This window comes from Colias philodice, chromosome 11, assembly GCF_061535455.1.
Source record: "Colias philodice isolate Cphi_HAF_F1 chromosome 11, ilColPhil1 Martin Lab GWU primary, whole genome shotgun sequence".
Classification (NCBI taxonomy): domain Eukaryota; kingdom Metazoa; phylum Arthropoda; class Insecta; order Lepidoptera; family Pieridae; genus Colias; species Colias philodice.
The window spans coordinates 3,353,805-3,473,810 of record NC_143096.1 but is presented as its reverse complement, the minus strand read 5'-3'; the positions used below and the strand labels follow the sequence as shown (position 1 = coordinate 3,473,810).

The 120,006-nt window shown below is 32.0% G+C and overlaps 2 protein-coding genes across 3 annotated transcripts; both read right to left on the bottom strand.

Moving 5' to 3' along the window:
• Positions 1-616: 616 nt before the first annotated feature.
• LOC149484439 (cytochrome P450 4C1-like) lies at positions 617-5,223 on the bottom strand. The gene is made up of 10 exons (XM_089700351.1): positions 5,026-5,223; positions 4,041-4,130; positions 3,836-3,946; positions 3,494-3,685; positions 2,922-3,118; positions 2,563-2,632; positions 2,142-2,340; positions 1,675-1,826; positions 1,193-1,366; positions 617-871 (listed from the first exon to the last, which is right to left on the bottom strand). Exons 1-10 carry the CDS (start codon positions 5,180-5,182, stop codon positions 705-707), a joined length of 1,509 nt encoding a protein of 502 aa, XP_089556477.1. The 5' UTR covers positions 5,183-5,223; the 3' UTR covers positions 617-704.
• A 3,162-nt stretch (positions 5,224-8,385) lies between these two features.
• Positions 8,386-103,612, bottom strand: LOC149484438 (protein qui-1). Of its 2 annotated transcripts, XM_089700552.1 has the most exons (32): positions 103,017-103,611; positions 63,725-63,884; positions 62,838-62,917; positions 60,474-60,596; positions 58,937-59,106; positions 57,705-57,859; positions 56,795-56,963; positions 56,517-56,676; positions 55,610-56,354; positions 55,393-55,536; positions 53,479-53,679; positions 51,958-52,136; positions 51,275-51,421; positions 47,228-47,346; positions 46,034-46,193; positions 45,628-45,643; positions 41,957-42,080; positions 40,233-40,344; positions 37,720-37,998; positions 34,392-34,563; positions 33,471-33,589; positions 31,498-31,758; positions 28,655-28,825; positions 25,871-26,065; positions 23,817-24,015; positions 20,863-21,000; positions 20,265-20,351; positions 18,088-18,232; positions 15,945-16,017; positions 15,156-15,260; positions 12,995-13,070; positions 8,386-11,867 (listed from the first exon to the last, which is right to left on the bottom strand). In XM_089700552.1, the coding sequence occupies exons 2-32, from the start codon at positions 63,834-63,836 to the stop codon at positions 11,851-11,853; spliced, it is 4,953 nt and encodes a 1,650-aa protein (XP_089556678.1). In that variant the 5' UTR covers positions 63,837-63,884; positions 103,017-103,611; the 3' UTR covers positions 8,386-11,850. The 2 variants fall into 2 exon arrangements, with proteins under 2 accessions (XP_089556678.1, XP_089556677.1); XM_089700551.1 differs by lacking the exon at positions 8,386-11,867 and having other exon boundaries at positions 12,857-13,070; positions 103,017-103,612.
• Positions 103,613-120,006: the final 16,394 nt, after the last annotated feature.

Sequence of the window (120,006 nt, the reverse complement as noted above, 5' to 3'; positions counted from 1 at the left end):
TTACATATTTATCCCTTTTAGGGCAGATTTTTCAATCCTTAGTTAAAACTTATTCATCGAATATCGTATTAAACAACCATTTTAAAAATGTGTTACTTGCCCACTTTTTGACAGTTTTTAGGTGACATCTGTATATTATTGTGTAATACTTTATTGGACGGATAAGATTTAACCAAGGATTGAAAAATCAGCCCTAAATGTAGGATAAGTGTTATTTCAATAATGTAATAATATTGAGGTGGCTTTTAATATTTTGTAATTAATAGAGTGGTGTTACCTATTTCGGTGGTGGCTTTGTTATCTCGGTTAAGATGCGGATTCTTTTCTATAGAAATATTGTATTGTCAAAACGTAGACCAACTTATACACAAACTAGGTACTTTAGAAGAATGAGAATATTTTGACGATAGGTAGGTCAATTATAGATTATTTTTAGCAGATACGTACACGAGCAGCAGTACCTAACTATTTTGTTCTCTGTTACGTTTTTAACCGACTTCCAAAAAAACGAGGAGGTTATCAATTCGGCCGGTATAATTTTTTTTTTAAGCCTACGTGTTATGTAATAGAGTACCTACATAACTATAGAAAGAAGGGAAAATGAAAAGTCAGTACATAAAGTTTGTAATTATTTTAAATTTATATTAAATCACATACATTCTGACAAGCAATATACTAAAAATAATCTAAATGTTGTTGCACCATCATCGGACTTCCATAGTCAGGGGGTAGCCATCTTTATCCTTCATAACTAAATTAAATTGGTTGTTAATATTCGGTACTGGTCCCAATTCTTGTTCACCGATCACTTTGTATCGTCGTAGAACTGCTATGAGCGCCAACTTTACTGACATCATGGCGTATTGGTAACCTGGAGAAATAAAAATTGCAATTACTTCAAAAATCTTAAACCTATGTTCAAACATGTGTTGTTTCAGTTATATTTGTTTTAGAAGCGATTGCGAATGCATTGTTGTATTAAAAATATTCAATAATTAATCTAACCAGTCATTTGTAGAGGTGTCGTTCAATCTAACCCGAGATAAATAAAATATAGCTTTATGTTACTCCGTTAAGATGTAGTAGTTTTCTAATAGTGTGTAGCAGTTATCTAGTTGTTTATAGGTCGGTTTAATAGTTTTAAGTATTCAAAGAAGAATCTCTTTCTAAAATTAGTATAGAATCTCCTCACCAACGCAATTCCGTGGGCCTGAGCTAAACGCCAGGAAAGGTCCAGTCTTGTTCTCAGGGAGGAATCGATCAGGGTTGAAGCAGTCAGCGTCAGGTCCCCAAGCTTCCTTGTCGCGGCCGACTCCCCAAATCGGCATTATGACACCGGTATCAGCTGGGAGGGTTACTCCTGAAGCTGTTAAAAGAAATTCATTATTATTAGAAATACACAAAATTGTTTCATATCTTTTGCTCAAAGAAAATGACTCATCACAGTTACTCATTTAAACTTTAAGTTTTATAACGCTATTTTTTTGCTATAACATAATAGTTCTTCATTTTTTTATGTATAACCACAGACTAATAATAATATACTACGTATACAAGTATAACTGAATTCAAATTTATTTCAGAAGTGAGCATTATTTTCAAATTTTCCATAAATCTCTTGTGTGACTGTTAATATTGTAAACATTGCAGTTCAAGGTTTACTTCACTACTTACGTAATTTCGTTTCCTCAGTAGTTTGTCTCACTAATAACGGCGCTGGTGGATATAGCCTCATTGATTCTCTGACTACTCTTTCCAAATATTTAACCTCTTTTAGGTCATCCTTTCTTACACTACGACCAGTATCTCCTAACACTTCCTTTAACCTGATGATGATACATATTGGTTAAAACTATTTCATTTATTTTGTTGTATTGTTGATGATATTCGCGTGAAGCATTTGGTTTTATGTTCTTCGGTTGAATGAGTCAAAAATAAGAGCAAGTAAATAACCATAATGTGAAAAATGAATATTAAATATACCGTCACAGACATTCCATTAAACCTGCCTTCACCTATTTCAAACAAGTAAGTGTCTCGTATATTTTTATGGACATATCTTTGGATAGCTTTGAAATGGGTACTGAAGTTTTTAATAGCTAAAGTTTTACAGTTGTATCATTAAATCTTTATTCACTTACTCTTCATAAACTTTCTCTTGTACTTTGGGATATTTTGCGAGTAACGTTAATGTATTGCAAATGACAATTGATGAAGTGTCTGATCCAGCGAACAATAGCGTAAGTACTTCTTCTCTTAGTTCTACATTGTTAAGCCCAGTATTGTTTTTCGATAAAATTATCAAATGTTCTAGGAAGCATCTCACTTTTTGACCTTGACCTAAAATAAATATCATCAATCAAATTATGAGGAAAATTTTATTAAAACGTGATGCTATTTTTATATTCCAGAAGACGGAGATTTTTCATCATTCTCAGATGAACGTTTAGGACCTTTCTTAACGAGACATCTTAATTATGACTAAAAAGTAATTGACCCATAGTTTTCATTAGTTTCAATTAGTTTAGTTTTTTTCGATACACGTAACTTGAAAGAACTTACCAAAAACAGTTTCATAATTATCCAAGTTTATTTCTACATTATCGAGTTCTTTTCTCTTCTTTCTAATAATCTGTAAAAATACATTATTTCAGAAACAAACGACTAGTAAGCTACGCTAGTTCTATAGTAACACGCGCTAAATATTGTTATGATGTTTAAATAGTGTTACACGCTCGAAAAAATAAATAAATTGCAATTTTCCCACAAGCTCTACATACTTCAGATGAAGTACTCAAATTCATTCAAATGTGGCCTTAAAATATTTTTTTCCTAATTTACAGTTATAATATTTTTATTTATAAATCTTTTTATGTACCTTATACTCTATAGTTACTTAATCTATCTATATGTATACTCACATCATCAGTTAAGTCATATACAATTTTCAAAGCATCTGCGAACTGAGTGGAGCGAGGTGAAAACCTATACAGCCAGTCTGGCCACAACCAAGCCCGAAACAGCCTGTCTGTAGTCATCGTCATTAGATCCGCTGTAGCCTTCATGAAAGCGTTATTGGGATTCCGCAGATAGTTTATTCGGATGCCGAGAGCTGTCTCTGTGGAAATAGCGAAAGGTAAAGTACTATAAGATAAATGAAAAAGACGCGATGAGGATGATCCGGAAATCAAAGCGGTACCTTGTGAACTCCTGGAATAGGGTCTAAATGAATGATACTATGAATTAAAAAAAGAATATTATATATTTTAGTCGTCAACTCAATATATACGTAAACTAAACTAAGTACTGCAAAATCATAAACAGAAACGAAAAAAATGAAAAAAAAATTGACTATAGTCACGTTAGTGAATAGGTTAAAATATTTAAGCACGCTTTATAACAATAGGCAGTTTAGATAAAAATTGTAAAACTAACATGCAGGTTGAGGTGTACAATTTAAAAAGTTTGAGCTCAATTAACAAATCATATTTACCGCAAACAGAATCCAGAGTGTAGGAGCAAACAAATGGCCAAGCTAGAAACGGTCCGTTCCCAACCGCTTTTTGTTCATACAATTGATTCGCTAGCTCCTCACTCTGTTTTATGAGGATATCCATAAAACTGTTAATTATCTTTGGCGTAAATACTGTAATCAATACTTTTCTACGTCGCGTCCATATTGACACTGAAAGAAAGCGTAAAAATTAACTATAATATTTATGTTTCAAATACATATCTATATATATTAAGTCAGTAGTTTATATATTTATTTATTTTTATTATTTAAATTTAAAATATATTCTATTCACTTTAAAAAATACACTAAAATAATTACCTGGTGCAAAAATTCCGGCATTACCGATCACGTATCTTAAAAATTTCGATATGTTCGCTTTTTCTAAGCAATTTTTTAGTATATACTCCACATCGTTCACATTTGTTGCAACTGAAAATTTTAATTTTACTCTGTCATAATATTTAACATTTATAATTTTTCGCGTATTTATTTATTTATTCATATTTTTTATTTTTTAACTTACCTACATAAAGCAGTGGACCTACCCAGATTTTGGATAAGCCTCCAATCTTTTGGGTAGAATATGACACGTTCTTGATTTGATCCGTGATAGCTAAAAACAAAAATATAATTTTATGTGGTACTTAATTAAAAAAAATTATGGCGTAGCTTATAAGTGGTAAAAGTGCGTGTCGGTATCATCTAAGCAAATTATTGGTTATTTTGGTCTTCAATATTTTTAAAGAGATCAATCAATATACCTGTATAAATGAATAAGATTATCATAATTTATTGAAATTAATCAAAATTAATAAAAAACCCACGGAAAGGGCAGAATATTTATATAAATTTGAATAATATTTTCATACATTTACAATTATTAATAACCAGTTTAGACAAAAATATCTTTGATCTTGATGTGTTGTTTTTGTTATGAATATATCGTCGACCTTTAAACTTGATTGACGAAACGGACACCATAAGTTCTTTTATATTTTTGACTTACTTAATAGTTATGATTAAAATCGCCCATGGTTAATTTTTTATTTATTTCTATCGTCCAAAAACAAACGAACACAAATACCCATATTAAATGTATTATGCCTATGGGGCAAATGCATTATGTATCCTTTTCAACGATAATTTTTTTTCACAGACAAGTAGATGATCAGGGTCCTGTGTCCTGCTAGATTAGGCCTTTTTTTGGTTTGTCTCCATCGGGAAACGAACCTTGGGTTCCACGCTTTCGCTTTAACCACTGTGCCATAATAACTATCCGTGAAATACCATTATAACTATCACTCTTTAAAAATCCTTTGAAATAAAAAATGGCTATATTTAACTGATAATTAAATTAAAATTAAATATTACTTTTATCTCTTTGGTCCAGAATATAGAATAAAACGAAATCAACTAAGGCATTTCTCGTTTTATATTTCGTAAAATTAGAACAACAAAAAAATACATAAATAGAGCAACCACGAAAGGCTCTAGAAATGAGTACTCACTATCTTTAAGGTTGTACACAAAATTAAATGACTGGAAATCTGCAACATCCGCAGGCACCGCTGGTATGCGATCAGCTAGCTTGTACAGCCGGCGTCTCTTGTACCTATACAACATGTACCACAACACTACTACCGTCCCTATAAGTAATAAATTCATCTTGACTACACTACACTAAGGCTTCCTGACAAATGACATGAAAAGACGGACCACTTCGTATTTATAGGTACGAATAATTTTTCTTTAAGAACATTTTTTTGTAGCCTCAAAGTTGGTTCAACGTTTTACGTTCACATAGGGTATAAACGAACCGAGGAAATTGTTGATATTTTGTATTATTTTGGAATAAATCCATTTATAACCATCACTGTTTTGATATCTTTAAAACTCATTAAAATACTTGATGCTATATAATATGTATTATAATAATAGTCAAAATAGTTAAACAGTTTATGGTTCTTAAATGTTTTTCAATCACGACTTTATAATTTACGGGGAAAATTTAATTATACTTGTAAATATTTATGTTTTTAAAAATTACAGTAAACATATTAATTATTAAATGGTAAGTTTGGTCACGAAACAAAAAAGTCATTTTACTTAATTATATAAATAGTGATATAGAAAGGTAGTTTAATTGTTTTGAAACTATTTATAGGGGCTGTATTATGATACCGTTTTTTCCAGACAGTTTAAGCCGTCAACTCTATGAAATGTAGGTACTTACATAAAATTATGCATTAATTAATTGATTCCATCATTGCCAAAAAGGATGAGTTGAAGGTTCTCCTATAAATAACTAACTTACCATGCGATGTGAAACTCGATAAAAATGTAGAGAGCAATAATGGCGAGATTAAACCCTATACAGATAATCTCAAAACCACCACGGCTGTAAAAAAGAAATTTGTTCGCGATGATACTTTCTGTAAAGTACCTACCCAAATTATCTACAAATCATTTGGTTATCAATTTAATAACAAGAAATCAAAGAAGAAGTTTCAATCGTATTTCCCCCTTAACAAAGTTTAAATGGCATAAATAACTAATAATAAGCAAGAATCGATTTTCAATGCAGCGCTAATTATTCTTAATCGAAATCCTTTCTCCCCTATGTATCTGTTTACTGAACAACCCGGGGGTCTCGTTAATCAAGTTGATCTAACTAATGTCGTACCAATTGAATTAGTGTGCAAGGTCGTAGGAACGTAATCACCTGTTAAACAACCAGCCAACTGAAGGTCCGTTTCGAACTAATTTTGCGCCCAATTTATTTCACGTTAGGGGATCGATGTATTTAGTTCAGCCAGGTTGTAATGATAGGTACATTAAGATATACGTTAGTTTCACTTTAAATCAAAGTAGGTTAGGTTCATAAATAAAAAATGCATCACAATATTTTTGATAACTTTATTAAGTAGGTACTTAATTACATTATAGGTATTTTATGTGTCGCACCGCGCACGTGTACAGAAGGTTGACCGTACGTCAAACTGGAATTTTGATTAATTGCATATAGAAACCATTTTTAATGTAATTTATGTTAACAACATAATGATTATATTGATTGTGCAAAGTACATAAAAATATATAAAAGTCGTTTTACAGTATTGAAGACTAAATGATAAATATAGAGTTTTAAAAAGAAGTACCAAGTTAATAAAAGGCATTTAACACCTACTTGAAACTATTGCAGATGCTACAAAGGGCTTTTTAATTGACTTTCTTTTTAATTTCCATAATTTTACCGTACTTTTGTTTCCGAATAGCCAAAAAAATATCGAAAAGGCACAGTGATATATTGTTACAATTGAAGCAATGAAATATAAGGTTGTGTAAAAGTGGTTTCTTCGTATAATGTACATAATATTATGAATATCTGCAATTACTTGTTGAAAACAGAAACTGAATAAAAGTATCACCATGACTGTGATAATGCGTAGGTTTTTATCGGTATTCTTGACTTTCCTTTTTAAAATTGCCCTCAGCACCATCACGAGAAGTAAAGCGTTAGCTATTAGTAATGGCCATCTCATGATCACAAAGTATATTATTAAAAATATCACTAACTTCTTTAAATATAAAACGCATACACAGTGAAGTGAAATAACGACAATAAAGGGAAGAATCCAAACAACAAGAGCGACTTTTATTATGCTCGTACATCGTAAATTGAAGACTTTTACAAAACTGTCATACATCTGTTTAGTGAAGATAAACATCCAGATGGTCATTGTGGCTTCTGTATAAATTAAAATCATTAATTCACTATATTTCGGAAAATAAAAAGAAAACTCGCATATTTTCAGAACATCGTAACAATACCTGAGGAGCGTGTATATAAATCTCGATATCATAAACTGAATGAGCACTTGGTTCTTGTAATTCTTTCTCCATTGTGTGAACAAGTACGACGTGATTAATAGCAGCACTAGCGCGACTGTCGATAGACACATTCCCAGAGTTATAGCTACCACGCGATAAATGCTTTCGGGAGTCCAGGTATCAAACGGGACAATACCATATTCATAACATTCACAACTGCTGCACTGGTTTATCGATATATTAGGGCGCATTTTTAACAGTTTTCTTTCATATTACGCTGTATGCCAACCTTTTTTCAATTATGGTCATTTAAATTGAAAGAACCCTGCAAGGTTTACTGTTTTAATGAAACATTTCCTGCTGACGCGCAATAAAATTTGCATTTTCACTTAAGGGTTAATGCCGAAACTTCGATGAGCTTCTCTAAGCACTTTCTGGGTAGCTATGAGTAATAATTTCGAAGTTAATTCATCTGATATGTTTATCTTTAAGAGATAAGATAGCTCTTCAAAATATTATTAACAGCTTTCCGATAAGGCTGCTCATTATTATATCATTAACCTTGTTTATTATTCTTAACAATTAACACGTGAGTGCACTCAAATTGTAGTTATTGATATATGAATCATGAAAAGTAGTAAATATCTATATTTTCCCTAAGTACGTAATAAAATTGCTATAATAAATTAGTAATAAAATTGCTATAATAAAATAGACCAAACCAAGGACCAGACTATACAAAACAGTTGAAGAAGTATAAGCTACCAAAAAGTTTAGGCGTAAGTATCTACTTGATACTCCATAGTTAAATTACTGTCAATTAATCATAGATACGATATTAGATGTTTTATTAATATTGGTAGTCTGATCAAATGAGGTCCTTCCTTAGAGGAAGTTTTTGAACAGCTTCTCTTTATGTAGAAATATGTATAAGGTACAAATGTGCAGCGTCATAGCCACGATACAATACTTAAAAAAATATTGCAAAACATTTGTAATCACTGATCAATTTACTAATGTTCAATGTTCATACTATATCGTAACTTTTTACACATACCTACATAAATCTCTATGTTATCATTTATCAGCTTACATAGGTGAAAAAATAAAACAGCATATAGGAAACAGAGAATTTATTTTCAGGTATAACATCACGACAGGTCGAAAATAAAATTCGTTCGAATGATAGGAAAATTCAATTATTTATAAAATTTCATACAAATAGTCAACAAGGATACACAGTTTCCCTATAAAGAGCACACAAAGAGTAACAACAATATTTTCGTTGGAATAATAATAGCGTTATCTAAGAAAAAAGTAAATAACATGTCTCTTACTTCTAAATAATGATAAACTTAGGTTACATTTGGTTTATTAAATAAATATATTACACATGTATTAAATTAACAGAAAACACAGAATCTTTACGCTAATTGCTTGAAAAAAAAACTAAAATTTCCATAATCCACTCGGATTTATCTCTCTAAAATATTTCGATGTAGCAGTTGTTCTTGGGATCTTTGCTTGAATGTCAAAGATGTTTTCTACACGATGTGAAGTTCTTAAAATATTGTTCTTACAAATGAATTCTCTTTTAGGTGTCAGTTTAGAAAGTTGAAGCAAAAAACAATAAGTCATAGATATGTAATTTAATAAAATCATTATTTTCCGAAGAGAATGCAGCTCTAATGCTATAGACTACGAGATGTGCAACTACTTATAAAATATTATTGCGTATTCTAACAATAGGTAACCACTAATACAAATTGAAACTACTAAAAGAATTTTCGCAAAGTTTTGTTTGATATCGATGTATTAACAAATACAAAAAAATATTTCACAACTTTGTTGAGATCCATTTAAAGTATAAAATGATAATATGTTAATAACAATGTATCCTAAAGTTGAAATCAATATACCTACAGGGTGTCCCACCGTCGCGTCGGTATTCTAAGCTCAATGGAGGTTATAGTTTTGCATACGCTGAGTACGTAAAATATACTTATAAAATTCCAGATGCATTTTTTTTCCAAATAGATGAATTCTTAAAATTTGTGTACACCCCTGTGTGTACACTGTACATGTTCACGTTCGCGGAGCACACAGTGTTTGCAAACCACGGCGAACCTAAGTGGATACCCGGCTTAATAAGCAACCCGCCCAACTTTGCCACCCGCACGTGAGCTATGTTTTCATAGACAGAATGCTCACATTAGAGAAGTGATATATGCCGGCTGCGTGAAACTAGAGAACAAAACATGAATTTTAAGGAAAAATTTAGAAAAAATTTTTGGCGTTATTTTGTTGTTTAAGTATTTTTTACGTGATCAGTGTGTATGCAAGACGTCAACAAGTCTCTTCGCGCTTAGTATACCGATAGTGGGACACCCTGTATATGTAACAAACAAACACATTAAATTTTCAAAAAGTCGATGTAACTAGACTAGAGTCAACCCATATCAAACAAATATTTAATAAAAACTTTTATACAGAAATAGAAGATATTATTAATTATTAATAAAATATAAATTCAATATAATGTATGGAATATTACACAAAAGTTAAAACTTCCTCGTCAACAGTTACTCGCTTTCCAAACAAGTTTGAATACATTAAAAATTAAATCAATATGGAATTCATGTGATTTCATCATTAACACAATAATAATTATAATAAAAAATATACCTAATTAAAACTTTACAACGTTATTTATAGTAACGTAAAAAGAAGATTTGTTCTATGTAAGATAAAGTACTTACAACGAAAAAAATTACTCAAGATTGTTTCTAAGGCCGCGTTTCCATCTGCAAGAAAACTTCCGCAAGAAATGTCCGACAGTCTGACAGCAGCTTGCAAGTCTACTTGCAGGTGGTAACGCGGTCTTGGACTTGCAAGCTGCTGTCAAACAGGCTGTCGGACATTTCTTGCGGAAGTTTTCTTGCAGATGGAAACGCGGCCTTAGAACATGTTATGATAGTTCTCTTCAATTTTTTAAATATTTAAAAACTTGAAATAAAGAGGGAATTAAATGATATGAATCTTAGGACTTTAATAAACTGAAAAACTTTATGGGGATTTATGTTTATAATTAATAGCTACGTGTTTTGTAAAAAGTAATAACTTTGAGTAACGTATACGGTATAACTGAATTTAAAAAAAATTGGTTTTTATTTATAAAATGGAAATAAATTTATTCTTTTCGGGTGATAATTCGTCTTAACTAAAAAAAATGCGTCATAGAAAACAAACTAAGAAATAATTATTGTAATTATTTATCATAAGCTTGCTGTTAACACTCCAATCAACAAATGTTGTTGATCTAGCACTTCCAACAACATTTGTTCCTCTAAATCATTTCGACTTTCACAACAAATGGTTATATTTAGTCAAATCCAATCTAGGTTATGAATTAATGTCCCCAGGTTTTCAAGCAACCCTTGAGGGAAACGAGAAAAACAATTGCCAGTCTAACAAGTTTAATTTTTATTAATGATTTGTTTATGCCCATAATTATTATGTTTATAAATCCAAATTTATTGTTTATCTGTAAAAACATCCAAATATGTTAACACAAACTTTGTTTTTCTAGTTTTATGTAATGTTTTATGTGAAGACGTTTAATTCCTACAACACGTGTAAAAGGTAAGTACATAGAATAAGTACACTAGACCATCACTAGAGTATAAGTTATTTTACTTATGTTAGGGTAACTTGCTTTGATACTTACTTAGAAGTCTTAACAAGGGATCACAGTTTGGAAAACTAGTTCGATATAAGAAGGGTTAACTAACGTAGCGCTAATTATTTAATTTTTATTTTAAATTAAAAGTTAAAGCGAAATGCTTGAAATGCAATATCTACGGGATAGTCACACATACAGTAAAGTAATCATCTATTGAAACATCCCTTACATTATTGGTATATATCGGTGTTTTTAAGAATAAATTAAATAAAAATAACAATAAATACACTTTGAATATAGCACATTACGATTATTCTAAGTTTTATAGTAGATAACATCAACATTCATACTCTAAATAGTTAAAACAAGTTTCTGTAACTTCGTTTTAATGCTTTCATTTGCATTCAATAATAGAAGAAATAATTAAAACAGCACAGAATTAAAATAATGTATTTGATCATTTAGAAACACGTAAAAATGAAGTTAAAGAAACTTGTTCAATAGAAGCTAGAACTATAAGATCACATTGCAGAGGCTTAGGAGGTTAAGAATTACTTAAGGTACCTACGCTATGTTTATTCAACAAACTACAATAAGATACATTTAGCCCGTAAGCTCTGAGATAAGTGCGATTAAAAACAATTGAAAATATACCTCAGTAATTATCAACGTATTTTCAAATAATACTAAAGTTGTACTATAAAAGTAAATAACGATTAAAATTCGTTTATCTAATCAAAATATATTAAATACGTTGAGACCAGCTCAAAAAATAAGCTAATGAGGTTCCAAATAAATTAATTTCTTTTCGTATGTTGTTTTACTCCACCATATGTTCTGTAATAGAAGAGTTGGAATTATAATTTGTACATAAATCAAAGCAATAGTTAGATGGATTGAGCTTGTTAATTAACCTTTATAGAGGGAGATACTTGGAATTCCCTTTTCACAGAAGCCTTGGAAATAGTACAAGTGCGAAGCGACGCAATAATATATTTTCATGTAATATTTTATAAGTACCTACACCAGGACAGAAGCTGCTTTGTACCTACTATTTATTTTTGAGAATTTATAAAATCTTCTAGTACAGAAGTTATTTTTAGAAGTCATTGTGTAGTGAAGTAGCACTAGAAGTGTCAATACGAAATTAATACTGAAAGACCTTTACTAATTATTTCGTAAGATTTGTAAACAACTTAGTAACTAGGTATGAATTAAATTTATCCCTCATTAAGTTAATTTCCAATGTTAAGCCTAGTATTAATAATTTTAATATTTTTTCTTAAATTTTTGTCAAATAATAATATTGGGGATAAAAATTATTGATTTCTCGATCTCAGCTCTATTATAGATTTTTCACATTGTCTGAATGAATATTAGAAAGAAAAATATACCACAAGCTACATATTTTTTTGTATGATTGAAATGAGAAAATTCACCACATTTATAAGTACATAAATCGATTTTAATTGCCGTAAACGATAAAGACCTTCTCGTTTTGTGTGGGAGTGGCGTGGGACTCATATCTAAGTACCTACGTCTCATTACGGAACATTTTATTGACATCTTTTTGTGCTAAATTTAACATAATTATAGCATCGGTTTATATTCGATGGTAAAGAATTTGCCTTTCAGTGTAGCGTAACCACGTTAAGAGCTGACAAACTAAAATTCTATATTATGTTAAGAATTTAAATTTAACGGATTTCAAATGCGATTTATTCATTATATCAAATACCCATATTGCAAATTCTTCATAGCGAGCTTAGATATTTTTATTTTGCTCTTAATTTTAATTATTTTGCTTTAACTTCAACGTGACTTCATTCAGACAAAACCTCAATACTTTCACCAACAAAATAAAAATACCTTTAGGTACCCACACTTACAAAAATTCACATTAACACCAACAAAAAATACACCAACATTTACCCAAAAAAATACATTTACACGTATAACCTTACCTTGCTCTTCAACAGGAGTGTGCTCTTCATCAGACGAGTCGAGTCGCTCGATCAGAGAGCTCTGTTTGGATAGCGACTAGAAAAGGAACGATATTATAATATTATGTTATTACACGAGTCTATAAAAATAATAATTAATAAATAAAAAACACGCTTAAATTCATGAAATTATTGTATTGCACAAAGTTTGAGTTACATCTTTTTTAATTGACATAATATTTGATTCAAACTTGTACAACTCTGTACAACTTATCGGAAGCAATAATTTGACAATATATTCAAGGGGCTTTTTAGTTTTTTTTAACTATATTTATTAATATGTATAGATACGGTAAGCTAATTCAATAGTGTTCGAATAAATCATGTTACATATCATTTGAGTAGGTACTTTTTAATAGCTCAAATATTTAGGTAATATGCAAAAAGACAGCTGCTATGAACAATTTTAAATAAGCAGATGTTAGAAAGCTTATATATCAACACTAAAAAAATACCGGCTAAATTGAAAACCTCCTCCTTTTTTTGAAGTTTATGTATATATTCAAAAACACACACTAACATAACAGTTTCCCAATATGATAGTGGTTTTACATTAAATTGGTTACATTGAAATTATAAATATTTAACATACAAACTAAAGACATTATTACTTTTTAAAGCATATTACAAATAAAGTTACTCGCGTTAATTCATCCCAAGTGCAACAAAATATATCCATTTTGACGGGTTAATAATATAACTTATTAGAATAAGTATAGATATTAGTTTGCTTGCGTCACAAGAATCTTATTATTTAAAAATATTCATTAGTGAGCTCACTATAGACATACTATTTTATCCTGTTATCTATTATTTGACGATTATTTGAGAATATAAAAAAAAATATTTAGAAATCAGCGACTATATTATTCAAATTGCGTCAGTCGTTTATAGATAATAATATTTATTGTAAATAAATTTTCTGAATATTAACAAAAATTTGATCACCGTAAATCCAATATTAATTTTATTATTATATTGTATTTTAGTTTAATAAATACAATTGAAACAATAGTAGTTTATTGGCTATTTTATGAGATCTAGGGTACACGCGTTTCTTTTCATGAAATAAAACTTTAAGTGCACATAAAATGAATAATTTTAAAAATCACCATGTCTGACAAAGAGCCGTAGTTTTATAAATATCTATAGAAATTAATTAATCGCAATTTTAATGGCTCAATATTTAACGGCAATGTCTGTGAATTTGAAATTAACTTTTTGACACATTTTTAATTAACGTAATTTCAGTAGGTTTCGAAGCGGTAAGTCTACAAGGATCTAATAGGAAATTAAACTACAAAAAAAAAACAATACCTAGAAATCAATAATATCCCAATTATTATAAATATATACCCAAGTTTATTTCTAAGAAGCCGATGTCTTAAGTATGTTCATAGTTATGGAATAATGGAATAATAAAAGCGAAAATAAGCAAATATTACGTGTTGGAAAAAATAGTTTAGGATGTGTGAAAATAATATCGATAAGCAAATTTTATTTTGCATATAATTAGCGTTTGTTTGAATCATGTGTATGTTCAATGACGGAAAATTTCTGAAAGAGCTTTTTTTTTCTTGAATTTAAGCAATTTATTTACCTAATTATTTTTATGTTTGCTAAATCTATATGTAATAATAAGTGCAGTTTACAAATATTTGAACATTTTGAAGGATAAAAAAATTTAACGAAAGGAAAGGAAAAATACAGGTTCAATGGGAAAAAAATAAAATTTATCGTTCGTCGAAAATCCACATCCCATATAGGCATAATATGGAAATTTGTATAATATGAAATTTCAATGCGAAAAAACTTCAATATTTTCAATTATAGCTCATAGAAAACAGTCCATTTTGCCGTTTTCACCCACTAAGGGCCCTAGAATATTGTATTATATGTATTTTCGTAGTTAAGAATTTAATTCTGTGTAAACTGTGTAAATAGATGTAAGCTGGAAGAGACTATTCTCCACAACACAGGGTATCCTAGTGTGGAGATTAGTGCATTGTACTACCTACAAAATGTTTAAGTAACAATAAAGATTTTTGTATTTTGTTTTTGTAGCTAGGTACTAAATAGAGGCAATAGAACTCATCTAAATTAGATTAAAGTATATAATTACCTTGTTGGATCGTCGTCGAGGCGGCGAGATCTTGTTCCAAAGCGCTTCGAGCTGGTCGAAGTGCTGCGACTGAGCGAGTGCCGCTTGTTCAGGGCCTAAGCTCACCTGTTTTGTTTATAATAAATACTTATTTATATTTTTGGAGATAAATACATATATAATATTACTAGCGAACCCGGCGAACTCCGATTCGCCACTTTATGTTTAAATACCAAACGAAATGTTACATAAGGCGCGCTGTATGTGAAAAATGATTTTCCCGGTTTTCCCGCTTTTCTGTTGAAATGTTTCCTGAATATTCTTTGCTACAAACCTGAGATGCCAGAGACATTTCCAAGGAATGTAAATCCGTGGAAATCGGTTCGTGCGTTCTGGAGTTATAGCGTCAGGAAGGAAAACCCGACAAACAAACATAATATTATATTTTTATTATATACTTAATATTATGTTTGTTGTAATCTTGTGTAAACATTTGTTATTGTAACATTTGCATATAAATAATTTTCTTGTATTAAACGTCTTTTATATAGTACTAAATATGGATTTGTAGTTTTTGCGTCAACATTTCTTTTGTATCTCGGTGAATCAATGTTGTTACACAAATAAGCATCTTTGAATTTGAATTCTATTATATGAAAACTACATCCAGCAGCATATTTAAGCATGCTTTAAATTTCAATAATTACTTTCAATATGTTTGAACATAACAACCCGTGAAAATTGAAAAATCTTTAAGACATGTATAATCATCATTAATTCAATTTACAGCAGCATTCACAATAAACATACCTGCGATCCAAGATCCTTCGCCTTCGCTTCCTGTATTTTAGATATTTCCTCCATCGAAGCTGATACGGAGAATCTATAAACAAAATTTCTTCTAGAATCCTACTCAAACTCAAACATTTATTTATTCAATAAGACTTCTTCTAGAAGCACTTTTGAATCGTCTTTACATTTTTTAAATTTACCACCGATTTGGAACGCAGTATCTATGGAGAAGAACCGGGAAGAAACTCCATAGTTGCTCTTTTAAAATCACGTCTATATACAATATAATTTTACATTACATGTTTCTTACATCTAACTACATAATATATATCTTAATATGCCAAAGAGCTGTCCTGTGGTTTACTACTAATTACTACTAGGTACTAATATTATAAATGCGAAAGTTTGTGAGGATGGATGTGTATGTGTATGTTTGTTACTCTTTCACGCAAATACTACTGAACCGATTGCAATGAAATTTAGCACACATATAGAGAGTAACTTGGATTAACACATAAGGTTTTATCCTGGAAATCCCACGAGAACGGGAACTACGCGGGTTTTTCTTTGAAAACGCGGGCGAAGCCGCGGACGGAAAGCTAGTGTTCTATAACTATCACAGAACCTACAAACTAAATAGCTTATAGAATGTTCAATAGTTTTCCAAACAACATCAAACTATTCCTGAAATAGCCTGCGTAATTGATCCACGAAAGTTGTAGTGCCAATGACCGACTACTTAATGAAAGGTCAACGAAAATAGCTTGGTTTAACTTAAGCATTTGATGTTAATTAACGGGACGTGTAATGGGTAATTTAATTTTTATAAAACGAATTTATATTGAAAATATTGAAAAATTCAATATTTAAGATATTTTTTGTATTATCATTCAAGAAAACATTCAATTTAAAGCCGTGCTTACAAGTCCACGTAGCGTTTCATTTCAAAATACATAACTAGGTATTTGCTTAATATTACCTATCTTATATTCGATTCATATTATGTTTCAAATGTGTACGCAATATGCTAATAAATAATATTTTATATCTATACATAGGTTTAAAATGTCTGGGCAAAAATTAATGCAAAAAATTAACAATCTGTTCCCAAAAGAGAACTTTTTAGCCGACCACTCTCATCTCACGTGAGTGATTTTAAATAAATTAAACGAATTTCTCTCGGATACCTCGTATATTAGAAGCCTTCCATCTACTAATTTTGTTATCAAATGGAAAATATGATATATGAGACATTTCATTAGCTTGTTTGAATTTTAAAAATCCTAATTACAGAATGGAAAGTGTGGAATAGCGGCTCATCCCCATTTAGGCATAGAATTCATTTATTTATAATACATATCTGTCAATTAAACCAATATTTTAACATATACCTTTAGAGAGATCAGGATGATCTCTCTAAAGATTAACCGTTTATCAGGGCTAGTCTGCAATTAACCCGGGATGAAAACGAAAAATAAAATGAAGCCGATCAATTCCTACCAAGAATTAAGTTTTCCGCTAGTGCAACTTTTTAGTCGATCCTAATCACTTTAATTTTAGAGACTCTTCTATCTATTACAAAAATTAATAAAACAAATTTATCTCAATTCGATATATTTAATCACTTTAATTTTAGAGATATTCTATCAAATACAAAAAAAAAAAATATTATATTCTCTTTAAAAATATATTCGTATAAATTTGTTTCTATATCCACGATCAGTAAGACTGTATTTCCCTGTCCCGTATTCCCTATATCTCCGTATCCTGCAATCTCATCCTACACAATTTCCTTTACGCTGTAGGTATTATACATGTTGCGGATGCTAATGCGAAGTGTTTATCGTTTATTACCGGACTTTTTACAATTTATTTCTAAGTAATTTTAGTATAATAAATTCGTGTTATTTGTTCGTGATTCGGGACTAAATTGTGCTCATAATTTTTTGAATAAGCCTATAGTAACAGTTTGTTGGACGACATTTTTTAATTCAATTAAAGATGAGATTATTGCTGGACAAATAAGAGAAGATGGCAGACTTGGGATGCCTAAATACATTGGCATCTTCTAAAATCTAAATATTTCAGTCACTTTATCCATTAGTTGATTATTTTGTATATGTTATATGATATAATGAAACTATAATAATAAGTATCTCACCTCCGTTTGAGTCGTTCATCAACTTGCGCCATCATAGCAGCCGATGTCAAGTGCGCGTATTTCTTCTGCCAAGTGTAAGTGTCCAGAGATACTTCTTTCTTTAGCAATCTTCGCATTGGCCGCTTCGGAGCTAGCGGACGAAGTTCTGTTGAAAGGATATATTGAAATTATTATATTCTAATCTATTATATTTAACATTTTAATAGATAATATTTTCAACAAAATATAGAAAAAGATTATAAAAATATGGAGAAATGTATAACTGATATAAATAACAAAAGAAAATGTTTATAAACTCTCTTTAAAATTTGTTTTCATAAATATAATGAGGGTATTTGAAATACTAAGCATTTTCATGGCATTGTTTACATTTCCCTGGATGGTTTATTTACAATAGCTCTCAAACGCTCGACATATCAAAACAAACAAGTATTTCATATAGAAACAAATAACAAAACATTAAATAAATCCCCTTCATTAATACTGAAAAGCCTTAAACAATGGCTTGTTTTCCAAAAACGTACTGCATCGAAACCGCTCAAACATTTTGTGGTATAGAACAATTTACGCGGTCTCGCATACAAGACCACATTAACCCGCCTGCTATAACTATGGGACTCATTTGGCTTGACGACAATAAGCCGGTAATTGGAACAATACATTTTCACGTCATTAATCGATTTACTGTTGACATTTGCTTTTTCGCTTACCGTAAAATAAATATTTCTTTTAACTTCTTCTTTTATCAGAACTTTGTAACAAAAGTTTATTATATTCGTTTTTACTCCATTGGGATTTGTGTACCTAATGCATTATGGTCCAGTATCATGATAAGTAAAGATACAAAGAAGAATATTCCTGAGGGAATCATATTTTCCGATTCAGATCTATTGTTTTAGGAGACAATGCATCGATCGTGTTTCTATCAATTGAAAGTGATCAGACATGCGGATATAAAAGTATGGATTCCTTTTATAAATGTTATAAAAAGGATATTTCTGAGAAACAAACGTAATTTTATGAATATAAATTGGAAAAAGGTGAACGTAGACGTTAGGTTCATATTGCTTTATTTACTAAATATAGATCACATGTGCTTTCTCGAAGAGTTTATTAAAAATTGTGTCATGATTTTCAATCTAACAGCATTTTGTCGGGTTTCGTTAAAATATTACTAGGTATATTTCTCGCTAAAAGCATTCTGAGAAAATCAATAAGCGTTTAAAATGAACTTAAAATATATAATCAAATTCTATTGAATAGATGGAATCTGAAGACGGAGCAAATTGCACTCACGGAACTTTCTAATGAAGCGCAGTGGAATATTGATGTTGAATTTGCTGCCACTTTATAAAGTAACTTCCATATGGGTCTCGCTCGAATTATGTTATAAGATCGGAAAATTGGACTTGATAAATGTAGGTACTGTGATATGTATAAAGAAATCCTTGCAAAAATGTTAACCAAATTCTTCAGAAACGACTAGGAGGGGGACTTGATCGATCGACGACTGTTTTATGATTTTTATGTAGACCCTATATGGTACAACCCTGTGACTTACCTATAGGTCGTAAACTATTTTTTATATCCCTAACGCAATTAATTATTTGGCGCAACAAAATTTGTCAGCTAATATCCTTTATTTTAAATTTATTCGATTATACATAACCGAATAAATACAAAAATAAAAATGTTATTTTCTGTTTTATAGTTAGAGCGGAATATAGCGTGTGCGAAAATTCCGGTTAACCTTTCCAATCATCGTGTATGACATGCGATGGAATCGAGTTAATACGATTTTCATTCGAACCCCGACGATATTGGATCTATAGCGTATAAAAACTGCATTTTATTTGGTATTCCATTTAAATTAAAGGCTTGTAAATTGGCACTATTGTTGTGTCTAAGATAATAAAGTTATGTACCTAAATCATTTATTATTAGAAATATGGAAATTACTAGTCGCATTTTCCGACCCCTGTTGTAACAGGCTCAAAACAAAAAATAAATAATATAGCCATTTTCCTGCAGGAATAATGTAGCATCCCTTTTCTAGTGTTTGCGAAACATACAAACAATAATATAATAGTTTACAATAATATAATACCTATAATATCATTTTTGGTATAAAATAAAGAATTTTTCATTCATTCAAACAAACATCAATAAGTACATACCATCAACGTCCTTAGTGGGCGCAGCGTAAGTCGGTATCTTGACGTATGTGGCCGGCGTGTTGTGCAAACAGATTATCGGCAGACAACCTGTTGGTTATTATTGTTCAATAGCTTTGGAAATTTGTAGATTTATTAGTATATGGATAAATGAGAAATTTTATATATCTTCGAAAAATAAAGGTCTGATGAAAATATTAAGATTTTTGAGCTCATTAAGTAACTGATTGTAAGGCAAAAGTGATTGTGTAAACAAATTGATTTTAGTATTTTTTCTGAAATTTCTTAATGCCGCTTGTACCGGATTAACTTCCATGTTAAAGTTTGAGTTTGAGTTAATCCGAGACACCTATGCCTCGGTTAAGATAATTATTATGTATAAGCTAAATTTTAAGTGCATATTGTTCTGTTCTTTAATGATAAACTAAAAATTTAAAACAGTTCACTTCTTGAGTTAATTCGAATGAGAGCACTTTTTGAGTTTATTCGCAACAAACTTAAAAAAAAATTCCTCTCTTCAACATTACTTCCGACAAAATATATTAACATCCATCAAATCAATACATCTAATTAAACAACCCCATGAATTACCCAATCTCACCTCGATCCAACAAATGCACCACAATTCTCGAACAGTCGCTGGTGATCTGCAGGTCGAGGAGCGGCACGTGCAGCGCGAGTGACGTCAGCGCGAGCCCGCGCTTCGTCTCCCATATTATAAGCGTTTTGTCTTCCGCGCCTGTTAATACAATTAATGCATACTAATATTATAAATGCGAAAGTAACTCTGTCTGTCTGTCTGTTACTCAATCACGCCTTAACTACTGAACCAATTTGCATGAAATTTGGTATAGAGATATTCTGATACCCGAGAAAGGACATAGGCTACTTTTTACCCCGGAAGTAGGATAGGTTTTATCCCGGAAATCCCACGGGAACGGGAACTATGCGGGTTTTTCTTTGACTGCGCGGGTGAAGCTGCGGGTGGAAAGCTAGTTAAAAATATGTAATAACCTAAATAATTCAGAACGTTTATACTTGGAATATTGGTTTGACAAAAGAAATATTTATCACGATGATGAAAGGTAGGTAAGTAGACAGAAGTAGCATCGTATGACGTCAAAATTGATTTATTATTAAGTTACATCGAAATATATTATATTAAAATAAAATAATAAATTCATCAAAATACTTAAACAACCTATTCAATGTATACAGTTTGTGCAATGCGGTTTACCCCAAAACACAATTTTCATCCCTAAAACGTATCCAATGCTTCACCAAGAGCGAAACAGACAGACAGACTTTCGCATTATAATAGTATTATACAATATAGCTATGCTTTAATACTAATAATTACTTGAAGTAACATTATGATCCACTTGCTTCCTACAATATGGCTATTAGTCTTTATATCAACCACTAACTTACATCGAAATGTAATTATTACACTAGACAATGTAGTAATTACGCTTAGCTCAGTCGGGATATGCTTTATAGCCCTTTATAGTCTATCCCATAACCACAAGATGGGTAGAGATGCTTGAATAATTGACCCGTTTACTGCTTTGCTATGCAATGTTACCCAGAGCGTAATATGTGAATTAGTTCTCACTTCTGAGTATTTCCATTTCACACTAATGTTTACAGTTGTAAGTCGTAAGCAACGTACTGTATATTAATCGAAATGAGAGTGCTAGAATATTCTAGAAAATTTAAGATTACTTTATTTATGGATTCGGTATAATTGATCGAATTGAACCCAGATTGATTTCCAACATTAACTTTTTCTAAAATTTATTTCTCAATAATGAGTGTTCTTATGATAAGAAATACTATAGAAATGTTTGACGCACAAAAAATATTATAGTTATGTAAATATGTGATCATGAATTTATGGAAATATATACATAGAGCACAAAACCAAATGTGCACAAACAAAAAATATTGCGCTTGCTACTGAACTTCAATTAGTAGATCATGAATTTCATTTGACTTGTAAATACGATCCTCATAATAATTAATAAGCATTTAAATTAGAATTTTAACAACTATAGGCACGATTATTGACTTGGTAAATAAATATTTTGTTCATCGCGACAGTGGAATATTATTATTATTCATAATGGTCTAAGATCCGAATATAGGTCGACCTGTACCGGCGCGGCGTGATAATAGAATGAGACCAATTTTACAGAGACCAGTTTTACCAATTTTGAGCACAACAGATTTCTATCAGTTGGTGTATGAAATATAAATAATTGGATATACGTTTCATGAAAATAAAATCTTATACAAATATCTCTGTACTCTGTAGTCATGATAATAGGTATCTATAAAAGGAAAAGGAGATGAAGGAATTGTAAGTTATGGTCTATAGAGGCTTATTATATTTTACTACAAATAACTGCTATTGCACATTCTTATAATAATCCTACAACATTATCAAGGATTCTCAAGGGAATTAAATTAACCCTTGATGTAAGGGTCTTAAGTGCTTCTCCGACGTTGAATAGACTGCGAGAAAATTAAATAAATGAGTCCGAGATTCACTGCGAATAAATATTTCCGTCTAGATTTTATCAAAAGAAACTTCCACCTTCTAAACTTAAATATGAATCGTTTAGATATACTTATTAGATATACGATAAAATTTTGTCCGGAATTTGGTAAAAATATATGGGAATTTTTAATATGAACAGGAAAGAAAACATTATTTATCGACGTAGATTTATTGCATATGAGTGGCGTGACAGGGGTATAATAATTTATAACCCCTACTGCTTTATTGCGTATTTACAAGAAATGATTCGTTAAGGAGGGGCCATAAAACTAACGTGAGACTACTTATGAACTATGACCGAAGTATAACCTATACGTATACATTTCATAAAAATGTAGCATTAATATGACTCAAAACCAAAATAGTTAAAAAAGATGTGTAAACTTCATATTTAAAATATAATCTTCATGTTCCAATTCATAACTAAAACGTTCTTACTTTTGTTTCTATATTTTTTTACTTAAAAGAGGCGAAGAAAACGTTTTAACTATTACAGTTCGCAAGAGTTTTAAGAAATAAAAGTTATGAAAGATTTATCGTCTCGTTAACTCAAATTCAGTTCTGTCGCGATATTTTTATTCATTTTTTCTAAAGTTTGAATCGGATTTTTTTGCTTGTTTCGATTTTGAGAGTGGTTGCTAACTAAATTTAATTCAAAATGCTTATACTACACAAATTGGTAGATTAAGCTTGAACATTTTTTAGAATATATCTTAAGAGCTAATTCAGGTAAGTAATAGGATACTTGACGGATGGTGATAATCCCAATAATGTACCTCCAAAAATATATTTATAAAGCTATAACTTAGAATAATTGAATTAGATCTATGCACTTTTAAACCAAAACGATCTTTCGAAATGGGACAAAAGATTTTTTTTAATTATCCTACATTCTACCTACACACAAAATAAAAATTCCTGCATTCAGCCCTAAAAAAATATCTATACGTAACACAACCGCACTTACAACATAAAAGCAAAAATAAACTCACCAGAAACTGCAATAGTTCCATCTCCAGTGACCTTAACACAGGTCACTTTGCCCAAATGTCCTGATAGGAGATGCACATCAGAGCCAGTGTTGATGTCCCAAACAATGAGGTTGCAGTCCCACGAACCAGAGACTACTTGGGTCTTGTTTGTTATTGAGACGGCTACGCAAGTCACTATGTCTGAGTGGCCGACTAACACCTAAAATGATATTAATACTTAAGTTTTCAGAAGTGGGATAATAATATGTAAGGCTGGCCTTACACTACCCAAAGGCATGTCTGAACAGAAACTCTTATTTCAAGGTATAATTGCCGGTAGTGCCTCACACATAATTATCAAATCCGGTGTGTGTGTTCCGTGTTATCACATAAGGAAATGTATAGAAAGATAATCCGAATTCATAATCTAAGTCCGACTTCACACAGCCGGAATGTTTCTCAATTCAGAATCTCAAGGTTGTTAGATTTGTTGAAAGAATTAATGTATTTCAAACTTTTCATAAAAGGACTAAAAAACTTAGCCCACAAAAACAGATTTCATGCAAAACAATAAGAATAAATTTTAAACGCTATTTTTGAAGAATATGAGAATTCTGAATAGAATTTGTTACGTTTAATTTCAGTTATGACTTGAAATCATTTGAATAGTAAAATAAGAAGACAAGAGTAAAGAGGGTAAGTCGTAGATTGCAGGAAAAATGTGAGTGCTTTTCTAGCAAGACAGTCTTAACTAAAATGAATAATTGAACGGAACATATAAATATTTAGTACGTGTCCAACTTGGGAAATATACTCTGATTTCTAGTAATCTGGATTCATTCGACCAGTTGAAAAGGATTGAGATATCTCCATTTTTCTTGAACAATTCTCGAGGGAGTGCAGTTTATGATCGAAGCAGTGAATTGTCTTTTATAGCACATTAAGGAGTTAAAGTCACTGATGTGTTTTCAAGATTTTTGATGGATTTCCTCCCGTACTGTAGATCTTGGTCAAGAATACAGTATTATAATAAAGTAATAAAAGCAATGACGATACCTGAAAAAAAAAACACTCATTTTGTTTGATCGATTTGGTTGAATAAATATTCTTCTGGAAATTGATATTAACAAAGGTGACACCGTACTAACTGAACTTTTGTATGAACTTTCTTTTTTCCCATTTTAATCACACCTTTATGAAGTGGTGTGATTTGGCAAAAATTTGTTGGGGCTCATATTTTTCCAGTTGCCATAATAAATACTTGAAAATTATTTATTATTCAATTTCAGTTCGTCTTCACAAAATTTACTATACTAACCAACACTACTTTTAATAAATCCTTGGCTTCTCTATCTATTAATACTTTATCAAAGAAGCTTCTATAAATTTCACCTTTGTAATCCTATTAATTAATTTTCACGCTGTTCATTGTCGTTGTTCGAACCATTTATGCGGAGGTCTTTACTTAATTAAATTAAATGTATAATGTATTTAATAAATATACAGATTACCCATTTTAACTTATATTCACAACAACATTATTACTTTGTTAAGAATTTAAGACATGATATTCGACATGTATCGTTATTACATTCTACTTTTCTGTAAAAGCTCCATTCTAATCAAACTGTCAGTCTGCTTAAGCTATAATAATTTGACTTTTAAACACATACTCCTCTTTGAGAATATTTATAAATATCATTTATACAAGCAAAGCTGTCTATCAATATCTTATCAAACGACTCAAAGTTAAGAAAACAAACGAAAAGAAAACCGGCTGTCTCCCTCCGCGAGCGCCCAGACTTTCTCAACACATCAAACTCAAACTCAAACATTCATTTATTCAATTAGACTCCTATTTAGTAGCACTTTCGAATCGTCATTACATAAGTATTTTTAACATTTACCACCGATTCGGAAAGCAGTATCTATGGAGAAGAATCGGCAAGAAACTCCATAGTTGCTCTTTTAAAATCATGTCAATATTACATAATATGTAACTTATATCTAACTAAGTACATAATACATATATCATAATTACCTTTAGAACCCACACTCACTAGCCACAAACTCACCTGTGACAACTTGCACCCGTCCAGTTTCCACACCTTCAGCGACATGTCCATAGAGCCCGTGACCACGTGCTGCGAGTCAGCAGTGAGCGCGACACACGTGACGCGCTCCGCGTGCGACACCCCGCGCCGCTCCTCCCCGCTGTCGCCCTCCGCGAGCGCCCAGATACGGACTGAGTTCTCGCCTTCGGATAGCACCTGGATACAAATTATACTGTCTATATGTTACAGTTATGTTTTTGACGTGACAACGTCTTATAATTCGATAGAGCCGGCTGCACGCACGAAAAAACATGACTCATGCGGCGTTACCTCGCTCTGAGGCGTTCCCTATGTGGCTTGAAGTGCAAGCGAGAGCGCGGAACGAGCGACAAAGAAGCACAATCGGACGTTGTCACGTTCAACTATCGTCAGTAAACTGACTTTACAGACAACCAATTTTTTAGTTATAAAGATTGCTGTTGATTGAACCACTCGAAAAATTATTTCACAAGCAGGAAGGTAAGCAGGAACTTATCTATACATTTTTGGTTTAAGTTGAGTATGTCCAGGATGATAGAGAGCCAGTAAACTGTTTAGTCTAAATATTATTCGTAACAAAGTCCCGCACTACAACTATATAAAGTGCAAGAGCGTAATTTCTACATCTAAATTGAATAACATCAAGAATACGATATCATTAGATTTAATAGTACTCTAGGATGCTATTGAACATAACGTAAGTACCCTCTAAGAGCATCTTTGCTAGAGAAAACTTTATTGGTATCCAATGTATTGATGGAACTTGCAAAAGAAATCTACTTATTGTTCTCAGAAGTCGATAAAGATATTTGAGAAGCAAATTGTTCCCTGTCTGGGAAAGGGCTTATTATTACTTTACATCTTCGGGCATCTAGCTATCACGAGAACGAAGATTGAACCTTAAATAACGAATATAGGGGAGCGTAAATTGTTTTGCTAGTGACAACATTTTTTCACGCGATGGGATTTAAAACAAATCCTAACGAAATCTGCGACGCGCGGAACGAGCGACAAAGAAGCACAATCGGACGTTGTCACGTTCAACTATCGTCAGTAAACTGACTTTACAGACAACCAATTTTTTAGTTATAAAGATTGCTGGTTCTAAATATATATATTATGTAGGAGATATAAGTACAAGTTCGATATATATTCCTTTGCAATATACATATGGTAACACTTGTCATTAATGTCGACAAGCATCTACACCGATACCACACCACTACGCGGCTAACAGTGTCGGATCCTCGTGCTTTCCAATATTTATCGCATCGCATTAATGTTTTTTATCATAATCTATACATGTATATCAATATCCAAAATACATATAATCTGTGAATTGATTGAACCACTCGAAAAATTATTTCACAAGCAGGAAGTTAAGCAGGAACTTATCTTTACATTTTTGGTTTAAGTTGAGTATGTCCAGGATGATAGAGAGCCAGTAAACCGTATAGTCTGAATATTATTAATCACTACACATAAGAAAGTCCCGCACTACAACTATATAAACTGCAAGAGCGTAATTTCTACATATAAATTGAATAACATCAAGATTACGATATCATTAGATTTAATAGTACTCTAGGATGCTATTGAAAATAACGTAAGTACCCTCTAAGAGCATCTTTGCTAGAGAAAACTTTATTGGTATCCAATGTATTGATGGAACTTACAAAAGAAATCTACTTATTGTTCTCAGAAGTCGATAAAGATATTTCAGAGGCAAATTGTTCCCTGTCTGGGAAAGGGCTTATTATTTCTTTACATCTTCGGGCATCTAGCTATCACGAGAACGAAGATTGAACCCTATAAATAACGAATTTAGGGGAGCGTAAATTGTTTTGCTAGTGACAACATTTTTTCACGCGATGGGATTTAAAACAAATCCTAACGAAATCTCAAAAGAGGCACGTTTCAATCGATTCAAGACCCAATGAAGTAAAGAATGAGATTTTTTTTATTTTGCTATTTATTCAGCACCCTTTCGTTATCTCTGCAGATATGCGTGTAAATATTTAGATTGTTTTTCGCTGTGGTTTTTCGTTCTTTATTACATTGATCGGATTCTAACAAAAGAATGATCTTTTTATCGACAATTTTTCAAAACAATCCTGACACACGATATACCTATAGTGTAATTTTATCGCGTAAATTGATTTAAACTTTAACACACGCGGGAATTAAACTGTAATTGTGCTATATAACAGTATTTCTTAGCTGGTAATGTTTTTCTTATGGTGTTACCGTGTTACATACTTACATGTTTAGCGAAGTGGCATGTGAAATATATTGTGATGTGTGGCTATGGCGTATGGCGTATGGAGTGTGGCGTTTGGCATGTGGTGTGGGGCGTTCGGATTTAGCCTTGTGGCATTTAGCATATGGCATGCGGAGTGTGGTGTATAACATGTGGCCTGAGGAATACAGTATGTAATATCTGCTATTTGGCGAATATAAATGATCCGTCTGTCATGGCATGCAGTGCTTTTTATATATGCGATATGTGATGTCCTACGCAACATGTGTAGTGTGTACATAGTATCTAGTGTTATAGTACTTAATGCTAACGAATGTTATGTGTACAATGTGATGTGTCTCATAGTGTATGTGCGATATATTACTGTATGTGTGTGTACATAGTGTCTAGTGTGGTACTTAATGCTAACGAATGCTATATGTGTACAATGTGATGTGTCTCATAGTGTACCTAGTGTGATATATTACCTACTGTATGTATGTGTGTGTGTGTGTGACGTCACTCACCGCATACTTCATGTTGAGCGTGACGTGCACGTGTGCGGCGGGCGCGGCGGCGGACAGCAGGACGATGCCCGAGTCCACGAGCCACACGTGCACGCGCCGCGCGCGGTCGCCCGACATCGCGCGCCGGTTGTCCGACATCATTACGAGCGATTGGAGCGCTGCTGTGTGCCCCTGTTATGATTACGTTTATATACAATACAACATGTATGGGAAATAAAATTTATGAGTGCTAAATGTTACATTTTTGGATATTATGTACCTACTCGTTTTATTTTTAAAAACTTATTATAGCCATTTTACTCATCAGGATAAGTAGTTTCGATATCAATTAAAAAAATCTTAATGTCTTCAATAGTTACGGAATAATCACCTGTGCACACTTAACGATTACACCCGGTATGCTGTTGATTGTATATATGTGATATTAATAGTTGCATGGAGTTACTAGAAAAAGTCCCTAAGTATAACATCGCTGGGCGGGTCGCATGGAAACATGAATCGTTGACTTCAGCCCACACATTTAGTATAACGTATCTTTAATTTCCACAGTACTTTATTTAAAAATTATAACATAGCATCATACAAGAAATTAGTTGAAGTATGCAATAAAAATAAACACACGATTAAACATTACAAACTAGTCGGTATTCACATAGGCGGCTGCGTAACAAATTGATGCGTTTGATGAAACAACCAAACGACATAAACGGTAGTTACATAGCACATGTTCCTACCAGTGTTCAGACTCGTGGAGATTATTCGACCGTGATGTACACGAGAACAGCAATTATAGAGAATGAGCAAGCAACACGTGTATATAAGTTATATAATATATCCTTATAAACTATAAATAATATCTATGTCCATTCGGAATCGATTCTGCTCTATTATATAAAATGCCAATTGTCCTTCCTCATTTTGCTCTGGACATGTAATAATTTTCGAGATCATACATTTTCTTATTTAAGTACCTACATACTTATCTCAAACCATATATTTTAATTTACAAATACATAGATAACATACTGGTAATTCAGAAATTCCAAACTTTAATAATGCTCAAATTGGCAGTTAGTACAGGCACGAGTTCCCGCAACTGCAGTAATAGTAATTAACGAGTGACCTACGGCTACGGTCGAATTAAAAGCCTTTGTAATATACAACCCTGTGGTAACATTAACCCGAAAATCTCATCTTGTATCACATTAAAAGCTTTTGCACGCCTCATAAGCGAAGCGTTGAGGTGGGTACTACTGTCACTTCGCGCAAAACATCTGATTTTTCAAACTTAAAATGTCTTTATGTATCATACATTGCACTTGTAAGATAATACATACACACACATATTAAGAAAAAACACTATTTTTAACGTTCATGATATTTTTGATGTCATTTTTGTTATTTAAACTAGTTAAAAAACAGTTTAAAAAAGTTCTGTCTTGGACGTCCGTGTGTCTGTATGTGCGGATCCTTTTTCTTGTTAACACGATAGCGACCGAAATACTTTACTAATCGAGTCTTTTTTTTTCTCTTACGCTTGAGTATGCTCAGGAATAGAACCCTTTCATTTTTCAGGGTCTGATTCGATAGAAAACATTAATGATTCAACTCTACCAACTAAAACATATTAAATGATGTATTATAGAAGAAAGATAAAAGGACATTTTAAAACGATTTTTCTGCCACTAGAAGCTACAACAAAGGAACACTTAACGACCCGAAAAAGCCCTTCCTTTATTGTGGCTTTCGAAAGCGCCAAGAATCATTCTTTACATAAAGCATTTTTTGAAATGCTCCACATTCTGTGATAAAGAGGTGAGGTTCTATTTTGTTGAATAATAGAAGAAAGCGTTTTTTATATATAAGAGTAACTTTGTGACCTCATTAAATGAATATAATGTTATTTTGATACATTTTTATGATTCAAAGTAACTTTCACAATAGAACATTACAAAGGCGCAAAAGTTAAAAAGACAGCATATTTTCCAGTTTTACTAACTTTTATTTCCCTTTGAAATTTTAATTGTTTTCAAGAAGTTAAACAAACTTTTCTGAATGTCAGAACTCCTACCTGCGGTGACGCGCGAACTACTTGTGTAAAGTTCCACGAGCGAACTGTCTGAAGATAGTTTTTCCGACAGGACTTAAAACTTCTTACTACAATAAATTTAAGCTATTTAAAAAGCAGCCAAGCTGTTAGCAAAGTGGTACTTTAGCGAAAGTACTTACTACGGAATTCTTTTAAATATTCAGTGGCTTTAAAGCTCGGAGTTAAGACTGAAAAGCTTAGACAACGTCGCACGTTAATAAGGATTTATTACCGGATTTTAGAGTTGAATAAGAAAAAGAAATTAATCAATTTGATTTCAAAGCGACAATTTTAAATTAAAATAAAATTTTATTCCTGTAGTAGTTTATAATAACATATTTAAGGTAATCTTTAAAAAACGCTCTTTTGGCTAAAAGTCATTTAAAGATAATGAGTAGAAACTGTCCCACCAAAAATAAGGTAATTTCATAGTATGAAGAAAACAAGTAAGTTATCTTCGAACAAAGGTACATCGCACCATTTGTATGTACGCAGCTTAATTGTACTCTTTATACATACTATGGTAATTTTCTGTGTTCCTACAAACTTCTTACCTTATAAGTCAGCGAGGGCCAGTTATCCGCCAATTGCCAGACCACCACCGTCCGATCTTCTGATCCATATAGTACAAGCAAGTTATTAGGCGAAAACGTGACACAGGTAACGTGTCCCATATGAGCGCAAAGTGTAGCTTGCACGCGAACCCTGCAGACTCTCACCAAGATAAGTTTCCGTGTTCCTGCAAACTTCTTACCTTATAAGTCAGCGAGGGCGAATTATCCGCTAATTGCCAGACCACCACCGTTCTATCTTCCGATCCACTTAACACCAACAGGTTATTAGGCGAAAACGTGACACAAGTAACGTGTCCCATATGAGCGCTAAGTGTAGCTTGTAAGCGGTGTGTAGAGAGTTGCCAGACTCGCACGAGACCACGCGCACAACCGCTTGCTGCGAGTTGTCCGTCGCGGGATACTTCGAGACAACTGATTGGGATCAGCTCACTTTGTTCCGCCTGTAAATATGCTCCTCTTAAATATACTAATAAAAAAAAGACGGGTTGCACTCTGGGAGTGCCGGCAGAAGTGAAAACTTGATTATTAACGTTGAGCATGTTTGATATCCATCCGTCTTACGCTTTTTCGATCAGGTCACGTGTCCTGACGCGAGTTTAAGATTTTATACCCAACGCCGCTAAAGAAGTTTTCACTTCAATTACAAAGCTAGTAAGCTTTGTATCGGACAAGTTAAAGAAAATTCTCATATGATTAGGCGGGTTTACAAAGAGCAAGCAGCCTCGCATTGACTAAATAGACGAAGCTGCTTTGCACAGCAATTGTTTCGTGCAGAAGCTGCTTGCTTGGACCCGGGTAATGACATTTTAACGCGGTAAAAACGCTACACTTTTCATTACACCATCTAGCCTTCGCTCCAGACACAAAAACTATATCATAAAATCACTGTGTTGCTATTTAAGATTTGCGAAACAAACTTTCGCATTAACATATATTGCAATTTTAGAAGAAATGAAGATTATCAATTTAATTATAAAATTAGGTCTTGTTTAAAGTCTTTTGTCTAAATAAGACGGTAGGTACATAAGCATCCTTTGATAAAAATACTCAAACTTCAAAAAATAATACAAAATATAGTAACGTCGAGTGTCGAATCATAGGTAGGATTTAAATATGATATCTACGGCCTCAAATCCGCCTCAAGAACAAAGGATGAATATTTTTTCTCTTTTCATATTATAATAAATGATTTAGGATAACATGTCAGGTATACTTAAGCTCCCGGAGACAAGAAAGCCCAAAAATATATCATAATAATATGAGAAAATACCCGTTTTCTTTCAACATTATTTATTATTCATTATTAATCAGATAATAAACCCAATAGGTAAATTGATCATAAATAAAGCTATGTAATAAATAGTACATTTGTTGTAGTGCATATAATATGATGATATTTCTATATTGCAAACTTATTGCAAAGAATCACCGATAAATTAGAATTGACAATTGCAGGAAAATGCTATGAATCGAGAATCTGTTGTTTTTGGGGATGTCGGTTAATTTGGCTGTATAATACTTCCTAATTGCAAATTGTTCATTATAACGTATACCTAAGGCTAGGGCCTTTTATTTTTTTTTTAAAGCAACAGTAGGTACACTACGAAAACGAAACTCGACACTAGGTAGAATTCATAAGTGAATATTTTATCTTCATAAATTAATAATGGTATTATATATATAAATTATACTACCACTCCTAAATAGACTTTAAATAGACTTTTGTTACCAATCATAAACAAAAGTCTATTTAAATTTAGCCACAGAAGGGTTTTCTGTGCCTGCATATCAAACTTTAGGAATATGCCAGGGAATAAGAGGTCAAGTGTCAGATCAAGTAGTCTCAAGCTAGACACTTGACCCCGATGCATAATTTAATCTTGTAGAGTGTATGCGAACAATGAACTAAGTATATAAATAAGTGACAATAGAAATAGACTATACGCCTGAGAGATAAACCGAAAACAATATTATAATCCTAATCAATCAAATTTATTTTATTTCACCTGATTGTAGTATAATTATAGCAGATACAGATACATAATAAGTCGTAATAGCGAATAACCAACAAAAGACGATAGGATCTAGAATTATAATATCTAGACTTTAGGTATACTAGGATCTTAACATACTGTATTATATTTTACTGTACCTGCAATAGTGAGATATTCGTTGTAGATTTAGTCTGCCGCCTCTTCATTTGTTTCGTAGGCCTGAAGTTAGTTAGGTTGTCTTCGGTATGGAATGAATATATTGTCACTCGATTGCCACCTAGAAACACAGGATAATTAAATATAAGTCTTACAAAAAACATTAAGACAAAATGAGTTTATAACTGGCTAAATTCGATGTGACCTGAAAGATAAACAAACAAAAAGAATCTAAAAACAATAATGCTCCTGATTTTAGCCTCAATATCTTGTTTTCTCAATTGTAGCATAAAGCCTCTATTAGAAGCCGATTACACAAATTGCATGTTTCGATAAGTTGGCACCGGAAACCAGGGAGATAATACCGTCAGCAATTCGGGAGATTTCTCTGCAATGCAGCAAAGATTCAATGGACTTTTGCAGTTAAGATAAGACGTATATTATTTTGATAATTGTTTCTTCAAAGTTTTTGAAAAGAAATTTTTGCTAACAAAAAAGTATAATGGAGTATCATGTATGTTCTTTCTATAAATGTGGATCGTAATATGTATTTCCTTTGTGGGGGCTTTTCGGCCGCCGGCGGCGCCCGTGGTTTTCCATTAGTAGGTAAAAACCTTTCAAGACAATACAAGATCCGGCTTTTTGTTGTTCAAATTGCATGAAATAATACAAGGATTTATAATGGTTTCTATTGTGTTAAAAATATCAGTGATAAAAGGACAGACAAAACAATAATGAGTGAATTTTTAAGTCATGTGTTGATAGCCATGGCTCTTTTAGGAAGTTTTGCATTAGTAGGGTAGATGGAAAATGCACAACATTTCAGTTACTAATCACGAAAATAACTGAACAAATTATGTAGATTGGCAAATTATGTGGATGCGAATAGCGACCTTATCCCAATACACACAAGGTGCACTCACCGGCGGCCAGCAGGAAGTGGTCCTGGTCGGCGATGGCGAGCGCGGCCACGTCGTGCGCGGCGGCCAGTGTGCGCAGCAGCTGTGCGCTGTGCAGGCTGTACACGTATATGCGCTGGTCTGCGCAGGCTACTGCCGCGCGGGATGAATCGTGCGCCACGCAGAAACATTTCACCTGAGCAGCGTTATGATCAATCTTTATATGCGTATTTTATTAGAATCGCAAATGCACGTTTGAACAGTTATGAGTACAGATACATTTTCCAAATAATTCACAAATTACTGGTATTCAGTAGCACGCGATTCTTGGAAACGCGTTAGTAAGCAAGGCAATGGGAACAAAATTGTAGACAATTCAATTTTCTAAAAATAATGTCCTGTATTTTTTTCTGTAGTATTTCAAGTTTAGGAGATATAACGTGAAACTCTTTTACAAAAAGTGCGGCTGTGATCACGATCACGACTCTACGAACTTGGAGTTAGCTTAACAATAATTAGGTAACTATCAAACGTCAAGTTACCAACATACAATGTGTCAATTAGAATTATGTAAATATTAAGAGCTAATTTATGTCAATACATAAATTAGCCCTCGACCTGAAATGTTTTCCTTTCCGTAAATAAACCCTTAACTTTACTTAACCTATAATCTATATTATTCAGATCAGAAACATTTCTTCATTAAAAACCAATTGTCAGAAATGTATATTTTCAAATATTTATTGGTGAAGTGAAAGATGCTAATGAAAGTTTACCGCAGACTTCTAGTTACTACGTAAAGTATACCTGCTCATCTGCGATATCTACGTAATTAAGGCCAATTAAACTCTTTTAAAGTTATGCTAAAGAAAGCAAAGCAATTATGCAAAGCATTTATTTTAATCATGATTTTATATGAGATACTTAGATAAAAGAATATCATTTTTTCGGAAAAATTTAGTGATAAAAATTTCTGGCATGCATTAACCTATAGCTAGTATAAATATTTGCCTTAAAAATAAATAGAATCTGTTTTTAATAAGGCATCAGTAGGTATCATGTTGAATTAAATCTCATTCAAAATTGAATAAGATAAATTACTCCGATTTATCAGATTATCATCTCTTAGGTCCCTTTTTAATAATACCTTTCTTAAATAAAACTCCTTACATTTGAAATGTAAATTACAGTCGTGGAATAAAAGAACCCTTTAATTCTAAGTGAGTGGATTTTTGTAACAAGTTCTTTATAGTCGTATTTACATGCCTCGGGTTTCCCTGACCCAAAAAGAAACAAAGAATTAGTCATACATACAGTACTTTATTGGTTAAAATTAGGCAGTCACAGGGAATGTTTTAGTCAGGATTATGGAGAGGCACTCAATCAAACTTAACAATCGTACATTTTTCCTAAAAAAATAGAAGTCTTAAATCAATGTTGCGACATAAATGTCGATAGCTTTAGCTGTAAACGGTATATTGGTAAATGTAATAGAACAAAAGGCTTAAGGGCACTTACTGAAAATCGACAATAATTTATTTCTTCCAACAATGTGTAAGTAAGAGGTAAAGCAGTTCAGTGATCCCCAATTACCACGGCCACAAAGGGTCGAATTTTATAGATAAATTTATTTTCTTTATTCGTGTAACATTCTACCCTTATTACTTTGTGCACGTGAATTGTGAATGGGAATCTCCTTTTATTGATTACCTAGATATATTATTATGTTAAAAGACCTATGGTTAATTAAACCATTATCTTCGTAAACGTATCTATTATAATGTATATGATATACTTTGTTTCAATGGAAATGAGGAAATTGTTCGGTTCAATTAGAACATTTTCCCCCAGCGTTCCTTTTGGGTAGCGTCAACACCACGTTAATTCAATAAACGGGGACACCTTTATATTTGTACAATGTCAATGAATGAGGCTAATGAAACTTAGGAAAATGCTTAATTATTTGCTACTAGCGGTCCGCCCCGGCTTCGCCCGTAGTACATGTTTACGTTTTCTCTACAGAAGAACCATCCTCGTACTTCAAGGAATATACTTAATAAAAAAAGAATTATTGAAATCGGTTCAGCCCTTCTCGAGTTATGCGCTTACCAACACATTTTGCGATTCATTTTTACATATTATAAGATATAAATGGCACAATGCCATGTTTAAATTATGTTTAATATAATTAGAAATAGATAAATAGAAGGCGCATTGTGAATAATTAAACGTTGATTTTACATACATTAAATCATAAAATATTCGAGTAGGCCTAAGTCACGTGTAAGTAAATTAGGAAACTTATTTTATTTGAATTTCCAAAAAAATGGAACAATGGCTCTTAACAAAAACAAATCAAGTAACTACGTAAGAGAAAACTTTTAGTTAGAGTGATGTAAAAATCGGCCTATTGTCTAAAGTTCAAGGCCACTTCCAAAATTACCATACCATTTGAAGTCACGTATTCGGATTGACAACACATTTACGAGGATTTGTTAATTAAAAATAACTTCGTTGTTAAACCGACTTCAAACCTATTTAATAAATAGCACATCTAAATAATATGTAGTAATTAATGATATCATTTTTTTTATTTTTTGAAGTCGGTTGTTTTTAAAGTACATAGTTATTTTTATTTAATACTTTTTAGTGAATCAAAGTTATTTGCTACATTTCAATTAAGTCATCGAGATCAGACAAAAATGCTCATAAAATAAAAACTACTGGGCTCATCCGAATAAAATTTTTATGGGACCAATTCGACACTATTCCGCATCAAACAAAAAAAGAATCACGTAAATCGGTTCAGAAACCTCGGAGTAATCGGTGTACATACATAAAAAAACATACCGGCCGAATTGATAACCTCCTCCTTTTTTTCGTTAATAAATTCGTTAATAAAATAGAAGACACTAAATAATAATAGAAGTACCGACTCTTCACAATACGTCTATTTATAGTATTGCAAAAACCAAGTCCTAATCGTGAATCACCAACCTTTTTGTGGATCGTCAATCAAAACGCAATACATATATAAATAAAATACATTATTCTTCTTCTTTATATATAAAAATGAATCGCAAAATGTGTTGGTAAGCGCATAACTCGAGAACGGCTGAACCGATTTCGATAATTCTTTTTTTATTATATTCCTTGAAGTACGAGGATGGTTTTTATGTAGAGAAAACGTAAATATGTACCACGGGCGAAGCCGGGGCGGACCGCTAGTATTGTTATAAAAAACATATTTTAACCACCATCTTTGTGGAACATTACTTAAAAAGCCATCTATATGAAATGAAATTCCCTAAGACATAAACTGTATTATCATTCATACCATTATCCAACTCACCTTAGCCTTATGCCGTTTGAGCGGGTGCAGATACGTTCCCGTAATAAAAGTCCTCAAATGCAGTTCATTTTCTCCTTGCAATGTTATCAGGAAGACATTATCTTCAGTCACATCCATCACATGTATTGGAACTCCAGCAGATATAGTGGAAAGGAGGGTAAAATTGTCCACATTCCAGGTACAAACGGTGCCGTCTTGGGAGCCCGTGACTAGGATCTCGCCATCTTGTATCACTTTAACTGACGTCACAGGTCCGCGGTGGTGGTCTAATTTTGTTATCTTGGAAAATGGAAAATGACATTAAGGACCGATTTTTCAATGCTTGGAAACTTATCCATCCAATAAAGTATTACACGCTCGGAGCAATTAACAAGCCTGGAGAAGTAACAATTAATTGAACGTTTCTTATATAGTGGCTCTCTTTTATTCAATACCCTAATTAATGCGATAGAAAGAGACAACACACTGTTATCGGCTTGGCATTCAAATCCACATGTAGCCACTTTTTGTTCTAAAAAGGTAGTGCTTGCCACTTTATCGAATACTAAAATATCGATAAATAAAAAAATTAAGTTATAAAGCTTGAAGATAATTTAAGATTCTTTTAATTTTGAATTATGGATAGGTAATTCCAAATTTTAAGATTCGTTTAATTTGGAATTATTCATTTACGATGCGTATTGACTGCCTTGCATTGTATGGTAGTGGTATTTATAAAAAAATATTATTAGGTATTTCGGTTTAGGTTGTTTTTTATGGTTTCGTAAAAAGGTACGTATTATTTCCTGTTTTCATAGATTCATTCATAGAATTATACGGAACCCTTCGTACGCGAATCTGAACTCCACCTGGTTGATTTTTTTACTAATCAATAATCGTATCCTACTAATATCATAAAAGCAAAAATATATAAGAATGGACATTTGATATTCTTTCACGAAAAAACTACTGAATGAGTTTTTATGGAACTTTACAATTATACATCTTATAGATTAAACATCAGAATAACATATAGGCTACAATTTACCGCGGGAAAATAACTCATTCCCACAAGGAAAAAATTGGTAAAAGTTTAAAATAAATTGCTTGAAATAAAACAAATAAAATTAAAAAAATTTTTTTACAACATTTTATTTCGATACTTAATTAACAAATTACAATATTTATTATTTAAAATAGATGCCACCTTAAACTTGTGGCACAGCATCTCTGCAAAGCACTTTGCTTTTCTTCCCGTCTGATTCTAAATGATTTGAACAAGGCCGAGAATGTTTTGAAGGCTTCCAATTTTCCCTGTGCTATAGCTTTAACCCAAACATCTTTTAATTTTTCTCAAGCCAGAAACCTGCAAATAACAATAAAATCCATACTTAAATACCTTTTTTTTTCTCCTAACCTAAAACAGTCATTATCAATGAAGTACTTCGTACCTACTCAAGTATCGATAATTGCACAACACTATGGAAGTTATATTTTGCATTTTTTCTAAAAACTAAGCTGATTATGATTTCATTTCAATGATTACGGTTAGATAAAACATAGATGATTATGAAAATAACGTAAATTAACTTATTTATAATACAATTAACAAAAAAATTGATCAAAACACTAACCTGTGAAAAGACAAATTCCAATCTTCATCCGATTTCCCAGTACTACGGCTTTTACAGCCGTGAACAACACAAGCCATGTTATCTTTAGTTAATTGTCTTTTCATAAATTATCAAATTAAACTAAAACACTCGTTTTTCACTTCAAACAAAATAATTAAAATAACTAAGCGATGATCACCAGACTGGTGATCAAAACAAATTGAAATGGGCCATGTCATTTCAAACTGTCGAACTGACATATATCTGTTCTCTTTTTTCGCATGACATTTTGCCATAAGCCAAAATGGCCAAACTAGTGCTTTATTGTTCAATTAATTGTTACTTCTCCAGGCTTGTTAATTGCTCCGAGATTACACGATAATATTAAAATGTCACGTAAACTGTCAAATACGGGCAATTAGAATACGTTTTTAAAATGGTCGTTTTATACATTATTTGACGAATAAGTTTTATCCAAGCATTAAAAAATCGGCCCTAATACGTTTCTGTTCTAATTAAACACGTCAATTATCTAGTTAAAAGTACAGGTGGAAAAACTTATTAGACCACTTTCTAAATTTCATATTAGCGATGGATTATGGGTTCGAATCTCGGAGGAAACAATAAAAGAAAACAATTTCTCAGTCTGACAAGAATCATCAATGACTTACTTCCCTAGAAAATGTGTTCAGTGAAACGGCTGTTGTGAAGGGTCATAGGGCTTAAATTTATTTACATCAGCAAATTTACATAAATTACATCATAGTTACTATTTACGAGTTATATTTAGCATCCTCAATATACTTAAATATAAACTTGAGAAAAAAATTATAAATATTTATGAATCAGTTAAGGAAAATAAAATTACTAAATATATAACACATAAATTATAATAATATAATTAATATATTGTTAGCTTACCAATGCCGCGTCGACCAATGAGGTAATGATGACGGCAGAATCTTCACCACCGCTGATCACTAACGATCTATTGACGATGGCCGCGACACATAGTACTGGCGCAATGTGTTCTCTATAGAAAAATTGGTACTTTACCTTTTCAACTAAATAATAGGTACCAATTTTTACTACCATTTTTTTAAAATTATTTGATTCTAATTAAAAATGAGACATTATTTATAGGTAATGTACGAGTGTTACAAATAATTTCAATAGATAGGTACCAGTAAGTATACGAGAATATATACGAAATAAGTGTATATTTGCAATTGACGCTGATGGTTTATTAATTTAAGAATATCGTTATTAAATTAAAGACGATATAATAATCAAGAATTTACAACATAATACATAAGTAAATGTGACATGTGATTAAGAATTTAACTCATGAACGGTTTAATTTAGTAAACATTGCGGTAATATTGGATTTTAGACTAATTTATAATAATATAATGTAATATTACGTGTAATAATATTATCATAGCTATAAAATATTACACATAGGAAATAAGTGATAAATTAACTAACAAACTGTGAAAGATTCTAATTAAAATACATCTTGAAACACTTTAAAGGCTAACAGCAAAGTAAAGCGTAGCTGTGTTCCCTCAGCAAACAAGACGGTCTGAACTGTCAGCAACATAACCTTATTCTAACTTTAGATTTTAAAACAGTCTGGAACATTCCCGAAGTCTAAATTCAATTACACCGTCTTTGAAGCCTTGTTAATGATTAACAACACTTAATTTGCAAATAAAGGAACCTGAGGAACCTTTATTTTGAAAGCAATGCAAATTTACATTGTCTTTAGTACGGTAATAATTACTAATTAGTATAATCAGAAAGAAGAACTTGAGAATTTTGGACGAACCACTTCAGGTTAAGATGAATTGGGCCAATATAATTATGAAGCTCATCAGCTTGCAAAGCTTTTATTTTAGCCACTAGAGGAGATCGTAAAACCGTGTTATCTTCATTAAAAATGTTTTCATTTTTTCATATATTTATTTCATTCACACAATTTTTCAATGACAGAAAATTAATGGTATTTATTATAAATCAATTCTTCAATTATTTCAGTAGTTTTGCAATTCTTTCCCATACCTGTATTTCTCTCTAATTTAAAATTTCATATCAGTTTACAGTAACTATACAAATTATAGATTATATGTATATATTTATTAATTAATTATCAATACCTAGAAATAAAGATTAATATAGCTGCACACGACACACAGAATTAGATTTCCTTTGAATGTCAGAATGTATTAGTAGGACTTCTAATACAGTATCCAAAGCCGAGTAAATACGTTACGCAATTAAGACAGAATTTATACATAATTGTGCTGATGTTGAGCAATTCGATGTTGTTATCAAGATTAAGAGGGCGTGATCACAGAATCTAAAATTCGAAGTTTCATTATGAAGTTCTCAGTATGTTTCGAATTTTTTTCCTATTCTATTGAATAAAAATCTGAGCAAAATATTTCTTGGTTTTTGTTGAACAACAAGGATTTTATACGATATTCTTGAAAAACAGATTTTTATTCGTGTAAACTTTTACGAATGTCACTTCTATCGAGAAGAATCAGTAAGACTCAGAGTTGTTTCTCCAGAAAACAGGCATGAACGATTAAAAATATTACAAACATATGTACATAATATACAATTTAAAAGATACTTACAAAATCTTCGTCTTAATGGCAAGCGTATGTAAATCCCACACAATGACGCTTGTATCTTCGGAGCCAGTGAGCAAATATTGAGATTCACGAGTTACACACATACATAGTATCCTGCCCGAATGACCTGAAAATAACAATATGCTGAACACAAGCAAAATTTCCTTGTCCTAAATAAATAATATTGTTAAAAAAATCACGCATACACTCGTGAAATTATTGTATTGTCATCGATCCTTGATAAATACTTATTCAAAGTTTAAATTGAATCTATCCGTCTATAGTGGGTCGAAATCGAGCCTACACACAAACATACAGGCTAAGCTAATAGAATAATTATATTGGATACCTTCAAGTGGAATTTTCAAGTACTGTTCTGAATAGTAATGTAGGTACCGAAAGATGGGTGAATATTCATCTCTGGATATACTGTAAGCGAATATGCAATCCGGTTATTACATATATTCACGGGCGCGGGATACGTGTTAACTTTTTATGTTTTGGGTAGGTAGGTACATAGCTTTTACGCTGTTCCAAACTAACAGAAGGTTTAGAATACATTATAAGTAGAAAAAACACATTTCTATGGATTAATAGAATAATTTTTTTTTCCTGTATCATCTAAGCATTGTAAATATTCAGGAATAAAGAGATAAATATAGAAACACTAACATTAAACATAGGTACTTTTTAAACTCCATCAATATTAAAATTATAATTACTAAATTCTTGTTAGTACCTAAGTAAAAAAAAACATAACGACTTGTCTTATACACTCCTTTTCCATGTTTCACACAAAACAAGGGCGTAAGGAATAAAAAACGATAACTTCGCAACTCGAGAAAGGCTTCTAAAGCAATTACATGCTCACTTGATTCTGTTTCTCACATAAACGACGCTTTTAAAGCCATGGAGCTCATCACGTGTCCCATTAAAGCGTTGTAACATTGTTATATTGTTTTAAATTGTGTTCATTTAAGATGAAAATATATTTTATTAACTTGAATGCTATAAAGATAATGTGTTTTTAATGTTATAAATAATTGGCCAACAAATGTTATTTTTAAATGCTACCAACTAGCTACAGCTACTAGCATAAAAAGCCTCTTGTTCAAACTTTTTTCTTTTTGGGTATTTTTCGCGTCTTATTCTGCCAATACCCTTTCTTAGAATAAAAATGTAGACCTCAACTTCATTTGATCATAAGAAAAGATTGGCTCCAGGAACTTTGTGAAACTCATTCACGAATCGGTGATAAGTTAGTAATAGATTTGGGCACAGTTTTGCCAGCTCTGTTGATTTGAAACACTCCCGAACCGGGTTTTTATGAAATAACTTTGATTTCTATTTGAAAAAGTTTCTTTCGGAGTCGTAATATGAAGTACGGAACTCTTTTGTGATGTGAAATAAAATGAGAATACTTTCTGTAGTTTTGTCAACATGTGAATGTGAATATTTATAAAAAAAAATAATAAAATTATTATAAGATATCCAGCTGTAATCATGGTAAATATTCTAAACGCAGTATTTGGATTTGAAAGATGACAATTAAAGCCTGACGAAATATTTCTTTTTTTTAATCAATTTAATTTGTAAAAGTGCATATTTACCTATATATTAAAAAAAAACTTGTTTAAAAGATACGTCATAAAGCAATTAATTATCCTTTATTTAATGCGATTCCACTGTTTCCTTTTTACGAGTAATATAATTTAAATTAAGCGCGTCGTTCAGCACAAAGGCTAGTAATTATTAATACTCAAATTTATTAATTTGCTACAGCTGACTGAATGTACTTCGTTAAAAATGAAAAAAAATATTTAAAAGAGTACCTACTTATATGTATTTAGTTCTGAACTGACTTTGAAAGTAATATTTTAGAAGTGAAGCCTATCGACGACGAATACGAATTTATTCTGAAGATATCTTGGAAATTGATACTGACTTAAGACTTTACAAGTTCTTGTTTCTTTCAAGTTTAGTATTTTATATTAGAAAGAGCTTAGAAATCAAGGAAAATTACTACATACGAGACAAAGTAAATTCTTTAAACGAACAAGCACAGACTTAAATTTAATTTAACAAAAAGGTGGTAGTCAGAACCGAACGCAATTTCTTGTTACTGATGTAAATTATGACCTTAAGAGTCTTATTTTACTAGAAAGCAATCACAATAGCGATTTTCAATTTCAGTCGGCAGGTGTGCGAAACGGCATTTAATCCCACCATCTAAATAATTGGAGGGCCGTTTAAGTACCCGGCGAAATGAGGCCGAATATAATATAAAAGTAGAGAGAGAGAGTGTAGATATCTCCTCATTTCAAATCCATTTTTGTTCTCCTTACAATAATAATAGAAGAAACCGTTTGAACGAACGATTTGCAAAAGACAATCTTTCTCTGGCTAAGTTATAAAAATATTATGTAAATTCTTTTAAGTCTCCCGGGAAAGTCGCCATTGAACAAACACATCGCTTCCCGGGAAAAAAATGGGACATTAGAAAAATAAAAACGGTGGACGCGCCACTAAATGTCACCTCGGTCGAGTAAACAGACCCAAATCCGCGTTGCTAAATTAAAATACATTAACGGGGTACGTATACAGATCATGTGAAATCTTGGATTAACCCTTGTTTTGCAAATTTACAGAGCCCACAACCGACTAAGGGATCTGCCGCCCGCCGCTCAAGAACATAAACTGAAACTTACTGGGTAATGAAACCTCGGCAACTTAATTAACTGCAAGCAGGATTTGATGAATGAACAAAAATTCCAACAGCTACATAAATAAATTAAGGGTAACACGGATTGTGAATTATTTCAATTGAGGATTGTTTTTCCACGAAAGGTTTACGCTCCTAATTTCATTTTTGAAACGTACTAACGCTACAGGAAAAATGTTTCGGTAAATTTGATGCTGATTTAATAAAATTATGTTAACCCTAACGATGAATTTATTTTCAAAATGAATGATTCACGTTTAATTAAACTAAGAATAAAACGAGTATTCGATATAATCAGAAAATTCTTGATGAAAGTAACCCACGACGAGAAAATTAAATTGAAAACCAAGTATATAATAGACGCTCAATTAACTGGAATTATGGTGAAAGTATTGGAATTTCATGATCACTTGGTAAATTTTCCTATCAACTTCATAATATTATTAGGTAGGTATGTGTCGAACTTTATGGAAAGTAAGTTTTAGTCTGCTCATAATTAATGTCGTAGCATGTTTCGACTATAGCTTTGGGAAGTGTCAAAACTTTGAGTGACTTCTATATTCACAGTGCTTATAAGTTAGCAATCTGATACTGATTCGTATTCTTTTTACATTATACCTGTAACGAAATAAGGTCGACGCGGACGTCGTTAAATGTCAATATACAAATGTGAAATTAGCAAATATCGACTCCTAGTGTTTTCGTTATGGCAAATTTCTGTCTTTTCTCAATCCATTTTTTATAAGTTTCTTTATAACCTAGATTTATCTGTGGATGCTATTGGTGTGTGATTGTGTAAGTACTTAGTTACCTTGAAGTCGTACAAGGTTGCTGGTGTATTTGTTTGCGTGTCGAGTCTTTTTTAGGTTTTAGTATATAATTTATTGGGTTTTGGACAAAGCGGGCGAAGCCGCGAGCGGAAAGCTAGTTGAGTATATGTATGTACACTTACCCTTAAACGTGTGCAACTCTCGAGTTGGACATAACGTGCCACAGCTGCGGGTCGCCGGCGGAGGGCGCGAGCACGAGGTGCTGGCGGGACGGCGCGAGCACACAACTTGGGCGGTGTGAATGCATTTGGTGTGTGTACGAGTATATCAGTGTATGTGCGCACTTGCGTGTATTTTGTTTGCGTTTCTAGTCTTGTGGTAGAGCGCGGACGAGTCAGCGCAACACGGCTTGTCGGTTTCGCGTAGAGCTGCGCCAGCACGCGCAGCTGCATGTAGTATTATGAGGTCTGTGTGTCACGTGGACGCGTGCATATGTGTGTGCACGTTCATGTGTGTGTGTACACTTTCGGAACGTGTGAATGGCGTGTATATGTGTGCGTGCGTACACTCACCCTTAAACGTATGCACTCTCGAGTTGGACATGACGTGCCACAGCTGCGGGTCGCCGGCGGAGGGCGCGAGCACGAGGTGCTGGCGGGACGGCGCGAGCTGTAGCAGCCGCGCGCCGGCCGCACCGCCCGTGCCGACTGACATCACGCGGACTGTGGACGCGATTGGCGGGTGCAGCCTGGGCGCAATCATTCATTTATTGGGTTTAATTATAACCATTTGACGACGCGGTTGGCGCAGTGGTAAAGTAACTGCCTACTGAGCCGACGGTCCCGGGTTCGATCCCCGGTCAGGGCAAATATTTGTGTGATGAACTCAATTATTTGTTCTTGGGTCTGGACTCTGGGTGTTATCTATATATATGTATTTATTAAATATATTTATCGTCGCCTAGTACCCACAACACAAGCCTTAATTGAGCTTACTGTGGGACTAGGTCGATTTGTGTAATAATGTCGTATAATATTTATTTATTATTATTATTTATTGTCAATAGGCACACACAGCTTCGGTGTAATTGCTGCGTAAAGCAACTCGGTCTATGTGGACGTGACACCGCCGAGGAAAAATGCAGCACACGCGCTTTCCCCGGTCGATCTACGTCCACATAACACAAGATGCTTAGCGCAGTAAGTGTGAGGCTGTTCAGTCTGCGTGGATCCGTCATTGATGCAATTGTAAGGCAACTTATTGCAACCGATTTTCATTAAATTCATTATAATAATATTATGTTGCATTAAATCAAAATCATATTATAAGTGTCCCTAAATCAATTCCTGTAAAGGTATCTACAAAAACTTCCCCATAAATAAAATAAGAACTTGTCTTTTACCCATGTGTTTCACTTTACCTATCGCGATGAAAAATATATTCAATAGATCCACATTGTAAAACGACGATACGGTATAAAATGTGTAATCGTAGTACGTGAACGGAACTCTAAAATACAAGAAAACGTCTAACAACTGACATTAAAATGTTTTTTGCTATATTTTTTTTAAATTTAAAATGTTAATATACATAACGTTGTTACTTAAATAATATAATAATTAAAAAAATAAGAACGCAACTAAGGCTCTTGACTGGTTCTTATATCAAAATTTGTTTTGCCCTTCTTGGTTTTGCCTAACATCTTTTCAATATTATCGCCATAAAATTCACAACAATATTACATAAAGCCTTTCCGATAAAGTCGATATTCGCTCAACTCACCATCCATTCAACGGGACCAGTAAAGGCTTGTCATACCCATCGCACCAGGCCATGGCAGCTGTCACGAGCGTCGCCAGCACGCCTCGACGGGCCACCGCTGGTCGGAGCCACGCTATGATCTGGGTAGGTGTATATAAGTATGATATATAGGAATAAATATTATGTTATAATCAACACTAATTTCTATACAGGTGAATGATTTAAGTTTTTGTTAGTATGTATCGTTCAAACTGTGTTATCGATTTTAAAAAATCGGTCACTAGTAAAAAAAAGACGGGTTGCACTCCGGGAGTGCCGGCAGAAGTGAAAACTTGATTATTAACGTTGAGCATGTTTGATATCCATCCGTCTTACGCTTTTTCGATCAGGTCACGTGTCCTGACGCGAGTTTAAGATTTTATACCCATTACAGAAAAAGTGCTCAACGCCGCTAAAGAAGTTTTCACTTCAAAAGTTTCATAATTCATAATTTGAATATAATCAGTTCTTTATAAATATATAGCGTTGAGGAGAAAAATAAAGGAACACATAGGTAAAATGTGTATATATATTTTATTGTGTTCTCTTATTATTTCTACCCTATTCTAAAAATATGTTTTTATTTTGTCCGACAACTTTTTGCGCTTCTTTGCCTTTCTCCCCGTGGTTGCCTGGCAGAGATCACTGCATAGTGATAAGGCCGCCCTTTGTGCTTTCTAATCTTATTTTTGTAACCTTTATGTATATTTTGTTTTTTGCACAATAAAGTGTTAAATAAATAAATAAATAAATAAATACCTACATACGACATCAAGTTTAATGTAATAATTATTGCTCACATTTTAAATTTGAATAAAAAACTTCGTTTCTATCTATAGCATGTGATTGAATACTTTTCACTTAATTATAATAAAGGATTAACTCAAAAACGATTGCTTAGAAATACAGTCGCAAAATATAAGCCATAATTTAACTGCAAAGATAAATAGAGAGAAACGTCATCATTTTTCATCTCTACAAAAGCTCTACAGTTTGCCTTTTTCATCTTCTACGTTGGTTTTCAATTTTATTAAACTGAGCAGAAAAGATTTAAATTAAAGCAAAATCGTATTAAACTTACGGTTTAAGCTGATAAAGCAAAAGGAATCAGTATTTTTAATATTTATTAAATCATAATTAAAAGTTGTAGCACGTTCAATGAATCTTCATATATCATCAGTATTCACATTGAAACATCACATGTGACGTCGGTAGGTAACTGCTTGTCTATAGAAGGTGTATTCAAGACTATCTAAGTCGCGTCGGAGTACGGATGCGATATCTGAATTTATTACAGCTTCGACTTGTTGCTTATACAACGCATTCAATGTCTCAATACGGAAATATATCAAGGAATAGAATAAGAAAGAAAGAGAGCAATTTGAATATATATATATATACTAGCAGTCCGCCCCGGCTTCGCCCGTGGTACATATTTACGTTTTCTCTACATAAGAACCATCCTCGTACTTCAAGGAATATAATAAAAAAAGAATTAACGAAATCGGTTCAGCCGTTCTCTAGTTATGCGCTTACCAACACATTTTGGGATTCATTTTAATATATAAGATTATTGCGAAGAATTTACATATTTAGTTAAACACTTTTATAAAGCTAAAGGGTTGAATTGTTTGTTTGAACAAGCTGGTTGATATCAGAAACTACAGTTTGAATTTAAAAATCAATTTCGTGATGGATATATGGATAGTTCATCTATCGAGGTAGGCTTTAGCCTGTATAGGTTTTATAGCATCACGCTTCAGTCAATAGAAGCGAAGAATCAAAAATGTTGCAGAATTGGGAAAAAATATTCCCTTTGAGCGCAGTAGAAGTTGCGGATTAGAATAAATACTGCCAATATAAATAATAAATAATAAATAATCAATCAATCTAATATATTATAATAAATCAGGTTCAAATGCAAAACAACGCGCTATCTACATTCTGACTGAATTTGTTGATTAAATTCAATCAATCAAAAACTAACATGGAATTCTGTATAATAATAAACGATTAATTTTCATTGTTTTATCAAATAAAGTGAATCGCATACAACTTTATTTAGATCTATCACGTCACAATACAGACATTTTCGTTAAAATAAAAATCCCTTACTCTCCTTACAAGATTGAATATTTTATAATCGAAAAACAGAGCGTGTCAATCTTTATGGTTCTCGAGCGTGAGTAAACTTGTTTATGGGTACTTTGCTGCATTTTTATTTAAAGGTTGTCTTTAAAGTGTAATAGGTACATAAATGCCCAAGCGTCCTTCAAAATTAGGTGTTAATACTTTTACAATCATGTTTTGCCTATAATAAGATTTGATTTTTAAGACACAAAGGTAAGAAAAATAGGCCAATAACAATAGGTCAATGTTAGGGCCTTTATAACAACTGAAATGTTTCTGGAAAGCAAGTTACATAAAATACACAAGTAAATATTTTTGTCCAGCTATTTTAAGGACATACATTGAAATTGACATCTGGACGAGCGAATAACGTAGGTATAAACGAACATGACCGACCTGACGGAACTTGGCGGCGACAGCGGAAATGGAAAGCTTTCACAGAACGCAATATACCACGTTTATTACTTTTTCAATACAATCGTGGGCTCATTCAAATACACCGCCCCACCTTTGTGGAACTCGTACTTTTCCCATACCCTCGAATACTATGTACTTTCCGTATTAGTTTTGTTGCTTGTTGTTTGACGTACAATAAACATTCTGGAACATTCCATTTCCCTGAGAGTAACTGCCGCGATTTATCCAGATAAAGATCGTGTTCAATTAACTAGCTGCCGCCGTTCAAATAGATAAGAGAAAAGGGTCTTTTAAAACAAGCATAAACTAAGCGTATCCGACGTGAATCTTCTAAGCTTAAAGGAGTTAGATAGAAACTTCATACGGTAACTTAGGCTTTAAATTAGATAAGTTTATAAGTTGCGATCAAATCGCTTGGATGTAGGACGAAATTTTGAACTCGAAGGTAAACAAGCAATAAATAATTCATCGCTAGGTTTAGTGGCAAAGCTATTATGCAAGTTATTAACGCTTATGAATTAATCGGATAAACAATTAATTAATATAATAAAAATATTTAACAATTAAAAATAAATTATTAAAACATTGAGTCTTGTATTTGCTTCACTAGATGAAAAATAATTATAAATCAAAATACCTGTGTAAATATACTACACCTATTAGTCACAAATTTAATTTTACGTTAAATTAAGTCTACAGTTTATAAATTTATAAGTCTACACTCACTAAGCAGTAAACTTCGTAAAAATAATTAATTTTAATTGGTCTAGAAAGTTTTACGAAACTTTGTAAACGAATTACTTTCGACACATTTATATAAACTACAAATATTTATTTAATTTATAAAGTATAACCCAACTTATTTGTTTGAAAGTATTTAAGTTCTCACAATCTCAAAGATTACAATTACATTATTAACACGTAGGTAATAGATAATCAATAAAATCAAATACAAAGCTTATTAAAATAATGAATAAAATAATAATTAACATTGAAGATTAAGTATAAAAGTTTTTTTTAATGAATCACTAAATCATCAAATCGATTAAATACAAACAAATATACACTTCTAGATACAATTTCTGCCATCGCAATTCCAGAAACCATTTGATTCAGCCAACCACAAACTTGTATTACAGATAAAATAATCTATACTCATGCTTGTCATAGATAATATTCATGCTCTAGAAAGTTCTAGAAAAACATTTGATTCAAACAATCACAAAGCATTACATAGATATTCCTGTTACCTATCGAACTAGAGATCCCAACTCTATCGGATCTCTGGTCAGTATAGTTCTCGAAAGTTCTAGAATGAAATGGAATTTCTTACAAATGTGAGCGCTCAACTGCATCGGAGCTCTGATCAATGTTCTCGAAAGTTCTAGAAGCCAATAGAATTATACTACCAACCTGAGCGCCCAACTGCATCGCAACTAATCAATGTTCTCGAAAGTTCTAGAAACAATTTATTCTACCAACCTGAGCGCCTAATTGCATCGGGTCTCTGGTCAGTATATCGCTTGCTTTACGAACTGCTCCATATACGAGTTCCACGTCTCTGTCCAGTATGTAGCAACGCACGTGTTCCAGTATACAGCGGAGGTAGGATATTGTCACTGTTTGTACCTGGTGAATAATTGAAGCGTTATTGTAACAACATTGAAGCTTAATAAACATATTGTATTTCACTTAAATGGTTTTCTATCGCCGTAGCTCGATATTCAATATTTACAATTATTATTGTGTTAATAATAAATGTGGCTTGGATCGAATATGTAAACAGCTATTAAGCCGTCTAACCCAAATATTTTATCGGCGCTGTTCAGGCTTAAATATTATTTGTAAGAGGATTTAATGATGTTCATCAATTAATTATTTAACAATATCATTATAATTACTCAAATTTAAGCTATAGAAATGACTCATTTAAATCGTTGATTTAATTATTAATGTCAAATCTAATACTATTACTAAAATTATCAATATTAAAATAAATCAAAAATACTCTTCTAAAAATTTTCCACCAGACTTAAAACAAATTTAATGTGTCACTCACTATAAAACTGCTTTAAACTGTACACTAGATGGGAGTTGTATAAATATCGTTAAAATTTAATAAAATTGACACCTAACTAATCTGTTAAAAATAAAACCCAACTCACAGCAGCCAACAAGAAGTCAAAGTTGCACACAGTCAAGTCCTTCAGTTTGGAAAAGTCCCCAGCCAAGAGGAGGTGAAGCCAGGACTCTTCTACGTGTCGCTGTGTGAACGCAGCAGCCGTTCTGCTTGCAGAGTGGAATGGTGTGGAGTCCAGTAATGCGTCGTCATCGTCTACACAACCTATAGGAAAATATTAAATGACCATCAATGTTATCAGAATCCACTAGAGTTTATATTAGGGCAGAATGTAATTGTAAATCTAATTATTTTTGCCAAGAGGAGGTGAAGCCAGGACTTCTCTACATGTATACTTAGTAGTAAAGAAACACACAATTCACTAGTTCCACTTAATTTAGATTTTACATTTTGTTGTGTGAATGCAGCAGCAGTTCTACTTGCTGAATGAAATGGTGTGGAGTCTAGTAATGCGTCATTGTCGTCTACACAACCTAGAGGAAAATATTTTTAAGTGAATATTAATACTATCAGAAATTGTTTTCCAAAGTGAAAGTGTTTTCCTTGGGCTTCTTCGTGTATTTCATGGCTTTCTTTTGTCACAACGCGTCGAGGTCGAGTAGCAACCACGAATACTTCATAGATTTTTAAGATACTTGTTGTAAAATATCCCTAGACTTTGTTGTTGTGTCTATTTATTCGCTCAATGAGCATAAGTGGTCTCTGTCTGAGCATAATATTCTGTTTTACTTTTAATTACAGTATTTATTATTTTAGAGTTAGTAGTTAGAGTTAGTATTAGTAGTAGTTAGAGTTAGTATTAGTTATTTTAGACTTACTATAAATTAGCATAGTATTAGATTTGGCAGAAAAATAATTCTAAATATTTAAGTAATTTAAATAGAAATGTTTCTAGACGTGAATTCTATCAGACACGTTACATAACCATTGTACTGGAGTAATGTAAGGAACTAGCGCAGCGAAGTTTCAGGGAAACCTCTCGCGAACACAAGAGATTACTCAACCGCATAAAATGTTTTCAAAGTTTTCTTATCTGCTTCTTGAATCTCTAAACTATCTTACTATACGGGATTTTAAATTTCGTTTGCCTCTTATCCCAAAAAGACTTCTTTGTGAAATAAAGTCTAAATTTCCTTTCTGGGACAAAAGCATTTTAAATCTGTTTCGCTATTATACTGACCTTTGAGATTATAATGACCCTAAAACCAGGCAGTTGATTTGAAGTCGATTGACAATCTATCCTTTAAATTATGATATCACGGCTTTGACCATATTATGTACACCGGCGAGATATATGAATATAATGATATAGCTGAAATATACATCATTTAACCCGTCACCATAACATCTCTCACCCGGTTCATGTACCTCCAAAAATCTTTCCCAAATATCTTACCCGGTTCCTGTGCCTCGGAAATATCCGCATCATCCGGTACACACCAGAAGCCGGCAAAATGCACATTATGTCAAAACACTCCCAAATGTCGCCACATTCCCCAACTCACCCGGTTCTTGAGCCTCCAAAGACCTTTCCCAATTATCTTACCCGGTTCCTGCGCCTCCGAAGTATCCGCATCATCTGGGTCACACAAGAACCCGGCAAAGTGCAAAGCTGCGAGGTCGGAATGCGCGTCCCGTAGCGCGCTCTGTACGCGCACGTAGCGGCGGCGCGCGCGAGCGCTTGCTGATGCAGCCCGCCACCGCCATGTGCTACGGCCCGATACTACGTTCTCGCTGATTAGTGTTTCTGTTTGGAGAGTGTTTGAATTAGTGTCGTATAATATAGTAATAGTGTAGTGTTTAGTGTAATGTGTTTCGTATAATATCATAAAACTGTTTCATATATCGATTTTGTATAGTTATAACTTGTAATTCTGTACGCGCACGTAGCGGCGGCGCGCGCGGGCGCTTGCTGAGGCCGCCCGCCACCGCCATGTGCTACGGCCCGATGCCACGTTCTCGCTTATTATTAGCATTTCTGGTTAAAATGTAGAAAAAAATTGAGGTTGAGGATAGTGTTGATATCAGCAAGAAAAACATTTAGTAGTCTAGACTCTAGACAAACACGTCATTATACTACACTCTAGACTCTAGAGTGTAGTATAATGACGTGTTTGTTTTATTAGAAAACGATTTCAGATTTGGTATATTATTGTCATTTAAAATGTATTCTACACGCGCACTTTATTTGTTGTATAATTCTAATAATGATAACTAATTATGAAAAGGAAAACACTATTTTTAAATTTCCCTAGATACGTAATTAACCCACTATAACATTAAATACTTTTTGTTTGCTTTCATAGTCTTGAGTTAAGTCGCAACGAAGCTCATGTTAAGTGCTATAAAACGAATACAACCGTAATTTCTTTATTCTAACCCATTTGGCATAGTGGGTCATCCGTGGAATTGAAACTGGTTTAAGAACTGTATTTTACGTAAACGTATAAAATGTTCCCATAAAAGACGGATGCTAAAAATAGTTCGATAGTATAATTGTTTAATTCTGAATGTTTGAGGTAAAAATAAATCCATCCTTATATTCATTACATTACAGTTAAAAAAATGTGTGCATGTACTAGTGTACACACGGAAGAAGTGAAACTTCTTTATGACCTTATTTTTCAAAAAATAATTTACTATATGCAACTTTACAGAAATACGTCAATCACGCGTGGTAGGGATAAAAACAAGATGGCGCGTAACGGAAAAATGTTACACTAAATTTTTTTCCAACCCCGATAAAGAAGTTTCACTTCAATAATAATTCTCGTATACATTAATCGTACGTTTATATCGTAGTTACATTCTTTTCATATTGTGTAGTAACTAAACGATATGTACAAACCCAAATTGCTTTCAAATGTTAGTAAATAAAAATCCTCATTTGAAATCGTTACGTATTCCAAGTAAAAATCAGTTGAATATTATGTTTTAATTCAAATTCTTTCGGGTATCTGTAACACTAGCGATATTTTTAATGATCTAAAGATTCAAGTTGCTTTCAAACGTAACATACATCCATCTTTGATAAAAATATACCTTGTCTATATTTTTCGTCAATTTTCCAGTAAACTAAATAAATTGAAGTAAAACCAAGCCTTTAAAAATTTGATTATTATAACAACATTGTTGAAACTTTGCTCCTATTTAATTATACCATTCAATAATTTTATATAAGTGAATTATTAAAATGAACAAATGAACGGCGTTTCTGCTAAGTTCGCAAAGTAACTCAATCCAGAGCAATTGATGTGTTTTCACAGTCAATTGATTTCAAATATAATAAACTGTTTTCATGAAGTTGAAAGGCAATTTATTGAAATCTATTTTATGAAGAATTAATATTTTGTGAATTTTACTTACTAATTGATTACTTATTATAATCGTAGTCGGGAATAAAATTAATGAGAAAATGTTTTTTTAATAATTTAGGGATAAAAACTTAAAAACTACATACTCATCATGTATTTGGCGACACACAAAGTAGAAAAGTTGAAGTTAGCGTCCTTGAGCGTTATAACAGCCTCACTGTTGCTCGTCGGCATCAAAAGTTCCAACAGTTCAAGTTCCGTGAGACCGAACTCCGAACAAGTTATATAACCTACAACACAATGGCATAAACTTTGTTAATTTGTGATGATATTCCAGCCGACTGTGGAAAGTTAAATAATTACCTGCTAATTTACTAAATGCCTTAGCTCCGAAGACCGCTTCTAAATTATCAAAGGCACTATCGATATATTCGTCGGAACTATCGTTCTCCGGCATCTCCTCGAGCGCGTCTAACAAATAATAACAACTCTGCACTTTGAATTTCTCCTTCTGCGCCGGTGTTAGTTGCAACTGTTCCAAAGATACAGCAGTCGTACAAATTAGAAACACATTTCTCGGTAAGGACATCGGTAGCCATGATAATCCAGTCACTATATCACATTCTAGAGGATTCACTCTTTGCACATTATCTATAAATATCAATAGAATCTGGTTTTCCATATCTTCACAACGCCTGAGCAAACTTTGAAACCAATTGTTAATATACAGTGGGTCGAAACTCGCATCTTTTGGCAAGTAGCCTTCTGGAATGTTTAGAATAATGGACATTTGTTGACAAATAACTCGCAGCAGTTCCAAATTGTAAGCCGATCTGGGCGTCGATGCTGAAAATCTTATTATCCTCAACACCGGCTTTGGAAATATCTCTTCGCATTTGTAGTACAAATGTGTTAGTAGTGTACTTTTTCCGGATGCGTCTGGTCCGTATATTAACACGGGTGGGTGTCGAGATCTATTTTCATAATTTTCTTTGGCATTAGACAGTATGCTTTCTGCGGCTTCGTTTATTTGTTTAACAGTGACTTTATATTGATTATTTTGTTCTATACATAGCCTAAGATGAGTGATGTGTTCCAAAAATACTTCCTGTAAAAGAAAACCTATTACGTCATAAATTCCTGTTGGATTAATACGCGGTTAAACTGGAAATTTCTTTGTCTTTGAAGTTAAGATAAAGGCGACCATTTCGTTCAGGTAGGTGTCATTTATTAAGTCGAGCGTCTAACGTCTAGCATCCATATAAATTACCTGAACAGTCTTTTTCCTTCCTTTCCCCTGATCGGGCTCAGTACTAAGACTGTCATCGATCAGAGAGCTGACTACGGCTTGCAGTTTTTCTCGGAACGGTGACAATTTCTCTTCTATATCTGAACCACCGTCCGTTCGTGAGGAATCCGCTGATGACGCCCTACAATTTCGAAATCAAAACATATAAATTTACAAGTAATAAAACACCAAGGCTTTTTATACATTTATTAAAGGTAGCAATATTTCTAATTAAGCTCTGAAAGGAAAAAAATACTAACTCTAGCCTAATAATATGAGTGTCAGGTAGGGTGTCCTCTATCTTCTCTTGCAGCGCTTTTAACCTCGCATGAGCTATTATTGTTAATTTTGTATCATCCGGTTCTAATGGGGAAAGCTCTCGGAATGCAACAATCAAACCTTTCGGGTGTTTGCCGTTTTTGAGGATATCTGTAACAAAATATTAATGTCTTCATTTAACGTACAGTTCATTTATTATGAAAGCACAATTTTGAAAATAAATAATATTATATCAAATAGGTATTTATAATTGGCTTGTTAGTAAACTTTTCGTTGGGTGGTGTTATTAGGCGGATACTTTTTCAACCAATAGGGTACTGACTAAAAATTATCAGCACATTTGAAAAATATATTTTATATTGATAAATAAAAACAACTGTAACTAATATAATTTCTTATTCCTTTTTGTATTAATTTATTTCGATTCATCACAATAAATTGTCTTTCTATAAAATTTGCAATATTGAATTTAATCCGTTAACTCAATTTATCGAATATTAATCCAGATTAATCACAAATATTTAATCCACACTGGCGCTGCACAATCAACAAGTGCAATGAATTGAACGCTATTCCGTTCACTCCGAGAAATCAGGATAGATTCTTTTTACGCTGTTTTGAACAACCATTCAGTTTCTCGTAATACAAGAAATGGCAGCCTTTTATAATAATTACGATTCCGCTTTTAAAAACTTTATTTGCAAGTCTATTGCACAATGCTGTGATTGTGTTTCTTTTATATATTCTTACACATTTCGTACTAAATAATACACAACATGAAAACAACATATAAAATTCATTACTGAAGTAAGATAACCTGAAAATTATAGTCCCCAAAGTTTGCAATATTTCAAACTTGAAAAAATACGAAAAATAGATATGAATACTTACCCAAGGCTAGTTCGCACTGTATTTCGACGGGGCTTCGCAACAAATCTGCAACATTCGCTCCAGCATCATACGCTTCAAGGGCCAGCGTATTAAATGCTTTCTGAACTGTGCACAGACGTTTTCGCTCTTCTTCACGGTCCAGTAAGTTGCTGTACCTGGTAATAAGTTTTGCTTGCTAGTTAGTATTTTGTTATTATTTTAATAATACTAAGATTGTTACATGGTTAATACTATTGGTGTATTACGATGTAAAAAAGAGAATGTTCCATTATCCTACCTGTCATAACAGTGATAAATAGAAAGACAAAAAAAGATATTCATTGTAAATATATTTTCCATGAAAGAAATACATACCTACATACTCTGTTTATCCCTATATTGAAATTTGTTCCAAAAAACTGTAATCAAAAAAAGGTTCGGATGGCATGACTATATTGTAATCATAGAAAAAGATGTTTTTGGGAATACGAAACATCTCCATTTAATAGGGGAAAACGGCGGAGCCTACGTAAATTCAGATTATATTACCTTCTGTATAAGCAAAAAAGTAATTCTGGCAAGGGTCAACATATTGAATAATGCACGCAATCTCACTCGTACCTTTTCGTATCCCGCCCAACGGAACCTTTTTAACAATAAAAGATAACCTTAAAGATCTTAAGGTGTAGCAATATTTATGTACAGATAGCGGAGTCACCTATAAATTACCGATTTTACGATCCCGCTGAGTAAACGGATCTCATTTCAGGGAAATGATCGTAAATTGTTACGCCCTAAACGTTGGGTCAGATGATAATGAGTCAGGGAAAAATGTCGCAGGTTAAAACATTTAGGCTAAGGAAACTTTAAGTGAGTTACTTACGCTTTTAATCACAAATGTAAGGAAGGTTGTTATTTGTTAATACTAATTTGTTCATTTATTGGGATTAAATATTCATTTATTTGCGATGTTTTAAGAAAGATAATAAATAAGAAAGAGTGAAAAGGGTATAAAATGGTTATTAAACCAGTATTTTTCCACCTCTCAATTTCATACGTAAGAAGATTAATATAAGTACTTTGGCTTATTGTTTTCGCAAATGAACACAGTACTTTTCCTAACAATCCATCGGGAATTTACTCTAGTTATTTCCACAATACGCGATGATCTTGACCGATGAAATTAGAAACACCCACTTACACTTCTCGTTTCAAATAAAAACGTCTGTTCATTCATCGGTCTATATTCTTACCATTTGTCATCGCCCTCCAGTTGGTAGGATCCATCGTCATTGCTTTTGTAACAGGCTCGAATGAGAGCAGTTTGCGCAGAGTCATGTTGTACTAATTGTTCAAATGTGTCTTTGGGTATATTGAATGGTAGCACTGGTTGGTATGATGACGCTTCGCCACCGATTAGGCACTGAAATAAGGCATATTTTAGCTTATTTGTGGATTTTTGGTTATATTAATAAATGCATAAAGAGAAAACAGTTGATATATTTACAAATGCTTATGATTAGATCTAGAATTTAAGAAATGTAAGCTTAAATTAGTGCGAATAGGTTATCATCTTTAAACACAAATTATTATACCACTGTAATATTATATTATATTGTGTGTTACACAAAATGTAAATAAGTTTACGGTTAACGATATTAGCCAACAACTCCGAAACCTTCCCTTAATTAATTCAAAAACAGAATTAAACTCATTAAGTAGATTATCGTTCAAAATATTTGAAGTAATTAAATGCAATCAATCAACTGGAAACCGCATTAGACGCTGATTAATCTATCAAGATCGCAACAAGCTATCAAAGGAATATACCATTTATATCCTCAAAACAATTATCCTAACTCGAAACCATAAAACGTTGAATCTTTTTTACATTTGTTTCGAACTTTATAAAAGTATACAAAGTCATAAATAAAATCTACACTATAACGTAATTACGTCCCTTCATGCATTTTTGGAAGTTCTTCTTTCAAGCCGACATTCTTGATTCTTTTGACTTGTATTCAAGATTTAATATCAAATATGTGCAATTACCTGCACTGTGTTGTAACTAATTGCACTTATTAAATCTGTATGTGCTACAGGCTATAATTTACACTTCATTATATACCTTATTAAGTCCGAATTTATTCATTGTACGCATATTTTCAATGCCTATGTTTAAATTAATTTCATTTATAGCATATAGGTGACGATATTTTATCGACAGAAAAATAGAATTTTACATATCCGATTTTTATCTCGTTATCCTAAAAGTTGTTTATCGAATTCTCGCCAAGAGAATTGTTTTCCATGCGATGGCTGACAAGAGGATTTTAAAAGCTGAGCAGTAAACAAAAGCGTGCGAAAAATCCCAAAATGCTGATGCTAGTACGTATTAATTGCTTCCGCGAATTTCATCATCCAAGGGTATATTTTTAAGTTCATTTTTTACGGAAGGAAAGGTTCATTTTTGTACGAAATCTTATTTTCTAACAAAAATAATCTGTAAACAAGTGTTTGGATTTAATCTATAGAAAATTGTTTAAAAATTAAAACAGGTTTTAATTAGGTACTTATTACTATCATAATACATATAACCACGGAAACAAACATAATCACAATGTTACCTACAATGTACAAAACACTGAATTTTAAAAACCTACCAATTGGCTCATATTTGAAAACCATATTTCAATATTCTCCCGTAATCAAGCCAAGATAACCCTTCTCAAACAAACTTAACCATAACTGATAAACACATGACATACATTACATGAAATTAAGCCTTACCAGAAAATACCCGGCCTTAGAGGTGCGATTACAGCATCGTATCTCGTCGAGATGATATCTCAGTAGCGCGGGATTAGCCTCGTCGCCGCCGTCCGTGCCATAGTGCATATCCACGAACTCGATCTATATAACATTATAATCTTTTACTTGGAAAATTCTCAATATTTAGTTTTTGTACGTTGTAAGAACATTTTCGTTTTGACCTTCATTATAATATGATACATAAGTAAACCTAGGTATGATCGTTAATTCAGTTGAATATTTTCGTTAACTGTAATACTGTAATATCATTGAATTGAATTCAATTCAATTTTTTATTACCGAACCTACTTCTACCCCTTCTACCCTAATTATTATTACTTATCTACACGTTAACACTTTCAAATATAAAGACTACCAATCTCACTACATAACATAACAATACATATTTTATAAAATCTATCCAATAAATAACAAATCCGAAAACTTGAACATTAGACCTAAGCTAACACAAATACATTGTATTTGTTTTAAGGTCCTAAAGCAGAATCACGTATACCTTCCATAAATAGTGGACACGTCCTTTTAGCTAAATATTTGTTACTATTCATGCGGTAGTAAAGTTGGAATGGGGACCCAAGTTTGTACAATACCGAGTGCTGGTAACGGATATCCCAACGCAAACTTTTGTAATAAATTCTCTACTAAACATATTTTACGTAACGCCGTCATTAATTTTAGAATGCCCAATATATTTTGTGCTTGGATAATGTACAAGTATTTTCAACGGCATTTAACAAATACAACAACGAAAGCAAATTAATATCGTATTAAACAAAATACTTCAAGTTATTCACGTTGAAGATTCTTACCTCCGTAAAAAGTAAAAATATTTTACGACTGCTGCACGTCGAACGCCATAGCCCCATAATACATTCCCGCCAAAATGGCGCGCCGCGCGATTTGTTTTTTTTTTTCTTTTTGACATTTGGTTTGCTATCGAGACATTTATTTTTAATGCGTTCGTAATTTATTTTCGGCTGGTGAATAATGCAGTAACTTTTAAAAACATAATTGTTTTCTATTTATTAGGGATGTAACGATACCGATACCGTTACCGATATATCGGCCGATATACGGCAAGCCGATATATCGGTATCGCCGATTATAAAACAACCGATACCGATATCAAACAATTAAAAAAACCGCGCCCAATGAACGATGCGGGAGGCCGCCCGCGCGTGCGCACTTTGTTTTTTGAAAAAACTACCAATAGTAAACTTTTATTAGGAACTGATTGTATATGTATAACTTAAAGTTTAACTGACTTTGCAAAATAATAATACTAAAATAAAGGGTTTTCTTGTTTTTTTGATTTGGCATTGTTATTTAAAAGAATACGATTTGCAGTTGAGTCTCTGTTAAATGTTGGTAACTTTTATGCATAATTCACTATTTATTTTCCTACCAAGCCATCAATATCGGTATCGGTATCGCCGATATTTGATTACAAATATCGGTATCGGTATCGTATCGGCAAAATCATGTATTGTTACATCCCTACTATTTATTATAGTGGAGCCAATTTAATAGGCAACATTTGACGTCTATCAATTTTATCTTCGAAGAGAGGTAACCTGCTTGAAAACATCGATTAAAGTGAATTAATCGATACGGACTTGAAACATTTGTCAATCGAACTTGAAACACATGTCAATTTTCAAATTCATCAGGGGAATCCCTGTCCCAGTAATATACTTTCTTTCGTAAATTTAAGGAGCAAAATAAGACAAGTATAATACTTACATAATTAAAAAAACACAACGCATTTATTAATTTATGATGATTTTTATTCACAAGTAATCGATTTTTCACAATTCGATTCTAGATGTCAGATTTCGATTTTTAGAGTAACGTCTCTGGTATTTAAAAAGAAAAAAGGTTTACTGACACAAAATTGTAGCGACGTCAGTTCTTTAAATCAGAAATTGTTTATTATGTTTAGAATGGTTTATCAGTAAAATCAAATCTTAAAATTACTTATATCGGTCATTATTATTATAAAATATAAGTAATGGTAATTGAAAAAAGTTAAGCAAATATGCAGTTCTAACAAAACGAAATATCATGTTATTCTATGTCGTCGTTACTAAGTTAAGTTGTTGAATTTTGTTGAACTGTCAAATGTTGCCTATTAAAATGGCTCTACTATAAATTCTATGATTATTGTAGGATCTTTCACAATAATTTTAAATACGTGTAAGTATAAGTTAAATGCCATTTAAATATAATAAGTGGTAAGTTGGTGATCTTCAAAATTTTTTTTTATTCATTAATAATTATTTATATAATATATATATATAAAAAACAAATCTTTTTACTCACCTCGATATATCGATCATCGTACGTGGACTGCAACTCAGGCCCGACCAATTCAAGTGTCTGGCGCCTTTCTTCACGAAAATCTGTATAAATAGGTATTAATTGCTAATTTATAAAAATATATTGTTCAAATTTTCTTATCATAATTCGAAAGTTCAGTTTATATTTCCTTTTTATTGCATCAAGTTCGGACATACACAATAATATAATCTTTAAAATATTTTTTATCTGTAGGTACCATTATGCGTTCTATGCTCTATGCCCTATGGAAGTAGAGAATTTCAATCATACAACAATGTGAGGATTTAAATTTGGAATACTGCTTATAGCAATCAATTTTAATAAAATTAATTTCCATTTGTTATAAATAGATATACCTATATATTATGTAATTAATTTAACCACATCAAACGACGAGTCAAAAAGGTAAGTGATTTTTTAAATATCGATTATTGGCAAATATTACATCCAAAATAGTGGGAAATCCAAAGATGTTATGATATTTTGGTTTAAGCTATGAAATAAAGAGCGATTAATGTGATAATTCCGAGATGAAATGGATTTGCCGGGTAGGATTACGGGCCTACGTTGTGAAAGCTATTTTTGACCCTCTGTATTTTATAGTTGAAATCGTAATACTTTAATGTACGATTGAATACATTATTAATTGTAAGAGGAATTAGTTACAAAAGGTAACGTCTTTTGTAAAGGTATATTTATTATTGATTATTGAAGTGAAACTTCTTTAGGCTTTATGGTAATTCCGTCACGTCATGGAGCAAGGCGACGATTTTGGTATCTTTGATGTTTGAAAGAAGTTTCACTTCTGACACGTGTGCTCGACACACACTCTTTTTTATGCTTTGTTTTATTTTATATTTGACACCTACCATTGTAAAGCGACGCAATGTAGATCTTGACAGCGCGTGCTCCGGGCCACTTATCGCTCTCCTGGGTGAAACCCTGTAGCGCTTGCAGCACTAAAGGATCCGGAGCGCTCATTGCGCCCCGCCCCTAGATTCACTTCACCCCGCGCTCATACTCGGGACACTGTAACAAAATTTCTATTATTGTATTGACGCCATGAAAAGGTCTTAATCTGATCTTAGCCCTAAGGAAGATAGATACAGTTTTAAGCTTGTATGAATTATTTCTTGTTCTTTACATTGCTACGTTGCAGTTGTAGAAAAGGAATTCGCCAGTCCTCAGTTAAGTGGGTTTTGGTCAATATCGACTTAACATCACAAATTTCAACAAATTTATCCGAAATAGAAAAACCGATTTATCACATTAGATTGATACAGGAATGAGAAAATCATTCCAAATATTATTTCCTTAAGTATTTCATGAGATTATCTTAATTTGTCAATCAACTTCCTTTTAACACGTTTCATCACATCTATAGATCCCGTCTATTTACTTTTCCGTTACGGAAATTCGTAGGTATAATCTTCCATTCGCTTTGTAAAGATTACCTTTACCGTACCTTTCATTATAATAAATATACGTTGCCAATATTCCCTTCAACTGAGGATTATCCAAAGAAGCTTAGTAGAAAACATCAATTCCTATTTAAAAATAAACATAGTATTTACATTTGCTAAACGCTATTTTATAATTGATAAATAAAAATACTTTCCTCTTTTACACAAATCTCATACATGAACTTCTTTTAAAGTTGAGAAATATAATACAAAAATAAAAACAAATCTCTAGACAGTTATGATTCTCTAGTGATACTGCGTAGTGCAGTTGGTAACAAAATATGATAAATGATCTTTTATTTCTCGCAACACTCATATCTACGTGAAATAAACGAAATAACAATTGAGACCGATACTCCCAGCATGAGGTAAATTTTGTTTATATTCAGCCCTCCTTATGCTATTCTATCATATGAGGCTTATAAGTGACACGCACTTTGTCCTACAAAAAGTTACGTATTACACTAATACAATAGGTATTAACAAAAAAAAATACATTGAAATATTACCTACGCTATTTAGTTGTATATATCGGATATTAGGGCAAATCAGGCTGGTGAGGTTTTTAAATAGAATTAAGCCCTTCCCGGCAGCCGGTCAATAATAAGACCCATTTCAGTTAATTGCATTGTGGATTAAATTTCATTATAATTTTACTCCACACACAGAAAAACGTACCCACGTACATTCAAACACACACACACAGTGAAACGCACGTCTCACGTATTTATATTGAAGGTAACAAAAAGGTTCGCAATTTTCAATACGTACAAATAATCCCTCTTCAGAGTATTTTCAATCAATAAACCAATAAGAACTTTTAACGAGGGTAAGCTTTATAAACTTTTCGATATAAAAATCTACGCTTGCATCAATCCTTAAATTACACAGATCCTTAGAATTCACCAGATGGCACGCAACAACGTAAAAGTAGGCAATTATCTCATGAATTATTCAGAAGCGGGTAATTTACGGGTATTTTATAAGCACCTGTGGCGTATGCTTTCGCGTACATTTGCTGACGGCAATATAGAGCACATTTTGATTAATACTTTTTGCAAGTGATAATGGCAAAAATTTATCCATTTCATTTTGTAGCAGCTCATATCAGTCCTCGGATCACAGACACAATAGAAAATCTATTGTATCGCGGCCCGATCGGGCCGCTCGGTGGTCAAGGGGTTAATACCAACATTAAAAAGTATTTTGGTATAGTATAAATAGAAAATAAGAATAAATACAAAACAATAAATCTATAATTATTTTAAACCTGAGTTTAAAACACTATCGCAATTCAATTAATAAGCTGCAATCCAGTCATTGTATTTTGACTTAATTGTAAATTGGTCCTTTCCGCATACACATCCTCCTTCATCCTATACCTACATTCATTAAATATGTACCTACTGCGAAGCTGTACACTTACAAAGCAACATATGCCCCAAATGTATCCCACAGAATTGTGTACTCAAAATAATGAATTACTTATGTACACATGCCAGAAAACATGAATACTGTATTATTCTTTCAACATAAGCCCTGAAGTGCCCGGGCACAATAGCTTGCAATATTTAATCATCATTATTGTGTTTTTATCGTTCTCATAGCACTATATTCATTGTGGTTTGAGGTAGCACTTGTATCAAGTTTATTGTATTGCTGTTATAAAAGTTCTTTCATATCATAGTAATATTTTAATCTACATGAGTGTTTTAGAATGTAATACGATTGAAGTGGTTTTAAACTTTATATGAAAAACATCGAAGTAAAACTCATTGCATGAATGTTGTTATACTTTAGTAAGTGGCAAGCATTTCACCCACTTATTTTCTACTGTAATATAAAGTGCCTAAATTGAAGACTAATAAAAAAAGCGGAAATGACTCTATTATAGCATATTAAGTATGTTTCCTAAACTAGGATTGCGTGATAATGGTATCTGAGATAGAGATGTTGATTTATTACGTTCCTGCCGATATGGAATAGGCGTATAATGAAATAATATATTCTGTTAAAATTATAGAGTAGTATGTAGGCTATTAACCCTTATTAAAACGCTGGGAGCTATACTTCCCACGTCTCAGATTGAAGTAAATCGTGTTTTATTTTTATATGCTTAAACCTAATGCAGTGTAATATTTATCTACGCAATCTTAACATTTTAGAGGACTTTTTTTCATGGAAATACTTTTCAGAGAATTATTACATTTCATGGTAAACACACGTCAAAGTCAGGTGACGTGATTTTGCAGCCGAAAACGACCGTTATTTTTTAGTTTTTGGTGTAGTGCTCAAAAAAAATTAGATAAGTAGATTTGAGTTCTAGCTATGTAAACTAGACTATATTACGGTTGCGTGAAACGTAAAAATATGCCAAGAATCTTTCGTTTATACATTGGTATAGTCGATTGAAATTAAGTCTTTAAGTGGGAAGATATCATCCCAGTGTTCGTCACTGCACACGACATTCGCAAATTCTATATATAAAATCTGTGTGTCTAAAAAATCTTTTTTAGTTGGTATAAGCAACTTATTTATTGTTATTCGTTATTTCCTGATTAGATAATTAGAAATCTTAACTCAATACATTAGTATTTACCTATTGTTTTTATTTTGTTTTAAAAAAATGCCATTTTTATGTTGAAGTCATTCATTTTTCAATTCCCGAATTCTTCCCTCAGTACAAGAAACTTGCATTGATGAGTACTTTCACCTCCTTTATTAAAAAACTTGATCTTTATAATTTTTTACGATAACACTAAATTCACAAGTGGAGTCAGGGCAACTAACTAGTGTTTTAAAATATTGATGTCTGGAGTGGACACTGGGAGCTATAGTTCCCACCTTTCCAAACTTTTTACAAGAGAGAACAGATGACGGGATATATACTTCCCACCGAAAAAAGGGTACTTCCCCCCCACTAACCCCTTTTTTGTGTGTATTTTTGAAGTCTACGACCCAAAATTACCCAGGAACGTATCTTACTTTTTTGTTAGCTCCTCCACAGGCTCGCGTTTGAATAAGGGTTAAATCACTTAGTGTATTATAATAGGAGCTCATGCTACGTATCTATAGCTATAACACTGATAGGTAATTTACTTTCATAATTGCACTTTTCTCATCATAATTATCTTTTTAATGGTATTTACCTAAAATTTCATATTATGCAGAAGTATAACAGACATCTGTACTTGAATTCGGGAACTGTTATTTATGAACGGCCAATTTTACCAATGATTTTGAATGCGATCGTATAATAGCACGTCTAACCAAGATAGAAGCTAAGGATTGCATTGCAACGTAGACTGATATATTAACTGAGTTCAAACAAGAATCAGTTCAAATCCGTCCGAGGATATTCCGTGCTTAACTAGAATCCATAATAGAAAAACCCAGCACCACAAATTCTGAATAAATAAACAACACCCTAAAGGAAAAATCCAGGAACACATAATGTAAAAGCCCTAATACTTGCGTATTAGGGAAAGGCTCACACAGTCAATACAGTTATAAAACAAAAGGGAATTCCCAGTGCATACATGTTGAACATACACTAAATATACAAATGAAAAGTTTAAAGTAAACAGCCTATGGCAGGAACACCTGTAGCGTGCGCCCAATATCGATCGCGCTTTGTAACGTAGTTCTATAACTCGGGAGCCGTTTTCATGCTTATAATTCATTTATATTTTATACATTTTCAACGTTGGTAGAGATTTATGTGTTGACTTGATTACTTTAAATACTCTCTTTGCACGAAATTTTAAACAAAAATTTTTGAATAAAATACCTCGCGTAATTTTCATCGGACTATTTTTAAATGGGTATGATATTACTTTATGATAATATTGACTTTGTAAATGTTTAAAATTGAAGAGGAACATATTTCATGAATATTAAAATGAAATCAATATGTTCGCCTGTGTTTATTATTTATCAACAACATGAATATTTTATAGAAGTGAAATCCTTCACAAAGGGTCATATAAATTTAGGAATGTGTGGGCATATAATTAACTCATAATTATTTCAGTTCCATAGCTATAATATTAAAGACGAGACAACAATGTGGGCTGTTATTTACTTTATTCGAATCAGTGTGAAAAATAATTGAGACAAATTTTTTATCCGAGGTACGCGAGCGACGTCAATACATTTTTGTAAAAATTATGGATGAATCATCCAAGTATACATGTCATTAGTAGGTCAACATAATTTTTCCAGTTCAATTTCGACACATAATATTTGATTTTCCTACTAATCTTCCAATATAATATATAAATTTGTTATAATATATCTACCTAGGTATATGACGATATCCATCCAATTACATAGAATACCTACCTTCGAGTGTGCTTTGAGTGTGGTATTATCATAATTACACTAATTGATTTGCAAGTTAGGTTTAATTTACGTCAACGTCATACGACGTAATTAATTATGGTATTACGACCTAGTTCTACGAATTAATTTGCGGACTATACCGGGTATGACTCTTCAATATAATCATGTGCAAATTGGGATTAGTGAAGAGACACTTGATGTTCCATTGAATTCAAACTTCCGATTAAAAAATTATATTAAAACTAATATTACCTATAAAGGAGCAATTCACTCAGTACTTACCTAGGTAACACAAGCTCTGACCACAGACCAATAAAAATAAAGAAAAGTGGCACGATTTTTTTGTTTGTTTATTACAATTGAACTCAAATCTATTGAACCGATTTTAAAAATTATCGTCGCATTATAAAAAATAGTACAATATAATATTATGACCTTTTTGTTATTCCGGATTACCGTGTCCTTCCGGGCCTAGACTGGACTTGCTGATAGAACCTATCCGATAGTAACAGCCAGAGCCTAACTTTCATTTCACATTGGTTTCACTAACTAAAATCTGATTAAAATATTTCAAGCAGAATAATTTTGCAGGTTAACCCACAGGCTGTGACGTAATAAGCTCGATCCTAATCCCATCCTAACCACGACTTGGGGTCGTCAATCCCGTAGATCAATACATTTATTTATTAACTCTGCCCTGAAATACAAGTATTAAAAAAAAACGACAGCTCGAAGTACATTATTCGTAGACGTTGAACGTTTATTAAACTGCAAAATATCATTTACTTGTAAACAAATAAAATTCTCATTTCACCAAAATCGTTTTACGCATCAACTTCATAGAAAAGACAGAAAATGACGTTACATGAATTTGATTTAAGGAGAATTTTAACGTCTTTTACCGGGAATTGTAAGCGTTTTGTCCGAGATTATCTTTTCATAAGCTTTCGCATTTTCGGTAAGCACTCATCCGCTCTTACATTTAAGCTTACAAAATTTCATAAGTGATCGTTTCATATGAAGTAGGCACATAGGTACTACATACGTTGAACATACATATCTCAATCCTGAACAAGAAAAGCCTTCTAAAAAGCCCATTACTTCATATACCAAACTTTAGAATTAATGATTTTATTTATACTGGATACGAGATAAGAATGTCCATCACCACTTTTATAATATTACTTCATAAAAATAAATGTATATCAAATTATTCAAAACAAAATAAAAATAATCCCTTTTAGATGATCCCCGGTTCGTTATAAATAAATATCCTTCGTATAAATCCCTATAAAAATAATGCCCTATAAATAAAGTTCACCTTTAAACTGAGAGCCAAAGTCAATTACGATAGCACTTATACTAGAACGCAGAACCGCAAATAAAGTGAATAAAACAACGGTTGACCTCATAGTTTGTTATTAACTCAGTTATCCCTCCCCCGAGTTAACCCATGTCCTTTCCAATTCAAGGTAGTATTAAAATTATGATTGATTGATTTTACTGTAAAATATTTGATTTTCTAGAACACGGTATACACGAAGTTTTTTCAATACAAAACTAATTTGTGTCAATAGCATAGAATTGATATTGGAATCATTAACATTTGATACGATCATTCACTGATCTACGTTTCTAAATAATTTATTAACATTTCAATGACCAATAAAGCTCCAAACACAAAACAAAAGAACCGAAAAAATAATTACAACTGAATTATAGAGAAGTTATGTAGGAATCATAGTCACATTAGATATTCAACTTGTTCAGTGACCTACGATGCTTAATAATTTAAAATATCGATGACCGATAAGACAGAGAAGATTGATTATTTTTTGTATCGTTTGTGATATCTCTATATCTATAAAACATTTGCGTACCATCAATATAAAGAAAACATAGGTGTAGAAATTTAGGACAATGTGTATTTTCTGTATAATATTCAATTACTTACACAAACAAATTTCAATTTTATCTTGAACAAAAGCGGGATGGTGTACGTGCGATATCGCGGGGTATTAAATATCCATATATTTAACAAAGGTTGCCTACATAAACCCATTTCCTGAACAGCGCCGAAAAGGGTCAATCCCTATATAAATCCACGTACAATTAAAATTTATCAAACTTAAATATTTTCACAATAAACATATAGAGTTTGTTGTTTATTAGGCTGTAGGTACTTGTATTACCTATAAATTTCCATGTACGGTATCATGTTGATATTAAGTTAAAATTGGAAGAATTAAATTAAAATACCGCATAAATTTAAACAAACTGTTTGCGTCTGGTATCAGAAACTGATTCTTGCGTCAAAGGGAAATATAAATTAATTATATCAAAGGATAATGCATGGGAAATGTGCTTTGTCTGCTACCCAACGCTTGCTAATAGCAAAATATATCGTTATCAAAAGCATTACAAAGAGATGAGGATTAATTTCTTGCTTGTTTGTATTAAATAATCCCCGAAATTTATGAAACTCACTCATTCTTTAATTCTTTCAATAGCAGAAGCGTAAGTTAGAACATAAGATACTTATATATAATTTTCTTATTTAAATTTTATTTGTTTACATTAATTTATTACTAACAACATTTTGTCTATTCTCTTAACTACTTGACCAGTAGCAGATGCAGATTGTTACTTAATAAATTGCACATATTGTATTTGAACCGCATTTCTCGAGAATTCCTAAACTGTCTAGACAAATAATGCAGCTTTAGTTGTATAGTTAATCCACAATGTATGGAAACATTAAATTAAGCCCCAGAAGATAACTTCTAATGCAAACTACAGTGAAGCTTATAAATGCGATGTTAGCATGCTGTGATTTTCGTAAAATGAAACGTTGCAACACACTCTTAAGGTTTTTATGTTATTACATTAGCATTTTTTCAACTTTACTATAACATAGTATTAAAAGATACAAACAAGAACGTTGATCAGATTCCGATTTACGTACTTAAGAAGGAAAATTAGTTCCTCCTACAATATTCTACATAGAACAATCATTTTACAAGGTTCTAGATATGATCGCCCTTTTTGACGACCAAAAAAAATCACAAAAAAAGCTGTTTACTTATTTGTCGGTAGGTATAGAAAGTCGTTTCATGATAGGATCAAACGTCTCTGTCCCAGCAATGAAACACGATTATCTATTTTATTTCCTAACTACTTAATAAATTGCTTACTAGTAGCAATTTAATATAATGATTACAAGCAGCTCCGTTTATCCATGGCGTAATTATTATAATCCCCTAATCGTTGGATTTCCCATAACAATTTGCCAATAAGCGGTGTATATCGAGTCTAATGGAAATTGATTCTATCGTAATTTTGCAATAATAATATTAAAATCTCGACGTTCCCACCGTATATTAACCTAATATTGGATATCAGATTATGTTTTAAGATTAATAATCAAAAGGGAAGCTTGTTATATTTCATAAGTATGTGTATCATGTAGTTCTTTACACGTAATAATATTATATTATTACAGTCGGAAAAAGCCTCTTTAATGCAGCTATTGTTCTAAATTACCTGTGTATACAAATATTATAAAACTGAACAGTTTGTATGTTTGATTAGTTGAATGTGCACGCTTATATCAGGAACTGTTTGAACTGATTATTTGTTTCTGTGTTTGATAATGCATTTTTCGAGGAAAGCTCTACTTTATGCTACGACTAATAGAAGCAAAGGAAAACTCTTAATCGTAGTTAATTATATGATATAATATTTATTATGTCCATATCCATTTTTATCGAACTTACAAAACAACTTTACTATCAAATCGTTACTATCAAAAATCGTATTTAAAAGTATTTCTATTTTGTAGAGTAAACTTGTGAAGATCTTATGAGTCTCTCTAATATTATGAACGATGGACGAACACTATCGGCACATACTAAGCGCGAAGGAGCTTCATACACTGATCACGTAAAAAATACGTATAGTTAGGGGTAGGTATATATTATGTATCATAATATTAATGAGTTTAAAATTGCAAATACAGAGTTTCTTGCCGGCTCTTCTCTGGAGAAACTGCTTCCCGGACCGTTAGTAAATGTTAAATTATGTATTTTGACGATTCAAAAGCACTTCTGAAGGAAGTCTAGTTGAATGAATAAATGTTTGAGTTTATATAGTTCCGCTATTCAAAGCATTTCTAAAATTACAAAGAGTTTTAAGAATTCATCTATTTAAAAAAAACATGCATCTGGAATTTTATAAGTATTTTTTACGTACTCAGCGTATGCAAAACTATAACCTCCATTGAGCTTAGAATACCGACAGTGGGACACCCTGTATAATAATATTACTTGAGGAAGTAGGGAGAAATGAAAATGGTATGAAACGGACTCTTCTCTAGAGATGTAGGTTCACAATAATTGATGGCACATTCTTTGTCCGATCGATTTATTACATTGACATGCCATATTTGTTGGTTAAAACTTTTACTACCACTTTTTTTAAATATTATAAAATATTTTAAATGCGTAGGTACAATAGATTACAATAGATTTTTGTGAAATGAAAAGAAAAAAGATATCATATATTTTATTGCAAACGTTTAGAATCCAGCCTCCTTTGTCTCGTGGCCCGGCTACTCACAAAGCAAGTTTCCAAAACAGACTGGGTCGATACGGCTTCGAGCTCCTATTTTGTATTTCATGTAGCTCAGGTGAAGGCTTTTTCAGACCTATGGCAGTTTTAATCATATTACGTACAACACGTGCAACTGATGTTAGACCAAATTCTGTCTGAGTTTCGCGCACGTGAAATTTAATTTCAATCCCGCTATAAATTGAAGCTTAATAAAAAATGCTTTCGGTATTTTGACACAAACATTTTCAATGTAAAAACACAGCCATTTACTTTTTTGTACGTTATGAAATACTTGCATTTCGAGCGCAAATGCCAAATACTGAAAAAGTAATACAAAGAGTTAGAATTAATGAAATATACATTTTAATTGTATGAGTTACATAATACATAAAAGTAAAACCGAGAAAAGTTGAAAGCGGGGCGACCTATATTTGAATTATGAAAAGCATATATGAATTCTATAAATTATGTTAAATTTTTCAGCGGTACAAGAATTAAAAACTCGACGTCTATCGTATTTTAGCTTAGATGGATTTGAACACGCGAAGTTACGTTGCGAAAATATAATATTCTACTTTATTACGGAATTGCGTGCCGTGAAAAAGGTTTTCGTTGATGTGGTATGGAATAAAACGTTAAACTGTTTGCGAACTATTATAGCTACTAACATTCAAACCTAAACAATGGCTGGTGGGGTAGACAAAGAAAGAAAATTGTACGTAAGCATGGCCGGGGTGCTGGTAAAACTCGTAAAGCATTTAACACGACCTATTAAAATTTGGAGAATTCTTGGGGAGGCCTATGCCAAAGAGCAAGACAATCATAAAACCGGTGTCTAATAAAAACAATAATATTTGAATTATGTTGCTTTCATAAACTTACATGTTTAATAATACTTAAGTAGTTTTTAGGAAGAAATGTAACATTTAGATTGTTAATAAAGGCTTTATTTATTTATTTATTATTAAAATTTGGAATCTGAAAATGTTATTTTCAATAAATTTTAATGTTTATAAATGAACACATGTTTAATATTCAAGCCAGAAATTAATGCGATTGAAATTTAATTCAATTTGATGTTGAAATTACAGAGAAAATTTCCAAACAATTTCCAAGAACTGCTAGAGCTGCTAGCATATTATTAACAATACTCTGTTTAGGTTTGTGTTTCAGGTGATTTAGATTTTTCATCATTGAAATTATTTGAAATTTCATAATTTACATGAACTGGTTATGAATTTAAAATTAGTACTTATATAGGTAACGTAATTATTTGTCTAGGAATAATGTAAATAAACATTTATTTGCGTGTTTTCGGTAGTTCACGAACTACCTAGTTAATTTAATTCTACTTAGTTCGTGGAAATTATTTTCATTGAATAGGATCACCTACATATTTGATGCATTTAGTATTTCATGAGTTTTTAATCACCATTAACTTTAGAAATATAAATACTAGCAGTTCCCAATCCCGTGGGTTACTTTGATTAAAGTCTAATCAATTATCCTTAGTCCTTTCTCAGTTCTCAAACTATCTTTGTACCAAATTTCATTCAAATCGATTCAGTGTTTAGGCGTGAAGAATTGAGACGGATAGAGACGGACAGACAGATAGAGTATTTTCCCATTTATTATTTTTACCATATTTTAAAAAGATTGCCATTTTGCGTGTCTAGAACCATTTAAATATTTAACGTGAAACATTATATTAGTACTAAAGGTTGTCATTTGACGATCCCGCCCATAACGTCGTTAAATTAATACTTAATTTTGCTATAGAGAAAATTAGGTATTTATCTTAATTTTCATCAGAATATCGCTCTTAACTGTATCGTTAGCAGCTATTCTGTAAATATTTGCTATAACGATAATTTATATTACTGAGCATATTTCGCAATTACCTACTTCCATAAAAACTTGTATGATTTCAAACTCACATCACAAATAAGTATGTAATAAAATGATTCATTACTTTCAGTATTCAGTATACCCATCATTGTTTACAATATAACATAAGAATTTAGTACATTATATAATATTACCATCATCATAAAATTATCACGTAGGTACTCTGCGAATAACCACTCAAATAAATGGAATTTTAAATCACATGCCGGGAGCGAGTACAGCCTTCAAGTATAGATTTAACAAACGAGTGTTTTTATTTTTTATATAATATCATACAGTATTTGTTATCCTCATTCTACTTTACTAAAGTATAATTAAATTGACAAAAATCAGGGAGTTTGATGATCCTGATAATTCCTGTTACTGAAAAGTTGATAAAATTACACCTACGTCAGGATATCTACAAGACGTACAAAATATTGGGTTATTAAATATGCAAAAGCTACGAGATATTATGCTTAATATATATATATTTATAATATAGGTAGTAAATTGTAATTTATGGTTTATGTGTTGTGTTTGTATGTGTTGTATTTGTGTGTTTCACAAAGGTTTAGATTATTTATTCTATCCACACCTTCGAAAGAGGTCCCCAAAGTAAATTTTAGCTCTGTATTCTCTGAGTTTTGTTTGACATCTTTCACCCTGAAAGCAACCATAAAAGGCAACCATTAGAAACAGCCCCTCTATAGGTATAGTTAATATTCTGAGGTGTCTATTTCCTTTCATTTCCTATCGTAAAAACGGCAAAATTTCAACCGAAAGGAAGCCACAACGAACATAGCTTTTTGGAAACATCATTCATATTTAAACTGGGAATGAATCTTTCTACCTTAATGGTCCGCCTCTCCCATCGAGCCATTAAAATTTGGATCTTTCAGCCTGAATAAGTTTCTTTGACACAAATATATGGCTCTGTAGATATTCACTTGCCATTGGTATTAAAATCAAATTTTGTTCATTTAAAATGTTATAAATGATCATTAATGATCCTAATGTGACTACGGTGTATTACTTCTTACCTCATGCTTTTTTGGTATAATGAAAATCAGAAATGTATTTTCAATTTTATCTTCTTTCGACTGTTTTTATTATTTTTTATGAAAATAGTCAAGTATAATTTTTTTTACTCATGACAAAATGATCGAGAGCGATCCTAATGATTTGCGGTGAAATGCATGTTGTTTCAATTTTAATTTAAGACGCTGCATTTTGTCTCCTCTAAAGTAAGGCGAAGGTTGTATGTAACACTAACTACCAATTTACTAAGATTTGTAAACCACAAGACGGCAGCGTAGCTAGAATTACTCTCCTTAATTAGAATTAGTACCTAAAGGCTAAAATACACATGCTTACTTTCCTTACAACATTGTATGTAGGTCCCGGAGGAAAACTACCTACTTGAAATACCTACTGGAGATTTTCATATTTTATTGAAAGGGAAAATTCCTTTGTTTTTTAAATAGAAACAGAACCACATAAGTATAAGATTTACGAAAATTCAATTGCCACGTGCGGGAATCAAACAAGCTAATAATAAACACTCGTTTTATTTCAGTTAAATTTGCTATACATCATTTGCTATATATAATTTGCCCCATCTTAATGTATAGATATCATATACAGCCATACAGTAGGTATAATTTTTTTCAAGCGAATTTTACAAGTAATAAAACAACCAGCTTATTTTTTCAATTTTTAAATTTCAAATAAAATATACAAATTCGCAGTTCAGGTTAAATCCAATACCATTACGGGATTTTTGCGCAATGTTTTAATCCGTAGAGTCAGGCGAATCAATATGTTGTGGAATCCATTACATTTCGTGCTCGCAAGGTAACTACCCAATATTTTACTTTATCCTCAGATACGATTTGTCTGAAAATTTCCCTTTTCAGGTTTGATAATCAATAAGAATTTTACAATACAAATGATTAGCTAATAGGCGCCCCGTCGGTCGACCTCGTCACCGTTGGAGAGATGAAGTCCGATCCGAAGATGAAGATCTGGACATCCTTCAAGTAGAAGACCTCAACACCAGGGCGCTAAGGCGCGAAACCTGGAAACTTTTGATGTCGGAGGCCAAGATCCTCTTTGGGTCGTTGCGCCGTTGAAGATAGATAGATAGCTAATAGTAAATTTTAGAAAATTAATTTATTTAAATATGGCAACACAATATCCTAGTGTTCCTCAAAACTTTACTACTACCTAAAACTATAATATAATTACTATCCATAATATGATATGTATTTGTATTTTCATAATCTTAACTTAAAGAACGTAATAAGAGAAAAAATCAGGTCATTGTTTTCTTAAAATTAAGTCGTTTAGGTTATCTCTAAATAAACAAAAGTCAGTAAATACGAGACCATTTTGTGACAACAAATAAGTTGGCTCTGTGAGTGCAGAGTACACTCATGCCCTCCCAACGGTGTAACTACGTTTCACATTCAAATATTTGAAAATCTTTTCAGTTTTACTGTTATTATTTTATTTTATTTTTTAAAGTGAAACTTTTATTACATCGTCTCAAACTTTTTGGTCTGTGTAGCGCATGTCGCGTGTCGGTCGGATGCCGAGTAGGTAGGTATAAAGCAGTGTTCAGAAAGTTTGACTTTTACCGTGGTTTCATAAAACCACACAACATTTTTTTACTATGGTAAGATTTAGTACAAATTTCCCTATTGAGAATACCTACATATACGAAGATATTATTACAATTTACAGTACAAAGTAGAATATGGCAGATATACGTTAAAAACAACAAATTCCACCTCAGTATAGCATTCTTTCACCTCAAGTGCTTACACAAAGTGTCGTGCAATCCAACAAAAAGCCGAACCCAGTAAATTACCCCGGCGTTTTATACATTTTGTCATGACGTGTCAATTCAATTACACGTTGAAATTCACACGAATGTTTCTGACAGGGGCTTGACGTCACCGGCGGGTGTAGCTTCTATTATTTTTACTCGTGCGGCGAAGTTAAACTAATTATTTTCCTTTTAAAAAGCATTCATGGGGCATAAAAGAGAACGCGCACGGCACGCAAATGAATGGACACAGAAATATAATATTACGAGGAAAATGTGCTACGAGTAGTAGATAGGTACTACAATTAAAACCCTTTGTTGAGGATAGTAATAAATGAATCGTGGATTTTGGTAATAAACATTTATTTATCTAGATAATATATTATTTAGTCAGGCAATTCAATTGCCACTTAATTATCCACCTCAAAAGTAGATCTTTAGTTTAGCTACTAATTAAAACATTGCTATATTCACACAAATGATTTATTTGTGGGTGCATTTTTAATGGATTACTTTAAATATAAACACAATTTCACTTTGAATTTACAGCACCATTCGTTCAATATCAACAAAGTTGTAAAGTGGAAGATGTGCATCAACGATGCCATTCAAATCTGTAATCCATTTTAGGTACATTCGAATTCGCATTGAATAAATATAAAGCGCACAAAGCGGTGCACAACGCCGCAATTCTATCTTGCTCCGAATCATCTTGTCACAAAATGTTGCTTTGTTGTTGTCGATGAAATGGTGTACCCGGCTTACCACAATTCTCTACGCTTCCTGGAGTATTGCTCGGTCGGTATCAACTTATGCACATTACTGATACGATTACTGATTCCACGTTCGTTCGGATACGTGCTGCTGAATAGTGATGCCGCAATTAGTGAGAGCGTAGCGCTTATTGTGGTGCTAATTGGCGTATAATTTTCACTGCAAACAGTATGTTAATTATTTTAGGAGTAAATTTTCAACAGTTATTACATACTTATTGGAAACGGCCATTAAAGTTAAAACGATCCAACGTCAACGCAAATTCCAAGAAAGGAAAGATTGTAATTTTAAAAACTTCCCAGACAACTTTCAATGGCGATCAAAAACTAATAAATGAATTTTGTAACAATGAATTGAACTTTCTTCATTAGCATAGAACTTTATGAATTGAAAATGGAATCAAATAGTATTTTCCATTAGTTTATCTGAAGTGTATAGCTGCAGGAAAGTGCACAAAATGAATAGTAATTGTTTTTCTAGTACTTAAGCTCGCAAATGTTTGAGTGCAAGAGAGCAAATAGCAAATATATTCACACCATAAAAGCTAAAAAGTACCTGCGTAGTGAGCGTTATGTTAGTATTAAACACGTCTAGGATTTTAACGACATAATGTTTTAATATTACTAAACGTCGGTACAAAGAAGTTTATATAGCTGTTATTAAATGTTTATCATGTATACTGTATAGGAATAGGATATAAAGCTTTATATTTTTGGTATTTCATTCAACCGTCCCATTGCTCGATCTGAGCGGAATATTAATGATGAAATAGCCTTCAAAAGACAGGAAGAAAATATCGATTCCGATACGTGGAGAGGATTGAGAAGTAGCCTAGATTTGCTGGCTTCTAAATATTCACAAGCGACGGGGAAATGGATTTTGATATATTTTATATTTAGATAAGAATCTATATTTGTGACTCCAAATGAACGCTCAATTTGATTTATACGTTCAAGTTTATGGGAATATCATATGCATCACGCGATTTCTCAGTCTGATTCAGAGTGTTTTGAAAAATTTGCAAGTACCTATTGGAATAGTTATACTTGGCACATATTGGAAAATATACGATAGGTAGGTAGATAGATTTAATTTCCGGTTTAATTTTGACATGGCAAGCATGTTACAATAAGTGCAACCAATATAGAGGTATTTTCGTAAGATGCGCTACAGTTGGTAGATCTATAATCGCTAACATAATATACGATTCTGAAGGACTATGTACATCAAAGTTATACACTTTTCTTGGCATATTTTAACTACGTCTGCGTAACGTTCCAATCGTGAATCATGCTGAGACGAAATCGGCCGTCTATAAAAACCGAAATAGAATCTAAACGTATTAATTTACTTCACCATCTGTGAATATTGTTGAATATTTTACTACACTGCTAACTTTGGCGTCAACGATAAACAATAATATTATTGTTATGTTCTGTTTTAACCGCCGCTCAAACTTTATAATCTTTGAAATATTTGCTGTAGATTTATAAGATATCAAGTACTTATGCAAAAGTAGGTATTGCGTTAGAAGAACTCATGTTGCAAATTTTTAAATGATTTTCTTATAATCGATTGACGACTGCTGTTGTATGTAGGTATAATACGAAAGAAAACATTATATTATTTAAGTTTTTGAACGCCGTTACCAAACTTAACTTTTAGTATTTGTTCGACTAACAAGAGTATTTAATAAAGGATCATATTAATGACCTAACTATAATATGAACTATTCGTCAACCGTGTATTGTGGGTAATGCGTTAACAAGATTACAAATAATTTGAGCAATTAATCAACTAAGCCTTAGGAAAACTTTCAAGGTATGGATAACCCGTTTTGAAATTAATTAAAGTTATACCTTTGAATTAACGAAATCTTTGTTGCTTACAGGTCGTTACAGATTGTTGGTGGAAATAGGAACATTTATACAGAAAATAGAGAAGAAAGTTTTCATTGGTTGAGTAACTCTACTCATTTACAATATTATTAAAGTGAAAATAAATTGAAAATGGATATGGGAGTACCAGGTTTTATATGGTAGACTATACGAGAAGTCGGAACAGATCAGGCTTTGAGTTTCTTAATAAAGAGTAAAAAATATAGACGGTATATTTAAATTGGCAAACCACGATCTATTTTATTCTCAATCTTTATTCATTTCAACTTACCTACTAATAATTATTATACGATTAGGCTACAAAACATATTAAGCAGTTTATTCAAATTAAATAATCTTGTTGAGTAGTTATCTCATTTTAAAAACAACATTAGATTTATGTCTGGCATTAGTTCAACTTATGGACATGTTTTTCTCATCTTATATGCTTCTGGAATGTTGTAACTCGTATCCCTTTTCCGCAAAATAAATATTTCCTTTATTTCATTGTATCTTCACTTGTGCCTGACAATATCTTATGTTCTGTTGGCTAGACTCCAAAGAGATTAGACGCCGCGGCCTGATAGATGCTGACAATGAAGGAAGTCTTATAGGTAACGGTAAGTATTTATTTATTTAACCTATAGAACTATAATAAAAATAATAAATGATTTAAAAGTAAGTATAAAAATCAAAAAATTTGGCAAAGCACCTGTAACGCTACCAGTATGACAAGTGTTTATGGGCGGTGATGACCACTTAAGGTGGGGCCCACCTGCCCCTATGCTTGCTCTAACATAAAAAAGGTAAATTCATTAAAAATCGATTTTTATCATTGTATAATGAAAACAAAGCTGGCTATATACAGTTTACCTTTTTGTTAACCCTAATCAAGGGGTGAAAATACATGTTACATAGAACAATGAGAGATTTATGGCCTTTGTACGTTTTTCCTTAATGGAAGATTTTCGGTCTTTCTAAGCTTTTAACGGCACTTAAAACGTAAGTAGGGGTTTTAGTTCTTTTTATACGTAATTATTATTCTATTTTCTGGAACGATAAATAACTTATATTAAAGTCTTAAACACTTGCAGTAGAACGTGATCAAACTTTTGAAATATTGTCGAGATTAAACTTTGTGCCGAGTCCAAGATCAATGAAGCTAACGAAAATATCTTTACACCGAATAATGCTTTGTGTGAGTTTATGTGTTTATGTATTCTCTACTTCTTAATGGTGTTGCTTCAATCCAATTCGTGTAGGTCATCTTACATAATTTTCTTTATGTCCTCCGTAATCGAAATGTTATCTTTTAACCACAACGTAGGTACATAGTATGCAAAATTAGAATAATGCTCTATTTTTTGTTCGTAACAGTTATTGTAATTATACATTTGAATTAAGCGATGATTAAAATTACCTATTGCCATTCGTTGAATCGGAATCATAAGTCAATCATAAAAACGCATTAAAATGATAAGTTTACGCGAAAAGCTCTTAATTTTTAACGTTAAATATCAATAAATCTTAACCATCAATTATTACAAATGTAACGTTCCAAACCGTTAGTGATAATTCTTTTTACACTAACAACTATTGAGTTAAGCGAGATCTCGCACAGAATTTAGGTCAAATATACAAACTCAAAGAAGGAAGCAATAAATCTTAAAACATGTTTTATAAACAGTATACGGAGCTAAGACCAAACTTTTACCTCGGAAAGCAAATATGAATGTTTATGATATTTGCAATTCATTGGAAACGATTGATTTAAAGTATTATTAATATTTTCAAATAGACGCATCATTTTTTTTTTGTTTGCTGAAACGGTTTAAGAACATTCATGATGTTTTGCAATAGTTGCCTACTTATAATTATTTTTTATCAAAAGCATCTCGGCGATTCTAAAAAGTGATAAATTGTCGGTTAAAATAGAACTTCATGAATTTATGCTGAATACACTATTATTATTTTACATAGAGCCACATATCTACTGCGATATAATGGAATTCATTTAATTATATAACAGTTAGATTGTAGCTGATATGATTACTTACCTACCCGTTGTAAATCTAATTATATAATTTTTATGAAGTACCTACCTATATTATTTAAGCAAGTCAACACACTCACAAATTAAGTCGCCTTTGGATATTATACAAGAATTTACAAGAAATAATGCACAAACCTAATACTATTCAAAGGGCAACTTAAATACCTATAAGAAAAGATCCATTAACCATAATAACAAGCTGTATTTATTTCATACATTTTAATAAAACCAATATCAATATCGTCTCACCTTCATGTAACTTTACGTTGAATTCCCACTGGTTAATATAAGTAATTGAATCCACGCTCCGACGTTTCAAAGAACCGAAGTTCAAATTAATTTATTTCAGTATATCCATTTCTTTTAAATGGATTACTATCTAATACTCAGTAGTAATACTTTTAATCACTATATAGCTGAATATACTAATCGTAGTTACTTCAACGAGATTACCCGCCTTCACGTTACTCTGACTTGTAAAGAAGGGGAAAAATATTATACGATTCCAGTTTATATCTTTTTATTCAGTTACACTTTTAAGTTAAACTAATGCAATTAAATTATCATACGTAATCTTTAAAAATACTTGATATTGGGAGATAAATCTATACTAATATTATAGTCCATTGAATAAAAAGTTCTAGAGTGCGTGAGTTAGTAACGTAAGATGTTTCTTCGGAAACATGTCAAGAGTCCCTAGGTAATAAACATACTAAAACCCCGGGCCACTAGGAGGAGCCCCGGAGTGGGGAGGGGGGAAATGGGTCCATTTTTTTCATTTTTCGCTTAAATCTCAAAAACGGTACATGTTAGAGAAAAACTTTCAAGGAAAAGTTGAAAGGCCATAAAATTATCTATAAGTTGTACCTGAATCATTTTTTCCTATATCCTACCGTTTCTGAGTTATACGCGGTAAAACATGATTTTGGCTCAATCAATTTCCACATCAATCGATCAAAAAATATTTCTTTCTTCCAAAAAACTCAAATGTGCAACTTGTGACCGGTACTGATAGATTGCTCTTAATTAGGTCTATAATTGGTAAAATAAACACATTCCTCCATGGAAGCCTTTAGGAGGAATCGATTGTCAAAATATTATAATATGGTAGTTTGAGTTACTGAACTTGATCTTTTTATTTTTTTCTTCCAAAAAACTCAAAAGTGCAACTTGTGACCGGTATAGATAGATTGCTCATAATTGGGTCTATCATTGATAAAAATACCAGATTCCACCACGGAGGCGTTTACGAGGAATTGAATTTTATTAGGGTAGTTACGATACTTGAACTTTTTATTTTTTTTCTCCAAAAAAACTCAAAAGTGCAACTTGTGACCGATACTGATAGATTGCTCTTAATTAGGTCTATAATTGGTAAAATAAACACATTCCTCCATGGAAGCCTTTAGGAGGAATCGATTGTCAAAATACTATATTAGGGTAGTTTGAGTTACTGAACTTGATCTTTTTATTTTTTTCTTCCAAAAAACTCAAAAGTGCAACTTGTGACCGGTACTGTTAGATTGCTCTTAATTAGGTCTATAATTGGTAAAATAAACACATTCCTCCATGGAAGCCTTTAGGAGGAATCGATTGTCAAAATACTATATTAGGGTAGTTTGAGTTACTGAACTTGATCTTTTTATTTTTTATTTCCAAAAAACTCAAAAGTGCAACTTGTGACCGGTACAGATAGATTGCTCATAATAAGGTCTATCATTGATAAAAATACTAGATTCCACCACGGAGGCGTTTACGGGGAATTGAATTTTATTAGGGTAGATACGATACTTGAACTTTTTATTTTTTTTCTTCCAAAAAAAACTCAAAAGTGCAACTTGTGACCGGTACCGATAGATTGCTCATAATTAGGTCTATCATTGATAAAAAAACCAGATTCCACCATGGAGGCGCTTAGGAGGTATTGAATTTTATTAGGGTATTTACGATACATGAACTTTTTAACTAACTACCCTAATAAAATTCAATTCCCCGTAAACGCCTCCATGGTGGAATCTGGTATTTTTATCAATGATAGACCTAATTATGAGCAATCTATCTGTACCGGTCACAAGTTGCACTTTTGAGCTTTTTGGAGAAAAAAAAAAAAAAGTTCATGTATCGTAACTACCCTGATAAAATTCAATTCCCCGTAAACGCCTCCGTGGTGGAATCTGGTATTTTTAGCAATGATAGACCTAATTATGAGCAATGTATCTGTACCGGTCACAAGTTGCACTTTTGAGTTTTTTGGAAGAAAAAAATAAAAAGATTAAGTTCAGTAACTCAAACTGCCCTAATATAATATTTTGATAATCGATTCCTCCTAAAGGCTTCAATGGAGGAATGTGTTTATTTTACCAATTATAGACCTAATTAAGAGCAATCTATCAGTACTGGTCACAAGTTGCACATTTGAGTTTTTTGGAAGAAAGAAATATTTTTTGATCGATTGATGTGGAAATTGTTTGAGCCAAAATCATGTTTTACCGCGTATAACTCAGAAACGGTAGGATATAGGAAAAAATGATTCAGGTACAACTTGTAGATAATTTTATGGCCTTTCAACTTTTCCTTGAAAGTTTTTCTCTAACATGTACCGTTTTTGAGATTTAAGCGAAAAATGAAAAAATGGACCCATTTCCCCCCTCCCCCCACTCCGGGGCTCCTCCTAGTGGCCCGGGGTTTTAGTATGTTTATTACCTAGGGACTCTTGACATGTTTCCGAAGAAACATCTTACGTTACTAACTCACGCACTCTAGACCCCCTTGGAGGGACTCATTCAATGGACTATTATAAAGCTGAAGAGTTTGTTTGTTTGTTTGAACGCGCTAATCTCGGGAACTACTGGTCCGATTTGAAAAATTCTTTCGGTGTTAGATAGCCCATTTATCGAGGAAGGCTATAGGCTATATATGATCACGCTAAGTCCAACAGGAGTGGAGCCACTGGGGTGAAACCGCGCGGAGCAGCTAGTATTACATAATATAGACGTAAACTATATGTGTACCTAATTATGAGCACGATGCAGTTTTACCCTCATTAGTGCACCACAAATGAACCATTATCAGCTATTTATAGATATTACACGTTAATCTAATATTCTATAGGCGAAATCATTTTGACGATTGATTTAGGATTTTTAGTATCTTCACTTAAAAATATAAACTCGGCATAACATAAAAGATACACACTTTGTAAAGTACGTTACATTGTATGTTGGTACGATTGATATCATCATCATCATCATCATCATTATTCCAGCCTTTCAGGACGTCCACTGCAGGACATAGGCCTCCTACGATTGATATAATGATATCAATTTAATAAATACATATCCCTCAAAGTAAACAAGTTACGTAACTTATTAAAATTAAAGTAACACTATGTACTATTTATATTTCCAACCAACTACCGGGCGATGCGAAAACAATTTCTCTGTTTAATTTGATTGAATCAGTTTAAAGACAAATGAATCTGTAATCACGCTTGCTTTTAGTTGGAATTCATTCACAGTTCACACACGTTTTATTCGTAACTTTGATAAAGCCAAATAAAAGTTCTGAAATAATATTTTTGGGCCAAAATAAAGTTACACAGAATTCAGCTTCGTATTAATTTAATCAAGCTCGTCAAAAACTATAGTCCAGTTGTTGGTAAATTATATAATATTTATTATAGAAGTTAGATAAGGCAATTAATATATATAATAATATATAGAAGTTAGATAAGATAATTAATTGAATAATCTCTTATAAATCAAATTTTATGATGAATGCGAAACAAGCTCTTGATATATTATATTCTTTGAAACATGTTCATGTTTTAATCACGGGACGTACTTCGACATATTTTGGGTTTATTATTTATAAATGCACCTTGTAATACATAGTCAGATAAAAATATACCATGAAAGCAAAACTTGAAGCATGGATTCCTAATACTTCAGCGTCACCAATCACCATATACTAAATAATACCTTATCTCAAATGATACGGAAATTGTAGTCACACTAATAATGTATTTAATTCGTAAAAAAACAATGTTAGTTTTACGTCTTGGTTTGGGATAAAACGGCATCCCCTAATGTTTTTCCATTAGTAGATTACTCAGAAATAATACTCGTTAATGTGGCGTCTTTCCTTAAATAAATAGTTTACAATTCTATACAGTACGACTGCTTCTTACTTGTAATTAACTTGTAGATAAAGCAGCCTAATTAATTAAGTTATAATTAAATCTATCTTTGTGTAAATTTCATTCAGATCCGAACAGTCGTTTTGGATTGCAAAAGTTATTTATTTACATTCTCACAAACTTGCACTTTAGAATCATTGTAGAAAATTGTGCTTTACAAAACCAGTCGGGTCAGTAATTAATACATCCCTTATAATTTTATAAGTGCAGTTAGCATTATCCTCTGAAGCCCGTCTTTTTCCGAAGTCTTCGTCATATTCAATATTCGCTAAAACAAATACAAAAGCAGACAAATTGCTTTCGCATTCATAATAAAGACTAAACCAGATGCTCATTAATATTCAAGTCGAATCTAAATTATACATTCTCTGTTGAAATGAGTTAAGTTTAGCTTCTTCTGTTTTACCCGCACAATCATCATTTGATATAAATACATACATAATGCCGAGAAATTAACGCTATTGTAATATTTTAAATTGCTTCTGTTATATAAACAATATTTTTAATATTCAGCTAAATAGTAATTATCAAACGAAACATAAAAGTTCATTGCTTATTTAATTGAGGTATAAAACATCAGATATTGATACCATTTTAAAATAAATAAACAAGTCCATTTACAAAGCATAATAAAATAGACATTTATTTTTAGTGTTCGACCTATTTTCATCTAAAAATAGATTATGAAATTGAGTCATTTAAAAGTAGCAAGAGAATATAGTACACGTCTTCTGACCTCTGAAAATGGAGTATGATATGCGAAATATTCTCTAATCCTCTCGACCAGCAGCTTTAAAGCCAAAAGCTGTATATAATCTTTGTTGCCAAAATGCACTCTGCAGATGTTAGGCACGGCTTTCCGTCACTTTCCCACGTTTGTTATTCGACCTTTGTGAGAAAGAAACGACGTAGGTGATTAGGTAAATCATGATAGCTTTAATAATTTTTGGATATTATGTGGGTATACCGTATACGCTCCTGCAACGATTATATTAAAAATCTGTAGGTGACATTTACTACCTTCTTTTAGGTAACAAACTAAAAGCTCTCATTTTCAATAATATTTGTCTTAGCGGAATATGTTAAAAGAATAGTTACGTCTGTTTAAATATGTAACGTAGGTACTATTAGGAAGAATAAATAATTTCATTGGCTATAGTCCCTATAGGGGAGCTTTCTAATATTATATTAAAGCGGAACACATTTTGATCTAATCCAATTTAATTAGCTACAGTCTGCGGTTTTGTTCGTGTATTACCCTCTAAACAATAGTCAATCAATAAATCAAACATACCTGTCATTTCAATATTTTAATAATGGGTAGAGCCAAAGGTAGAGCAGTTTACATCAATAGATAAAAAATGACATAGACACTATATTGTATTTTTAGTATCAACATTTTTATCAAATACCTAGTTCACACATCAAACGCATTTTATTACGTTTATGTTTGTAAGGTTAATTTTTAATTATTCACATAAAGGTTTAATTGCGATAATTTATGTGCATTCTTTCAACAAAGAAGTTACTAAAACACAGATGTTATGAATCTCGTGTATGGAATATTAGGATGAATAAAAGAATGAGTTTTAATTATCATGTTACCAAAATAAATTACCCAATTAAAAAGCAAAAGAGTGAGGAGAAAATGAATCTACTTTATGCATCATGAAAGAAATGACCATCTTAAAAATGTAATGCACCTAACTACTTAACTATAAAAAGGTAATATTATACATAATAGCTTACAGCACTGAAAAACAAAAACTATTTTGTAGACATCGACCGAGTAAGAGAATTTTAATAACCATAAAATCAACTTTTGTTCAACGTAGTCAATAATGTACATAATAATTTATAATAATGCTTCCGAATCAAAAAAATAAATAAAAAGACAAGCATTATTTGTCTGCGCTGCCTTTTGCCCAGCCATGTAGGTAATAGCTCGAGCTAGCCTTTATTCCGCAACAAAAATGTCTTTTATTTATTGTCTGGAAAGTGTAATAAGGAAAGTAAAGAAAAGGACAGTAAGGAATAAGATATCTTCGCTCCAAGATATAAGAACGTAAGCAAACTGAAAAGTTTCCGTGTAATATCCGTTCCCAGGCACAGCTTAATATGTTGCGTTAGCATCGCCCTACTTAAATATTACATCATTCTAACATTCCTACACTATTTTTCTTCTTGGATTTTTCTTACGGATTGATTTTCATCAGTCTAAATGTAATTTCTTACAATCCCTAAATCCCGAATATTATGCGAAAAGCAGACTTATAAAATCAGTAATCGTGTTTTGTTTGATAATTTATATAATTCATTTAAACTTGAAAGGTGTGTATACTTATGCTATGTATCTACTTCAACGTAAGATTTTAACTCAAATTATTTAAATTAATTTCAATATTATCTACCGATATCAAATCCATCTGCTAAGTATAGAAACAGCTTTTGTCATGACAAATAATTGTTCAACGTTAAATTACATTCCCAAAGGATTCCACAACACTTCCTTTGACTGTTACCAACCAAACTATTAAGATTATAATATTTTGATGTATAAGAGACACAACAAACAGAAAAACATGTAGCTAAGTAGGTAAAATTCAATAACTTGTAATAGAGCATTTCTGTTACTGTTACAAAATCATATTTTCTAGCTGGATTCACTTCGCAAGATTTGTAACCAACAAATAAATCTAGATAAAAGAATTTATCTATTTTCTCAAATAACACGACGTAAAAAAGCGACGAAATCACCTTAAATGACACTCGCATCCAACAATATACGATTTACAGAGCGAGATCACGAAAATAAATAGCGGCGTTCTACATTCATAGTAAAATACGAGAAATCTCGTGTACATTTTCTATGAACACTGATTTACGCTTGCTTATCAACGTGTAAATATACGATCACAAGGTTCTTCGTATCTCTTTGTATTCAAATATTACTGTAGTCGCTGAGCTCACAAATGTACCTACCTATTTCAATATCTTCTAAAAAAGAGGACTGTAGTTTTGACGTATGACATCGGTTAGTCTGAGTGGTGATTTAATTTGCTTTATCGTTTTGGGACGATTCCGATATTTGCTCAATCGTTACATCTATCTGATTAATTTATAAGCCATCAAAACTTAATTTTAATTGAACATTGGGTTATAACTTATATTATAATATGGGATTAGAAATTAAATCAGAATCAATCAATTATTTCAAATTATAATTTCGACCAAGTGTATTCATGTTGTTTTTTAATAGGTATACATACATACGTCAATCCTCAATTAATTTATATTACTTAAATTTCTAGTTGGTATCAAACCAAAATGAAAATATGTAGAGCTCCAAATAACATTTCAAATGCCAGAGCCAATGAAGAACATCAAATATATCTTAGTAGGTAGGATCAAAATAAGTTGTTTCTTAATATACCTATGTGTAAATCACAAAGAAAGAATATATTTTATCACAATAAGTTATTTGTGACTTGTTAAAATGGCTTCTGTGATACAGCGACTTTGGACAGAAATAAAACAACAATCGATATATTTTATAGCTATCATCTTAAAGATGAAATACTTTAATAGGTGGGAGTAATTATTAATACTCTACATTTCCTTTTTTTATCGTGGAAGAGTTTTCGAGTTTGATTGTCTTTCAAACTCAAACTCAAACTCAAATTGTGTTCTACGTGGTTCTACTAACCTGCTTTTAAGTTCTTCATCGAAAAGTCACTATAATTGTTAATGATCATACAAAATAACAATAGAGGCTACATTGTCAAAACGTTTAAAACTTCTATTTATGTACAGATTTGATTTTTATAGATTGAGACACAACAGGCAGTCATACCTAATACAGAAATGGCGACGGAGCAAGTACATACCTCTTATAAAAATTCCTACACGATGATCTTATTAATTCTGCTCTCTGAACCGTTGTCGAGAGTTTTTGTGGGCTCGAGTAGGCGCGGGATTTTGTTAAGTTCGTAAAATAGAAGCCTTGACATTTGTAGCGATTTCATCTGCTTTGTTCCATTTTAATTCCAGTCAAAAAATGTTTTAAGGATACGTTTCGTTATATGCAAATTGAATTGTATGCGATTTCACTTTTCAATGATATTAAATCCATTGTGAAAATAAATGTGATATTGAATGTTGTTATGAGGCCGTTGTTTATTTAGGTTTCGCATATTGTTACAGTTACGTAAAAATATGTTCAGACATTTTGATAAATCGATAAGTACCTTCTACGCTACCATACAGGCGATGACGAAGCGATTTTCATGAATTGAATTATTGGAATTATGTTTAAATTAATATTCTTTGAAATACTTTTAGGTAGGAATATCCATTTTTAATACCTACAGTTAACTTGTATTTGCTATGCAGCGATCCTTCAGCATAAAATAGGTACTAATAGAGCCATTTGAGATTGACAGTAATTATACATAATAAATAGTTAAACATGATACTACATGACTTACTTAATTATTCATCCGACAGCGTAATGGCTAGTGAGCAGTGACCCTGCCTAATGGGCCTCGGGGATGGGTAAATCCCCTTTACTGATTAATGAATGAAAATATAATATACAATGAAAATTATACTGCGTTCTAAGACACACCAATTAAAGCTTAATATAAGAAGCTAGGCTTTATTTGAGAAATAATTGACTACAGTTTTTTATCCGCAGCATTCTTGGAACCTAAGACAAGTCTTTCAGCTTAGATGCTGTTGGGTAAATTATCAAGGAATTTTTCACATCATATCAACGCATAATAATATAGCGTACACACAGAAGCTCAGGCTTTATAATATGCAAATAAATACATATTTAAAGTGTTGAATCGCATTAATAACGCTTATTTTAACGGAGATTTCGCCTTTGTGCCTTCCGCGACCAATTCAACCGTGACTGAACACATCGTGTGATGCCTACATGACAAGCGTAGTATTCGAGGTTATGATGTTTTACAAAATGGAAAATATATGTCTAAAATAATTGTGCACTATTTTTATTTTATTTCAACCAGGTCAGCGGTATGCAACGACAAACGCCAGTGGAAAACAAATTCGTGTTACCATTTTATTAAATAGGTACATATAATTTACAGGATTATATGATAATAGGCATAAGTGTTATGTATTCGTTAAATCTTTTCAAAATTCTGAGATGATTGTGATATACAAATTAGGACGGAACTTTCAATACAACTTGAGTAGAGTAGAGCCATTGCTAGTTACTATGTACTACGTTACATAGTAACTCAATGAGTAGAGCAATAAAATATTCGCAATATCAAACAGTATCTGGTTATCATCTCAAGCCTTTCACAAATCACACTAGCAGATTTATTATAACAATATATTACTACAATTCGAGACATGTACTCTTGAAAAATACCTAAGTGTTCGTTATTAAACCCTTGAATATCATTTAATACTTTATGACGAGTCTGATAATACAATAACTGTGTGAGATTCTAATGCTTTTGATATAATATATTAAGTAGAATAGAATAATATGGAAATAGCTCATAAACAATGTATATTTCTTTGAATAGAAATGTGACGGATGTTTGTGTTACGAGGCGAGAACATCGCACGCCAAAGGTATAATATTATGCGAAGTTAAACAAACTGGAATTATATTTAGAAAATCTAGAATTTTCTGTATCATTACAATCAGAACTAAGTCTTTTGGTATTAACAATAACATTGCTTTTGCATTTTCTTTTTCACATAAATTGTAGTCGTCACAAAAACGATGTATTCAAATAACATTATATACATGGTAGATTAATTGGGTAAGTTATTATGTAAAACGAAATAAAAAAATAAATGGCACACTCAATATTAAATCTTAAACACAAAACACGAAAAATGTACCAAATCAATCGATTTTAGTATCGAATTTACTTTAGGAATGTTAATACATATTTATTTACCTAATACATTTCTTTAGAATCAATGTTTTGTTAATAACAATACAATTCCAATATGTAAGCCTTACTAACAACCATTACTGAAAAAGTAAGATTTGAACCTTTTAGGCTTTTAATGAATAAAGTTGGACAATACCGCTCAAACTCTTTTACGCATAAACTAAGTATAAAGACATAACAATGAGTTTTAGAGAACATTACATTCTCGTTGAGAACGTTTAAATATCTAAATACATACATGTATTACAACTAAAATATATAATGGGGCTAATTACCATTAAGTACAAGTATGTACTAGTATATGTATTAATTTAATTAGTAACTTCAAACAAGGCCACATTCGATGATGAAACATTGACTTTTTCTAGGTCTATTTAATATTTTCTTGCTGTCATCAAAAACCTAGAAATCATTACGATTTCTAGGTACATGATTATTCGTAGATTTTATTTTAAATTTATTTAAGCATATTTTGCGAATTTAATTCCCTAATGCTCTCCCAGGAGAGCAAGTCTAACATAAATGGAAAATACCTTCACGAATAAGTTTTAATTAACAAATAACTTTCATAAATTACATTTTAATGTTTAAGTTTTTAAACGTAAACATTAAAATTTAAAGTTACCTATTGCTATTCAGTACATAGTTCCCTTTTAAATGTATTTATCTCTTACTCAATTAAATACTATCCGTCGTAATTCGTTTATTTTATTCAGAAATTAAATCAGTCCAGGCTCATAGGTATTATAACTCTCTTCTACCTCCGAACAATGCGGTTGGTAAACAATAACAGATTTAGTAAATTTCATTTGGTAAGCCCAAAATTGATTTCTGCACAGCGATTAGGTTTTCAATCAAGCTACGATGGCACAATAGCATGGACCAGTCTGTTTACAATTTACATATTTTGTTCGTTTGAGTATGTACTGTAAATTCAATCGATTTTAATCGAATGATTTTTTATTAAATCAATTAATTTTGTATTAAAGATTTTCATGTTTTTCACGTATCACTTTATTCAATCATATTTTATCTTGATCTCTTTGAGTCAAAGTTTACAGTATTTCTCGGTGCAAGGATGCATGTCATCAGTTGATTAAAAAATCATAACTAACTTACCTTTAACACAGGTATACAGTATTTAATAAAAAAAAATTGGTTGTCTGTAAAGTCGGTTTACTGACGATAGTTGAACGTGACAACGTCCGATTGTGCTTCTTTGTCGCTCGTTCCGCGCTCTCGCTTGCACTTCAAGCCTTACATGGAACGCCTCAGAGCGAGGTAACGCCGCATGAGTCATGTTTTTTCGTGCGTGCAGCCGGCTCTATCGAATTATAAGACGTTGTCACGTCAAAAATAAATAAAATTAATTCTAGACTTGTTACAGAAAAAGTCGTCCATGGAATATTCATTTCAAATTCCTCCGACTATAGATAAATACTTAAAACCGCCAAAAAGCCTATACAAGACCTCTTTAATCCGATCCGCATACATTTAAACATGTCTCTAGACCGTATTCAAATTCTTTTGTAGTCGATAATCTATTATTGGTATGATGTATGCGTGCCATAAATAGAATTAATATGGTTGCATTGTAGCTGAACTGAGCAGTAATTGAAGCAATGCCACACCATGTGGCGTAGTTTATATCTTGACAATTCTCGGTCTTTAGTAGAATTAAGTTTTGAACTAAATCTGAACGTCTATTGTAATTTAATATTGTCATAGTTACATATATGGTTGAAGTCCCTTCTTAACTACTACAAAAAGTTGGGAGAAAAGTAAGAACATTTTAGATATATTATATTGTAAATTTTACTGAAATATAAGTAAACAAAGAGTTTCACGTATTTGTCTGTTATAGAATGCTTTTTTCAGTTCAATCTCTAGTTAAAAATATACTTGAAAACATAAAACTTTCAAAAACCTGAAAAAAATACATTAAAATTTTTACACCAGACGTATTCCCACAACGCACGTGTGAAACTGTTTTTAATTTAAATTTTTAATTAAGCTTATCGCGGTCCCTTTAATACAAAATGGGACAAAATATACAGCGGAATGTGTCCCAAAGCCCCGCTAAAGGGTGCAAGATAACGTAATCATTGTATGACGTAAAACTTTTCTAATGACAAAGCCTCTGTTTGAAGTTGAAAATGCAAAATGCGAGTCGAGTGGAAACTTTCACTCGGTATTAGTAAAGTTTGAATGAGAGCGTTATTAACAGAGCTAGCTCCAGTTTTATATAACCTGCCCAATTTCATCATGGTAAAATGTTAATAATGTATTCTTTACTGACAGTCTACACTACAATTATGAACACAAAATTTTGTATCAAATTCTTTCTAAACCTATCTCGTTGATACCCATTATTTATTATATTTTATAAGGCACCTAGTAGCTATTTTTCATGATTACTAAGTAATTTTTGCAGAATTAATGCTACAGATATAATATATTCCATGCTAAACCTTATTCTTACAAAAACCCGATATCCCAGATAGACCTTATACCAACGAAGAACTCAAAACCAAAGACGATCAACTCACTTCAGTATTAAGAAGTTCCCCTCAAATAAAAGGCCCCTATATATCCACAGAGCTAACTTGTACTTATCGATTTTTCAGTTAGACGAGCTAAAACAGTCTCCTTCCCCGATCCAGGTACATAATTGATGTACCGCGTCATTCCACTTCATAATATATTTACGGCTCACTCGGTCTACCCGCTTTCTAACACTTTTTGACTGAACTTTTTTATTCACATTTAACAAATGAAGTGGCCCCATTGTTTTATATAATAATAAATACAAGTAGGTACGAGGATTTTACATGTGCTATGGGCAAAACAATTAATTTAAGGACTCTAATAATAATTTTAGCATTGATGTATAACAGCAGAGTGCAGATATGTTTGATCGTGACTCGATAATTCTATTAAGTAGGAACATTTATTCATTTTTAAAATGCATAAACATTGATTCTTAAACAAATATTTCACGTGTTTTAGCGATGGACAAAAAATCTGGAGATTTTTTGCCCTATTTGTGAAATATCATTATTCATAATAATATAGATAATGATTTAAGATCTTCCATACAAAAATCTGAGCTATATTTTCCATTGAAATATTTGTTAAAATTAGTAAAATATAAATTTATAGTCTCATGAGATGTTAAACTTTGAGGTAAATAAAATCGCTGGTTAGTTAAATTTAAATTTATATTAAAAACATATTCCATGTTTCGAAAAAGCGAGTAGACGAATAATTTTAATGCTTTAAATATTATAAAGCTCGAATTTCTAGCTATCTGAGTTTCCATTTAACAATTTCTAGAGAAATCATACCATGAAATCACTTATGGAAATTGAAACAATACCTATCATAGAATGGGATATTATGTACGATTTTAAAAATTGTATTGTTACGTGCATGGTATTATATATATTCATTGATTTCTTACTACAGCAGAAGGACTACTAAAACACGACAATATCCTTTGACAGTTACGTAGTAGGTATGTGATTTGCTATCAACACATAGAAATGACATCGTAACGATTAAAAAAAATAACTTTTTATTTTGCTACGTTGAATTTAAGTTTGAGTTGACAACGTTGTTTAATTTGGTAAATACGGTACTTTATGTAATTCTAGTTTGTTTCGAATCTGCATTGTTTAACTTTTATACCGCAACCTACAAATGGTTTGTCAATTAAGTGGCAAGTTTCAAGCGCGGCTTTGTATTTAAAGTGCTTTATCTACAACAGCAGTAAACTAATTTTAACTAATTCTGACTCATTCCACTGTTCATCAGGAAATCCTTTGACGTTTTGATAATTTTCGTCCAAATATTTCACGATTCATGACAATTATTATAAAACTACATTTGAAGGTACAATATTATGCTGCGTATAGCTATCATATTTTCATAGTTAGACCCCTCAAATTTATTATACGACCACGGACCAAACACGCAAATATTTTATAACTCAATTAAATTAGTCATTAATAATAGGTAACTGTCCCATATCATTAATAACAATTCTTGCACCACAACTTTGTATTACAAGCACTAAACTGCACATTATTACTTCAATGTACATTATATGGTAGAATGGATAATCACGTAATATGAGACTGTTAGAAAATCCAACTAGAGCGGAACCTGCAGGTGATAAGATTAATCTCACGGACCACGGTGATAATATCATGTCCGTTGAATGAAAAATAGCTTTTTATTTTTCTACCATAATACACAGCTATAACTGAATTAAACTAAATGATGATTGTTAGTGTTTTGATTTTTATCTTAATATGTTGTCGAGAGTAGAAATTTTTTAAACATTTTGCCCAACTGGAATATATTTTAAGCAAAAAGTAATTTACATTTTATGAAACGATGAACTAATAGTACTAATAGTATTTACGGTCTATCGTCTATCTTATTATCAAGCATAAAATATTTAGTTTATTGCTTGTCATTAATTTCCAACTCCAGTAATCGATGCCTTCGTGTTTATTATTTCACAAATATTTTACGATATTATGGTTATTAGGGTTCGGCATATTATTATGGAGCGTAGCCAATTTATTAGTTATAAATTATATTTTATGAAACGATCGACCGCGACATAATGTGGGCAATATCAAATTGTGGTTACGATCTTAATGTTACATTAACTACCAGTAAAACATTAATTAAATATTTCAATCAAATTTGTAACATAACATCCTTCCGCCAAGAGACATAATATACTTTTATGCATTACATAAAAACTTTTCAATTATGTTATAACTACTATTGTATATTGTTTATTATTTGTTTGTCAGATTATTAATCAATATCAATATTTTATACGTTTCTGTGTTAATCTTCAAAAGGAATACTTACGTACATAAAAACATTATCATAATAACAGATAAATTTTTGGCAAATAAATTAATTTGAATTAATTTTGAATTTGATTCATATATCACACAGAGAGTGACTTGAACTCCAACACAATACAATGATAACATCAAATATTATTCAGTCTATAAAATACCTTTACATTATTCATGAAATTTGTAAAGATTTCCCTTCCGAGCTTCCTCTACGTAATCGCATTTCCGCAAATCCTACAATCTATTCGGATCAAGCATAATTTACTTGATTAAGATGATTTGTCAAAAGAACCGAATAACCGACTTATTTCTAGATACATATTAATATTTTGGTACACAAAAACAACTTGTAGTGTGGAGGCCAGACCGTGATGCAGCATAAATTCGAACCATTAATCCTTTCTCTACACACGCAGAAAATCGATGTCAAACACCAGACATTTAAACTTTGTTTTTCAAAAAGCATAAGCAGCTAAGGGAGTATATAAACAACCGTTTTGATTATATTATAAAGAACCAACAAGAAACTATAAATATTATATTAACTGTCAGAATAAAAACTAATTTAAGATGTCTCAAGGGTTTATGATAAAATGAATTTGGTTGTATACATTAAGCTATTGAGCAGTTCAATGCTTGAAAAAGGAAACTTGAAAAAGTATCTAAACTCTATATGTATAAGCTCCCACATTAGGAGTGCTCGCTACGATATCCATGATAATCTTCATTTATAAGTGACATTCACTCAGATATTTTAATTTTTACAATCGTGTTTTACCAAACGTTGGTATTTTAACGAAAATTATGTTTTATTTTACCAAAACAGGAAACGACCTATATAATCAAGTACTCGTGAACGAAATTCTATATAATATAATACAAATTTATAATTTCACCAGCTCGCGTTACTCATAAATGATAGTTGGCAGAATGCGTAATCATAGTATACCTCTATATACTGATACATAGTAAATAGGATTTAAGCCGCCTCGACGTAATTTATCATAAGCTATATTGCTATTTAATACCGGATAAGTCCGAGGGGCCGTAAATATAATACTGGACCTAATTCTTCCTATAGAACATCCTACTTTATATTATAAATGCGAAAGTTTGCGAGGATGGATGTTTGTTACTCTCACGCAAATACTATCGAACTGATTACAATGAAATTTGGTATGTAGGTAGCTGAAGACCTAGAATAAGACATAATTAAACTACTTTTTTTTCTTTTTATTTCCGGAAATCCCACAGGAACGGGAACTATGCGGGTTTTTCTTCGAAAACGCGGGCAAAGCCGCAGACAGAAATCTAGTGTATAATAATGTATTTATTATAGTAGTTCGTGTGTATGTTACTAAATTCGTTATTGTTATCGCCGCTGTTTTTATCGTATTACAACCATTAAAGGCGCTCAAATTGTGTATATTAGTACATAAAAATAAATATTATATGTTTGATAGTGTTTTTATCTAATTCTAATTCGAGATTAGAACTATTATTTATGTCAAACCACTATAATTTGCAACAAACTGAAATTTTGAAGAAATCTTAATCGTGAGAGCAATCGAAATGGTTCTTTTATGAAATAAGTGTGCAATTAGAGATTTGCTTTAGAAAGGTAAGTGATTTGTTTTTCGTACCTTTTTATCACACATCAGTTAAATACTATAGAGCAAAAATAACGTTCATAATATAACATCCATCAATATTAAAGTAACTTCAAGTTTTAAACTGAAATTAAAACTATTAGTCATTGAATTTGAAAGTTAAAAACATTAAAGGCTTCATGAAACTGCTAGTTAAATATTCAACTGTAAACTAAAGTGCCGCTATTCAATTATTATTGGTATAAATGACGTATCGCTCCAACTTCTAAAGTAATTAAATATAGTGACGGGCCAGAATTCCATGAAACCGGCGCAAACGAAAATTTAATTAGTGCTAAAACAAACATTCATTGCATGACCAACTTTGTAGAAGAGCATGGTTCTTTAAAATTATCTAAATATCACTATAAACAAGTAAAGAAGGTATTTCACATAAAACTAATAAACCGTTAAAAAATGTCCTGGAAATATTAAAGATAAAAAATTTTTTCCAAGGATCAAACGAGCGGACCCGCGTAAGCTTCTCTCATGTTACTATATTTTTAACGTTTTAATGAAAAATTTAATGTAGCGAAGATATTAGTTTATTCCTATGAGAAATGAGAAAGCAATAATGAAGTTACGTATGTTGATTAACTATACGCATAGACATCGTAAGTAAAGCTTGTATACCTAAAAAGAGTATTTAAGTTTGTTGATACCAGTAGGTAATTAACACATCGTTTAATCCTTTTATCAGAAAGAAAATTTACTTTATCATAATGCGTGAACACTATTATGCAAGTTTGTACTCTTCGAGATAAAACTTAATACCAAGCTTATAAAAAACAGCGTGAATTAAAAATATAATACGCGATGTGTATAAAATACGCGGGAAATGCTAAGTGCTCTCCTGTCATCATGGCGCTCTACATAAAACTATTCCTATAGAACTGACGAGCGTGCTATCTTCAATCATCTGACCCATATTTCTATCTCGTAGAATATGTATAAGGTCGTAGTAACGAGAATATTTGACTGACATTTCTTTCATGAGTACGAAATCAGATATTCGTACATATATTTTTAATTTATATATTATATAGAGTAAGATAAGAGTAAAAACTGTGAGTAGAAACAATTAAATAATATAAAAGAAAGCGTATATAACTGCATTTATATTTGAATTATAACAATTATTTTCAGATGCAATACCAGCCGCGAATACTGGAGTCTGCATTTACTGATATTTGCTGCAGTAAATACATACATGCTTACCACTTTTACGCTAAAATGTTATGTCGGTTTAGTAATCTTCCCTTTGGGAGTTAACTTCAAACTACGCAGTAGCATGCTCGGATCCTATCAATGTTTAACTTTAAAATTTCCTGGAGTTGTAACTATTTTAGAACGTAAATACTATAATTATTTCGTAATAGTAAATAAGTACACAGTATAAAAGAAAGTCCGTATTGCTGTCGTATGTATGCTTTAAAATGAAACGGATGTTGATCAGGTTTTAAAGTGAAACTTTTATTACATCGTCTCAAACTTTTTGGTCTGTGTAGCGCATGTCGCGTGTATCGCGGCTGCCGAGTAGGTATACCTACTCGGCAGCCGACCGTCACGCGACATGCGCTACACAAAGCAGTGTTCGGAACCGTTCGAACAGTTTCACTTTTACCGTGGTTTCATAAAACCACACAACATTTTTTTTTAATACATAGAGTGATTCGTGAAGGTTTTAATAGTAGTAATATATAAGTGTGTAAGGAGCCGATTAGTCATTCGGAACGCAGAAATATCTAATATGGAAGACATAATGCTTACAATTCCACAAAAAAACCTGGAACTGCTTCCTAAATGCTACAAGTTTCTCGAAAATTTGGAAGGTGACTCTAAACAATCTACGAGACTTGATATTGTGTCAAGTAAGTTAGAGATAATGGATATAATGTCAGTCGCACGTCTTGACTTCCGAGTTATAACATCTGTGCAGTGCGCAGAGAACAAAGCTAGGTATTACAATGGCTGTAGAAGGGTAGTCACAATATAGTATATACAGGTAAAATTGAAGAAGTGTTCTTTGGCCGAAAAAGCATTTATTGCCATTAGATACAAAACTAACCAATTCTCCAATAAAAAGGTAAAAAAAGAGAAGGAAGCTTTTGGGAAATAGGTCTAGAGTGATTTAGATGTAAATCCAATATAACCTATATTTCAAATTGTTAAATACGTAAATACTTAATAGAAAAAGAATACAGGCTGTATACTCCGAAACATGTGCATTGTGTTATTCAACTCAAACATTTATCGTAAAACTAGACTTCCTTTTGAAGCACTTTTGAATCGACAAATTTCATAATTTAATAGGTAGGTATTTAACGTCGGAAAGCTGTTAAACAAAACAAGACATCCTGTAAAATATTCCAATTGAAGCCACCAATAAAAAACTTACTGGTGTTTAAAGACTGATGATAATAAACAATATAGGAAAAACAATACAGGATTTGAAATCGTAATACCTATTACTGACAACGTTTGATAAAAATTCCAGTACTAAAGCAGCAGCATATACCTATCTACATTTCACATTTGCTTCAACTAATTTACAAACCAATAGATGCACGTCTCTTATTGGCAATTCTGGAAATCTCAGCACAGTTCCAACATTAAAACATTACCATTTCAACTATTCAAGTCTCTCTTAATCCACACACATTCTATGATCTATCAACAAGTGCCGCCTTCAGTAAAAGCACTTTAAAAGCGGTAGACCTGGTTCCTTTATGAGAAACCCGATGAATTATTCTCATGTGACGTCTGTTCAGTTTATGTATGGTTTGTGGAAGTAATAAAAAGCTAGATCAGTTCGCGATAACGAATGTGTAAATTATACGAGTGTGTGATTATTGTTTAGAATGATAACACTTATACGAGCAGTTGCTATTCACGACACCATTCGCGTAAAGATAAGAATTTCTTGTCCAATTGGTTCTTCAATATTTCAGGTAAGGGTAATAAAATGTGTCCTAAATAAGTTATTCTTAATTATTTTTTGGCATTTTCTCCTATGAACATACTCATGTCTTATCATCTATTATAATGTATTTAAATGAGTAGATATTTGTACCTAAAGGTCATCGTAGGTAGAAAATATGGATACTAAATCAGTAAGACTAACATTTCCTTTGTCCGTAAGATAAATAAAATTTGACAAAATTGTGCATCCTGCGGAAGATAATGAATTAAATATTCAAGCGCTTGTTACATTCTTCTTCATCCTTATGAAATTAAGAATTAAAAAAATTAAAAAATGACATTTGTTGTCAAAATATAACAATCCAAACATAATGTAATTAAAAAAAGAGAATTCTTTAGTCATTCTATAGACTAAAAACGTTGCCACCCAATTTCGCTCTATTGTAGATGAGTCCAAAACATCGACTCTACAAGTAGAGCAGTTAAAAAGCATTTAGGTCATGTTTATTATCTCGGTTTTATGCGACGAAAATGAGATGTTGATTAATGTTTTGTTCAACTGAGGATGGAAATTAGAACAACGAGTTTATATAAAGAATAGGAGCAGCTCTTTACAGTAATTCTGAATAAAATTAACAGAATAATACAATATAATTAAAACCTTTAGCACAGTCAAGTGATGCTCATTTATAAGATAATGGGTTGTCCAAACTTACCTAAACAATCAAGGGCATTAACCAAAAGGAATCGTTGACACAACACACAAATAGTATCACTTAGTACGACACAGGCACTGGAAAAGCGAGAAAAACTGTGTTATCGCAATAATTAGGGCAGCCGGAATAGTTCAGGAGCGGTTTTAATTCATATTTTTGGCGTTACAGTTTCGCGGTATGAGCCGAGACGCACAGAGCTAGCGGACAGCACCACGCGGCGAGGAGGTCTAAGGTGGACTGAGGTAAGGTGCGGCCTGCGGGACCGGGGACGCGGCCAGGCTTCGCGATGCCGCCCGCCCTGACATGGATCAACACAGTTTAATGATTGCATCCCTGCGTTGTATGACTAGCCATTACAATTATTGAACCCACGAACTCCCAAAACGACCACACCTTATTAGTACATTCAGGTGTTGCCTAAATGGTTGTTCCGCTGCGTTGCGCAAATAATAATGCGCATTGTCTTATTAAGATACTTATCTATCGATGGTCAGTTGGGGATTGTAATGAATACTAAACGGAGTGATTTGCTTGTCAGAACTTAAGCCGGTTGAAATATGACTTACGTGAATATGTTTTAAATGTGATTCGTGCTAAAATAATGTACGATGTGATTCATTTAAGACTCTATGTAATACTTTATGTGTGTTTGTTGAAATACAACTTCACAGTTTGATTACTAAATAATAAATATCGATCTAATATTAAACAAAGATTTAGAGCTCTATTGTTATCACTTTTTCTTTATAAAAGCTTATTCTTTATAAATGCTTAATAAATTTCACAAAACTATAGAAATATAAGTTAAAAGCTTTTGTCTGAAAGTCGCCTTTGTTGGTGACAAACGTACCGATTTATCAATGTCATTGTTTTTGTTTATATTGCGAAGTTTTAGAAGCACGGAAATTGACTTTTTAGAAGTTGTACCTACAAGAAATTACTTCAATCAATTCAACTTTAGAAATCGCATTCTTATTTGTTAATGGTATTTCTTATAATTTAATGTAATATCTAGTGATTCTGTGATTATTTTGAGAATGTATAAGACTGTGCACATGTGACTGGATTGGACTCTATCTCGACTCTACATTGAGAAGTGTGTAATAAAATTGTTATACTTTTATGACAATAAATCTATTTTAATTTATTATTATGTAATATCCATTACTCTTTATTTTTACATAGATATAAGATCGTATTTTAAGAAATGTATTGTATGTATTTGTTTGGTTACATTTCAACGAAATTTAATAATAAGTGCTGCATTGCAAACTTAAAGACTTCAATGTGACATCTTAGTATACGTATACATATATACTCTCATTAATCTTGATAACTTTATTTGCTGCTGTCAGCATTTATAATTATTTTCATTGTGCAATTTAAAACATACATATAATTTTGTATACGGTCTTTTCATATGTTTGTAAGTACCTGTGTTACTTCGACTCTATTTTATTTCTCATGAAACAGATAGCTCCAGGTTCATATAAGATGCCATGTCGGAAACAAAAATTTAATATCCTCGGTCTGGTTGACTTTAGATATATATTTGTACCTAACAAGAAACTGCTAGCATAGAACCTGTTCAAATATTTTTATTCGGTGTTTTTAATATTCTCTTTTTGTATGTTTTAGCTTAAGTTTTATTTATGTAATTTTTTGTTGGCAGTACACTAAAGTATTTAAATAAATAAATACCTACCGCTGAACTTTAACTAGAATATATTGGTTGGTTTCTCTTATTATTATTAGTTTGAGAAACGAGATTCAATGTCTTTTTGTATTGGAATTATCACTATCAAATAAAAAGTAAAATATAATTAAAACTTTATTTTTCTGGTTGACAATACGTACTGTAATGTCTATATAATTGCATGTGTGTGGCAAGCTTTATCATTCATACATTTGATGAATATAAGCAATATTATAATCAGCACCATTGTCGAACATCATGCGGGCGTGTAACTTGAGTAATCAAGCGGAGAAACGCCAAATTCAGAATAATAATTTTAATAACTGTAAGCAAATTTACACCAAAAGTTGGCAAACAAAATGGGTAAAAGACGGATAAATAAATGAATAAACAGCAATATGGAGTAATAGTCCTATCTTCAATGTTCGAAAAGAAAATGTTGCGACTGCAGCGATTCTCGTTCACCTGGGCTCTAGTTCATGGTACAACCACGAAATAACCCGTGAGTTCACCTCATTAACACTGCTGATCGCTGCTGCCAGATCGTGAAAAATCTCCTGTATTTCGTTTGCATTAATAATTGTATAGATTCCCTATCGGCGACTATTATTAAAAAATCGTTGTAGAGTCACACTCCTTTATATGAAACTCATGACTCCCTTATGAGCAAAAAACGATCCCTAATCAATAATTCACGATCTATTATAACTGTGGAAATATACTTTTACTACATTTACTATAATTTATTTGCTTTTCAAACCAATTTGTCTTGACTCTTGATACGTTATTCACATAAGAATGAATACAGTGCGTTCGAGTGTAAATGAGCCTTTAATGTTAAAACAGTTACCACACTCACACTGATAAATTCGAGGCACTCTTATTACTGTGTCAATTAGTTGTAACAAATGCACATTGGGTAACCGACTGGTAACTTTCTCACTAAGGGCATGCTTCCACTAAAGCTTTGCGAATACTAGTGCCACAGATAGATAATACCTAACCTAGTAGATAATATTGCCTAGTATGTACTGATATTAAGAAAATATGTTTATGTGTTTGTTTGTATTTGTTTCACGTTACAGCGGAGCAATTTTATGATATTGTTTTTTTTGTTTGGAGATGGTTAGGAGTCTAGAGAGCGCAATAGGACTTTTATGTAGAGGTGGAATAATATAATAATAATATGCTTGGTATAAGCCGTGGACCCTATAGGTGTGTAATATCTCATTGCTATGAGAATTTCCTTTACGCAGGCGAAGCCGTGGACCCTGAGCTGGTACTATTATAATAATATTATCTGTGATATAACTGTACAGTGTACTAGCACTATGAATGCGTAGATTTATCATAAAACTCTGCATTAATATGCAACATGTCCATTCAAATGATTGCTGTCGGAACGTGGTGTGAATTTTGATGCAGTTTATAGGATTAACATTTTTAAACCAGAATCTTTTCTAGCATTCTCTATGTTGATAACTATGTAAATTGGATCAATATTTGCTGTTAAATTTCAGATTATTTTTAAAAATTAAATTCATATGGAAACAAAAAAGTAACATTAACTGTAAGAATAATATTTTTATGGCTTTACTAGTTAATAATTTTAATTTTCTCCATACCATGTTTTCCATAATAAAACAAGTTTTGAATAAAGGAAAAATATTTGATTAAAGAACCTAATATTCAACTTAACTTTCAGCAGTAGCAAATTATATGAGAAATAATATATGATGATAGATGTATTTTCCGCAGCCCACCCCAAGGTATGAAAAGGGTCTTGGAACCGTGGCACTGGTACATTTAAATAAATGGGATGTAATCTTTAAACCGAGAATTGTGTGGATTAATTTCAGAATACATTTACGCGAAGGGAAATTTATGAAATATATCATATTATACCTTTTACATAATATACCTACCGTAATATTGATAATATAATGTTTACAACCTTTCAAATATCAGCGATGTTTTATCAGACAATACACAATAAAAAGCCTTTTTTAAATTGTACTAAAAGACATCAATTTCATGAATATTTCAAAGAAGAAGCCACACAAGGGAAAAGTCGCCTTTATTAAAATTTCCGATGTCCTGTCACCTGTTTACCTTGTCATTCCCTATTAATACCTGTCGTTTAAGCTCATAGTCTGTAAACTAAAACAAAACGCGTCACGTTTTCCATGCTTCACTCCATTACACATCTCACAGTGAAATTCATCATCATCTTAATACTAATACATGAAAATTTATGTAAATAGACTACACGCGACCCTCCGACGTCGCACATCACATCTGAGCTTAACGAACATGATATACATATTTATGGACCTACTTCGTATATTGGTTTATATGTTACTAACTTGGACGAACAGCTTTACTCGCATGGTGCTCTAATAAAATTGAAAATGCTAATACACACAGAAGCTATATCTGTGCCAAATTTTATCTTATACCCGGTAAGCTGTGTTCTAATCTAGACCAAAGCTTTATGTCAAATGTCTGTATATCCAGTAAGTAATAATAGTGGGAAGACTTTTCTTTTTACAAATCACGACCAGTAGAAGTGGTTCATCGGAAGATTATTAAAATTTGAATTCAAATTTCAAGTAGAACTAAAAAGTTTGTGGAATATTCTCTAAAGGATTATTAGATTCTCTTAAAAGTTTTGATCGCAATATCTACACACGTAGCACAAGTCACAGAAATGAGAAACTATGACTAAATTTCGACTCTATCGAGAACTTCTTCTTTCGTATATTAAAAGACTAGAACTATTCGGAATAGTTTAATAAAGAAAAAATATTATCTCTATTTGTGTACAAACTATTTGAGAATGAAGAAGATAAAGGAACACTGAAATTACAAGAAAAAATAATATGCATACGTAAGATTAATAAAGAACGCGTGTAACTGTATAAATCTGATGATTTATAATGTCTATGAACAACAAAAATGTGTGTGTGCCGTAGGGATGGGATTGCGAAACAGGGAGATAAGGAAATTCATTTGATATTGTATAATAAATGTTATAATTTACTGTTCCCTCTACCCAGATAAACGCAATCACGTAATGTTATTGTATTCCATCGATCTTCAGACCGAATACTTAGTTTGGGGGTTGAGTTTTTCGCATACAGCACTTTCTAGCGATGAATGCCTTCTTTGTAGAGAGGTTCTGAACAAACGCCTCGGTATTGTTACTATTTTTTATACCTAGCTGTGCTTATGAACTCGGATCAAAGAATCGATAGTAAAGTAATTCCTTCAATGAAAGATGTTTAGTGCATATTTTTTACCTCCCACTAAAGGATTCTGTGGCACAAGATTCACTTTGTATATTTATAGTTTAGCCATGTCATATAAAGAAGTACAAAGACAATGATCAAAAGTAACTTATTTAATAAACATAAGAGAAACCTTTAAACTCCTTCACTACATAGTATATAAAACAAAGTCGCTTTCTCTGTCCCTATGTATGCTTAAATCTTTAAAACTACGCAACGGATTTTGATTCGGTTTTTTTTAATAGATAGAGTGATTCAAGAGGAAGGTTTTAGTATATAATTTATTATGTTTTAGACAAAGCGGGCGAAGCCGCGGGTGGAAAGCTAGTTAAAATATAAAATGCAAAAATGTATACTAAACTCCTATTAAGAAATTTGTCTCTAGAGAACAAAGAAAATAATACAAAATTTACCAAAGTGGATTATTATGTCACGATCATCTTGACATTTTTATAATACAATAATTCTTAGCTTATTCACTGTTATTATAAAATTCCATATAATATTACATTTTTTTTCCTAAAGCAATTTTTATTTCTGGACGCAATAAATACTGATATTTGTCTATCTCTGTTTTTCATCATCTGTTTTGATCCACGGCTTATTTAATGAGATAGTTTTGACATAGATAAAATTTTTGCAAAATTAAAAAAAAATTACAGGAAATATGATTAATTAAAGCTTATGCGGAACGGTTATCATGCAATTAAATAAGCCGGAAAAGTGAAAAGCTAGTTAACCATTTAAAAAATTAAAACATGCCAAATTAAATATTATTTCAAATAATATTTTCAAATAATAAAGTATAAAATAAATATTTTATTTTCAGTTCAGGTGGGCAGAGAGCTTAAATTATACCGCCAGCCATTGCCCTACTTCGAAAGTTGCTAGTAATAGGTTATTGAAAAAGCTCGTTTGTGATGCCATTTTAGGCAACATACGAGCATTTTAAACATCTTGTTAAGAACTGGTCTCCACGGGAGCCAATTATAAATGGGTAAAGTATTCGATTTAAATGACATTTTCCTTATTGTACCAAGTGATACCATCGCACAGCTATATATGGATATTTCCCTTATAAAACATACCATGACGTCTTTGACAAATATATTTCTTACTTCATGGTTGTATTTTTTGCAAACGCTCACAAATCACAGGCAATGGGGAATAGATGGTTATTATACGAATATTTTTATGACAAACAAGGTTTTTGGACGAAGAAAATACACTTCTCAAGTTTATGGAAATATGACTAAATCTTAACAATGACTTTTTATGAAATCAGTATAACTTAGTTATACTTAATCGTACAAATAAAACTTATTTTAATGGGAATCCTTACCAAAAAATTCCGTCCAAACAACGCAATAAACTTGCTACACGTCACAATAATATTTGCATGAACAATGAACGAAGAGTGCTATATTAAGCGTATTCCAATATTTATTTAAAACGCTTTTTCGTAACCAAATTACTTGAGAAGCTTACTCAATAAATAATTCAAGAGGCGTCAGAGTGAAAGTCAGAGTTTGTGCGAAATAGTACTTTTATATGCTAAGGGAATTTCGATTAATGAACCTGCAGCCAGAAAAGATCCCTAAAAGTTCGAAATTTCAAACAATAACACAACAAACATCACCCTCCAAAGTGCCTCCTTTATTGGTTATCCTTAAATAAAAGCTATAAAATTACCATTGGAATTTCTTTTGAAATTTAATGTTTAATGAACGCAAATTTCCTTCATTTAACCATAATTGGTTAGAATTTTAATAAAAGAGTAAATTTCACGAAAAATTTTTATTTTAATCCGGTGACATGATTCTTAGACATGTTGCATTAATAGCTGATAAATATAAATTGCAACTTCCAAATTATTTTAAAATAACAAAAGAAAATACATAATATCTTCATAAACAATAGCAGAAATTTTAGTCAAAGTCAATCATGTAACTTGCACGATTAGCTTGTAGTTCGTGCAAGTTACATGTGTAACTGATTTTAATACCTACTCAACTGCCTAGAATCTTAAACAAAAGGGAAATACACAAAAATGAAAAAGTATTTCCCAACCATCGTCTCAAGCGATTGATCTCAGCAAATAAATGAATGGGCGAAACATCTTATACATTACATTGCATGATTGATATCAATCGCTGTAACCAGTGTGATACAAATTGGACCGTAAAAAACAGTGCTATGGAATTATTCAAGAATTTATCTGCCTCCACTGATAGCTATAAAACTGATACACATAAATCCTGATTTGGATGGAAATATGGACGATAACTGTACGCCTTTAAACACGATGATATTTGTTGGACGTGAAATAAAGTATTTGTATTAATCAGTTCTTTAAAGAAACGAATCTTCAATGGCGGCGCTTATCATTCCCTCTCGCTCACACACAGCCGTACGGTATGCAAAAAAAAAATGGAAAAATAAAATTACTAAAATGTATTTGATTTTCCCTATAATAGTTTTTATCATAAATTTACAATGACAATTATGCATTTGCGAAAGTAAATAATGTTTTATTGGAATTTGACAAAAAATGTTCTTTGGGAAAAGTTGTTCAGTTTTATGGGCATATTACAAGTATTATGGCGATTTTATTACATTCTGTATACGTAAATATGATAATTCATATAAATACACAAATACAATAACAAAAAAGTTTGCCAACAAACAATTTGAAATAATTAATAAAATAATTATCAATTTACGTTATTTTTATTTTCTTTTTTGATGATCCTACCATCTGTCAAAGTCAGCTTTGGCCGCCATTGAAGATTCGTTTCTTTATTGAACTGACTAATACAAATTGTTTTGATTAAGATTTTGAGAAGACCTAGTTTTAACCTAATTATATTTAATTAACGAATGTTAAAGGTGTAACACTTATATGTTAAAGATGAAAGTGTACACCAAATACATATAGGAATAAATTTTATTAAAAAATACTGGGATAGCCTACATTTAGGAACATATTCCTTATGCCAAAGAAAGAAAGAAGGAACTCTACGCTCAAAATGATGACGCTTAAAATTTTAACAAGAACAAAACAACATAGTTAAGCACAACGAATTACTAAAATGGATGGTTTCGAATTCCCACCTTATTCTACTCGTCTTATAATTAAGATAATTTACGATGCTGAACTGTATACCTTCTCTGTATATAAGATTTGTAACGTTAATCTGAGAGATTTAACAGATGGAATTCCACGTGTTTCTTCAAGTATTAGGGACCTACATATCTTTTTAACAACAACCTATTTCTTATTATACCAAATAATTAGCTAGTAACAACGACTATTCATTTTTTGGAGTTGTTTAGGAAAATAAAATAATTTTAGGATACCTATTAAGCATAATATTATACTTATTAAATATAATACATACTATTGATTTATTAATTAATTATATTTCCTCAACCCGATAGAAAATTCTAAGAAACCAAAAGAATCACAGATTACATTGTATTCTTCCCAGTTAAGATTTTAATTAATAAAGTATTACCAATAAACATAATTTATTCAGAATATTTGATAAGACATAAATCTCATTTAGGATTATCTTAAGGGCGAAATGCGTAATTCGTAACAGTGACTTTGAACTTTTGGAATTTTGTTTAATTTCAATGTCTTCCTCAAAAACTTTGCATTTGCTTGGTTGTTGTAAAGTCGTGACTCGCATCTTCAAAGTTCAAATTAGTTTGGAGACAATCTAAAGTTACCTACAGTACACTTGCGAAATGCTGAACTTCCAGGAATTACATACTACGTTGATTCACCACAAGTGAATTGAGATTTGGTTAGACGTTGCCAGCTGTAGCGCTATTTAAGGGGGCGCATAAAGCAAAATAACCAATCTTCTATTAGATGATACGTGTAATATGCAAGACCAAATCTAAAAAATAAAATATATATCAAACTAGATGATATGTTCAACGATTCTGTTTAATCAAAAACATAAAATATTAAAATTTACTCGATAAAAAAAAATCACCAAGTTAGCTCTAATTTTCACACTTTTACGTTTTCTACTTGACATGGTAATACTTATTATGATTTTTTTTTCATAAACAATTATATTAAAACATTTGCAAGATATTTGTCAGAGCATTTTGTGTAATTACTTTTAGTTTTGGTTTTATCTGCGATAAACCACTTTTGGCGCTCTTTTTTTCTCGAGATAAACGTTTGATTTTGTCACGATAAAAGTGGTTTATCGCAGATAAAACCAAAACTAAAAGTAATTACACAAAATGCTCTGAAAATTTTAATATTTTATGTTTTTGATTAAACAGAATCGTTGAACATATCATCTAGTTTGATATATATTTTATTTTTTAGATTTGGTCTTGTATATTACACGTATCATCTAATAGAAGATTGGTTATTTTGCTTTATGCGCCCCCTGAAGTGGATAAATATGTTTGCTATAAATCTATCTGGGTCCTTGGTTATTGTTTATCTTACTGTTACATGTTACAGGTATGACTAAAACTGATAAAACTACGACTACTACTACTACTACTACTGGATGGTTGGCGCTCCACCACTGTCCGCTTCACCCGCAACTTCCTTCCGCGTACGGTGAAACTGTGGAACGATTTGCCACCTGCGGTGTTCCCGAACAACTACGACATTGGGGCCTTCAAGAAAAGAGCTTATTTGTCCATAAAAGGCCGGCAAAGCACCTGTAACACTTCTAGTGTTACAAGTGTTTATGGGCGGTGGTGAGTGGTGACCACTTAACATCAGGTGGCCCATCTGCCCCTTTGCTTGCTCTGATATAAAAAAAAAGACTAATAATGAGTGAAGTGAATTCCCGTGTCTTCTTGTCAGGGATATGCATGCTTTTTACGGACAAGTAGGTGATCAGCCTTCTGTGTTTGCCAGACCGAGACTTTTCTTGTTAAAATTTAATAATTATGCTTTCAAGGGTTTTCGATTACAACGCACTCAATATAATAATCAACCGAATCAATATGACGCATGTATATGCTTTTTCATCATTTTATCATTTGTATATCAACCGAATCAATATGACGCATGTATATGCTTTTTCATCATTTCATCATTTCATCATTTATACGCAATTGTATGCTTTTTCATCATTTCATGTATTTCGATTAAATTGGTATGGTATGACGATATATTGGGTTTTCAAGTGAAGGTATGATAGAATATGGATAGAACTCTGGTTACTAGTAATAATGAGCATTGTAGTGACTATGTTTCGTAATTTTTTATTCACTGTTAACGTCCATTGTGTATTAAATTTCTTAGTTGTGGGTTTGTGTGGAGTTGTCTCAATGTGTTTATAATTATAAAGATGTTTGATTAAAAAAAATGTTATTTTTTATAGTTCGGAAAGGTTATTAAGAATGCAAAGGAACTCGACCTGTTCAGTTTTACCAATTAAAAATATCCTAAACTTTAGAAAGCGCGAAACAATTTGGAAAGCAAATCAATTGGAAAGTTTGCTCTTAGGCTTTGTTAGAGTGATTCTTGAAATTCAGAGTTTTCATACAAAGTCAACGTTAACTAATTAATAATAACTATAAAAATGAAAATTTTTCAAAGAATATTATTTCATATTCATCATCACCACTCATAAGGCATCGTGTAACACGTTCAAAGCAAATAAAGGTATTGATCAAAATGATCGTTCTATAACTTATTTTTTTCTCACCCTAACTTTTAGATAAGCAAAGCCTCAAATTCTTTGTTGGCGGGAAATGGCTCTAGGGCTTTGTCAGTAAGCTTAGTGACACCCGATACCCACTTGACCAACTGTACGGATTGATCGCTTGCCTTGAGGAAAATCTATTCAATTTTCCACTATTTAAGTGAAACCGAATTAGCCCTTTCCTCGAAATCTAATATCATAAAATATCAAGCTGTATTGCACGCCTCATAAGCGAAGCGTTGAGGTGGGTACTACTGTCACTTCGCGCAAAACATCTGATTTTTCAAACTTAAAATGTCTTTATGTATCATACATTGCACTTGTAAGATAATACATACACACACATATTAAGAAAAAACACTATTTTTAACGTTCATGATATTTTTGATGTCATTTTTGTTATTTAAAATAGTTAAAAAAACAGTTTAAAAAAGTTCTGTCTTGGACGTCCGTGTGTCTGTATGTGCGGATCCTTTTTCTTGTTAACACGATAGCGACCGAAATACTTTACTAATCGAGTCTTTTTTTTTCTCTTACGCTTGAGTATGCTCAGGAATAGAACCCTTTCATTTTTCAGGGTCTGATTCGATGTGGTTTAATTGTTATTAAATAAACAAAAATAATAATTAATAAATATTTATTAAAAAAAAATTATGAGGCGTGCACTTTTGGATTTTCCAAATTATTTCTAATATCTTTTTGACATTATTGCAAGTGGACAAAAATTTCTTTGCAAATATTGTATAAGTACCTACCTTGATATCTACCTATAAGTAATGTGAATTTGAATGTTTTTGCTCCTGCACTTAAAAATATAAATTACCGTCATTACCCCATATTTGATGTAAAGGGACACGAGCCTCCCATAATCAATCATGGCGACTAAAATCGGTTTGGCATAATATGTTACATACTTTTAACTATTATGGCTTTCAACGTTGGGAGTAGTGGTGATGTAAATTTGCAGATTAAATAAATTATTTAATTATTATATACACGGTTTTCTGGTCTTGAATGGACTTTTCGAATAAGTCCTAGGTCCTCAAACCATTGAGCTTTCACAATCTTTAAGAAAGTATTATCGTAACTTAACTACTTAACTTTGTTATAAATGGATGATACTTCATTTTAATTTAGTGATTAATTTAAATAGTATAACTAAAAAAATATTTATTTGTCTCTCTATCAAGGGTTAAAAATTTAAATTAAATAAATATTTAATTTATATCGTGAAATATTGTGAAAACTTTTCAGTGTAGTTATTTCATTATAATCACGTTTGTTTAAACATATTTATTATGTTTGTTCTATATTTCTATAAATGCATTATTTTATCGCATCCGTTTAAATCCAGTTCAAAGGAGAAGTTTAAGATAGATAGATAGATAAAACGTTTATTCATAGAACACAATCACACTTACAAATAAAACACAAAAGATAAAAAACAGTAAACAATACAGAAAACACTCATACACACAGAAATATTAAAAGTATAACAATTAAACCGTTAATGTGCACTGCGTTCTACGAACAGGCCTTGGCTCAGCATAAATGTCTGAGTTTTTTAAAGAAACCCGGACGCTGATATTCTGCAACAAAATAACTCAATCAATTAACAACATGTTTTTCATTAATTAACGATTATATTAGTCTGAATACAGCAAAATTAAGGGCACGAAAATTAGTATGCAAAATTTAATTAGCATCGGACAGGTGAACCTTAATAAAAGCTCTTTATAAATATCTTGCCCTATTATTTCTTCACTAATGAGGGCTATAATTTTGTATAAATTTAATTTCGTTCCGTCCAATTACAAGAAAATTAAGCTCTGGTTTCTTTTAAGTTTTCACAGGAATTGTAAAATTACAGCTTCATTAATCACTGTTAAATGTAACGATTTACAAAAGCTCTCTCGTGGTTTTTTTTTTGTAAATAATTTTGTTTTGAATTTATCCCTTACGCCTCATTAGGTTTCACTTAAGAGAATGTAATATTATTAATAAAATATTCAACAATCAGGTTTCAGTATTTCAGAAAAATACAATGTTTTCGGTACAAATTCAAACGAATAACAAAATAAAGGATGTATGGTATTCTGCTATTGATAGTTCACATTTCAACTACATTCTTCAACAAAAGCGTTGTCCGAGGCAACAGCCAGAGTATTCAACACAATATGAGGATTCTATAACCCCTTAGAACCCTTCCGTTGCTATGGTAACGGTAACAAAGGATGCGGTAGGTACTGCATGGTTTTATTACGTCACTGATGCGGTTTCTATCCCACTGATAAAATAGCTTCCACGTAAAGGGATATTCTTATATCCCTATTAATTAATTATTAAAATATAAAAATGACCACTAGTAACAATAATAATCATCAAAAGCGATTGAATCACAGAACTATATTCTGTGGATTGAACACGGATGTTTATTTAAGATTGCCTTTTATGATTAAGTATTCATACCTCCATCGTATTAAAATTTCACACATAAATTATTTAATAATTAGTGGCTGCAGCTCTATGTTAGTACCTATAAGCAGTAACGAACATAATAATTAATAAATACCAGCCGTATGTAGCAATCCTACAGATTTAAAAATTCATTAACAAGGTGTTTTTCTGGAACAGGACTTATATTTTACTCGTGTTCCATTGATCGTTATTATTTTTAGAAGCTTTTTTCAGACAGAACAAGCAAAGAAGCAGGTGCGTCCTTGGTGATCACAGCCTACAGACCAGTTATAATAATGTACTCTGTGCTACAGACACTAGCAACACTGCTTTTTCAACGTACAAACAACATGACGCTCTTTCCAATGTTGTGGTCAAGCCACTGATTTTAGATCGAAGAAGTTAGTTTAATTAACCTCATTGTTTGTAATGGTTACGTGAAATTGTACCGAAAAATTAAAATAACTCCAAACTAAAAAGTTTCCTATACAATTTTCATTCCTATTTTCCTTCCGCTGAAAATTTTACACCATTTTTTTGCAACAAGTAAATATTCGCATAATTTTGACTCACAAAAGTATTTAATTAACGCTGTATTGATATCGACACAAGTGCTTTTAACTCCCCCAAAGTATGATTACAAGAGTTATTAATTTTGGCTTTAAACATCAAGGAAGCTTAAATAAAATCAATACGACAGCTGCTGTCACCATTTGAGGCGAACAGGGCTTAATACTGTGGTTTAATACATATTTTCAATATAAATACTTGCTGGTATTTCGATTTGAATTTTAGTACACACATAGATTATGATCCGTCATTCGTGTTGTTAACCTATTTTTCCTATTTAAGTTGATATAAGAATTTATTTTAATATTTTTGTTTGATGAAGGTTGACCCGTAGATTCTTAAAAAATATGTTGAAAAGCGTCTGTTCTAATTCAAATTATAACTATGTACTTGACTAATTGTTATAAACGTATTTTCTCTACACTGACTGCTCTTTAAAATATATGCCATAAAAACAAATACATAATTAGAAAAATTCCTCTCGTGTTAAAGATACGAACAATATTACCAAACATTCTAGAAAATTGCCAATATTTCTAACAATGAAAAGGAACCCGACGCGCTTCGAATTTTGACGTCTATAAGCGATGGATTGGCAAACAAAATATGATGGAGTGTTGCTGCTGGTGTCTCCATAAATGCAAATATCAAGGGATTCAAATAAGTAATCCATTAAGTAGTTACCTACCTATTGTTTATTTAAGCATGGATACGCCACCAATATGCTTACCTCAAATGAAACCGCTAATCAGATTTAAAAATCATGTGGTAATGTAGAGTGTGTCACGATAAAGATTAATTTAAGAGCTTCTTATAAGGAAATATTATTAAGACACAGATAGTGTCTGCTGGACTTACAAAATTTTAAATACACAATGCACATTGATTGTATCATTATTTGTCACGTCATACTCGCCAAAGGATTTGGTCAGCGTCGGTATTTAGAATAGAATTATGTACATGATGCATACGTTATACCTCCTCCAGTCTCCAGGCACAGCTCCAGGGGAAAGATATGAATGACAATACATATTATCAATAAATCAGTCAATAAATGTTTAAGGGAAATATCTTCCATGACACATTATGTAGATACCTTCACGACGAAAAAGAAAAGAAAAGTACCCTGCAAACAAGGCAATCTTCCATTATCATGTTATATGGTTCGCCTACCGTCCCCGTCCCGCCTCGCCCACTCAATACGACATCTATAACGAGACACGGCAGGCTTTGTAGCTGTCAGAAATAAACTAAATTGATTACCTCTGTGGGACAGTCGCTTTGGCCCACTTTATCTTGTAGTACCTCCAAATATTCGGATATGGCTAACAATGACAAATTTTCGTGAAAAGAGCAGATGTGTGAATAAATAGATACATATTTAAATTTTGGCCATATACTGGACCGTACATTTTGTACTCAATTTATTTAACCTGTATATCAACGAACGTTTACTATCTTTTACAAAGAGGTACCTACGTAAGAGAAAAATAGGGCAGTAGATTTTCGCAGAATTAAGATCCCATAGAAAATAATGTAAGCCCTCTGAGACAATTTTATTACATTTGTACTTAATTAATTTTTTCAAACCGTGTTTTATGCATTTCACATTACAACTGCCTAGATAGAAAACTAGACCCAGGATAATAAAAGTTTCCCAACAGGAAAATAGCACCAAAGTACCAATTAGTTACAAAATACAAGAACAGTTGAAACTACTATGAGCTCAGTGTGTAGACTGTAGAGGATACAACTCGTGAACTAACCTACTTGATACAAATAAAATTGGCTTAACTATATAACTTTGCAGTAAACCATTGTTGGAACTTTCTAATGGCCATCCCGAGCTTGCTCATTCGATGTTCAAACTTATGTATCGCCAATTGATTATAAAAACAATGCTGATTTTTAATCACTTTATAATAATATCTAGTGACCTAAATTACTAATCAGCCGTTTCTTTCATTTTGAAGTACATATACGATATCATATATAACATAAAATTAAATACACAAAATATTAGCACTAAGATAGATATTACAAACTATGTATTAACACCATTTTCGGTAAAGTAGGCCATGTCGTCAATAATTATTAGAAGACAAAATTGTGCCAAGATTTGGGTAACAATCGTTAACGCTCCGCAATTCTAATCAAAACTATAAAATTTTGTGAAAAGTTCTATTATCATACTCTATTCATATCTAATTAAATTAATATTTTACTATAACAGAAAAATAGCTTTAAAAAGGTGCAGATTGAAATAGAACGTTAAACAAATATTAATCAACTAATGCCTTCACAGCATAAAAGAAATGAGATAGATTGGCATAGTAAAAGTTTGTAGTGTCCTAGCTGTATTCTTTATTTTGTTGTAAGGCTTTATTATTATAATGAAAGAAAATGCTTATAAAAAGCACCTGTTATTCCATGAAATGAACTTCGAAAACAAATGCTATCCATCATACGGAATAAAGTTACAAGACGCATAATGTATGTAGCATTTACACAGGAGAAGGATTACGAAAATTGAACTTTCCCTCGCGTTATTTGCCCATTCTAACATTAAGGCCCGGCTTTTCTCGAAATTAAACAGTCTACTATAAAGAGAGATGGCATTTTGATGTTCGATCGATGATCCCAATGTGTAATTTTCTTTCATTCCTCTTCCGTCGTCTGTTTTAAGGTTATGTGGATCGAGTCGTAAGCGTAAAAATAATATATCCATAAAACTTGCCGTATATCTCATATCTACCAATGGAAAAGGAATAATTTATAGGTATCAACGTATAGAATGCGAAGACATCGTTACTGTTCGGTCGGTTAAGTTTTGACGTAATTTTTATATCGAGCTGTAAAACTTAGATCTTATACTTTTAGTATTGCTTCCAACTTAATGAATCAAAAATATGTGGTTATACTTGTAACAAATGTGGATGGTATTTAATATCGATAAATCCAGTTTGCTGCCATAGCATTAAAATTATACCAAACCCTTTTATTGACTAGCTTTGAACAAAGGATCCAAAGGCTTAGATAACAACAAAGCCTTGACAAATGGAGCTTCAAAATTACGATGACATCACATCTTCACAAAATACTCTTTACATCATAATATGAACCCAACTCACGACCTAATTCGCGGTTTGTCATTTATTGTTCGACTCAATCTGAATTTCTAAGAACATTTTTGACCCGAAAAACAATGAAAAGGAATCGGGTCGGAAGAGGATCATTTAGGAAAGTGGGAAATAATAATCTCTTGAAATAACTGAATTATT

Bases quoted from the DNA above. Each gene is read 5' to 3' on its own strand.
- LOC149484439 (XM_089700351.1), bottom strand. From the start codon at position 5,182: ATGAATTTATTACTTATAGGGACGGTAGTAGTGTTGTGGTACATGTTG. The intron at 3,686-3,835 runs GTAATTATTTTA...GCTTTCTTTCAG, and splicing joins TGCCGGAATTTTTGCACCAG to TGTCAATATGGACGCGACGT. The intron at 872-1,192 runs GTGAGGAGATTC...TTATTTCTCCAG, and splicing joins AGGCCCACGGAATTGCGTTG to GTTACCAATACGCCATGATG.
- LOC149484438 (XM_089700551.1), bottom strand. From the start codon at position 63,836: ATGAGCGCTCCGGATCCTTTAGTGCTGCAAGCGCTACAGGGTTTCACC. The intron at 60,597-62,837 runs GTGAGTAAAAAG...AATGTTATATAG, and splicing joins ACGATGATCGATATATCGAG to ATCGAGTTCGTGGATATGCA. The intron at 52,137-53,478 runs GTAAGATAATTG...ATTTTCCTATAG, and splicing joins TTCGGAGGCGCAGGAACCGG to GTTGTGTAGACGATGACGAC.